Genomic DNA, 129,130 nt, shown 5'->3' with positions numbered 1-129,130 from the left:
AATTCTTCAAAATTTGATTTCCAAATTTTTATTAAATTCTAGTTAACATACAGTGGAATACTAGTTTCAGGAGTATTCAGTGATTCATCACTTACAACCTCCACTGCTCATCACAACGTGTGCCCTCTTTAATACTCATCACCCATCTAGCTCATCTCCCATCTACCTTCCTCTATCAACCTTCAGTTTCATATCTATTTTTAAGAGTCTTTCATGGGTTGTTTGTGTTTCTCTTCCTCACCCCACCCCCATATGTTCATCTGTTTTGTTTCTTAAATTCCACAAATGAGTGGAATCATGTGGTACTTGCCTTCCTCTGAGTGACTTATTTTGCTTAGCATCATGTGCTCTAGCTCCATCCGTGCCATTGTAAATGGCAAGATTTCATTCTTCTTGATGGCTGGGTAATATTCCATTATATATATGTATACATATATGACATTCATATATATATTCCAATATATATATGACATCTTCCTTATCAATTCATCAGTTGACAGACATTTGGGCTCTCTCCATAGCTTGACTATTGTCGATAATGCTGCTATAAGCATTGAGGATGCGTGTACTCCTTCAAATCTGTGTTTTTGTATCCTTCTGGTAAATGCCCAGTAGTGCCCCAGTAGTGCAATTGCCGGGTTGTGAGGAAGTTCTATTTTCAACTTTTTGAAGAGCCTCCATACTGTTTTCCACTGTGGCTGCCCCAGTTTGCATTCCCACCAACAGTGCAAGAGGATTCCCCTTACTCCACATCCTCACCGACATCTGTTTTTCCCTGGTGTTGTTAATTTTGGCCACTCTGACAGGTGTGAGTTGGTATCTCATAGTGGTTTTGATTTGTATTTCCCTGATGATGAGTGATATTGAACACTACATGGTTTACTACAAAAGATTTGTCAGGACAAACAATCAGATGTTTCCATGTTAAATGTACAGTCTTATTCTGTCCATTCTTGATGAGAAACTCTACATGCACAAAGGATGAAAACCTCACATTCCACTTTCTAGTTTCTCATTCCCTAAGTTAGATGCTTTGGTTGTTTCTAGAAAATCTGCTAACCTCTTAGAATTTACATTCCTGCAATAGGGAACCACTGACAATTTTATGATGTTAGTAATCTCCTTTGAACACACTTATTCTCTTTTTCTCTCTTTATTTCCATTTTTCCTCTTCTCCTGTTTCTTTCTTTGTCAAGGTTTGGTGAAGCCCATGACACATTTTTATCAGCACTGAGAAACTAACCATTATTGACCAAATCAATAAAACAAAAGCATTGTGTGTGATGGCCAACATTTTAAAACACAACCCACATTAATGATTACATTTATTAGGTGACTTGTCTGCACCGGCACCTAATTATTGACATGATGTGGTACAGGGTAGGCCTGCATCATCATGTGATGGTACTTTACACAAATGTCTTTAGTCACCCTTAGTAGCCTGAAAGAGAATTGTATCTTTATTTTATAATTAAGGAAATTGGAGTACTGACTTGTTTGTTATTTAACTTACCATGGTCACAAGCTAGAAATGTGCCTGTGAGTCCCTACTTATGAGATACTATACCACAGGAGTAGTTTTGTTGCTTGAGGTGTTTCTTTCTCATTAGCATTTAATATTTAGTGTCCACTGGGCTTCTCTTCTACATGGTTGATTTTTCCTATCGAATCAAAAGTTTTCAGGGATCCTGATACCAGATTCTATGATGTACACAGGGGATTGGCACACCACTCTGAACCCAAAGGCTTCTTTAATTTACCAAAATTGTTCTTTCCTACAAGTAACAAGGACAAGGTTAATAAAAACATACCAGGAAGAACATTGGAGAAGAAGATACTATAAACGTCTTTTTTTTCACCCATTCTCTCCTCATTCAACAAATATTTGAAGAGTCTTATTACCTATCAGGCACTATTCTTGGCCTTGGGCCACAGCAATTAACAAGATACAGTCCCTGCCATCAAATGTTTCCAGTTCATGGGGAAAATGGCAAGGAAATGGATGATACAGTACAGAGTGGCAACTGCTGCGATGGAATTACATTTGTGTTGTCCTGGGAACAGATAAGAGGGGATCTCCAATACAAACTATTGGGAGGGAGAAAAGTTTCTCATTTTGTCCTGATATTCTCAGAGGTCATACTCTTGGTCTCATTTTTTGTAAAAATGACCAGTTTAGATCACTACCTCTTTTAGCAGAAGTTCTAGATTGAGCATAGCTTGGTCTATTGCTAAGGATCTTACATGGTCTGGATATCAGTTCACATCAGAGATACAAGAAGAAGCCTACTAGGTGTCTGGCTATATAAATGCCTTTTGTAGAACATGCACTTAATAAATGGTAACTGTTCATAGAGGAATTCACTCAACCAGGATGCTTATTGAGAGGGCGTAAAATGTAATGTTTCCAAAAATAAAGGAAGTTAATGTTTTTGCATGTCTTAGTCTGGAGCCTGTGAATTGTCATATCAGCTTAGTTTCTTTTCTTTTCTCATAGTGCACATTCTACGTGGACAATTTATGATTTCAATTACTATCTACAAGGCGATGACCATCTAATCATATCTCCATCCTGATCTTTCCTTGTGTGTTTCATATTCATATATGTAGCTGATTGACTACTGGAGATTTCCACTGGACTATTCCATAGCCTTTCAAACTTACAATATATAAAGCTTCATTCATAATAATCCCACCAAATCTATAGTGACTTCTATGCTTCCTAATCTTATTGAATGTCAGCACTGTGAATTCATTGGCTCAGAGTAGAGACCAAAAATTCATCCTTGACTTCCCCTTTCCACATTTGCCTTGCCACCTCCCCCCAGTGGCCAATCCAATCAGTTCTGAGTCCTGCAGATTCTAAGTCCCAAGTAGCTCTTGACTCTGTCCACTTCTTTCACGCCTAATGTCACAACTCTAGTTGAGGCTCCCATTATCCCCCACTTGGATATTGTAGTAGTTGCCTAATAACGTCTCTAATTTTGCTGTAAGGTGTACAGAAAAATTATTTTGAAGCACAAATATGGTCATGTCATCACTTGCCTTAAATATTTAACAGCTTCCCATTGAGCTTTGATACAGACCTATCTCCTTCATATGGTTTAAAAGTAAGCTGACCAAATGTCTCACTTTTCTGGAATAGTCTCTGTTTATGCTTGTTATTTCAGCATAATTAACAGTCCCTCCTTTCACTCACAAATGTGTTCTGCTTTAGTTGATAGATTATAAGGTCGCCCTATTTATAAGACTTTTTATTATTTGGGTTTTGCATACTGTTTTGTCTTATCTCTCACCATCCCCTACTTCTACTCTATTTCAGTCTTACTAAATGCCTTTCAGTTCTTCTGACATACATGGTTTCTTTTGCTTCCGGACTATTGCCATACACTTCTCTCCCCCTGAGGCTCTTTGCATCTTCTTTCAACCCTAGTTAACAGCTGCTCATTCTTCAGGTCACAGTTCAGCTACATGTCTGCCCTATTATTGCTCACAGCACCAGTATTCCTGCCCTCCGGGTCTTATGATAGTGAAGCTTAATGATGTGATTATTTGTCTAAAGCCCCCACTACAACATAAACTCTGAGGGCAGGGGTCAGGACTGTCTTATCTATGTTTTCTTCAGGAGTACTGGTTATCCCAGCTACAACATTGATGCTCAGTAAATATCTGATGTGTAAATGAATGCATCTGGGCATACGAGAATGCCTACTAGAGTGTCAACATGCCTAAGCTGTCAAGTGGAGTGGTTAAGTACAAGAGTCAGCAGGACAAAGGGGAGGGCCATGCGTGTGGCTTGCACAGTGAACCTCACAGTGCTCTTCAGGAGTATCTTTTCTCCTCCTGGCTGCCAAAAAAAATTTTTTTTTAATTGATTTTTCCTTGTATCAACAAAAGACTGGTGGTTGGGGTCTGAGTTCACAGAATACAAACTTGTCCCTTTCCTACTCCTAGGTCCCTTATTCTGCCAGGGTAAACCCAAAATGAGCACAAGGCAAGTTATGTGTAAACTTATAAAGTGCTAAGTGGTTGGGTACTCTGGTGACCCCACTTCTTGTGTTCTGTCTGTTTAGAGCACCAGGCTACGCTTCCGAAGGCAATTCCACATTTTCCGTGATGATCTTAAAACTCACAGTTTTGCCTCCTGGTTGCTCTCGTGCTTGAATTCTGAATGGTTTTTTCCATGCCTTGAAGAGGCATGGTTAGAGCAGGGGTCCACAAACCATGGCCTGTGGGCCAAATCTGCCCTGCTGCCTGTTTTGGTAAATAAAGTGTTATTCAAACACTTTATTATAATAGCCATGCCTAATTCTGTATGGTCTGTGGATAGTTTCTTGCTACAATGGCCGAAATGAATGGCTTCAGTGAAGACCCTGTAACCTACAAATCTAAAATACTTACTGTCTTGGGGTGCCTGGGTGGCCGACTACAGCTCAGGTCATGATCTCGCGTTCTGTGGGTTTGAGCCCCTCATTGGGCTCTGTTCTGAGCACTCAGAGCCTGGAGCCTGCTTCTGATTCTGTGTCTCCCTCTCTCTCTGCCTCTTTCCTGCTTGCTCTCTGTCTCTTTCTCTCTCTCTCTGTCTCTCTCTCTCTCTCAAAAATAATAAACAATAAAAAGAATTTAAAATATTTACTGCCTGTCCTTTTACAATATAGGCTTGCTGACCCCTTGTCTTGTGTCCCAAGCTAGGAGACTTTGGTAAAAGACTAGGAACTTGCTACTCCAAGTCTGGCCTATAGGAACTTGCTACTCCAAGTCTGGCCTATAGATCAGCAGCAACAGCATCAAGGGATTTATTATAAACAGAGCAAATCTTAGGCCCAACCCCAGACCTACTGAATCAGGAACTGTATTTTAACAAGATCTCCAGATGATTTGTGTATACACCAAAGTTAGAGAGCACTGATCTAGTTGCCTTAGCAGACAGAGCAGAACTCCAAAGAAGCTCACTCTTGAGAAGGCATTACCTCTAAGATGTACAGGAAGTTTGGATAATGGCCTACCGTTTATGGGTTTCAGGAGTATCACTATGCTAATAAGCCATAGGTCTTAACCCCAAGGAATACAACCTCCACAATGGAATATTAGTAATGGGCCATAAAAACCGACAAGGTGAATATTTGGGGGCCAGAGAGACTCCAAGTACTCCTCAAATCACACCATCAGGCAGGCACATACTTTGATTATGAAGGAGGAGGTCAACCCTGAAGAGTTTTTGAGTACAAGAGCAACTATGGGGGATTAGTGGTTCTGGTCAGAAGCAATTGCTGTTTTCTTACATGCCTCAGTGCTCCATTTGATTGCAGTGACAAAAATACCCACTCTCTCTTTATCCACCTCACTGTTTATGATTTATTTTCTCCTATGGCTGAAGTTGGTACTAATAACTTTGACGGAGAGAAGTTTGGTAAATTGAAAAAAAGTTATTTGCTATTCATAATTTGTTATGGTAGCTCTAAAATGGAAAAAAAAAGTCATGCAAAACAAGGTTATTTTTCTATTGCTCTTGAGACATCACGCTGGGCACAATTCCTGGAACCCTGCAAGAATAATATCGAACAGTGGGAAAGCATGATAGTGCCTGTTCCAATGCAAGAAATAAGTTGATTACCATCAAACAGTGCTTCTACATGAATACCAGTAAGACCTGAAGAATATTCTTTAAGTTACTTAGGTAGTAAGACAATGAATGTCTCCCACAGCACACAATGTTCCTCTTTAGAGCAGGAGATGTGTTTACCCTCCCCAACAATTCAAAATAAAATCTGGAGGACATGGAGTGCTCTCTTGTTGTGGTAAACAAGTGGTTCCAGTGTGTCAACCTGGGAAATTTAATAAATATCATCAGCCCCATCACTGTAACCTTTTGTCACAGTGAGGAACATAAAAGAAGTTGGTTTCTTTGTTTTTGTTGCTGTTGCTTTGGTAAGTTGTTTATTTCACTAGCCTTGGGCTCCGATTCCTTTATAAAAGAGGAACACTTTATATACTCTAAATTTATCAGTTTATTAATTGGGTAAAAGCATACTCTGTATTTTGTGAAACCTGAATAGAATAGTCCTAGCCACTTTCACAATTCACCACCGTAATAGGGGACAAGGTTGGCTTAGAAACCATGGTTTTTTGATGACACATTTTTCTGTCCACATTAAATCCATTTCTATAGCTATTAAATAATAAATGTAACTGATTATGATATAATTTTCTTTTGACTTACTTAACAATTTTCTTGATGCAGTTGCAAATGAATCTGTTAAAATCAAAATTGTGTCTAAAAGAAAAATAAAAGGAAAACGAGAGAGAGTTGGATACTCCAAAATGGATATTTAAGCCCTTGAATATGAAACTGGTTGTATAGATTCATTAACGTTGTCTCTTAGCTGAGCAGGATTGAGGATGCTGGCCTAAGGGGGTTTATAGACCTAAATTTCAATTGTGCCCCTAGTGCTTCTGGATGACTCAGTGCCCAATAGCTCAGGGAGCAATTATACAGATTTAAGAATATGGTCTATTGCAAGTTGTTCTTATCAAATCCTTTAGTGTTAGTAAATATAGTCTCCATAACTAGGGAATGGAGACTACCTATAAATATTCCCCATATTGAGGGAAAGTCCACCTCCCCTTCTTGTCGCAAGCTATTCTGATCTAAATAAACTCTGTGAGTGTGTGAAGCTCATGCTGTCTCTTTGCCTATTAATTTATTTTAAAGTATCTAAGATTCCAGTTCAGCAAATAGTACCTGCCATGGGACAGGTCCTGTGTCAGTATAGGCCCTACAATTACCCTCTTGGATAGATATTATTGAACTCGATTTACAGACGATGGAAAAGACTCACAATGGGTAAGTATTCTAGCCATTACACGGTGCCACATTGTGTTATGAGTCCATTAAAAAGATCTCCTTTATTTTTTCATTATCAACAATTAATGATTAAGGGGACTAATATATAATATGCCAGATGCTGTATTCACTGTTGAGGACAAAAAGGTAAGTGAGTCACTATTTTTGTCCTCATGGAGCTCTATGCCAAGCTGGAAGATACGAGTTTTATTTTCCATTACAAATTTGAGTTGTTGTTGTTAAAATCTCTTTTATTGCTTTTACCCTGCATTAAGACTGTGCTTGTTATATGGCTCATGCCTAGCTAGACCTGTGCGAATTGGCTTAGACAGAGCCTTTGATCTTTGGGTGTTTATATTTCGTGACAGAAATAGTAGACATGGAGATGACTAAGAGACTACAAGGCAATGATAAATGTGCTCATTAGCAACGCCAGCTCACTAATTCAAGAATCTCAAATTTTGAAAAATAACATCCATCCAATAAGTAAAAATGAACTTCTAAGTACCCAAAATAGAAGTCACTGAGTCTATTTACTAAAGCTCATATACTTTATTTGCAGGAAAACAATTCAGGCCCTCACTTTGAGCCAATTTACGCTGATCTCACACAAAATTTTAACATGATTGAATATCTGCTTGCAGTTTACAGTAAATTTAAAAAAAGAACTTGTTTATCCTTGGGCATTGGATGGACAAAAGAAGAGATTAGATAACCCCTCGCCCCCCCAAAAAAAAACTTACTATAATTTTGCTGAGGGCTGATTTTGTCCCCCTGAACTGGGAGAGAGTATAGAAAATATGTTTAACAACACAAACACGTTTGATTTGCCTTTCCCAGGAAAAGCGTGGTTGAGTTTGACAGTTGTTTTTAAAACCACTGTACCTTTTATTAAAAATAACTGCATCCTTGACCGTGTTGCTCTATCATCTCTCATTGGTTTGTGTGAGTCTAGAGCATTGGTAATAGCTCCAGTCAATTATTAACTACAGAGTTTCTGCAAAGGAGAGTGGTTTTAAATCTTACACCCACCCCACCCCCACAAGGATTGCGAGGACAACATGGACTTGAAGGGGAGAACATCAAGCTAGAGTTTCACCATCTTTTGGCAAAGCAGTACTTCCTGGAGGTCTGCCCAAGTTGCTGCATGTTGTCAGTCACTGGACTAGGCTCCTCCAGGGAATGGCTACACTAAAGAGAAAGCAGGTACCATGAATCAGAAGAGAACCAATGGACCAGCTAAATTCAAGGGTGAAACTGCTAGCCATCTGGGCAGAAGGGTTATGGACCTAGATATTAAGAATTTCCATTTCCAGGTGGTACATGGATTAATTCATTGACTTGTGAAGAGTCTTTTATTTTTTTTGTAGGAGTATGTGACTAAATGTTTCTGAGAATGGATTCATAAAAGAGTATTGAATGGTGGCTCTGTTCTTGAGAGAAAGAGAAAAAAGGGAAGTGAAGAAAGGTACCAGGAACACTTTATTTTCGCATTTTGAAGAACTGCAATATTTTAGTTACTTCAAGAAAAGTGGATCTTAGAATCTGAAGATGAACTATCAGCTATAAATTCTTGTTTTTCTTCAAATGATGTAGAGAACGGATGGGTAGTGTTCTTGTAACTTTTAAGAATGTCATATGTGGGCACTGAACAATCGAGAATCTTGACAGAGTGAGACAAAATGGAAAGAGTAAGAAATACAATGCAGATCTTTTGATCTGCCTTCACATGTTCTGCATGCTAGTCTCATGTTTTTATAATAACTCATTTGGATGAGTGGACCATTCTTCAAGGATTAACATTTTATGACTAAATGATTGAGAAGCAAACATTTCTGAGTGAGGATGTTAAAAGAAGCATGGTATGATGCATACCATTGGACAAGAACAAGACAAGGAATAATAGAGTTGGTATCACTCTCAAGGAGTCTCTATGTCTAATAGAAAACTTATATTTGACTGTTTTTGAATGCCTATCCTTGAAATACAATGTTTAGGCTTAATGTAATTTGGTATTTAAAGCAGTTAATTGAACTGAGGATTTAGTGACCCAAGGATTAAATGTCTGAGGCACGAGTTGTCTCAAGAATGGTAAATATAGATGAGACTTATATTACAAAGTTTCTCAAATGGATTTCTCCTTTGACCAGTATATCTAATCATATTTCATATTTTCTAGGATTTTATACAGCTTGTAGATGATCCGAATGTTTTTACCATACCTTCTCTCATGATGCTCAGTTCATAAAATCATCATCACTATCAACATCACCGCTATTATTATCGTCATCATTTCCATCATTATTATTGGGAGTGTGTTAGACTCTTGACACATATTAACTTACAGGTAACTACCAATAATCCAATGTGGTATACATTATTATTATCCCGGTTTTCCCAATATGGAATTGGGAGCACAAAAAGTTAATAATTTGCCAGGTTTACACAACCAGTACATATCACTGAAGACAGTCTCTTAAACATTATTCTATATTGCCTCAGACCTGGTGAGAACTTAGGGAAATTCTAAAGTTATCTCTTTATTTTGCAAAATGAGAGAACTAAGGACCATAGAGAAGAATTGACTTTCTTTGGCACTCAGTCAGTTCTTGACAGAGTTTTAATTAGAACTCACATTCCTTGATTTCCAGTACAGTGTTCTTTCTAATACTATAATTTGCCCTTATTTTCTAGGTAATGCAACCCTCACCAGAATGTCCATTTCATAGGGGATAAAAAGAAAGAAACCAAAGCTCTCCATTCTTCCATAAACAAAATATTTGGTAGGGGTGGAGACTTACCCTGTTGATCAAAATAGAATACTTGGGATATTTTTACATTCATTGCTTACCATGAAGCCCTATTAATGTGGATATTTCATGTATGACATAGAATATCATCCATCTTTAGCCTTTTAGGAAAGCCATTTTATTGTCAGTGTACTTAATTATGCAGGGTTGTTATAGTCCAGTATTCTTACACCCATTCTCTTTAATATCATTTATAATTGAGTCATGTTGTTACATTGCAAACATACATAGTATGCATTCTTCCTATCTAAAACGATAAAGTTGAATATCCACATCCTTGGAACAAAGTTGAACAGGACTTGAATAACTTTCAACAGAACTTGATTTGTCTTCTTGAATGCTTGGAGGGTTTTATTTCCATCCAGGACTAGTTCTTTAGGCATACACAAGATAAGTGACTTTAAAAAAAATGGAAAACTCATTGTTGGTTAAGATCTGTTAAATACAACTAAAGATTCAAGTACACTAAAGAACATGTGGAAAACATGCTTCCTGCACATTAATAGCTGGCACTCTAAAAAAAATCTGAAAGTGAAGGTCTTCTAGCCTTTCAGAGTGTCAACATTTTAACTGTGAAGTCTGTTGAACATGGGCCTTCTTATAAACTTTGTTAATTACAGAACAGAACTTCTGTGTGAAATTGAATTAATTTTAATCCTTCTTTGTGGTGGGGAATTTAGATTATAAAGTACCCAAAGGACTTCATTATGAGGCAGCTTTAGTTATAAGCAGAGCATCAATCTACCCATTTTACTTTTGAGCAAGATTCAAACTTATGGGTAAAATGTTCCCTTGAGGTGAAACAGATGCCTTGAGAAGTTGCATTAATAACTATTTAGAGTAACTGCTTATGATTCATGAGCTAACTGGGGTTATTTTCCTGTGGCTCACCAGACCATCTGTAAATTGGCCTGACACAGGGCTTCAAAAGAATAAATACATAATAAGAAATTCAGAGTTAGAATTGAGGCTGTTTTCTTAATTTGAAACCTCAGTTGTTGTTTTTTTTTAAACCCAATCAAGTACCTTTATAGCTCTTTATCAAAAACTTCTTTTTGTTGATGTCTAAATGTTGACTATAGGTTAATTTCAGCATATAAACTTTAATATATTATAAACAAGTAAATATTTTTCATTTATTTTATATACACTTACTAATGTTTGAGTATATTGAGTAGATGAGGTGGAAACTATGCATGTCTGGGAAACTCAGAGAAAAATAATAAAGTAACTTAATATTATATAACCACTGGTTTCTTGAGTTCTGCATCCTCCATTTACAAATAAGGTCTCAGTGACTTGATTTGTGAAAACTATATATATTTAGTGATAAATAAATGACAAATAATAAATAACACATGACCTTGTGCAATTCAAACACCGCAGAATTGGATAAAGAATTAGAATGATTACCCACTGCTACCCCCTATTTGTCAGGTGTCCATAGCGTGTAAATGCCCAGACCCTCTTTTACAAACACCCCTAGATGTCGTCATATACATACACATATGCAGTTTTTGTTTTATAAACATGGGGGTGCGGTTATTCTGCCTGTAGGTGTTTTTTCTTCTTAAAAGTGAACATCTGTGAAGATTAATGTCTTAACAGCTGCACACTATTCCATGTACCACTTTAAAAGGATCATTTCCTTGTTGATAGATATTGAAGTCATCTTGAATATTTTTTCTATAGAAAATACTTCCTGCTGAAGCTATCCTTGTAAATTTCCCAATAACATTAATCGTTATAATCTTAATAGGCATCACTTACACTTGATTCAAAATTCAAAAGGTGCACACGAGTATATGGTGAAAAATAAATCTCACTCACACTCCTGTTTCCCAACCATTCTGTTTCCTTCACATTCTTTTGAATCCTTCCAGAAAAGTTCTCTGTATGTGTATATTTGTGTGGCAGGGAAGGGAGGATGTATATAAAATCCCCCCTGCCACAAATATTACCATAATCTATACACTCCTCTGTATTTTGGTTTTTAATTTAATAATAGAGTAGTCTGTTTAAGCTGCTTATTTCTTTTTACTGATTCTGAAATATTTCTTTGTATGGATATAATGCAATTTATTCATCCTATTAAATAGTAAATATTTAATGACGTTAAATATTATTAAGTTGTTTTCCACCTTTGCTATTGAAATATCTATATGCATACCATTTTCACAGGTCATATATCTGCAGCACCATATTTAAGTGTGGAATTATTGGATCAAAGAGTATGTGCTGTTTTATTTTTGGAAAATTAAAAAAATTAAGCCTCCTGTGTAGGGAGGATATACCAATATAGTTTTCAACCAACAATGTATGAGAAATACATATTTTCATAATTAATTTTATTTAATGAATTTTCCTTCAACGCTACCCAACATAATTTTCCCCTCTCTCCTTCTCTCTCCTTCTCTTATCATGGCCAATTTGGTAGATCAGACTGTAACCTCATCATTAGTCTGTTTATTATATTTAAAAATTATTCGTGAGGCTGAACAATAGTTCATGTGTTTAAGAACCAATTTTAAAAAATCTTTTCTATTAATATTTGGCACCTGCTTTTCCCAGTTTGGTTCTTGGACTTTTCTTACTGGGTTATGTGAACTCTTTTCATTTAAGGCTACTGGCCTTTTATTAGAGATGTTCATCGTAAATTCCCACCCCCTTCCTCTCCAAAAGTTATCATTTGTCATTTGACTTTTGGTCATTTTTTCAATGAGGAAAGTTCTTATTTTTACATAGGAGAATTTATCATCTATTTTTAGTGGTTTCTGACTTTTGTTTGATAGTTAGAAAGCTTATTTCCTCTTCCAAGTTGTTTTAAAAATCACTTGATCTTTTTAGTACTTTTATGAATTAATTTTTTTTATCACATTTAGATCTTATATCCATCTAGAAATTATTGTTTCTTTTTCTCTACCAAACTTCATTCCACTTACATAGATTGAACCTTAACTTACGTGACACAAACGCCTACTTACTCTACTTGAGGACCTCACCCCCGTCACTAGGCTTCCTCAATTGTTTTTTGGATATTATCAAGGGATTATTTCATTAATCATCTAAGTATGAGGCTGGATCATTCCTTGGCTATAATCATGGCTTCCGGAGTTAGACCAAGTTTCATGTAAATTCTGGCTCTGCTCTGTGGCACTTTCAGAAAATGTGAGTAGATGCTAATGGTCACAGAGGCAGTAATTCCTACATGATAAGGTTGCTGGGTGTACTAAAGGAGATGACACATGGTATCCCCACTGCCCCATAAGTGCTTGGCAACATTAAGCGTGATCGTCATGATAATCACTACTAACGTAGTTATTAATAACTAATAATATTTTTATTCTTGTTATGACCATTAAAGTTAGTTTGTCAGGGACAGTCCCCTTGAGACAGCTGCCTTTGCTGGTCTGGACAGGAGCCTGAGTGATGACGAAGGTGCATATTGTGGGCATGTCATTGTCTAAGATGCTGTCTCTGGACATGCCATGCTCCCAAAGCCACAGGATTTTAGAGCTGGATTCTGTTAAAAGTCAGGTAATGGATCTGTTTCTAATTGTGCACTTCCCATTGCCACCTGGGCCCTGAAGACACTTGCTTATGCTCAGTGTCTACCAAGCTTTTCAAAAAGTCTGTGGACCCACATTGATGTAATTATGAGATTCAAACCCAGGTCACCATGTGAGAAACACATATAGAAAAGAAAGGAGAATATATTTATAACCCTGAAGTAGGTAAAGCCTTCCTGGGGATTCGCAAAATTCACAAATTAGAAAGGAAAGCATCGGCTGATTTCAGTATTTAAAACGGAGAATTTCTGTGCAATAGATGTGAAAAGCAAAGTTGAAAGACAACTGTCAACCTGACAAAAGAAAATTGCAACATCTATACATAAAAAGATGTCAGCCTTAATAGCTAAGATTTCATGCAAATTGGGAGGAAAAAAACCCAACCTAATAGAAATTTTAAAAAATTTTAAATGGTCAATAAACATGTTAAAAATGTTAGAATGAGGGGCGCCTGGGTGGCGCAGTCGGTTAAGCGTCCGACTTCAGCCAGGTCACGATCTCGCGGTCCGTGAGTTCGAGCCCCGCGTCGGGCTCTGGGCTGATGGCTCAGAGCCTGGAGCCTGTTTCCGATTCTGTGTCTCCCTCTCTCTGCCCCTCCCCCGTTCATGCTCTGTCTCTCTCTGTCCCAAAAATAAATAAACGTTGAAAAAAAAATGTTAGAATGAAATTCAAACAGAGAAATATTTTTACCCTTCAGATAGACACTTAGAATATTTATAATAGTCTAAAGCATGTGTACATTCGAGGTAGAATGTAATTTGGGAGTACCTAAAAAATCATCCCATACATACGCTTTGAACTGGCAAGCGCTCCTCTGGATGTCTTTTCTATATACATATGTGCACTAAGACATACGATTAAAGGAATTAATTGCCACATCAGAAAGAAAAAGTGGAAATAACCTAAATATCTATCAAAAGAGTAGTGGTCGATATGGAACATTAAAAAATGGTTAAAAATGGTAACTACTGATGAGGAAAGATTTCCCAAACATGTTATATTGAAGTAAGCAAGTTGCGGAATAACATGCGTAGTGTAAGTCCATAAATGGTAAGAAATCCTTCAGACACAAGTATATATCAGATATATAACTATGTAGAAGAGATGTCTGGAAAAAGGCACACCTAAATGTTAACTGAGTACTTCTGATAATGGAAAGTGGGGTCCGTGGGGGGCAATGGGGAGGTAAGGGAGAGTCACACTTTTTATTCTCCATACCTCTCTGTTGTTTAAATGGATTATGCTTAGAATATATTCATATGCACTTGTGTAACTAAAACTTAAACAAAACAAAACAAACCCTACAGGGGTTCCCACGTGGTTCAGTCGGTTGAGCACTGGACTCTTGACTTCAGCTCAAATCATGATCTGGTGGTTCATGAGATTGAGCCCCACATCAGGTTCTGTGCTGAGAGCCCTCAGTCCACTTGGGATTCTCTTTCTTCCCCTCTCTCTCTGCCCCTCCGCCATTTGCATGCATGCTCTCTCTCTCTCTCTTTCTCTCTCAAAATGAATAAACAAACTTAAAACAAAACAAGCCCCTGCACCCATGTTATCCTTAGACAATGCCGCTTGCTGTGAACTTTAATGGAATGACTACTCCTAAAATTTCACCCAAGATAATTTATATTTTCAGAATACCATTGGAAATTCAAACATGAGATCACAAATAATCAGGAAGCGTAGCAGGATTGCTCATAAACCACTAAATTTAGGACTGGCCTCGCCACAGCACATATTTTAAGACAATGCCGAGGTCCTCATTAGAGCTGGAGCCCGTTGTAATGAGGCGATTTTGCTGACAAACTGTATCCAGCCCCGTCACACGGAATGCGGCACTGCGGCAAGGAGGGTCACGTTCTGCAATGGACTTTCTTTCTCTGCTGTGCTCTGCTGAACTTTTGCTCTCTAACATGGAAGAAAAACAGCGGCAGGATGAAACTTCCCTGGTATTATTAAAATTGTGAAACTGACTGGAAACAGTCGTTTGGCAAAGCCGTTGCACAGGGACGTCGTTAATCTTTCTTCAAATTTCATGAAAAAGAGATCGATGCCCTAATATCCCTGAATGTTCCACCTCTAAGCCTGACCTCTGTGGTCTGTCGTTCGTTTTCTTGCTTTTGACAAAGACAGGAGTCCAAAAAATATTTCACTTTCCTCTTCTCTTGTACACACTATCTGGATAAACAAAAGTGGAAACACGGCGGTAAACAGCAGCGATGTTTCTCTGCTGAGGCAGGGAACGGCCAAGGCAAGAAGAGAGGGGGACTGTGATGAAACAGTGTCTGCTCCCTCCAACACAGGCAGCTCCGTTCAGCTCCAGCTGGCACCCACCATGTTGGAACAGGAGTCCAGTGTTGCCGATTTTCTAATTGTCAAAAAGAAGCAAAAACATCCTGGTTCTATGTGATTTCTACCAATTTTTAAATATTGAGAAGTAAAAAAACAACAGTATGTACAAAATATAATATATAAAAGTCACTTAGCCATGAAACGGATGAAAGCCAGATGTCGCTTCTGGACCCCCCACTTGGCAATTCGGGATATACGTTATTCCTTGTCCTGAATGCTCCCTATCGGAGGTTTCCAAACATGGCAGAGCGTCAGGGCTACCTGTGGAAGTTATAAAAAAAACACAAACCATGCGGCCTCCCTCAGGGTGCTAGATTTGACACCATGTTTCATGTTTTTAACAAGCTCCCCTAGCTGCTGTATACAGCTAGCTCAACAAGAGAGTCTGGCTAGCTGCTCATCCGCTCTAATTGGAATGGCAGGTGGAATCCATGTTGAGTACAAGTCCAATCCATTAGTGGTGACTGCACAGAACACTACTTGAGCAGGACTACTACACTGTGACCAGGTGCCGTGGGGGACGGTTGGTAGATCTTTTATTAGCTCGGGCACAGTGGAGGTAAATAGAGAACATATGCAGTGTTTTTGCTGGCCATCACCCATTGAGTAGGATTTCTAGCTTTTAAAATAATATTTAGGGACACCTGGGTGACTCCGTTGGTTACAGCCGCCGACTTCGGCTCAGGTCATGATCTCGTGGTCCGTGGGTTCCAGCCCCGGCCGAGTTCTGTGCTGACAGTTCAGAGCCTAGAGCCTGTTTCGGATTCTGTGTGCGTCTCTCTTCCTGACCCTTCCCCACTCGCGCTCTGTCCCTCTGTCTCTCTCAAAAATTAGTAAACATTAAAAATTAAAAAAAAATTTTAATTCCCCCATGATGAGGCCCTGCCCTCTTTTCCAGTCCCATCATGGGCTATACCCTGCCTCACAGGTGAGGTTCCAACATCAAAGTACTTGTTTCTTCCTACACATGTCGTTCTCTTCCACTGCCCTGTGTCTTTTCTTCTGCCGTTTCTGTGACCCACCCGTCCCTTTCTGGCTGACTCCTACTCCCTGCTTAGGGCTCCCCCTGAACATCTACTTCCAGAGGAGGATTTTTCTGACCAATTCTCCCTTAATTTCAGAATCGATTAATTGCCTTGTGCTTCCTTGTAGAAACATCCCAAGAATATCTCCATCATAGTTTGTGCTTCGTATTATTAAACTGATCAGTTTAATAATTTCTTGCCATTTCTTCCCTAAACTGGAAGCTTTCTCATCTTGGATATTTTATTCATATTTGTGTAACCGTACAATGTATTATCAATTATGTAGCCAAACTACACAGGGTACCTCTGCAGTGCTGAATTAATATTTATTAAATTGAACTTTGACATTTTGATTATGTATAACCTTGCAGTATATCTGTTTGCACTGAAGACTTATTTTTCTTGCTGAGTTATGTTTTGCTGAAGGACAAGGGACCTGGAAATATAGATGTTAAAACTGATTTTAAAGCAAAAAAAAAAAGTGCCTTAGAAATGATCTTATCAATGAGGCCAATGATATTAGACCCCTCATAGGGATAATATATTTGTTTAATGAGAAAACCTACTTTCAGTGCTTGGTAAAATTCTTACCGTGTTGCAAGAATTAAATAAATGTTAGTTGTCATAATACATTAAGTAGTTTGCCCCTGAAATAATAGTAGTTGGTTGAAAAGCCAGAAAGAGAACCCAAGTTTTCTGACTTCCATTTGTTATTTCAACAGTCGGATTGATTCCTTTCTATGGCAGGCACACTAGATGCTTCTTAGTTCTTACATTGGCCTACCACCCCCCCCCCAGCTTCTAATACCTAGTATGTTTTCTCCGATGAAAAGGCTTTTTGCTAGAGCCTTTCACAGTAAATGCTAGGCAATAGGAAAGTGTTCTCCAGCAAAAACAAAATGAGAACAGTAACAAAACAATCTGGACTGAGTGAATAGACAAATTCTTTTTTCACATGTAATATATTATGTAAAGATGTACATAAGCTACTAAATACATTTGAATCAAGCTTGCTTACGGACTTTTTAAAACAATCCTCCAAGGTGAATTGTTGAGAAACATGTGTGGTTGTGTTCTGTCAGTGACACTGTGCTTATAAAACGGCCAGAATATGCGAGTCCTTGCTAAAATCATGACAAGTATTTGAGCCATAATCACTGTGAATAGTGTGAATAAATTATTCTTCTAAACATTGTCTGTAGCATTTCACATTATTGAGGTTCTCGTTCTTAAACCAACTCTTCAGGATTCTCGTTAATGTGAAGAAACCAAAGAATATTGTACCATTGCAGTAGGGTAACCAATTGATTATCCCTTCAGCTGTTTATAGAAATGTTCTTTTTGATGAAGTGTCTGGGATCAATTTCCTCATCCTGCCTAGAATATTCTCTATCTAGGCTTCTAGACATTATCTCATATTAGCCATATTCATTGGAAACTGACTAATTCGATCAAATATGTACAAGTTAATATATAATATATATCACATGGGATCAAATTAATCGGTTTTTCATAGATATTATTTTTACATTAATCAGTTTTAATAGATACAAATGCCGTGGGATAATTCCAGCTTTGGAACGTACAGAAATCATTCTGTTTTTACTGAAAGCAACAATGCTTAATTATAGATTTAGATCAATGTATGGCAGGAACCTGTCATGGAACCCTGGTTCTTGATGACAATGTGATTCACCGAATGAACACCGAGATTGTCCACCTCCAATTTCCTTGTTAATGAGTAAGAACTGTGTTATACGCCCACAACTAGACCGATCATTGGCAAAGGAGAATGACTTGCACCAAGGGTGATACATCCCGTGGGGCTAGACACATGGAAACAAACAAATCAAAAAGAAGGGGATGATGAGTGATGAGAAAATAACCAACATTGTGTGCTGCACCGTACATAACATTTAGTTCAGAGAACAGATCCTAGTGCTTCGATGATGAATTTTATCTCACAGCAAGGATGACATTCCTGATGGTCAGGCATTCATGTTCATAAACAGCTTTATATTCATATTATGAACTTGGTTGTAGTAGTAAGATTTATGCCGTGTAAAGGCTGCTCTCGTATCTATCCATGTATGAGACATATTTAGGAAAACTTTTGTTATTTTGAGCCACTAATTAGTGCTAGTTAATAAAGAGGTGTTAGCTAATAAATACGATTAATGTCACACCAAGAGATTCAGTAAACAGTAGTTGTTCCCCAAACTGGGTATGAATCTGAATTTCATGGGCGTTGGGATTCCAAGGGTCTATGGGATAGATGAAGCATACTAATGTGAAAAATGGAATGGTACAAGGTATTTGTGATTTGAACAATAAAAAAGCTTATGGACATTTTGTGACCTATAGAGTTTGGAGTAAAAATATATACAGTAAGCCTGCCTGCTCTGAACACATTGGTGTTCTTAAAGGGTGAATAAAATGTAGTCAGGTGTGAGTAGAAATCTTAGTTAAAAAAAAAAAAAGAAACAAACCTACTTGTGTTTGCCTCTATCCAGTGGTTTTTCACTTTCTTGGTTTGAGGGCCTCATTGAGAATCTGAACAAGATTATGGACCGTTTCCCAGAGATTCACATTTGCATATTCATGCAATGTTTTGAATATTAATAACCTCTTCTCTAATGTTCTTGATCCTATTAAAAAACCTGAAGCAGAGTAACTAACAGCTAACAATAGATACCATTAATCCAGTCCTTACCAGCTTTCCGAGTTCCACCTAGATCTCCTGAATTAGAAGATTCGGGAGCTCAAAAATACAGTTTCATACAGTTCCTTCATTGTTCCTGATGAAATTCACTGGACTCTCTTTATTGGCCAGAGAAGCAAGGGCTTTAGCGTCAGACATACTTGAGTTAAAATTCAAAACTTTACACTCAGTGAGTAAGGGCAAGTTGCTTCAAACTTCTGAGCCTTAGTCTATCTCACCTATGATGCAGGAAGGGTAGCCGTCCTCACACTAGTGTGGTAAAGAATGTACGAGGGGCGCCTGGATGGCTCAGTCGGTTAAGCGGGCCGACTTCAGCTCAGGTCATGATCTCGCGGTCCGTGAGTTCGAGCCTCGCGTCGGGCTCTGTGCTGACAGCTCAGAGCCTGGAGCCTGTTTCAGATTCTGTGTCTCCTCTCTCTGACCCTCCCCCATCCATGCTCTGTCTCTCTCTGTCTCAAAAATAAATAAACGTTAAAGAAAAAAAAAATGTACGACACACCAGCATACAACCCTCGCAGTTAATAAGCACTGTAAATATCTATTATTTATCGTGGGCGTTCAGAAAGGGCCTGCTTTGTTTGCAGTGAGGATATTATCTGAATATTAAAAATTATTTGAGGTGAGAAATTCACGGTCGTAATATTTGCATTAAATGTTAACAGCAGAAATTGTGTTACTGAAACAAAGGTAAAATAGCAATGGCATGAGCTGGAGATGGCTTTTACTTGAGCCACGTAATGGATAAACCCGTTAGCAAGTCAAAGCTTGCAGAAAACGAAGCTCACTCACCCCTAGATTCACAGGCGTCATCTTTAACCCTAATTTTGCAAGGCTTTTCGGAAACTTTCCAAATCTTAAAGCTTCAGGATGTTCACGCCAATAGAGTAAATTCTTGGTTGTATGGAAGCAGATTCTTTCAGGCATTCAGAATAGTTCTGAATTGGGACAAAAATAAACAACAAGCCATGTCTTATGTCTAGCAGTAACAACAACAACAACGACAACAACAAAAGAATCTTTGAGCATGATGCAATAAGCCGTGGGGAAGAGTTAAGATTTGGAGATTTACCCTGATTGGTTGTTTTCCAACAAAAAGAATGGTCTTGTTATAAACACTAGGTTTTAAAAGGACAAAAATGGGAAGTCTGTGTTAGGCAAAAAAAAAAAAAAAAAAGAGGCAGTAGTGATACAGAAGTAAAATAACTCAGGGAATTGAAGAACGTAGCCCCAAAGAGGAGAAGTTTGGGAGGGATTTTAAAGTCATTTCACACAGCTCAGTGGGAGGTTTTCTACCATTTCTTATGTTGATGCATCTTTGAAGTACCCGAGGACCCATGGGGTGGGTCACACATACTTGTCAATGACAGAGTGTCCAGAAATAGAATCAGATCAATAAAAGAGCTTAGTGACACTTAGTGAGCCATGAGACCGCTATTTTTTTTTTTTTTAGAGAAACAACGTGTAAGATAAATATGTTTGGAGTTCATGAGTGTCCTATTAAAATGAAGAGTAGGAAAGAGTAATTGTGAGTCAGTACCTTCATAAAGAACAGAGCCAACTTATGTTTGCCTTTTTGCAGTGGTCTCCACATTTTTCATTCGTGGATCTTATTGAAAATCTGAGAAATGATTATATGTATCTTTCCTAGAGAAATAGTTTACATTTACGTATAAGCATAGTGTTTTGTGGATTGATGATCTCTGATGGTTTTGCTCTTACAGGGAAATGGAAACAGTGTAACCAGAAATGATGGCTTCAATTAATTACTGATTGATTAAACTAATGATAACTAATAGCTACTATTAACGAAGTCCTTACTATGTTAGAAACAATATGCTAAGTCCCTTATATACATTATCGCATGTAATCCTCACTGGTTGGCCCCATTTTATCAATGCGAAAATTGAGGCTTGGGAAGTTACACAGCTTGCTTAAAATTCTTTTTTTTTATTAAAAAAAATTTTTTTAATGTTTATTATTTTTGAGAGAGAGACAGAGAGCAAGCAGGGGAGGAGCAGAGAGAGAGGAAGACACAGAATCAGAAGCAGGCTCCAGGCTCTGAGTTGCCAGCACAGAGCCCGATGTGGGGCTCAAACTCACAAACCTTGAGATCATGACCTGAGCCAAAGGCAGCCGCTCAACCGACTGAGCCACCCAGGCGCCCCAGCTTGCTTAAAATTCTACAGCCAGCAAGGAGTAGATCCTGGAATCAAACTGAGCTCTGTTTGATGACAGAGCATATACTCTTAAGCACTCTCTCATGCCGCTTCTAATTTTTTTATGTAATTTTTCTTCGGGCACTTAAAATGCTATCTTACAACCCAAGCTCTGAAGGATGAGCGAATATTCTGAATTTATACGCTACCTTGTTGTGTGTGTGCGTGCAACATATGTTTTCCTGGAGATAACAGTTTTACTCGGATTCCCTTAGAATGGCTCACTAAACCAGTGAAGGGCCGGTCATCTGTCTATGTCAGAGGTTAGCTGTGGACTCAGTTAGGCCGCCACAGAGCCAGATATTTGGGCCATGCAGGCCATCTCCCTTCTACTCTCTCACTTCACAGAATCGCTGTTATGGATTTGGTTTTGGGATTCGGTCCTCATCTTGAATTGAAGCATGCTACTGGAAATGGCTGTACAAAATCTACTACTGCATTTTACTTGAGAGATATTTTTGAGTGTATTTTTAAATATATCTTTTGGAGCCTTTTAAAGAAAACCTCGAGCAATAAATTACTTTTGGAAGAAAGACAATATCTTCCTTCTGTATACTAAAGAATGTAATGATGTATCCCTTTATCCAAAAGCCAAAATGTCAGACTCAAATCTGCACTTCAACTTTCATACCTGTGCAGGGGTCTTTGGCCCAGAGATTTGCATTTGACGTTTTCCTTAGTCATGGCCATCTACTCCGATTTGTATGTTTCCATGTGTTGAATATATACTTTTCATATGTTATTGTAGGGCCTCTCAAATTCTTCATGGAACACAAAGAAATATAAATTAAAAATCTAACATCCATTGCCTCTTCCTTTTCTACCACTTTGTCTAAAAAGAGGCGGAGCTTTGAAATCTTGCAGAAATTTGTTAAAACCTTAACCTTCACAGATACAACAAAATGGTCCTCACGGTGATGTAACAAACTAAAATAATATAAACACCTTCAATGGCAAACATGTTTCTTTTTATACTTTTAAAATTATTTTATTCAAAAAAGTTGTTTTAATATTTATTTATTTTTGAGAGAGAGACAGAGCATGATCAGGGGAAGGGCAGAGAGAGGGAGTCACAGAATCCGAAGCAGGCTCCAGGCTCTGAGCTGTCAGCACAGACGCGGGGCTTGAACCCACAAACCACAAGATCATGACCTGAGCTGAAGACAGATGCTTAACCAACTGAGCCACCCAGGCATCCGGGCAAATATGTTTTCTTACTGATTAACGTAGTAGAGGATTATGTCTTGTTTCTCTCCTCCCCCACAGATACTTATCTTGGGCAAAGATGACTTTCATGCACGATTGGATTTTCCAAGAATTAGCTCTATTGTGTCTATTTTGTGTTGTGAATCTAATGAAAGCCATATGCCTTAAATCCCAGATACAGGGGCGCCTGGGTGGCTCAGTCAGTTGAGCATCCGATTTTGGCTCAGGTCATGATCTCGCGGTCCATGGGTTCGAGCCCTGTGTCGGGCTCTGTGCTGACAGCTCAGAGCCTGGAGCCTGTTTCAGATTCTGTGTCTCCCTCTTTCTCTGACCCTCCCCTGTTCATGCTCTCTCTCTCTGTCTCAAAAATAAATAAATGTTAAAAAAAAAATTAAAAAAATAAATAAACCCCAGATTCAAAGGGGCAAAGTTCTCTTTCGGTTGTGTGCATTAGAGTATGTAAATGTGAAGTCTATCTCAGTCAAAAGATCAACACGCCAGCATAGGAATCGACCAATATAGTGGTATCTACGCATAACGTCAACATTTTTCTCAGGGAAAAATTTTGAATTTTCTTAAGTAGTTACAGTAAGTAATTGATTAAGAGTCTCTACCTTGGTGCCATAAAGTATGGCTCTTGAAAACATTTTAAGTCAGGAAGAGCCAAGGGAGCTTTGCTGGGAGACTAGAACAAATCAGGAAAAAACTCAAGACACTCTTATTTGATGTCTGGTTTAAAAACACATATCCGGAGAGTCGTATTCACTGCCTTGGTTTTAATCACCTCCTGCTGGCGTGCCTGGGTAGCTTCAGTTGGTCTAGCGTCCAACTCCGGTTCAGGTCATGATGTCAAGGTTCTTGGGTTTGAGCCCCACCTTGGGCTCCGTGCTGACAGCTCAGAGCCTGGAGCCTGCTTCAGATTCTGTGTTTCCCTCTCTCTCTCTCTTCTGCTTCCCAGCTTGTGCTTTGACTCTCTGTCTCACTCTCAAAAATAAACATTAAAAAAAATTTAATTACCTCCTGCCTATCAAGAAAACTCTCAAATTTGTACTTCTAGCTAAGATCAGTCTTTTTGAACCCTAGACCTATTTTTCTAATTCCTCCCTCCTCAGCTCTTGGGTGTCTCACGGTCATTTCAAACTTAAACTCCTAAGTGGAATTCATACCCACCCAACCTGATTCTTCTCAGTGTTCCATTTTTTAGTGAATGGCATCTTTGTTCAGTGCAGAGATCAGAACCCTGGGGCGTACTGAGAACATTCCTCTCCTTTCCTGCCTACTCCTTCCTCAACAAAATTCCCTTCTTTCCATCTTCCCTGCCTAAATGGGTTCTTGCCAAAAATATTTTATCACCCAAATGACTGAAAATCCTCCCAGTTAGTGACTGAGATTTCACTCTTGCCTAGGCACAACCCATTCTCCATACTAGCATCTATAAGTGACATTTTAATATTTCAATCTGGGTACTTCATTCTCTTTCTTGAAGTTTTTCAGTGACTTCCCATTACCTTAAAAATTAGGACCCAAATTCTTAACGTGGCCTAAAAGACACCCACCTGATCTAAATATTTCTTCTGACTCATCTCTAGTACTTTCCCATCTTGTTGCATTGGCCTTATTCAGGTTCCCCTAAAACCAAGCGCCTTCTTGCCTGTGTGCTTCACACACACACACACACACACACACACACTCACCCCACCTAATTTCTGTTCTATTTCCAAGTCCTGCTCGACATACTTTCTACCACAAACTTTCCTTACTACCTCTGACAGATCAAATTTATCTTCTTGTGTATTATAGGACCATGGAATAACATTTTCCATGTTGTAGGTGTTCAATAACTGTTTCTAAACAATTATGTTGATTACTTAGGTTTTTGTTAACAAAAGGAGTTTCTGGAATCTAGGTGTGTTTGACTCAGGTGTCAAGAAACTATTTCCATCACCTCATGGTCACTCCATCTATGAATGAATGAAGAAAAGACAACTATTAGCAATTGTGCTTTGATATATACACTAAAGGTGTATTAATGGCCTAGAAAACTTAAAACTTAAGTAAAACTTTGGGGCTTTGTGGAAGTAGTCTTAACGAAATCAAGATAGAAACTAGCAAGTTTTCAAACTTATTATTTTTTTTTCTTTTAGATAGAGCACATGCGTGGGGGAAGGGGGTAGTGGGGAGAGAGAGAGAGAGAGAGAAAATTTTAAGCAGACTCTGTGCTCAGCCCCACATGGGGCTCCATGTGGGGCTCCACATGGAGCTTCATGCAGGGCTTGATCCCATGACCCTGAGATCCTGACCTGAGCCAAAATCAAGAGTCAGATGCTCAACTAACTGAGCCACCCAGGAGCTCCCCAAAGTAGCAAGTTTTCTATCTGCTTCCATGCCATGTGTTATCAGAAACTTTGACCTCTGAGGTTTATGAAAGAGTCTAAAAACATTCTTGTTCTCCATTTTGTATCTCCTAAGGACACCAGAGCATGCTAGATGTCTCTGTGCTATATAGCATGACATGTTTCAGGACCTCGAAGAAGCAGATGACAACAGGTTGTCCACTTTCCTGCCCCTACCTTATTTTCTGGGCTTGGTTTCTAAAGAGACAGCTGCATCAGAGTAATGGAACCGGCCACCCTCTTCAGGGAAACTCATCTTTGGTGCTTTTGATTTCGGGCTTGACTGCAGTCATTCACGAAGAGAGAAATCTGGTGCTGCAGAGAACTGGGACCCTTGCTACTGTGTGTGTGTGTGTGTGTGTGTGTGTGTGTGTGTGTGTGCATGCAGAGAGTAAAGAGTTTCATTTTAAAGAGTTGGATATTCCTGGAGTCAATGATGTGGTGAAGAGGAGGATTCTTAGAAAAGAATGAACATTTAGAAGGTGGGCTTAAAAATGCAAGAGGAAACATCCGTTGCTCTGTGGGGTCAGCCTCCACCTCGTTAAAGATGGCTTCTGCCAAATAGGCTGCGGGGAAAGGAGCCTGAAGGTGGGGGAGGAGGGAGAATTGCCTCTCTAGGGACTACAAGATAAAACATTTGCAAGTGATATTTTGTGAATTATGTCGCTTAGTTGTATGCTTTTGTTTTTAATCTGGTTTTGTTTCCCTTTTTATTACATCTGAGCTTCAAGTGGAGTTTATTTAAATGCTCCTGTATCGACTCTAGTACTAGAAATGTAAGGAACGGTTGTGCCCCGCATTTGGGCCGGAGTGTCACAGGGTGAGAACTTTCTTCTACTTGCATCCCTCATGTCCTCACTCTCTGGGACCATGTGGTGGTAGCAGAATTGATTATTAGGTATCTATCCATCCAGTTCTTTCCCCACCTGGTGATATTCTCTCCATTGAAATCACAGAAGGTATTAGACTTAATTTATTGAGCAAGATTCTGGCCTCCTTAAAATATCTTTAGCATCTTCTTTACAGTAACATTTAAAGTTTATCCATAACCCTCAGATTTCTCCCTAATCAGGTTGCTGTTCTTGGAAAGCCATTTAAGAAAAAGTTTTCTCTTCTCCCTACCCCCAAAAAATAAAGCTAAGAGGCAAAATATACAAATACCCAGCCACAGTGGTAGTCTGATAGAATTTTGTTCATTCCAAAATACAATGTATCAACCAAATCATGTATGATTTTATAACATTTCTTTAAAAAATTTTTTTTTCAACGTTATTTATTTTTGGGACAGAGAGAGACAGAGCATGAACGGGGGAGGGGCAGAGAGAGAGGGAGACACAGAATCGGAAACAGGCTCCAGGCTCTGAGCCATCAGCCCAGAGCCCGACACGGGGCTCGAACTCCTGGACCACGAGATCGTGACCTGGCTGAAGTCGGACGCTTAACCGACTGCGCCACCCAGGCGCCCCGATTTTATAACATTTCTTGAGTGGGAGGAATGGGCCAGAGATGGGATCCTTTTGCACAGGAAGGAAAGAAATAAGAGAGGCTGGAAATATCAAAGGCAAGCTGGGTTTACTTTACCTTTTTTCTTGGACTGAGGCATATTTACTTTCAAGTAGAGATAGGCAACAGATCCCGCTCTGAGTCCTTTTGCCCTGTGGGGAAAATGATAAGCTATGAGCCAACTTGGTTTCGAGTGATGGGCCAAGTACTGGGTGGTTTTTTCCCCAACCACAGCAGGGTGTCTTCAGAAGAATCTCACTCCCAGAAAACGCATACGTAGAGGTATCAGTGTATTTTACATTTCTACACAATAGATAAGGAGGAGAGAGGCACCAAGAAAATAACGTACCCCACTGTCCAAAATGTCATGGTTTGCTGCGCAAGTGAAAGTCCTGATGTAAGAGTCATCGCAAAGGAAGTAGGTGGGTTGATAATGGCTTATGAACTTCTAAGAGCAGAGATACATTTAGGGGCCCTTAGCACAAGACAAGTACCCTACCTGGCAGTAGAATAGTGAAAGCTATTGGGTCACATAGAAAATCTGACAGGAAATAATGGAGTTTGGATTTATTGAGACGGCCCACCATCCTTCCCTTCAGTCTCATTCTTGCACCTCTGGAGCTTTGGACAGTCGCGTCCCGCATCCTTGCTCTTTTCAGTTTTTTTCCTATTAGGTTCCATAAGAAGCCCTGATACCTGAGTTTATGGACAAGTGGCGTAGGCTGAGGGAATGGAAAGTGATTCTTTTTGATATGTGTACATATATGTTTAGGGCTTTTGTCATTTGCTACCTTTTTAAATTTTTTACATTTTATGTTTTCTATTTTGCTTGGAAGAACATGGAGAACCAAGCCCCCGCCAGACAAAGAAACAGGCAAATAAGAACAAACACAAATATGTGGTCCCTTTTACTTAGAAACAGGTCACTCATGCCAATCAGTATTTGTACATAAACTTCATTTATCATCCTAACAGAAAAGGGGAACAAAGATTCAGTATTTTTCAAAGAAGTTTAGCAAAAATAGAACCAAACAATGTAACTTGTGATTTTTAAATTACATTTAGGTATTCTACTCTTTCCTTTCTCACCTAAGTGATTGAAAATATGTTCCTTGTGTTTGTCCAACGTTTTTGAAATTCAGAAAGACTCCACGCGATCTTGTCATTGCCAACGGTTCTCTGCCTGGGAACATACTATCCCTATTTTGTGACACTAACATTACCACCACTTTATATTTGTATAATAGTCTTAGAGGTACTTTTCCCATTTTATAGCTGAAGCGTATAGAAGGTGGTAAAGCTGTGGTTATGTAGGGCTTATAGGCAAAGTCCCAGTTTCTGATTGTAACTTTGGAAAGATTGATTTGCCTCAATCCTGGAAAAGTGAGACTAGAACCCCGGGTTTCAGGATCTCAGGTTGTTGTTCCTTTTGGGGCACCAACACCTGAAAACAATTATCCAGCTGGGGGGAATTTCCTACCTTATGAGTCCCTACCTCTCTATAAAAGCCTGCTGCTCAGGTCCCAAGCCCCCCCTTGAAGCCTCAGGGAGGACGGAGAGAGCTCAGCTGATGTTCAGATGTAGCAGTTGGAGAGGCTCTAGGAGAATCATCCATTGTCCAGCGTCAGGGTGTTAATGGTGCAAAATGCACTGTCTGTGCTTCAGGGAGGGGTAGGGGCAGGGCATCTCTGAGGCCAGGTCTGTGGCAGGATGTGGCATGTGTCCCTGGCCACAGAACTTCCAAGCCTGGCTCGTGGACTTTTCTAGAGAAGCCCATGAGCTACTTAACCATTCTTTCATAAGTTTAATTCCTGCTTAAACTTATTCAGGTATGTTTCTTTGTTTGCAACTAAAAACTTTGACGGATGTATAGCTCAAGTTTCTTTTGCTGGGATGACTTAGCCCACAAGCCAGACCGTCTTTAAGGAACACTCTTTGGTCACTTTTAAGGTTTACCCACTCTCAGCTTTGGCATTCGCTCTCACTGTCTGTACTTTACCCAAGCCACTGTCTCTGTTTTGGCCATGTGAATGCAAAAGGAGTAAATCTTTATTTACATAAAATGCTGCTGTTGCTCAGATAACTCATTTATTCAACAAATAAAGTGTTAGTGTGAGGGGAGCAGAGGGGAAGATGGACAGACATTTGGGACAATACACTTAAGGGTCTTAAATGTCATTTACTTATTCCTTCAACAAGTATTTACTGAGTGCTTATTATGCGCCAAGCTGATTTCAGACGCCAATGTTAGAACTGCTGGTGTTTGAAATGGCAATATGTCTTAGATAGCTTTCAGCGCTATAATCACCTCTGTGCTATTAAAGGATCCCTCTGGCTGAAGGGTCACAGGGATAGATTGGGGAAGAGTAAACCCCAAGGAAGTGAGACCAGTTAGGGGACTTTTTTGACATTTCAAATAAAAGAAGATGGTAGATCTGAAGTAGGGTGATGAAAGGGAAGTGGAAAGAAGCAAAAAAAAAATTGAGAGATTTCGTATGAGTTAGAATCCATAGAAACTCTTGGTTAATTAGATGTAAAGGATGAGAAAGAAGGGAGAGATAAGGAAAAAACAAAACAAAACAAGGTATCTGGCTTGAGTGGTGACAATTAGTGAGATAAGTAAGATAGGGGGAGTGGTAGGTTTGGGAAGCAGGTTCTGTTTTACGCATGTCAGTTTTGACCACCTTTGGAGATGGCAGTAGGATATACAAATCTGGAGTTCATGAGCAAGATCAAGGCTAGAAACAGAGACTTGGGAGTCTTGAGTGTGTAACACAGAAATAAACAATGAAAAGGAAAGCATTAGGTCACCAAGGGAGAGTGTAGAGAAATGAGCCAGTCCAGTAGGTCGTCAGGTATGGTTCAAGGCCCCCCCAGGGGGTGCTCAAGACCATTTTGGGTGTTCACAAGGTGAACACTATGTCTATAGGTAATGCTAACATGTAACTTGTCTTTTCCAGTATCATTCTGGCACAAAGGTACAATGGAATTTTCCAGAAGCTACAAGATGTGTAATGATGTCATCGCTTTGAAGGCTAATGGACTGTGTGCTTGTTTATGCCTGTGTTTTAATGTTTTAAGAATTTCTCAATTTAAATCTTTTTTTTGCAGTTTATTTATTTTGAGAGAGAGAGAGAGAGAGAGAGAGAGAGAGAGAGAGAGAGAGAGAGAGAAAGCATGAATGGGGGAAGGGCAGAGAGAGAGAGAGAGGAGAGAATGAGAATCTCAAGTAGGCTGCACACCAGTGCAGAGCCCCATGTGGAGCTCAAACCAAAGAACTGTGAGATCATGACCTGAGTCACCCAGGCACCCCTCAATTACATTTCTAATATGATAAACATTGATAGTTATAACCCACTTAAACATAAGCTCTTTGGGGTCCTCAAAATTTTTGAAGTGTAAAGGGATCATGATATCAAAATGTCTGAGAACCAGCAGGCTAGAAAATTCAGCCTTGAGTCTATATGCAAGGGTGATCATTGAAGATTTGAGGGCAAGGGAAAACATAATCAGAGTCATGTTAATGAAAGTTATTCTGATGGCAGTCTTGACGATACATTATGATGGGGATAACATTAAGTTGTGGAGGCGATTTAGTTTGTAATTATAACAACTCAAGTATGAAGTATGAAGTTACTAGGGGCTTGAGCTGTGGAAATAACAGTGTGAATAACAGTGGACAACACGAAAGGAAAATAAATGTGATTTTATTATTGATTGAATGTGGGCCACTATTGAAGGAGTGAAAGGAGTAAAAGATAACTGTGCTGGATCTATGTGTTTGGAAGAAAGGGCTTGTTTCTCCTACAATTTTAAGGAAAAATGATCCTTGACACCGGATGAAGATTCATGAGGTGAGCACTGTCTAAATAAAAATATGATGAAAGCCACATACATAATTCTAGGTTTCCTACTAGCTGCTATAAAAGGCAAAAGGGTCAACTTAATTTTAATAATATATTTTATTTAATCCCATATATTCAAAATATTATCATTTCAACACATAATTAATTTTAAAAATTACTAAGATTTTTCAGGGGGGGTATTAAGTCTTTAAGTTTAGTGAATATCTTACACTCACAGTACCTATGAGATCAGACTAGTCATACTTCAAGTACTCAAGAGCCACAAGTAGCTGGTTGCTACCACCTTCAACACAGCAGCTTTAGACTACTCTTTTGCTTGATTCAAGGTCATCAGAATGACCATGTTGATTTGGCTAGGGTTGAAATAACTGTGTTTTTTTTTTTTTTTTTTTGAGTTACTCACTCAGGAATGGATGGATTTGTATGAATCCTATAACTCTCTCAACCTCCTTGTGACCTCACTGTGGAGGAGTATAATTACAGGTCCTTTCTAAGGTAATGAGCCAAGTAGTAGTGGCTTACTTACTTGGAACTGAATCTCTGACCCGCATTTTACAGAGTCCGTATTGAATGCAGCTAATTAGCCCGGCACACTGACATTGGTCAGTGGAAGGGAAAGCAGACAAAGTTTGAATTATGTGAAAAGACCATATTAATAGTATTAAAAGGACATGGAAAATCAGAGAAGGGGTGCAGCCATTCTCGGAGGTGGTAAAAACAGATAATATAAGTACTTTAAAAATTTTAGCAGTGGCAGTTGAGTTAAGAAACTATGTTACGGCCCAGTATCATCCACAGTCATGCCATTATTTTTCTTCTTTATGAGTCCTGAGCTGTCCCCATGAGGTAGATGCATTGAAGGTACAATACTATAGAACCTAAATAAAGGTCCTAAAACACATGACTGTTTCCATGGAATGAAATTAATGATCAAAAGGAGAAGGAGGAGAACAGAAGTGAAGTCAAGGGTCCCTAATATAAAGATTTCTGGGATTACCAGATGAGATGAGTGGAAATGAATGTATCATATGCTCCTTTAGGGAGAATATAAGTTTAGGGAAGGAAAAATGCAGTAAAATGAGAACAGATTAGACCTTGATAGTATATAGCAAATTATCGTAGTATGCCTCCTCACCATATGCTCATTCCATGATAAGTTCATGTTCCAAGATGAAATGAAAAATTAAGATGCATGGCATTAGAGATTCTAGAAAGGATAACAAAAAAAGAAACATGTATGATAAAAAAAAATCCCAAACAACCAGGCGCAACAGTCATTTTCAAAGTTCAGTTATTATATACATTTATTTGCCTTATTAATTTGGAATGTTATTCTGCAAATGTATCAAGTCTTTACAATTTAAAGTCCCTATGCTTATTTCCCTTGCTTATATAAGAATTATTCACCCAAAGTCTATTTTGCTGGTGGGTTATGAACTCCTTGATTATTGCTGTTGTTTTCTTTTGATTATGAGAATCCAGGAGTCATGATGTAATGTTGCTATGGTAATGAATATGTACAAATAGATGATTAAGGGGGGGGGGGAGATTAAGTCCTGAGAAACACATTTGCATGTAAATTCTTTCCAGTGGATAAAAAAAAACCCTCACATGTGAATTTTTTTCTATTATGTACAAAAAATATAAAAGATGTGTTGTATCACATATTCAACAATGTGTTGTACTGCTTATGTTAAGTGACAGGAGTCACTCAATATGTCCTGAAAAGCATTTTCTTAATAGTTCATACAAAAAGGTATTGGATTAAGAGTGGACTAATTTCCATAGGTGTGTGAATGTGTGTGTGTGTGTGTATGTGTGCATGTGTCACAGAACTTTGTGCCAAGAATTCAAAAGATCCTGATTCCTTTATTGGCTGGCTATCTGTTGGCTGGCAAGGCATTAACAATTGTTTATTTTTTTAATACAGCGCTTAAGGCAAAGATGATGATCTTTGCCATTTGATGAGTATTCATTGACCAGCACTGTCAACAGAGATATAATGCAAGTTATACTTAATTAAAAATTTTAGGAGACATATTAAAAAGTGAAAAGAAATATGTGAAATTAATTTTAGTAATATATTTAACCAATACCTCCAAAATATGATCATTTCAACATGATCATATAAAAATATGATATATTTTTATATATAATATGATATATTTTTATAATAATGTAAAATTATTAATGATATATTTTACATTATATTTGGTACTAAGTCTTTGAAATCCAGCATGTATTTTATACTTAGAGCACATGTCAATTTGCACTAGACACATTTCAAGTGCTCACTCTCTACACCTGGCAAGTGGATACCATAGCAGACGATGCACTATTAGACTCACAGGACAGTGTTTCGTTTGTTTAGAATATTAAAGTCATTCAATATTAGACTTCTTGGGTAATACCCTCGCTTTTTTTGAAGATCAGAGCTTTCCAACATGCAAGAGACATGTATTCAAGAGACAAAACAAATATTGCAAGTAAATACCTGACAAGAGTGTAATGCCTGATGATTTACCAATGCTTTCCACATTCACCACTCTTTTTAAATCTTGGCCACGGTTCCAAGAAACAGGGAGAGATGAAGTGCCATTTACTTTTGAGGAAGCAGGCCCAGACACTAAAACCTGTTCTTTCAGCTCCAAATCTCATGATCCAATGGTAGATCACAATCTAGAGTTCAGTTATCAAATAGTGATCAAGCCAAATCAGCCAAAATATTATGTGCCCTAGCATTTTCTTGCCTTTTTTTTAAAGCATCTGTTTTGTGGGTGTCTGGAAGGGCTCAGGCTTGTCCCACATCTCCATTTTTGTTTTGTTTTGTTTTGTTTGCTTGGATCCATAATAAAATTAGAACAAAGTCTCTTTACGCTTAGGAATGTTTTGATTCATCCAAGGTGGTAATGGTGGGGGTGAGATCCTCAGGACTGTCACCAAATCCAACAAACATTGCACCGCCACTACTGTGATCTTTTGATGTGAAGTCAATTATATCCATTATTTCATCATAAGTCTTTCGTAGACCTCAGAAAAAACATACGTTATTTAGAGCTGAGGTGGGTGAGGAAGCACATAATATCTCCTACTCTAAAACAATTAATTTATATGACAATCGCTTTCCAAGGAGCCCCTTAACAGTAGCAATAACACCAGTCTTTGCTTCTTGGCTTTTTGTGTTGTTCAGGTTAAAACAAACTCATCCGCTTTAGCGTATAAGCTACATATATGAATTGAATTTTGGGCTAATTTTTATTAGCTGGTAATGTTACCCTTATATTTTCAATCACAGCCCACACGGGAAGCAAACCATTCGATAAAGCAGCGCCAGGAATTAAATCCAAACAAGTTTCCAATATATTACTTTAAATCATTCTTCACCTTCCCTTAATCCGTGGGTAGGATTCCCCTCCCCTGGCCCAGTATTTCCGCTGCAAGGTAGCTTCCAAAGATCATAGGAGGAGTCCTCTGCCTCTAAGCCTGCATGATGATCATATCTCCTGGGCGCAGGTGGTCCAGCTTTGGTGGCCAGTCTTAGAGGGGAAGGTTACCTGAAACCTCAGGTAAGAGAGAAAGTTTAAGGCCTAACTATAGGTAGCTAAGGCAGTCAGGGAATTGGTTATTTCCAGGGTTGAACAGAGAGGGCGCCCTTCCACAGACGCATGCACCGCCAGGACATGGTGGTGGGATGAGCCCCGCACGAATACCTGTGGTTGTCTCATGGCTCAGTCTAGTTAGAAAACCTTTAGGGCCCTGGACTACAAACGAATGTCTGGAGACCTGGACGGGTGGATCTCCTATAGGAGACAGTAGAGAGACCACCAGGGAGCAACCGCTGCACGGTTTAAGTTTTCCCAAAGCCTCAGTCGGGCTCTCCCTCGTGTCCCAACCCCTTTCCCAGCTATCGGGTCCTGGGGGTTCCGCGCCACCCAACCGCCTTTCTAGCCCCCAGCTCTGGGCGGTCTTACTGCCTGGCGCTCTGGCGGCTTTTGCCCGCCTGGCCGGCCGCGCCAGGCCCCGGGCGGCTGCGAGAGGGCGCAGGGGGCGGAGGCGCAGCGGGGGCGGGCTCTGTCCCCCTCCACCCCCTTGCAGCCTGCTGCCGGGGCCGGTGGCAGGAGCGCCGCGCACCGCCAGCCGCTTGGGGCGGGGGATGGGGGAGGTTGGAGAGGGGAGCGCCCGAATGGATTAGAGCCAACTGCGCTCTTCAAAAGGGTGCCGGGCTGTGCTTCCCTCCCGCGGCCCGGGAACTTCAAAGCGGCCCGCACTGCCCGGACCGCCTAGCTCCGCTCTGGGACCTCGAAGCCCCGGCGCGGCCGCCTGGTGGCCATGACCCGAGCGCTGTGCGCGGCGCTCCGCCAGGCTCTCCTGCTGCTCACCACCGCCGCCGCGCTCTCCACAGGTACGACGGTCGCTCCTTCGCCCGCGCCGGTGAGGTGGGAGTCGGGGGGGGGGGGGGGTTGGGGCGGCCTGCGGGTGGGCACGCGGGTGGGCTAGAAGGTGCTGCGAGCACTTGGACTTCCCGGAGTGGGAAGCGCTGGAGTGGGAAGAGCCAGTTGGACTGAGGGGGCTCGGGATAGGGCGCAGCGTGGGCACCTCTGACGGCTGGTAACCATAGGGGTAGACAGGTGTGTTGGGGACGAAGCCGCCAGGAGGAGAGGAAAAAGCGACAGGGACGTGGGAGTATGGCTAGTAGGGGTGAGGTGGGTGACAAATTTGGGGGTAGTTTGCAGCGGAGGGAGTACGAGAGCGTGTCTGTGGGTGTGCGGAGGGCTGGGAGTTGAGTGGCGCCAGGAGTTCCCCATATACGGGGGCTTCGGGAAAGCTCTGTACTGAGGTTAGGAGAGCTGAGCAAGGATTGTGGCATGGTGGTGGCGAAGCGGTGGGGAATGGTGGTGGCGATTCGGTCTGAGTTTTAGGAGGCGAGGGATATCTCAAAAGCCGCTGGTGCCAAGCGGTGTAGGCGGGAGAGGGAGCTTAAATCTGCGTGGTTTGCAACGCACATTGCTTTCGAGGTACGATCTTTACTAAGAGTTGCCGGGGGGAAAAAAATTCTGGCAAGCGCCCCAGCGTTTTTAACAGGTCTCTGCCTTGATAGGCTAAATAGAGCCCTCGGCCCAAGCTAAAAACCAACGTTTCTTCTAATGTTTACTAGAAACTGGGGCAAATGCATCTTCGCTAAAATCCTAGTGTGCTGTGATGAAAAACCCTTTAACTCTAAAACTGTTTTCCTTATAACATTATCCTTGGTTGTGGAGACCAGCGGCAGATTCCTTGCTAACTCATTCTTCAAACATTTCAATCAGAGATTTAAGACGTTTGCACACAAAAACCTGGTGTTTTTCCGTAGAGCTGTATTTTGTCCGAAGCTGATTCTGATGCATTTTTGTTTTCCTAGATGACAATCTGTTTGACATTAATAGCTATACTCCAGGGTGGGTAGTTTTCCTTTTAGTGACATGTGCAGGGGAATGTTTTGAATAGTGTGATTGCTGTCATGTGCAGATTTCGTGTTTCAGATGTCCTGAGAGAATCGCTAAATACAATATTCAAATGAAAATTGATTATTGGAACTGATTAATTAATACTATATGAGGATTAAAGCATTTTAGTTATCTTTGGAAAAGCACAGCCTCTTAGGAGACACAGCCATCACTTAGAGACCGTCCAGGAAATGATGGGATAAAGTGAAATATTTGCATTCAGAGTTAGTAGATTCATCAGTGGGAAGAAAACTGACAATGGGAAAGTCTTTATAAGAAATGATTGGAAACTTCACTAACTTGGAATACTCAAACTACTCTTGATAGATTTAATAGAATTTCCAAGAAATAAAAAAAAAGAAAGAAAGAAAGAAAGAAAAAAGCCTTCGACATATCAGTTTTGACTAGACACCTGTGAAATTGCCTCCACAGGCTGTCTGTACAACCCTTTTTATTTTAGGGAGCTAATAACTTTGCTGTAGACATTTAAAAAAATACTCAATTATTTTTTATCTAGCTTGAAAGGTATATTTTGTCATATGACAGAATCTTTAGAAAATTTCAGAGACCCTGGGCATACCAATATAGGAAAACATGCCATGCTATATTCTTTAAAAGGCATGGAGACTTTTGACATTGAAATGTACAAAAAAGAAAAAAAATAGATCATTCAAATTTGACTTTTTCCTCAAAATCTGAAGGCTCAGAAAAATGCCTGATATGGAGATAATGTGTCAATATAGTAGGAAAGTACTTATCAAAATTGAAATTTTACACTGAACTTTTTCTGTGTAAAATGGAATCATTTTCAAGTCTCTTTTAAGAACTTTATCCTTCTTTGTGCCCCACAGAAACAATGTCTATTGCTGTCTACTTTTTTGAATATTAACTTTTAAACAGATCTTTGATGATTTGGTAGAGGGAGTCAGGTAGTTTATTTATTTCATCTTTTTTTAATGTTTATTTTTGAGAGAGTGAGAGAGAGACAGACAGAGTGCGAGCAGCGGAGGGGCAGAGAGAGAGGGAGACACAGAATCCGAAGCAGGCTCCAGGCTCGGAGCTGTCAGCACAGAGCCTGATGCGGAGCTCGATCTTGAGATTCCTCAAGATCAAGACCTGAGCCAAAGTCAGACGTTTAACTGACTGAGCCACTCAGGCACCCCAATTTATCTCATCTTTTAAATTGTTTTCTCATGTGGTTACCTACATCGTTTTTTTGTTTTTACCTAGTCACTTTTATAAATTACATTGTTCATCCTAAGGCTCATTTTTGCAGTACATGTTATTGTTGACATGTTATATGAGAGGTTGCTGTTGGCACTATGACATTGCTGGGTGACAGAAAACACCACCTTCCAAGTTGACTCTGCGGAGTGCCCGGCCTAGGACTTTAAATATCTGAAGACGTTGATAAACCAATAACACCTTTTTACTTTGGTTGTTATTCCCCAGTATCTCTATCACCTGAGGCATGTCGGCATTAGCAGTGGGGTAGAAACCGTTGCTCCTTGATGAGAATTTCAGAGGGTAACTTCTGGTTAAACTTAGAGAAAATATTTATTGGTCTGGACTGACTAAACACTTAGGCTCCTCCAAGTTACTCTAGGTATTTAGTTTCTGAGTTCCTTGTTATTTGGTAAGAAAGACCTGACATGACTTCACATTTATTATGCGTGCTAAACAAAGGATTGGGATGGAATATCCTGGGGTTCTGAAGTTTGAAGCTGTGATTGGGATAATAGATGGATTTAGACATTGCCTTCTCTACTAATTTTATGAAATTCCTTGGTCTGCTGGTTGGGAAAGGATTATTAAGAGTTGGGTAAGCTAGATGTTGGTGCTATAAAAGTGAAAAGATAACCGTTTCATTTAATAACCTGGGGGAGGGGGTCAGTTAGGGAGATTTTTTTTTTTTTTTTGCTCTGTACATTTTAAGCTGTGCCGGAAGTGAAAGTGAAATCCTTGGGCTGGCTGAATGTGTAAATGCAAAAGACTTTTCCACCTTTGCCCTTCTTTCAGCAGGATCATTTCCTGGTTGGTTGACACACATGTGACAAGAGGCTTCTGGTTCCAAGGAAAAGACTTCTTTGGCTCAGGAGAATCTCTGTGCAGAAGTCCTCGGGGGCATACTTCTTCACTAACTGTAGTGCCTCAACCCGTTATCTAGCCTCACGTTTACAGAAGTTATCAAAGAGAGTTCCTTTGATTTGCTATCATCCTACAAAAATAAATGTAAGGTGTGAGAAAGGAATGGGGATTGACACCAAATGTTCGATCCAAGCAATGGAGGAATAGACCCTTAAGTGGGGTGGGGCTGGCTGAGCCCCACCCTGGGCAGGGATGGAGTTGATTGGTGGCAGAGAGCTGGAGCTCGGTTTTGGTATATTGAGCTTAAAATGCCAAGTACACACTAACATGGAGATACAGCTGGTTTTTTGGGGTATGGGGTTCAGGGCACAATTCTAGGCTGAAGCTAAAAAACCAAGAGCCAAGGGTATTTATAGGTAGTTTTAAAAGACACATTACATGGAGTTGCAGATCTAGCAAAGCACAGAACACCCAATTAAATTGAATTTTAGAAGAACAACAAATAATTTTTGTATAATTATGACACAAGTATGACAGAGGACATACATATATTAAAAATTAATTGCTGTTTGAGGTGCCTGGGTGGCTCAGTCCATTAGGCGTCCTACTCTTAGTCTCAGCTCAAGTCATGATCTCAAGGTTCATGAGTTCGAGCCCCGCATTGGGGTCTGTGCTGACAGTGGAGGGCCCGCTTGGGATTCTCTCTCTCCCTCTCTCTCTCTCTGCCCCTCCCCCTCTCTCTAGCTCAAAATAAATGAATAAACTTTGAAAAAATTAATTGCCACTTCATTCTGATTTAACTGGGCCTTCTGTACTTTCACCTGGCAACCCAACATTAAAAAGAAATGTGGTGAGCTAAACGGCTTCTGCTACCTATATTCCCAGCCATTAGATTAGAAAGAGAAGTATAGACCTCTTTTCTAGAACTTGTCTCTTACCACTTCTATTCCAGCTCTGCCGCCATCCCTCTATGAATCTCTGAATGGTCACTTCCAGCGGTTTGCATGGCATGTCTCCACTGTTTCTCTGTGAACAGAATGAGACAGCTTTTCCTAATCTTACAATCCTCATCTTTACACGAAAGGATTGTGAAAAAGTTAGAACTCTCTAGATGCCCTGGAAATGATTGTTGTGTGAAAGCAGTTGGTTTTGCCCACATTCACGGTCTTCTGAATGTTATTGTTATTTTCAGATGCATTTTTAGAGTAGTTGCTTTTTGAGTAAGTGTTCCTATGTTTTTCTCTTTTAGGGGAAGTGCTTCCAAGCAGTAGCCAAGATACAGTTGTATTTTTCTTGGCCATGCTTGCATCTCTCATTGTAAATAAGAGAAGGTTAAGGAGAGTGGAGAATGGACAGAGTCGGAGCTAGGGAGGCAGTATGCCTCACAGGACCTGGTAATCTGAGGCAGATTGAGGTTTTAGAGCAGATTCCTAAAGGAGTCATTTGCAAGACCTTTGGGAAATGGACAGGGATACATTAATATCACCTAACGGCTGTTTAGTTTCTGCTATTAGCTAAGTCTTGACTTGCTACTAAATGATTAGTATTGGCTTCATTTTGAGATTTGTAGAAGAAAGTGATGTATAATGCACGACTCTATGCCAGGATCGTTAATAAGCTCAAACGGATGTGTTCACGTGTATATAAAGAGGTTAACAAATAATAAAACAAGAGAGTTAATTTCCAAATGTAAATAGAAAACAGAACTAAACAGGAAAAAAAGGAAAAATTCTAGCACAAAAAATGTACTATGTATTTTTCCTTATTTATATCTGGGAAGCCTCCTCTGAATTGTTTTGTTTTAAATTTGTAAATTTTCTATGTTTAAAATTTTCTATGTTTTAAATTTTCACAACTGATGGTCAGATCTCCAGTTCTATCCTTACATTGTTTAAGAAACTGAGATAATAAAGGGATATGTTCAGAAGTGATATAGAATTTCCATTTTTTCCTAAGGAGATGTGGGAATCCCCAAATACTGTCATGTCTTAGCCGTGCGTCTCTCCAGTCTAAGAGAGGTTACTAAGGGTGATATCCAGAAAAGGGAGGCAAAATAAAGCAAAGTAACTTTTTTGGTTACCCTCCCCAAATTGCATGGCAGAACTCTAATATACTCCTCTTTTCAGAACTTTTAACAATTCAACAACCTAAGGGTAAAGGACAGGGGAGTTGTGGTACATCAGAATCCTGGCCCCCGACAGTACGATCGAAAGGCTGTTATGCCTACAAAGTGAAGCCAGGTTGCCGGAGCGGAGGACCTCTGTCTCTATTACCTCACATTAATCCAGCCTTCATGGCACCTCTGATACATTTCAGGCAATAATGTCAGAGGCTGTTGCTCAGGGAGGAAAAGATGGAGGGTCTGTGCAGAGAGGTGGCTGGGTCTCTTATACTAGAAAGCACGTCCTGCCCTTCCCTCATTTATTACCTCTGTACAAGACAGGACCTTGGTCATGAACCCTGTGCCTTTCATGTTCTTTGAAAGCTGGATCTCTAAAGCACGTGTGCCTTTTGGTTCTCTGGAATGGGGACAGTAAAACCGCTACTCCTCACACGTAGGAATCCAGTGAAAAGTAAAAGGGAGGGAGGAGGTGAGTAGGAGTGTGAAACAGACATGAAGACTTTATTTCCATAGAAGCCAACACCCCATATCTGAGGAGATGCTCCCTTGCCTTATCGTGTGGCTTTTGAATTCACTTGCTGTGATTGGCCAACAAGGCTAACAAGGTTCTGCTCTGTCCTGATTCTTTATTTTCTCTCCTCTAGAATAACTTCCCTTTTCTGTTGTCCTCTTCTGTGTTTTAGAGTAGATATGTGAATATACTGTTTCTTTGGAACTGTTTTAAATTAATCCCCTCAAGAACTCATGGGTGAATCATTCAGTATGAGTCAAGAGTTTGGCTTATTATTTTTTTAAACAATTTAAATTTGCCAGTGACTTAAGGATCCTAAATTAGATCAATCTACTTTTTCATTAAACTTTTCACATCAAAAAAATGATTAGGATGCTTTAGTTTTGAAAGTGAGACACATATATTTTCTTCTAATTTGTTTTATCTTCCTTATCTCATGGTAAGGTAAAATGATAGACAAAGACGCCATATCTCTGTATATTGCTTGATTTCTTTGTAAATTTTTTGTTTAACATCATTATTGACTGAAATAAGTACTCTGTGGTCAAAAATAGGATTAGAAATAAATCTAACCCAGGGGTGTTTGGGTGACTCAGTGAGTTAAGTGTCAGACTCTTGATTTTGGTTCAGTTCATGATCTCAGGTCAAGCTTGGAGCCTGCTTAGGATTCTCTCTCTCTCTCTCTCTCTCTCTCTCTCTCTCCCTCCCTCCCTCCTACTCTGCCCCTCCGCAATTTGCATTCTTGTGCACACTCTCTCAAAAAAAGAAAAAATAAAGAAAGAAATCTAACCCATTATGGTCTGGACAATGATCATTTTAATGCAAAATGTGTAGTTTCATAAATACATGCTTATCTAAGAGATGTTAACTCAGAGGGTTGTAATCCAGATGAACACAGCTTTAAGAAACCAGATTGTTTTAAAACAGAGCCAAAATATATTAAAGAGTATTAACTCATCACATCTCATGATTTCATCTGATGACATTTTCCTGGCCTGCTCCCCTAAAAGTATGTTTATTTTTCTTCCTCCATCCCAATTGTTGCTCTTCAAGGGTAAAGATCTGCTCTGTGAATATTTTGCCTGCTCTAATAATCAAAGAGAAACTTGTTCTCACCCAAATTCTACTTACAATCTGTAGTGTATGTTTCCAGGAAATAGATAATCATACATTGTAGATTTGAAACACTAAATAAAGAATATAGCAGAACATTTCTTACATGATAATAAATACATAATTAAATGAACCTCTTTTTCTTTTTAAATTTTTTTTCCTACAGCTATTCTCTAGCTATGAATTAACTATATTAAAAGTATTACTTTTGCACAGAGAAGAAAGTTGACTTCATTAAGACAACTAGACCTCTTTAAAAGTACTAAGATTTATTGTGTCAAATCAAAGTGAAGATGCTCCTTTAGAATTGCTTTTACTGAACTCTGCTTTGGATATTGCCATTTTCATAAAATTTTTCCTAATATTTCTTTTTTGTTTTTAACATCTATAGGATTTATGGTGCTGTCCTCTCTTATATTCATGAATCAAGAATTTGAGTTTTCTTTCTTTTTACTTTGATCAGTCTAGTTGGAAGTTTATCAATTTTATTGAATTCTTTAAATAAGTTTTTAAAATTCTTTAAATAAATAGCTGCTGTTTTTTTTGATTTTCAGGGTTTTTTTTTTTTTCCAACTCTTAACTTCATATTTCCTTTCTCTACTTTGAGTTTAATGTATTCTTTTTTATTCTAACTTCTTCAGTTGGTATTCTAGATCAACAGTGGGCAAACTTTTCCCTTAAGGGTCATATAATACATATTTTAGGCCTGTGGCCCAGTCTTTGTTGAAATTTAATTCAGTCATTTTTGTATAAAAGCAACCATAGACAGTACATAAACAAATATGTGTTGCTTTATTTACAAATAAGCCAGCCAGTTGGCCTTAGTTTGATGACCTTTTCTTAAATCATTCACTGAAAATCATTCTTCATTTCTAATATAAGCATTTATTTTTTTAAAGTTTATTTATTATTTATTTTTGAAAGACCAAGACAGTGTGAGCAGGGGAAGGGCAGAGAGAAAGGGAGAGAGGAAGAAGCCAAAGCAGGCTTTGCATGGTCATTGCACGGAGTGCAACGTGGGCTCAAACTCATGAAACCCCGAGATCATGACCTGAGCCGAAAGAGCTGAGCTATTTCGGACTATTAACTGACTAAGCCACCCAGGTGCCCCTCTAACATAAGCATTTAAAGCTTTAAGTTTCCTTCTTGGCAAGTGCTTTAGCTCATCCATAAATCATGTTATGTTGTATTTTAATTTTTATTGAGTTCAAAATATTTTTTTTTAATTTTTCTTTAGGATTTTCTGGGACCTTGGGGGTTATTTAGATATCTGTTGTTTAATTTCCCAATATTTTGGGGATTTTCAGGTTATTTTTTGCTACTGACTTCTAATTTAAATCCATTGGGGGTGAGAGAACATAATCTGTATGATTTTAGTTTTTCTGGTTTTATGTATTTGTTTTGGAGCCTAGCATGTGTCTGGTCTAGGGAATGTACTACAGGCACTTGAAAATAATTTGTATTCTGCTGTTGTTTGGTGGGGTGTTCTATAAATGTTATTTAGGTCAAGTTGCTTGATAGTGTTATTCAAGTCTTCTATATCTTTACTGATTTTCTGTCTTGTTTTATCAATTACAGAGGGAGGATTGTTGACATCTTCAACATACGTGTGAATTTGTTAGAAAAATAGATTTTTCTATTTTTGCTTCATGTATTTGAAAATTTTGTTAATGGGTACATATGCATTAAGATTGTCATGTACTCTTTTTTTTTCAATATATGAAATTTATTGTCAAATTGGTTTCAATACAACACCCAGTGCTCATCCCAAAAGGTGCCCTCCTCAATACCCATCACCCACCCTCTTTTCCCTCCCACCCCCCATCAACCCTCAGTTTGTTCTCAGTTTTTTTTTATTTAAAAAAAAATTTTTTTTAATGTTTATTTATTTTTGAGACAGAGAGAGACAGAGCATGAACGGGGGAGGGCCAGAGAGAGGGAGACACAGAACCTGAAACAGGCTTCGGGTTCCGAGCTGTCAGCACAGAGCCCGACGCGGGGCCGGAACTCACGGACCGCAAGATCATGACCTGAGCCGAAGTCAGCCGCTTAACTGACTGAGCCACACAGGCGCCCCAGTTTCTTCTCAGTTTTTAAGAGTCTCTTATGCTTTGGCTCTCTTCCACTCTAACCTCTTTTTTTTTTTTCCTTCCCCTCCCCCATGGGTTTCTGTTAAGTTTCTCAGGATCCACATAAGAGTGAAAACGTATGGTATCTGTCTTTCTCTGTATGGCTTATTTCACTTAGCATCACACTCTCCAGTTCCATCCACATTGCTACAAAGGGCCATATTTCGTTCTTTCTCATTGCCACGTAGTACTCCATTGTGTATATAAACCACAATTTCTTTATCCATTTATCAGTTGATGGACATTTAGGCTCTTTCCATAATTTGGCTATTGTTGAGAGTGCTGCTATAAACATTGGGGTACAAGTGCCCCTATGCATCAGTACTCCTGTATCCCTTGGGTAAATTCCTAGCAGTGCTATTTCTGGGTCATAGGGTAGGTCTATTTTTAATTTTTTGAGGAACCTCCACACTGTTTTCCAGAGTGGCTGTACCACTTTGCATTCCCACCAACAGTGCAAGAGGGTTTCTGTTTCTCCACATCCTCTCCAGCATCTATAGTCTCCTGATTTGTTCATTTTGGCCACTCTGACTGGCGTGAGGTGATACCTGAGTGTGCTTTTGATTTGTATTTCCCTGTTAAGGAGCTACATTGAGCATCTTTTCATGTGCCTGTTGGCCATCCGGATGTCTTCTTTAGAGAAGTGTCTATTCATGTTTTCTGCCCATTTCTTCACTGGGTTATTTGTTTTTCGGGTGTGGAGTTTGGTGAGCTCTTTATAGATTTTGGATACTAGCCCTTTGTCTGATATGTCATTTGCAAATATCTTTTCCCATTCCGTTGGTTGCCTTTTAGTTTTGTTGGTTGTTTCCTTTGCTTTGCTGTGCAGAAGCTTTTTATCTTCATAAGGTCCCAGTAATTCATTTTTACTTTTAATTCCCTTGCCTTTGGGGATGTGTCGAGTAAGAGATTGCTACGGCTGAGGTCAGAGAGGTCTTTTCCTGCTTTCTCCTCTAGGGTTTTGATGGTTTCCTGTCTCACATTCAGGTCCTTTATCCATTTTGAGTTTATTTTTGTGAATGGTGTGAGAAAGTGGTCTAGTTTCAACCTTATGCATGTTGCTGTCCAGTTCTCCCATGTCATGTACTCTTAATGCATGTTGATCATTAGGAAATCTCCCACTTTATCCCTGGTGTTATTTATTATTATGACATATCTTTATCAGTGGTAATATTCTTTGCTTTAAAGTCTATTATAGCTATCCCAGCTTTCTTATGCTTACTATTTGTATATCTCTTTTAATATAGCTACTTCAACTGTCTTTGGCTGAGTGCCTGCCTATCATAGATTTCCCATCCTTTTTTTCTAAACTTTCATTGTATATATGTATACTCGTGTATATATATTTATGTGTGTGTATACATCATATATCTAAATTGGGCTTCTTGAAGAGTGCATATGGTTGGGTCCTGCTTTTTTATTCATCTTACATACTTGTTTTTTAACTGGAGAATTTAGACCTTATACATTTAATGTATTTATCAATATGGTTGTGTTTAAAACTATATCATCTTGTTTTTATATCTCTCCCTTTATTCCTTTTTTCCTTTGTTTGGTTTAATTGACAGAATGTTAGTATTCTGTATTATTTCTACTATTAGTTTATAAGCTAAATTTTTTGTTTTATTTTTAGTGGTTGCTCCAAGTTTTGTAATATCCATCTTTAAATGATCATAGTTTAATCTAAGAACCTTATTATCATACTCTTCCATTGTCTTCTTCTTGTCCTTATCATGATAAAATGGCAAAGACACCAAACAGGTGGAATAAATAGAAAGCAACTAGCAAAATGGTAGATTTTAATTCAGCCATATCAATAGTTACATTAAACGTAAGTGGTTCAGTACAACAATTAAAAAGATGAGATTATCAGATTGGGAAAAAAAAACCAAGACCTAAATATATGCTGGCTCTAAGAAACTCACTTTTAATATAAGAAATCCACTTTAACTATAAAGACACAAATAAATTAAAAGTAGAATTATGAGAAAAAGTTATACCATGCAAGCACAAATCATAAAAAAGCCAAAGTGACTATATTAATAACAGACAAAGTGGACTTCAGAAAATAGAATATTGCAGTGGATATTCCATAATGAGAAAGGGCTTACTTCACCAAGAAGATGTGATAATCTTAAATGCGTATGCACCTAATCATATCACTTCAAATGCATAAAACAACAATTGATAGAACTCAAAGGAGAAACAGACAAGTATATAATTATATTTTGAGTCTTTAAATTCCTCTCTCATAACTGATGGAATAAGGGAGCCAAAAACTAGTAAGGATTTATATAAGATTTGAGAAACACTTTACACCAACTTGACTTAATTGACATTTATTTAACATTCCAACTAACTGCAAGATAATATATATTATTTAAAATTTTTTTTTCCAACGTTTGTTTATTTTTGGGACAGAGAGAGACAGAGCATGAACAGGGAAGGGGCAGAGAGAGAGGGAGACACAGAATCGGAAACAGGCTCCAGGCTCTGAGCCATCAGCCCAGAGCCTGACGCGGGGCTCGAACTCCCGGACCGCGAGATCGTGACCTGGCTGAAGTCGGACGCTTAACCGACTGCGCCACCCAGGCGCCCCGATTATTTTATAAAGTATTAGAAGAATGTTAATCAAGACAAACCATAATGTGGGTCATAGAACAAACCTAATAAATTTAAAAGAATTAAAAGTGTATAGAATATTTTCTCTGAACATAATGGAAATAAACTAGAAATCAACAGGAACTTATCTAGAAAACTACCAAATATTTCAAAATTAAGCAACAAATGTCTAAATACTCATGGATTAAAGTAGAAGGGTTTTTTTTAAGTTTTAGTTTATTTTTATTATTTATATTTTAGTTAGTTAACATACTGTGTAATATTGGTTTCAGGAATAGAATTCAGTGATTTATCACTTACGTACAATATCCAGTGCTCATCACAACAAGTGTCCTCTTTAATACCCATCACCCATCTAACCTATCCCCCACCCTACTCCCTCCATCAACCCACTTTAGTTTTATTTATGTATTTATTTATGTATTTATGTATTTATTATTTATTTTTACTTTTTAATTTACATCCAAGTCAGTTAGCACTGGGTGTTATATGTAGGGGATTAAAGTAGAAGTTTTAAAAAATTAGATAATATGTTCAATTAAAGGAAAATGAAACTACAACATATCAAAAATTATAAAATACATCAAAAGCAGTGATTAGAATGAAATTTATTGAGTTTATAGAATGAACTCAAAGCAAACAGATGGAATAAAATAATAAAGGTAAGGAGAAATCAATGAAGTTGAAAATTAAAAAAAAAAAAACAAGAAACATTAAAGAAAACCAAGAATACCAAAACCTTTTTTTTAAGATCAAAAACATTGATTCACCTCTAGCTAGATTTGCCACCGAAAAGAGGAACTACCCAAATTACCAATATAAAAAGTGAAAGAGGGGGCATCATTACACATCCTACATACATAAAAATAAAAATTAGGAAATATTTCAAAATATATTTGTGCCCATTCTTAGAAAATTTAGGAAATGAACAAATTCTTTGAAAAGTGCAAACTACCAATGGCCCCTCAAGAAATAATAGATAACCTGGATAACTTTTATTAAAGAAAACTAATCCCAGATGTATTTACTGGTAAATTCTGTCAAAAAAATTTAGGAAGAAGGCACCTGACTGGCTCAGTCGGTAAAGCATGTGACTCTTAATCTCAGAGTACCCCACACTGAGTGTAGAGATTTCTTTAAAAATTAGGAAGAAATAATGTCTATTCTGTAGACTCTTTCAGAATATGGAAGTGAGAGAACACTTACCTCATTTTATAAGACCAATGTTACACTGAGACCAAAACTATGAAAAGACATCTTAGTGATGAAAACTGCAGACCAATATCTCTCATAAAGATGCAAAAATCTTCAATATAATATTATCAAATCTAACAGTATAAACAGAAAATAACATAATAATACATCTTGTTCAAGTAGAGTTTATTTTGGGAATGAAAGGCTGGTTCAACATTCAAAAATTTAATATTACAACTTACCATGTCAGAAAACTAAAGAAAAAAATATGATCATATCAATAGATACATAAAAACCGGATGACAGTACTTAACATCTTAGATAAAAACTCTCGGCAAACTAGAAACGGCAGTGAACTTCCTTAACATAATAAAGAGCTTCTTCAGAAAATTTATAGCTAACATCAGCGTTACCTATAAAAGACGGGATGCTTCTCACTACAAGTGAAAACAAGGAAAGCATATCTGCTCTTACCAATTCTAATCAATGCTGCATTGGAAGTCCTAGCCAATGCATTAAGAAAAAATGTGTAAAAGGCATATGGATTGGGTGGGAATAAGTAAAATTTTCTTTATTCACAGATGATTTTATTTTATATGTAGAAAATACCAAAGAATATCCCCAAAAAGGGATTAGAACTGATAAATACTAGTTCAAGGTTGCAAGATACGCAGTTAATATAAAAAGTCAATTGTATTTTATATATACTAACAAATGAAAATTAGAAATTGGAAAAAAAAGGAAGGTATTTACAATAGCACCTAAAAACCATGAAATACTTAGGTAAAAATCTAACGAAAATATACAGAAGGTGTATATGTTGAAAACTATAAAACATATTTGAAATCTAAATGGATGATATAGTATATTCACAGAATCAAAGTCATAATGTTGCTAATATGGCAGTTATCCCCCAATTTGGTTTATAGGCTCAATGTAATCCCATTCAATGTTCCAATTAAAATTCCAGTAGAGATTTTTGCTGACTTCAACAATTTTTTAAAATTTGTATGGAAAGGCAAAAGAACTAACAAAATCAGTTTTGAAAAAGAAGATCAGGGGCACCTGGGTGGCGCAGTCGGTTAAGCGTCCGACTTCAACCAGGTCCCGATCTCGCGGTCCGTGAGTTCGAGCCCGCGTCAGGCTCTGGGCTGATGGCTCAGAGCCTGGAGCCTGTTTCCGATTCTGTGTCTCCCTCTCTCTCTGCCCCTCCCCCGTTCATGCTCTGTCTCTCTCTGTCCCAAAAATAAATAAACGGTGAAAAAAAAATTTGTTTTAAAAGAAAAAGAAGATCAAAGTTGGCATGCTTACAGTAACTTGTTTGATGACTTATAAATCTACGATAATTAAGAAAGTGCGTTTTTGGCAAAAGCAGAGGCACATTGATTAGTAGAATAGAGAAACCAGAAATAGACCCATTCCTATGTAGCCAATTGATTTTTTTAAATTAAGGTACAAAGACAATATTATGGTAAAAGGATAGTCTTTTCAGCAAATGATGATAGGATAATTAGACATCCAAGAAAGAAAATACCTCAAAATACACCTTGCACATCTACAAGTATTAGAATGAATCAGGGACCTAAAATAAAATCTAAAACTATAAAAACTTCTAAAAAAAAAAACATAGAAGAAAAATTTGATCTTGGGCTAAGCAACATTTCTTTTTTTTTTTTTTTTTAATTTTTTTTTTCAACGTTTATTTATTTTTGGGACAGAGAGAGACAGAGCATGAACGGGGGAGGGGCAGAGAGAGAGGGAGACACAGAATCGGAAATAGGCTCCAGGCTCTGAGCCATCAGCCCAGAGCCTGACGCGGGGCTCGAACCCACGGACCCCGAGATTGTGACCTGGCTGAAGTCGGACGCTTAACCGACTGCGCCACCCAGGCGCCCCAAGCAACATTTCTTAATATGAAAGCACAAAAAGCACAATCCATAAAAGAAAATCTTGATAAATTGGACTTCATTAAAATAAAAAACTTATATTTTTGAAAGATGCTGTTAAGAGAAAAGACAAGCCCCACAGCCTTGTCTTAGAGATAATATTTGCACAACATGTATTTGATGAAACACTTGAATCAGAATATATAAAGAATTCTCAAATCTCAATAATAAGAAAACAACCCAATAAGAAGTGGGCTAAAGAGTTGAACAGATCTGAAGAAGATGTATGAATGGAAATAAATGCACCCAAACTTCTCAGTACCATTCGTCATTGAGGAAATCCTTATTAAAACCATAGCAACATGCTACTGCATATCTATTTGAATGGCTAAAAAAGCCAAACAACAACCAAAAGAAAAAAAAAAAAAAGAAAACAAAGATGACAATATCAAGTGTCTGTAGGAATCCTAAGCAACTAGAACTCTCACACATTACTGGTGAATATAAAGTAGGATAGCTAATTTAGAAAACACTTTTTATATTTTACATAACATGTATAGTAATTTCACTTCTAGATATTTAGCAAAGAGAAATGAAACTTATTTCCAACACAGACCTATAGAGTATGGTTTATTACAAGCTTATCCCTAATCAGCAGAAACTGGAGGTGGGGGAACCCAGGGCTTTTAATTTATGAATGGATGAACAAGCCGTTTTATATCCACTCAGTGAACTACTGATGTATACAACAACATGAATGAATGCCTTAAGAAGCAAATGAAAGAAGCCAGAATCAAAGGGCTGCATTCATTTGATGTTCTGGAGAAGGAAAACATACAGGAACAAAAAGTATCATTGCTTGCTGGGGGCTGGAGTGGCAGGAGGAGTTGTCTAAAAGAGAACATGAGGGAATCTGGAAGGAGGGATGATTGAAATGCAGTTGTCAAAACCCATAAAACTGTACACTAAAAAGGATGAATGTTACTATATGTAAATTAAATCTTAATAAGCCTGATCCTCCTCCCCAAATTGGAGAGCATGTATGAGAAGTAAGAAGTCTTACATAAATCAAGAAGTCAGCTGATACTGTTTCACATTGGTTAATTAAGAGCAGCAGTATATTTTTTAGAGTTAATGTCCTATGATAATGTCCTAAAGAACAGCAACAACAATACGTAAAACTGCCTTTGTGAAGTGAGACTGTGGAGAGGTGGGTCACTCTTTATTTCTTCCTATGCTATTTTTTTTTTTTACCATATGCACTTATAGGGTTGGTTATATGAACAAAACATTTTAAAATTACAAATAATAGATTTGCTTTTGTTACATAACTTCTATGTAAATAAGGGATTTCTGTTTAAACGGTTTTTGTGTGTATCATCCGCACTCTGTAAAATGGCTTAAAGCAGATAGAAATGAAATCAAATTAGGATAAATTAGGCTATGTTTAATTCATTAGCCTGGAGTAGTGATTTCTTCTCTGAGCAAAGGAAATTGCAACTAAGGGACATCATCCATACATAGATAAAGCCCATTGTAAATGCAGCATTACTCACCTGCTCTTTTAGGTGAAAGCATTTGGTTCAACTTGAAAGGTCATTTATCACCTACGAGGGAGCACTTATGGGCTGCTTGGGCTCTTTTTGTTGGTTTACTATAGCATTAAACTTGCTTATGGAGAAGTTTGCATGCATCAGCAGTCTATACATGGGCTCATTAATGCATTAACAAACTTCATTTTGCTGAGTTAGATTGGAGGGTCTCTTGTTCAGTACAGTGTCATGCACACAGTGGGCAGTCAGCATTTTCTTGATTATCTTCTACACAGTCAGGGAGAGTCATTATACCTGTTATGACCCTCTTCCAAGACAGATTTAAAGACGAGGTGTCAAGTTATGGAAAGATCATCAGGCTAGCAAATCTGTTGGTTTACATTTCAGGATCAGGTAAGCTTTCAGTCTTGAGTGGGAGTCATTCTGTTATAATCACGTACCTGAATTTTCAGGGACAACCCTGCTTTCGCATATGTTAGCCTATTTTTAGACCACAGAATTCCAATTTTGGGTCTGGAAAATAGAGTTACTGTACGCTGTGGGGTAACATGGCAGAGGGCACGTGGGTATTCACCAGATTCTGCCAGCAGCATTTTAAAGTCCTATGCAGAATTGCTAACTGAAGATATCCCTATGATTTCCAAAACGAATCCCTGTGAATGAAATACTTTCACAGAGCAAGACATGATTTTAACAAAATAAGATGTTAGTATCTGATTACAGTATTGATATGTGTTCATTATAGCAGATTAGAGAAAGGAGTTGAAAAATAGAAAAATCATCTTTAGTTTTTACTTCGGAGGAAATCACTATTAATATTTAGATGTTATTTCCCTCTAGTCTTTATTTCTGTGCATATGTATGTAAATTTAGATCATATCCTGAATGATTCTACTTTTAATTTAATATTTACAGTGAGCAATTTTCATTCTATTTGAATATTATTAAAAACAGCATATTATGCCATCATATGTTTTGTCAAAATTAAACATTTTGATTTAGGGAGATTTCGGTTATTTCCAATTTTTACTTTTGTGATTAATAGCTGCAATGGAGATTTAAAGTAAAATTTTGTTTTCCTGATTATTTCATGAAGAGGAAGTGGAAATACAATCACAAAGAATGTAAACATTTGTAGGGCTCCTGAGACAAACATTTCGGATTGTCCTCTCAAAAGTTTCTATGACCTGGTACTCCACCAACTATGAACAAAGGTGAAATTTCACTGATACCCCTTGCCATTTCTGGGTGTTATAATTTACAAAATCATTTATGACTTGGCAAATAGAAATGTCTTTGTATTAATTTTACATTTTGAATCTCTAATGAGTCTTAAGTATCACTTTTCACATTTATTGACAGTTTTTCTTTCTCTAATCATCTGCTTTGTTCATGTTTCTACTGAAGCATTTGTCCTTCCCAAATTGTTTGTCAGACCCAAGAAATAATTGGTTGAGAAGGGAAGAAAAATAATGTAGTAACTAATGTAGGAGAGTGAACATTTCTAGATACATCCACTAAGTTTATTTATTTATTTTTGATGGGGGTGGGTTGGTAGAACATGGGTGGGTGAGGGACAGAGGGAGGGAGAGAATCCCAAGCAGGCTCTAGTTTGTCAGTGCAGAGCCCAATGTGGGGCTTGATCCCACGAACCGTGAGATCATGACCCGAGCTGAAACTAAGAGCTGGACACTTAACCAACTAAGCCACCCAGCCACCCCTAGATAACTTCCACTCGTTGATCGTGCTCAGATGCCAAAACATTTTTTTTTCTTTTTTAACAAAAATGTCCATTTGGTGTCAGAGCTGCGAATTTTATCACCTTGAAGTGGCAGTCTACTACCAAAGAAGAAGTTAATCAAAGCCAGAAGGGTTGTCGGCCACACCAAGGGTTATATTTAGGGAGTGTGGTCTGGGCCTTGGATGTTGAGCTCTGAATAATAGCAGGAGCTCAGTTTTTAGTGGTTTGTTGGTTGTTTTTTTTTTTTTAAACATCTGCTGTGCATCAGATGTTTTATCTAAAATATCTCTTAACCACAAAAAACCCTGTGAGATAAGAATTACCCACCCTGCTTCACAAGTGTATAGTCATATTGAGAAAGGTGTGATAACTTCCCTGGCCATGGAACTGGTCTAGCAGTGGCTCAGGAGTTCAACTATGGGTGGAGAGTCTTCAGATGCACAGGATCCCTGCACTACACCTTGCTGAGTTCTGGTAATATTAAACTCAAGTGAACAGAGCTACACAGATAAAGTTTTTCTTTGTTTCTTTGCTGTAGTTTTTTTTTGTTTGTTTTTTTTTTGTTGTTTTTTTTTTTTGGTATTGTTTTATACTTGTTTATCATAAGAGAACCAGCAAAACTGAGACAGGCCAACCAATCTGCCTTTAGACTCTCCTTTTGGTCTGGCTACTATGAACTCTTTGAGACTTCTCTGAGGTCCTCTAATTTATATTGCTTCACTTTTATGTCTTGATATATATTTGTGCAGCTGCAATAAAAACAGTTGCTTTGTTTAATAATACTTTGCTCAACAAAAAATGTAATTCCAGGGAAAGCTGTATGATCCACCTTTTTTAAAAAAGAGTTTATTTTTATTTGGGGGAGGGGAGGGGCAGAGAGAGAGAGGGAAAGAGAGAATCCCAGGCAGGCTCCTTACTGTCAGCACAGAGCCTGACGCTGGGCTCAATCTCAAAAGTCATGAGGTCATGACCTGAGCCAAAAACAAGAGTCAGGATGCTTAACTCATCGAGCCATCCAGATGCCCCTGACCTACCTTCTAGAGCATCTATGAAAATCCCTAAAAGTATGAAAATTATCAATATTTTTTTAAATTGTGGATTTAACAATTTCACTTCCCATTCCTCAGCAATTACTCCCAGCTACCTTCTATGAATAGAGGGGCAGTTGATGCTGTCCTTTTCATGCGTGCATACTATGCATGCTGTATAGTCTACGAGCCAAACCTTTGAGTCCTGGGGTCAGTGTCAGAAAGAGGCCCAGTTGGGATCAGCCTCTAAGAAAAACTTTCCTTTTATATCACTTGCCCTTCTCTTCCCCTTTCAACTCTTCACTTGCCAATCTATTTTTAGTTAGCTCATCTTACTTTGGATAGTTTCCTTTTATTTCTAGATTTTGAATTATCTATTCCTTACCATATCTGATCATATAAATGAATAACTGTGGATCATGATGAAAATTTCTGACAAGTGAACCCCTGAGAACTCAAGGACTTTAATTCTTTGCTACTTTATTTTGAAACTTGAAATAATTTTGTCTTTTTTTTTTTCTATCTGCATCTTCTTCTAGCCCTGTAGTTTGACTCTTAATTATTGATTACTTGTTTCTTTACTGGTTATTTTTAATTGTATCCCTTAAGCAGGTGAGAGCTTCCTTAGCTTTAAAAACTTATGTTTTCCGGATGGAACTGGAGAGTGTGATGCTAAGTAAAATAAGCCATATAGAGAAAGACAGATACCATATGTTTTCACTCTTAGGTGGATCCTGAGAAATTTAACAGAAACCCATCGGGGAGGGGAAGGAAAAAAAGAAGGAGGTTAGAGTGGGAGAGAGCAAAAGCATAAGAGACTCTTAAAAACTGAGAACAAACTGAAGGTTGATGGGGGTGGGAGGGTGGGTGACGGGCATTGAGGAGGGCACCTTTTGGGATGAGCACTGGGTGTTGTATGGAAACCAATTTGACAATAAACTTCATATATTGAAAAAAAAAAAACTTATGTTTTCATCCCGAATAGATTGACCATGTCGTAGGCTCCTGTTTTCCTTTCATCGCTGAATTCTTTGTGGTCCTTTCCCGTTTGGTTTCTATCTTTTGTCTTTTCTACCTCCTGGAGATTGAAAACACAAAACTAGATTTCTGTGACTTCGTGGATCTCCAAAGTATGCGCTCAGATTATTCACTTCAATCCTTATTAGACTGACAGAGTACTCTCCTGAACAGTTTTCTCTGTGAACTATGATTCTAGGACAACTTCTTTTTTCTCTGGGTATCAAACATTCGTATTGCTCTTTCTGATATTTCATGGCGGCCATTGATGCATTCACTTGTTTGGGTCATATAACTTCAGAACATTTGGAAATCATCAGGACACAGAAGTCTCAAAGGCCACATTAACAGAACTAGGATTAGAACCTCAGGTCTCCTAACATGGACCTTAAACACCAGACTTGATTAGAACTCCTGCACAGTTCTCTTTTTGCAGGCTCATTTCTGTATGCAACAGAGTAGCAGTCTTTGCTTATCACTACAAGATGTTGCTGGAAATTACATCTTTCAGGAGTTGGTAATAATTGGTCATAATTTCCCATGAGAACAGTATTAAAATTATATGATGTATTCCTGACCAAGAGTTTATCATCAAGTAAATCATAGATTTGACAAACAATATATGGAACACAGGTCTGTAATGATCCAAAAATTCTATATCATCCTCCAGGTCGTGTAAAATAGACCTAAATGTGCAGGTTGATCACACACAGTGTTAAGATCTGTGCCCCAGTACTGATGGAGGCATTGCATAGAGGGAGCTCACTGAGTTGAGCCTGAAAGGCCTGGTAGCCCGTTCACTACACAAGGAAGTCCCTTGTTAGCCAGACAACTGATCTGGGACTATTAGTTTTTTTTGTAGCTTGGGGTAGGTGGCTACTATTATTCAGCTTTTATTATTTCAGTTTTCCAGAATATCCATACTGAGTACAAATAGCCTCATGGAATATTGCCTTTTCCATTTTAGAGAGCATTCCCGTGTAGATTGTGACCATGGATTGTGAACAAAACAAAGTACACAAACAGGTTGGCCACTCAAGCTCCACTTTCTGGTATGTGGTCAACCCCCAGATTAACAGTTTGTATCTAATAAAGACAAAAGGAATATGACGTTATAAAAGTAATTATGTTTTTCAACACTTGAAAATTTAAAAAGATATCCTTGATCTTGGCAAAGTCAGTCCTTAATGTCTTTATGTTCTTCCACACTTGGTTGGTATTCTAATAACCTTTCTGTTTTGAAATGATGGTAATAGAGATTGCTTCCCTTTGGTCCCATGTTCTTCCTTAGGGAAAGCAAAAATTTAGTGCAACCCTGGTTGAGTCCCAAATTATTTTTGAAATTTAACTAGTTGGTGAAATCTCCAAATCTGGTAACCACTATCAAGTATGATTTTATGTGACTATCAGCAGTATATGGCCAATAGAGCCTAAATTGTAATAAGTATTTAGGGTTTAGTTACCAGTTTTTAGTTTTTCCTCTTATAATTTAGAAAGATATCACTTTCTAAATAATATCAATAAATCCTGATCTAGCAAGCAGTGCCTTTCAAAGTCATTCTTCTCTACTGAGAGTGGTGATATTCAAAGGGGTTAAAGAGCAGAGGGCAGATTTTCTGATGAAAACACAGTGAAGTCACCACTACGTGGATTTGTTTTTAGATAAGCTATACATTTTGTTTTGAAATCTTGACAGAAGACTAGAGGTGTGAGATTTCTTTGTTTAAGTAGATATGGGCTTTAAAAATGCTTGAGAAATGCTACTGCAGTGTTGAGGTCATTCTGTAAAAAGCAAACTGTGTCCTCTCCCTGCTGCACCTAGGTGGTACCCAGGTGCATCAGAAAAGCACCAATGGGCATAACCAGCCAGGAGCTGACAAGTCTGGAATGCACTCATGCCACTGCCTGGCTCAAAGCCTGAGGGTCCCCATGACCCCAGCAGGGGCTGGCAAACCAGTCAGGTGAAGAGCAGGCCCCAGGGCCTTACCCTGGGTAAGGGCTCTAAGCCGCATCCTGCAACTCCAGTGAAGGCTGAACTTTTCCAACCAGAAGCTGAGGCCAGGGGACCTCTGAAGCAGTGCCAAAATGCTTGTTGGGACTGGGAATGGAGTTCCGCGTGGAGGGTGGGTGTGACAAGAACACATTAGCAAAGTGGGGGCAGGTTAAAGTCGGTACATATCAGCCCCACAACAGGAGACATTATTACTTCACTGTCTGCTGGGTGAGGACTGCCGTGGTATCCCCAGGCTGGTGGGGGCTGACTAGAGGGTCTTTGATGAGCTGAGAAGGTAGGGTGGGACTATGAAGGAGGAGAGAGGGCTGGGGATGGTGAAGAACAATTGTGCTCCTTAAGACTCAACTAAAGGAAATCTTACCTGCCTGCTCCTACCCACCCTCACCCCAGGTTAGATTAAGCATTGCTCGACCTCTGTCCCCCAACACATTGTGCACACATAAGTGACTCTTTTACCACACTATCATGATGTCCTTTAACTCTACAATTCCTTTAGGGAATGGTCTTTTCTCTTTTCTTCCTTCCTACCTTCTTAGCTCTTACCATGGAATTTGACGTATAATAAATACTTGGGAAAGTAAATTTTATATGTCAACTTGGCTGTGCCATAGTATCTGCATGTATAGGCAAACACCAGTGTGGATGCTGTTATCAGGCATTTTTTCAATAAGATTAACATTGAAAGCAGTAGATTTTCCTTGTTTTGTTGAACTGTTCTACTGTTTTTTGTTTTTTTGTTTTATTTCCATATCACTTATATCTGCTCTATTCTTTGTTATTTTCCTTATTCTGCTGGTTTTAGGCTCTATTTGTTCTTCCTTTTCCAGCTCCGTTAGGTGTAAAGCTAGGTTGTGTATTTAAGTCCTTTATTGCCTTCTGAGGAAGGCCTGTACTGCTATTACTTCCTCTTATCACCTTTGCTGCATACCAAAGGTTTTCGGTTGTCATCTTTTCATTTTCATTTGCTTCCATGTATTTAACCTATTCATTCTTTTAAAAAAATTTTTTTTAAATGTTTATTTATTTTTGAGAGGGGAGGGGCGGTACAGAAAGAGAGGGAGACACAGAATCCGAAGCAGGCTCCAGGCTCTGAGCCATTGGCTCAGAGCCTGATGCAGGGCTCGAACTCACGAACTGCGAGATCATGACCTGAGTCGAAGTCAGACGCTTAGCCAACTGAGCCACCCAGGGGTCCCACCCATTCATTCTTTAGTAGGATGTTCTTTAACCTCCATGTATTTGTGGTCTTTCCAAATTTTTTCTTGTGGTTGACTTCATTTCATAGCGTTGTGGTCTGAAAATATGCATGGTATGATCTCAATCTTTTTGTAGTGGTTGAAGCCTGATTTGTGACCCAATATGTGATCTGTTCTGGAGAATGTCTCATGTGAACTTGAAAAGAATGTATTCTGTTGCTTTAGGATAAAATGCTCTGAATGTATCTGTTAAGTCCATCTGGTCCATTGTGTCATTAAAAGCTATTGTTTCCCTGTTGATCTTCTGCATAGATGATCTGTCTATTGTTGTAAGTGGGGTGCTAAAGTCCCTTGCTGTTATTGTACTATTATTGTATTATTGTAAATTAGATTCTTTAAGTTTGTTATCAGTAAGTTTATATATTTGCTCTCCAGTTGGGGACATAAATATAATTGTTAGATCTTCTGGTTGGATGGACCCTTTTATTATGATATGGTGTCCTTCTTCATCTCTTATTACAGTCTTTGGTTTACAGTCTAGTTTGTCTGATACTAACATGGCTACTCCACATTTCTTTTGAGGTCCATTAGCATGATAAATGGTTCTCCACCCCCTCACCCCTCACTTTCAATCTGGAGGTATCTTTGGGTCTAAAATGAGTCTCTTGTAAACATTTTTTAAATGTTTATTTATTATTTATTTTTGAGAGAGAGATACAGAATGCAAGTGGGGAAGGGGCAGCGAGAGAGGGAGACACAGAATCTTAAGCAGGCTCTAGGCTGTGGGCTGTCAGCACACAGCCCGATGCGGGGCTCAAACTCATGAACTACGAGATCATTACCTGAGCCGAAGTTAGACACTTAACCTACTGAGCCACCCAGGCTCCTGTAAAATGAGTCTCTTGTAAGCAACATATCAATGGGTCCTGTTTTTTTAAATCCATTCTGATACCCTATGTCTTTTGGTTGATACATTTACATTCTGAGTAATTATTGATAGATACAAATTTAGTGCCATTGTATTACCTATAAAGTTGCTATTCCTGGAGATTGCCTTTGTTCCTTTCTAGTCTTTGTTGCTTTTGGTCTCTCCCGCTCAAAGGGTCCCGTTTAATATTTCTTGCAGAGATGGTTGTGTTCGTGAAGTTCTTTAGTTTTTGCTGGTCTTAGAAACTCTTTGTCTCTTTTTATATTCTGAAGGGAACAATCAACAAACTAAAAGGCTACTTATGGAATGGGAGAAGATATTTGCAAATGACATATTGGATAAAGGGGTAGTATTCGAAATCTATAAGGAACTTACCAAACTCAACATCCAAAAAATAAATAATCCAGTGAAGAAATGGGCAGAAGACATGGAAAGACATTTCTCCAAAAAAGACATATAAATGGTTACCAGACAACATGAAAAATGTGTTCAACATCACTCATCATCAGGGAAATACAAATCAAAACCACAATGAGATACCACCTCACACATGTCAGAATGGCTACAATTAATAACTCAGGAAACAACAGATTTTGGTGAGGATGTGGAGAAAGGGGAGCCCTCTTGTACTGTTGGTGGGAATGCAAACTGGTACAGCCACTCTGGAGAATAGTGTGGAGGTTCCTCAAAAAAAATTAAAAATAGAACTACCCTCCAACCCAGTAATTGCACTAATGGGTATTTATCCAAAGGATACAAAAATGCAGATTTGAAGGGGTACATGCACCCCAGTGTTTATAACAGCACTATCAGCAGTAGCCAAATTATGGAAAGAGCCCAAATGTCAATTGACTGATGAATGTGTAAAGAAGTTGTGATATATATTCCATTATGTATGTAATATTTTCATTACTCAGCCATCATAACCAATGAAATCTTGCCATTTGCAATGATGTGGATGGAACTAGAGTGTATTACGCTAAACGAAATAAGTCAGAGAAAGACAAATACTGTATCATTTCACTCATATGTGGAGTTTAAGAAACAAAACAGGGGGCACCTGGGTGGCTCAGTTTGTTAGCATCCGACATCAGCGCAGGTCATGATCTCACAGTCTACGAGGTAGAGCCCCGTGTCAGACTTAGAGCCTGGAGCCTACTTCAAATTCTGTCTCCCTCTCTCTTTCTGCCTCTCTCAAAAATGAACATTAAAAAATTTAAAAAAAAGAAACAAAACAGATAAGCATAAGGGAAGAGAAGGAAAAATGAAAGAAGTTAAGAACAGAGAGGGAGGCAAGCCACAAGAGCCTCTTAACTATAGAGAACAAAGGGAGGGTTGCTGGAGAGGTTGGGGGGGGATGGGCTAAATGGGTGATGGGCATTAAGGAGGGCACTTGGTGTGATGAGCATTGGGTATTATATGTAAGTGAGGAATCATTAAAATTCTACTCCTGAAACCAGTACTACACTATATGTTAACTAACTTGAATTTAAACAAAATCTTGGAAGAATAAATAAAATAAAATAAAATAAAGCACTAGACTTTCCATAAAGCAGATTGCCCTCCATAATCGGGTGGGACTCATCAAATTCGTTGGAGGCCTTAAGAGAAAACAAACTGAAGTCCCCAGAAGAAGAGGCAATTCTGCCTCCAAAACGTCTTCAGACTTGATCTCCAATATCAGCTCTTCCCTGCAGTCTACCCGGCAAATTTTGGAATAAGTGTCTCTCTCTCTCTGTGTCTGTCTCTCCCCCCATGTATATATTTTACAATGCTATGTATACATACATGTAAATATACATATACATCCTACTTGTTCTGTTTCTCCGAAGAACCATGGTTAATATGATATTCTTTAAATAATAATTTAAAAATTAACATCTAGAAATTTACCATAAAGTAATCCCCTTATCACCTGTCAAAGAGATTTATTTATTCGATCTATTTATTATCTAATACCATAAGCAAATTACATAAATCACAAACTGCATACATATAGAGGTTAAGTGAATAAAACACACACACACACACACACACACACACACACACACAATGATGGACTATTTCCTGAGCTTGAGGGCAAAGGAAGAAAGTGCTGAGTAAAAGATTGGTTGATATGATTTCCATCTGTTGCATTAGTTTTTTTGATCTCTATAAGTAAAGCTCCATAGAAAGATATTTGGAGAGGATGATAACACTAGTCATTTTGTAGATATGGGATTAGGGGTGATTTATTTTATTTTACTTCTTTATATTATGTATATTGCTTGACTCCTTTTTGACAAGGTGCAAGTATCATTTTTTTTTTCAAAAACAATGAAGATGTTACATTAGGAAGAAGCAAATAAATATGAAAGTGGGAAAAGTTACATGTAATACCTATGGCAAAGGGTTTCTATCTTTATAAAGAGCTCTTTCAAATTGGGAAGAAATTTCAGATTTAACAGAGAGTTAAATGACACAGACAAAAAATTCACCCAAGAGGAACTTCAGAGGAAATATTTGAAAAAAAAAAAGTTCAACCCCCATTAGTGGGGAAATGCAAACTAAAATAAGTTGCAACCTCCATCTATCATTTTATTAAGGTTTTAGTGAGAATATCTAATGCTGACAAGTGTATGTGAAATGGGTACTTTCATATAAGGCCAATGGAAATCTTAATTGATAAAATTTTTCTGGAAAGCTATTTGTCAGTGTCTATTGAGAAGGTCTGATGTTGAAATTCCACTTCTGGGACTCTAGCCTAAGAAAATAAATTTGGTTAAAGATTAATCCACAAACATATTCAGTAAGGTGTTATTTAATTGCAAAAATGGGAAACAACTGAAGTGTCTAAAAGCAAGAAAATGCTGGATGTCATCCAGTTACACTAATGGTAGGTCTATGAATGCTGTTAAGTGACTATAAACAAGATATTATAAAAAGCTCATGATATAATGCTAATAGACTAAAGGAGCAGCACTTAAAATTGTGTTTATAGGTAGAATCCAACTATGGAAACCTATATGGAACAGGGGCACCTGGGTGGAGCAGTTGGTTAAGCGTCCGATTCGGCTCAGGTCATGATCTCACGGTTTGTGGGTTCGAGCCCCGTGTCAGACTCTGTGCTGACAGCTCAGAACCTGGAGCCTGCTTCAGATTCTGTGTCTCCCTCTCTCTCTGCCCCTCCCCCACTGGCAGTCTGTCTCTCTATCTCAAAAGTAAATAAAACATTAAAAAAAGAAAAAAGACTGGAAGATAACATACCACAATGAGAATAGTTACATGGTTGTGAGTCTTTTTATATGTTTGGCCATTTAGCATTAATCTGTGTAGTTTTTCATACTTACCAATTTAATACATGTTTCTTGTTTTTTATCATCTGCATACCCTATTGTAGGTGTTGGGGATGTGATGGTAGATGAGGCAGGAAAGATCCTTGTCTTCACAGAGTGTTCTTTCTAGTAAGGCTGATACAATGAATAGGCTAACTACAGATTTCAGTATATACCAGAAAGGATGGGGAGCAGATCACTTGTCAAAGAGGAGACTGTGAAGATTTCCCTGAGGTGGTGACATTTGAGCTGACACTGAAGAATTAGAAGGAGAGGAAGAATACTACAGCAAAGGGAACCGTGAGAGCAAAAACTATGAAGTGGGGAAGAACTTATTTTCTAGAACTATGAAAAGGAGACCCGTATGTCTGAAGGGCTAAGTTAAAAGAAAGGAGGTTCAAGAAGTGGGAACCTACCCAGACCTACTAACCTATAAGGTCACAATCATGACTGTGGATTTTGTTTTATTCTAAATATAATTGCAATCCATTGAGCATACCTATTTTCTTAACTACAAGACAACAACAACAAAAACCCAGATTAAGAGGACAGTTTGATGAGGCACCATCAAATGAGCTGCCAGCCTAAGTATCAAACTTCTCAAATTAAGTGAGAATTCCATGGGAGGGTGGCAGAGGATACGTGTCTTGCCATCAAGAACACTTTTCTTCTTTGACATGATTGCTCTGATACGGGAGACCCCAAATGAGGTCCTTTTCTTACGTACATGGCTACGAAATCTAAAGCTGGCCAGAGGACTGCAGGAAATGTGCCCTCCCTAAGGAAACAAAGATTTACTCTAAGAGACGTCACACTATTGCCAAAAGCAGTCCTCATGCAACTCTGCCCCTGCCAACCTGCTGCAAACTACTGCCTTGTCTTCCCAAGGCAGGAAGGAAAAGGCTGTCCTCTCCCCGGCTCAGAATTCTGCATTTTCATGCTTTCATGGGGGACATTTTAAGAAAATCCACACAAATAATTTTGTCATCCCCCTTTTAGATTAGGTTGTGCCCCTTTATGGTTGCCATATATATATATATATATATATATATATATATATACATATATACATATATATACACATATATATATATACACATATATGTGTATATATATATATATACACACACATATATATATACATATATATATATATAAATATATATGCTGTATATATACACATATATATACACATATATGTATATATATGCTGTAGGAGCTTCGGGGCTAATGTTCTTAATGGTAGTTTTGGAAAAGCCCTTCTTTGAAAAGTGAGCTTCACATTTAATACTATGCTGAGAAGCAAAAAGGTTAACCTGATCATTTTTCTCTGTTAAAAAATTTTTAAGTTGCCCTAAAAGCATTTGACATTATGCCATAGTGCATATCTTTTCTGTATATGGTCACAATTTTGAGGCGGTAGGTAAATAAGTAATATAATCCTGACCAACTTTAAACTTTGCTCTTTTTATCAGCCATTTAAACGTTATTGGAAAATGTTTTCATTTCCATTTAGTAGAGTCAGATTGCCATAGTTTGGTGTTATTGAATAGCCTTCAGTCTCGCATGCCATTCTGTGATCCTGTGTCTATCTATTTGAGGGATTAGATAAGACTCTGGGTGTCTAGCCCAATTCAGACCGGCTGTGAACTTTCTCTTCACTTCTGAAAAATCTTATGCCTATGTTGGTTAAGGCATTGGATCATTGTATGAGATAGGACAGGATAAATCATCTTTAATACCGACTGGAGACATTTTGTCGGTTTATGAACTAGTAGGACCCTCCTATCCACTGAACAACCCGTGTGTGAATTTGGGGGTTTAAGCCGATCCTTTGGGTGCTCTCTCTTTTTAGCTAAGATAACGCTGTAGTTACTTATATTGAGAATGGCGACCCGGGCCTAGAGCAGAAAAGCACTGTAAAGTGGGTGGGATCTTTAGGAATCTCCTAATCTGCTTCCTGACCTTATCATCTCTCAGTTGAGGAATCTAAGATGGGGAGAAGTTGTGTTTGGTGGTTTGTGGTCGAACCTGAGGTTTGTGAGCTGAAACCTGAGGTTTATTTAGTGTTGCTTGTGGACTGCGGACATTCAAAATGGCTACTTCTGTAATTCAAAATGTGTTGGGCTCTTCCTGATTACAGCCCCGCAGCTGAGAGTGAAAAACATTCTCCTGGATAGAATCCATTCTGTTAGAGTTGTTCCATTCCTTCTCAGCTATAAGGATGAGGCCTTCCTGAACAGGGGACATAATTGCCACTTTGCGCAAAGGAACAGTTTCCTTTGTGCCGGGTGTATTCTCGTATGTTAGGGGTTCTGACTGTCCTTTGATACAGCCTGGCAAGTAGAATTTCTACAAGTTGAATGTCTATTGAAAACTCATCTGGTCAAAAAGTTTGTATTCAGATTTCCCATATTTTATGAAGGCAGCTTTCTTTCTCTATTATATTTTTCCTTACCGTGAAGAAAGATAAATTATTTGAAATGACCAAATGAGAAGAAAATCAATGTTGAGAAGGAGTAGAAGGGAAGACAGGTCTTTGCCTGATTTCCTTTGACCCTGTCTGGCTTCCCTTCACGTTCACTAGTACTAGTCGTCCTGGTGTTCTTTTCAGATTCAGCATATGGACGAGCTTGACTTGTTCCTTTGTTAACTCAGAAGCCTGCAAATGATGAAAAGATTACATATTCGACCGGTCAAATTTGAGACAGTTTTCTGAATTAAAAAAAAAAATTGTGTTCAATAGCTTGCTCAAAATTAGGGAAATTGAATCAACTAATGTCTGGAGAAGAGGAAAGGGTATGTGTCAGAAATTTGTGTAAGGCATCAGTCAATAGATATTTTAGCATATAGACCCAAAATATAGGCAACCGACTTTTTGAAAACAGTATCCCCTTTAAAATAGCTAATATTTCCCAAACAAATACTTGGCCTTTTAACAAGAATAGCACATAGATACAAATTGATAAATTTGGGTTTTTTTTTCTATAGTCTGATGGTTTTTACACTTCTGGACATCAGGGTGTGTTTGCCATCACATGTAAAGATGGATGAAAATTTATTTTCTGGTTGATTAGGAATGTGCACATCCTAGGGTTTCATGTGGGTAACAGATGTCTTGTGAGTAACAGATGTCTTGGCTTTTACAGACTAATTGGCAAAAAGGGGGAAAGGGGGCTTATTAAAGGGGTGGGAGGAGACACAAGAAAAGTGCAATCTTTCTTGTGGGGAAAACTCTAATGGACCTCCTTATTACGGGTAATTACCTCCTTCTTCAACTTCATTTGCTATCCCTTTCCATATGACTCAAGTACATTATAATGGGAAAGTATAAAATAAAGAAACATAAGGCTGGACTGCTGTCTGCTAACAGCCAGATTTATCCTGTCATGGAATATTCTAGTATAATTGACTCAATTAACATCAGTCTTTTAAAAAACAAAATATGAAAGCATAAGTCTAATCACTAAGGGCAGCTTATGTTTCAATTGGCAGCACAAGGGTTCTATGTTGAGGGTGGTTGATATAAATATAATTTAATTATATACCAAATGTGACCATAGAGTGGTTTGGTGGGAAATGAAAAATGCAAGACTGAATATGTTGCATGTTAGATATACGTCTTAGGTTTCTTTTAGTTTGCTGTTTGTGTTCCATCAGTGCTATAGTACTGCCAGTTGACCTGGAATAAATGAGAATATTTAACAGATGTTTGAAGCCATTATCAGCAAATTCTGTTTTGTTGATGTTTTCCATCATGCGCCACTTAAAGTAAGGTGGCATTTACTATGTCGTAACTCTATCACCTAGGTCGGAATTAATCTTCTAATTGGTACCTTTTAATTAAAACTGAAGGAAATTTTTATAGCTTATTAAACATCCAGGGAGTATCCACATTCTTCCTCGATAAGAGCTAGTATCTAATCATTTTTATAAGGAGCTAGTAGTATTTCTAAGAAAAAGTAGCAGGTTAGGTACTTAAATGTTTGTGCTTAATACAAAACTTAGACAACCTGAAAGGTAAGGTTATTTCTGTAGATGCAAAGCACATGATGACTGACTTTTATTTAACTGCTTGTCTCCTCAGAAAATAAGTGGGTAGGATTTGTTTTAAAAATATCAACTGTATTTTAAAAGGTAATTAGGACAGTGCAGATCAACACCTCAATGGTCAAGTGTTAATTATTAATTTCTTTCTGCTGTATTAGAATTGTGTTTTATTCAATTGCTAGAAACCAGCGAGGTAGCAAAATGGTTTTTGTACCTGTCTTTTTAAAAAATGTGTCAGCTTTGGTAGGGCAGAAACAACATCGCTTGAGTGGTCTGATAACTGCTACATTAATTCAGTCACTTGATCTTTTTGAGCCTCATTTCATTCTCTATAAAATGGAGATGGTGACAACTAACTCCCACACTGTCACTGGGAATTATACGTAATGATAAACACACGTGAAACTAATGTATGTTTAGTTGTTGAGTGCTTTATGGTTGTCTTCACCCGGTGGACCCATATTCCATAGTTAGTTGCCTGGATTTCCAGGCTAGGCTTCTCTTGGAAATAGAAAGTTCATGGAGACTTTGATGAGGACTCTAGTAACAACTGGTTTGAGACTGGGTGTCAGGAGAGTTCTTCCCAACTTCAGCCCCTTAAAATTTGAGGGTGAAGAATGACCACAGTGGATTAAGTTTCTTCAATGTCAGCGTTTTCTATATTTTATAATTCTAAATTTCCATCAAGTACAAAATCTTAGAGTCATAAAATGGTGGCACTCTATGATATTTCAAGGTTTTGGGATCCATGGCCCTGACCCGGGTTCATTTCCGTTTTCAGAAGAAGACACTGAGGCCCTGAAGGTTAAATGTCTTCTCTAAAGTCAATGAGCAAGTTAGTGACTGAGGTAAAACTGAGACCTTCTTTTCCTGAGTTCTGTATCTGGACCATGGCCAGACACCATCCTGCTGTGTGGCTGTCTAGGTTCTAGCCTGGGACGTTAAGAGAAGGAGAGCATTCAACTCACTCCACAGAGTAGAAAGGGATGCGTTTCTTTGTGATGCCTTTTAAACGGTCTGTACACCCTAGTTCATTCAGCCATTCCTTTATGGATTATGAATGTATTCCAACTGTTACATAATACAACTAGCTTTACCTCCTCCAGTAAGAGAAAGCATGGCCACTAAATGTTTCCATAATGCTTCCTGTGTGCCAGGCATTGTTCTAAGAGCTTTACCTAGATCAATTTATTCTTCACAACAACAGTATGAGGAGGTATATTCTTCTTCTCCTCCTCTTTCATATAAGGAAATGGATGACCAAAATTCAAAGCTAGTATAACTGGGATTTGAAGGCCTTTGGCAGATCAGTCGTAGAGGTACTAGAGACATTCCACCGTCAGAAGACACCTAGGTGGATGGATAGTCATTTTATGAACTGTCTTTTATGTAAGGAAAGTGACTTAAAATATTTTTCAAATCACCTGGATTTTATATATCTAGCTCTACTGAATCCTAATCAGTGTGGATTATAAGGTTCGACTGTAGCACATAAATATCAACAAATGAGTATAGTTGACCACTGAACAACATGGATGTTAGGGGCACCAACCCCTCACACAGTTCAAAATCTGCTTAACTTTTGAGTCTCCAAAAACTTAACTACTAATAGCCTACTGTTGACTGGACGCCTTACCAATAGCATTAACAATTAACACATATTTTCTTTATGATATATATTATATACCATATTCTTACAGTAAAGAAACTACAGAAAATAAAATGTTAAGAAAGTCATTAGGTGAGGATGCCCAGGTGGCTCAGTCGGTTAAGTATCTTACCCTTGATTTCGGCTCAGGTCATGATCTCGTGGTTCGTGAGTTCAAGCCCTGCATCTGGCTCCAGGCTGATGGAGTGGAGCCTGCTCAGGATTCACTCTCTTCTCTCTGCCCTTCCCCCATTCTCATCCACATGACTCTCTCTTAAAATAAATGAATAAACATTTAAAAATTAAAAAAAAATCATTAGGAAGAGAAACTACACTTATAGTACTGTACTGCATTTTAAAAATAATTTTTTTTAATTTAGTTTATATGTTTTGAGAGAGCAAGCATGAATGGGGGAGGGACAGAGAGAGAAGGAGAGAGAGAATCCCAACCAGGCTCCTCACTGTCAGTGCAGAGCTTAATGAGGGGCTGAAACTCATGAACCATGAGATTATGACCTGAGCCAACATCAAGAATTGGATACTCAACTGACTGAGCCACCCAGGTGCCCCAGTACTGTACTGCATTTATTGAAAAGATATCCATGTATAAATGCACCCGTGCAGTTCAAACCCATGTTGTTCAAGGGTCAATTGTGTATTTATTTATACTAGTCACCCCTGGAATAAATGGAGGAGTGAACTATGTGCTTGGTGCAACGTTGGTAACAAAATTGTATGATGACTGTATTTCTTTTAGCCCATAGTAATAAAAATGTTTATAGAGAGGGTATCTTGCCAATCAAGAAAGATTACCAAAGAAGAGATAATTTTTGCTTTTCAGTATGTAATTTGTTCTTTCTTACACACCCAGTTATGAAGGAATATTATCCATATTTGTTTTTATATTGGTGTTTGAAGTTGAGGATAAAAATTGTCATTTATGTATCAAATACTGTGCAGTTAGGAAATTAGCTACAATTTCAGCAATTAGCAATTTAAGGTCTTTAATTTCAGTAAAAATGATTTTATTATAAATTTTGGTACATTCAGATAATTGTGGGGAACAGTTATAATTTAACAAAAAGCTCATTAGAGTAATAATACAAAAGCCTTATTTAGTATTGTACTATTTAAAAACAGTGTAATTAAATAAAATTTGAATAAATTGTCACAACCACTGAACTTCATGGTGAGAGATACTTTACATCAGGACAGAAAAATATGGTACCACTTTGAACATGGGAGTAAATGTGTATGTGAGAGGTGGATGTGTGTGTGTGTGTGTGTGTGTGTGTGTGTGTGTGTGTGTAGTAAGTGGGGAAGAGTGAGGAAACTTGTGCAGTGAACAGATTAATTTAGCAGTCTCACTTTTGAAATTTTATTTATGTAGATATGTTAAATTCTACTGTTGATGTGTTATGTTTTCTGGAATAGGTGTGTTCATTAAAGAGAAGTGCCTGAAGTCATGGTCTGTGTTCAAACGACTCTTCTTTTGACATGTATTTCTTAGCCAAGAGGGGAAGTGTAATGGCTCATCAGTGCCTTAAAGGTACTGTGGCAATAGCAATAATATTAAAATATCATCAAATATAAATGTAAAGGATCACACGATTATTTTTGGAGTGGTAGATTTCTTTTTTTTAAATTTTTTTAACGTTTATTTATTATTGAGAGACAGAGAGCATGAGCATGGGAGGGGCAGAGAGAGAGGGAGACACAGAATCTAAAGCAGGCTCCAGGCTGTGAGCTGTCAGCACAGAGCCTGACATGGGGCTTGAACTTGGGACTGGTGAGATCATGACCTGAGCTGAAGTCGGATGCTCAACCGACTGAGCCACCCAGGTGCCCCAAGAGTGGTAGATTTCTATGGTTAGGTTTGTGTTTTGCACATGTACTTGAATGTTTAAAGGAGGAAGGGTAAATGAACAGAGCACAGTGGATGTTTGGTTACACAGCTCTCTGACCACACTTTACAAGAGATGCTGGACAGTCCCCCTGGGTTTCTGTGTTACTGTATCCTAGCATTTCACAGGAGCTGCTGACTTAGGAATAAGCCAGTTGGGTTTAAGAAGGTGGGATTTAGACCGTGGACAGGAAAATGATTTTAAAATATAGTCGCAACTGAATAAATTCACAAAAATACAAGTTATAATAAAGGATGATTTGGGCCTCCTATTTAATAAAACACATGACTGAGAGGTACTAACAGTGTGTTTGCCCAATGCTGTTCATTTAAACCCTACCTCAATTTTCATTAAGATTGAACTCTTGTACTCAAGTATTACGAAATAAATTTGCATGATGTTTTCTGAATCTTCAAGCTTTCTGCTTTACACTTCCAGGATTGAAGTGTGTATGTCTTTTGTGTGACTCTTCAAACTTTACCTGCCAAACTGAAGGAGCATGCTGGGCCTCGGTTATGTTAACCAATGGGAAAGAACAGGTGATCAAGTCCTGTGTCTCTCTCCCAGAGTTGAATGCTCAAGTCTTCTGTCATAGTTCCAACAATGTTACCAAAACTGAATGCTGCTTCACAGATTTTTGCAACAACATAACACTGCACCTTCCAAAAGGTAAGGCATTTATCTTTGTTCATCCCAAATGTAATTTTACTATTGGGAAATTAGAAGCCTGATAGAAATCAAACTGTTGGATGTTTCTTTAAATAAGAAAATCTATTTTACAGTTCTCTCCTTATTTGACTGGTAATATTCTCTAGAGCACAGCTGAGGTTGATTTTTTTTTAATTGCACAAGACTGTCAAAACACTGACAACAGCATAACAATTGTGACGTTTGTCCATGTGAGTTGTATTTTCAGAAGTGATTAATGGACCTAAAGTAAAATGTCCATTTGTATGGATTCTTGTAAAGGAAAGAAATTAAAATGTATACCAAGAAAAAAAGAGAAAAGAGAGCAAAACTAAAAATAGTAGATTGCTGACTTCTATGGAGACAAAATCTTTTCTCATGGGCACCTTCTGCGTATCTTCTTTGCCTGCCTGCCTGCACTCGAGAGCAAGCACTCAGGAGCAAGAAGATGGAGGTAGAATGGAATGTAACTCTTCGTTATTGTGCACATATATTCCTGCCTTTTCCCCAATTTCGTGGTGTTTTCTCCTAATTTACAAGACACAGAAAATCTGAATCTCGTCTTTTATCAGCAATGTGGAATCTGCAACTTTGGAGGATATTAAGGGGCAAGTCACTAAAACCACAAGCCAGTTTATGACACGAAAATGTTCTCTAGTGGATTTTCTTTCATATTTATCAATTTGGTAATAATTCAGTGCTTACTGATGTGTTTATATCTACACGCAGGTATATAGTCTTCCTTACAAAGCAACATGTTAAGGTACTGTTATGCAGCCTCAGGTGTTCCTGTATCACTATATCGATATTCTACTGTAGTATTTTTAACCCGTTTTTTTTTTGTATAAATTCACTGTCCCCCTTTTTTACTGAAGGACATTTATTTGATGTGGAAACTTGGCATCACTACCACAAATGAGAAGCCAGTTTACTTAGTGTAAGCAAAAGATAACTATGTACATAAACAAAAAAACAGCTACTGTATTTCAGTTAGGTATTTTGTATTTCTTTTTGTTTAAAAGAGAGAAGAATGTGATGTTATAGACATACTGGCCCCAAATGAGGCTTTTTGATAATACAGAAACACTGAGAGAACTAGAGAGAAAATATCATGTGATTCAATGTTATTTAAATCGTGTTTGCTGACCACTCCAAGTCGGTTCAAGAACCCTTAGAATCATTTCTGAGGGACATGTGCCACCACTGGTATTTGTCGCACTCTTTGGGAAACACTGTTCTAGAGCTTTATCCTATATACTGCAGAAGAAGCCATACTTGGCATATTTCATCCCCAAGGCTACTTGCAGTCTTGATTTTTTAGACCACATTTATTCTCTCTGTCTCAGGTTCCATAGACATCCTTGATTTGGTGGTGATCTGGCATCTATGCTGGGTACTTTTCTTCCCTTAGACTTTCTCCCATGGTTATCTGTGGGCCCAAGACACGCTGAAGTGAAGTGAAGGCTCCCTCTACCTTATGCTGTCTTCCCATGACCAAGATCCAAAAGATTAAGGAGGGGGAGGTAGGTCTCCGCATTAGCCTGTGGCCATGGCATCTTTGATGTGTCTTCCCAATATTGAATTACCCACAAGACCAGGTTCTGCCAGTCAAATGGGCACAAGATAGTATTTTGACAGCAACAAATGGTCTTCGAGGATAACCTGGTTCATATGCAGTTGGGCAAATTAAAGATACTTAGTGCAGCTAGAATGTAGGTCCTTTCCAGCCCAACTATAAACTCTGCCTAACTACCGAGAAGCTTATGTTCCACCCTCAAGGCCAGGTAGGAACCAATCTGTTTCAAAACTCAATGTTATTGAGGTACAGTTGGGATATAATGAAATGCACACAATTTGATTGTATGGTTTGATAAGCTTTGACACACACATACCCCATGTAATCACTATCACATTTCCATCGCCTCAAAATGTTCTCAGTCAATCCTCATTTTGACTAGGGCTAGACGACTGATCTCTTTTCTGTGAGTGTAGACTAGATTTGTTTTTTCCCAGAGTTTTGCAAAAAAAGGAGTCCTTATGGGAAGATATTGTTTTGCATTTGGCTTCTTTCACTCAGAATGTTTTTGAGATGTATTCATGTTGTTGGATGTATTAGTAGCTTGTTCCTTTTTTACTGTGGGGTGATATCCTGTTCTATGGATCTCCTATGGCTGTTTTACCTGTTCGCCTACTGATGAGTGTTCAGCTGGTTTCCATGTGGGGATTGTTGATAAAGGTGCTGTGAACGTTAATGTACAAGTTTTTGGATATGTTTTTTTTTTCTTGTGAGAAAATATCTAAGAGCAGAATTATAGGATCATATGATGAGTATCTATTCATTTTACAAATATTATCTCCCAAGTAGTTTTGAAATTGTACAGTTTTGCATCCCCAGCAGAAATGTATGATGATAGTTCCATTTGGTCCATACTTTTACAATCACGTGTTACAATCAGTTTCTTTTTAATTTTAGCTATTCAAGTGATTGTGTAGTAGTATTTCATTGAAGTTTTAATTTGCATTTCCCTGACGGGTAATGGTGTTCAATTATTTTTATGTGCATATTGGACAGTTGCATATCTGCCTTTATAAATGTCGAATCTTTCGCACATTAAAAACATTGGGTTACCTTCCTATGGTTGAAAGTAATGCTTCATTATATATATGGAAACCAGTCCTTTATCAGATATGTGTATTCTGACTATTTTCTCCCATTCTGTGGATTGCCATTTTGTTTTCTTGAATGTGTCTTTTGCAGAGTAGATTACAAACTGATGGATTATATATTTTTATTTTTATGTTTCATATGTTTCACGTCCTAATTGAGGAAGTCTTTGTGCAAAGTTCATAAATATTTTCTTTTATGTTTCTTCCAGAAACATAATTTCTTCCAGAAATTTTAACATTTCAGCATCATTTAGGCCTGCATCAGTTTAAACTTAATTTTTCTTACTCTGTGAGGTTTAGGTGAAATTTATTTTTTTATATAGAGATGAAGTTTTTCCAGGATCATTTGTTGAAAAATCTATCCTTTCAATTACTTTGGCACTTTGAACATAAATTGGCCATATATATGTGGGTATATTTCGGGCCTCTTTATTCTGTTCGAGGGTTATGGATGTCTCTCTTTATATTGCTATTAAACTTCCTTTATTAGTGTAGCTTTGTAGTAAGTATTAAAATCAAGTCGTGTGACCGCTCCAAATTTGTTCTTTTTTAAAATTGATTTGGATCTTCTGAATCCTTTGCATTTGCATTTCCATTTTAGAATTGATTTGACAATTCTTACAAAAGCACATGCTGAGATTTTTATTAGATTGAGTTGAATATATAGATTATTTGAAGAAAACAGTCATGTTAACAATATTAAATCCTTTGATCCATGAACATAGCATGTTTCCTCATTTATTGAGTTTTTCTTCAGTTACTCTTAGCAGTGTCTTGTGCTTGTCAAGAAACAGGTCTCGTGTGTATTTTCTTGAATTTATCGCTAAGTAGCACATGTTTTTGGATGCTATTTTTAATATCTCGATGTTAATTGTTAGTATATGAAAATGAAATTAATTTTGTATATTGACCTTATTTCCAACAAGCTTGCCAAAGCACATTATTTTAGTTCTAGTAGCTCTTTAAAAAATTATTTGGGGGGCGCCTGGGTGGCGCAGTCGGTTAAGCGTCCGACTTCAGCCAGGTCACGATCTCGCGGTCCGGGAGTTCGAGCCCCGTGTCGGGCTCTGGGCTGATGGCTCAGAGCCTGGAGCCTGTTTCCGATTCTGTGTCTCCCTCTCTCTCTGCCCCTCCCCCGTTCATGCTCTGTCTCTTTCTGTCCCCAAAAAAATAAATAAATGTTGAAAAAAAATTTAAAAAAAAATTATTTGGCATTTTCTACATACGCAATCATCTTATCTGTGAATACAGACAATTTTGCATCTTCCATTCTGATCTGTTTGCATTTTATTTCTTTTTCTTGCTTTTTTGCACTGGCTAGGACCGCTGATACGTTGACGAATAGGAGTGCTAAGAGTGAAGATCCTTGTCTTTTTCTTGGTCCTAGGAGTGAATGTTCTTTTACCATTAGGTATGAGTAATGAGTATTGAGTATTACTCATTACCACTCTCTCTTTTACCATTAAGTATGATTTTAACTGTAGGTTTTTGAGATTCCTGTTATGAACTGATGAAATTTGCTTTAATTCGTAGTTTGGGGGAGGTCTTTTTAATCCTAAATGAATATTAATTTTTTTCAAGTATTTTCTTGAATTTCTTGAGATTTCTTGAGATTTCTTCTTTAGTCTATTGATGTGATGGACTACATTCATTGATTTCCAAATTTAACTTATAACAGGGAATATACGTGTTGTCTTGCCAGTAATTAATATGTCTACAAAAATGCTCTGTGACATTTACTCAATTCAAATTTCTTAAACTAAGAACTTTTTTCTTTTAGCGACATTGTATGGTAAATTGACATTAAATTGAATAGGATTGTATACGCAGTCATCTTGGGTCGGGTCGTTCTGTCTGTGAGGCAGCACCAAACGGTTATTAGCTGTATTTGGAGCAGCAGCTGTTTGGAAAGGGACTTCCAGGCTGAGCACTGAACACAGGCCGTGCCAACAACGCCACTGTTCTCGTGTCATCAGTGAGCGTGATTCACATCCCCTGCTCTGGCTAGTAGGGATTTGTCCATTTCAAATCTGGTTACGTATACATGAAATGTATAAAAGCACTCTGAAAAATAAGCAGTGTGACATTTCTACGGTGTTAGTGCTCTACATCACATTAACGGGCAGAATGGGGAAGGAAACGTACGGAGGTGACCAGAAGAGATACAGGAAAATCGGGACTTCCCTTTTTGGTTCCTCTGAAAGTCAAGTGGATCCTTGGCTCTTTGGTTCTTTCACCCAGCACTCCAGACTATGGGGCCGTTTCTGGGTAGTGACTCGATGTAGGTGTAGTAACCAAGGTTTGTGATATTTCAGTTGATGCTCTTCTGTGCTTAAGTCCTGTAACAATTGGCCTCTTGCTTTGTTTCTTTGTGATAAAATTCCTGCCTTGAACACAGACCTGGACTTTTTCTCTCTCCCTTCCTCCCTCTGCTTGTGCGATTGTAACTCAGCAATTGGAGAACTATAGGCGCTCGCTCTTTCCCTCCTGAAAATCCTTTTAAAGTGTTTGGCTCTAATTCCTAAAACCTTAGACTAGTGGCCTTTTTTTAAAGTTTATTTATTTTATTTTTATTTATTTTTTTAATGTTTATTTATTTTTGAGACAGAGAGAGACAAGGTATGTGTGGTGGAGGGACAGGGAGAGAGGGAGACACAGAATCCGAAGCAGGCTCCAGGCTCTGAGCAAGCAGTCAGCACAGAGCCAGACATGGGGCTGGAACCCACATACTGTGAGATCATGACCTGAGCTGAAGTTGGATGCTTAACTGACTGAGCCATCCAGGTGCCCCAAGTTTATTTATTTTATTTTTGAGAGAGAGAGAGAGACAGAGAGAGACAGAGAGAGAGAGAGAGAATTCAGGCGAGAGGGGGAGGGGCAGGGAGAGAGGGAGAGAGAATCCCAATCAGGCTCTGCACTGACAGGGCAGAGCCCAGTGTAGGGCTAGAACTCAGGAACCTTGAGGTCGTGACTTGAGCCAAGATCAAGAGTCAGATGCTTAACAGATTGAGCCACCCAGGCACCCAGACTAGTGGCTTTTATATATGTTTCCACTGAGACACACAGAAAGAAATACATTTTATACAATTTCCCCCAACCTGCATGCAAACTCTACTGAAACAAGACTTTTACAAAACATTCTTACCCTTCCTGTGAGGTACCCTATGCATTTTCCTCAAGTAAAAACGCTGGTCAGACCCTACTAATAGGTTGTTCACAGTTCAAAAAACACCACTTTAGTTGGTATTTGAAAATGTGGTAATTTAAAATGGAGCAGGGACACTTATTATTTTAATTTACTAGTACAAAAATCTATTAAGAATCTAGTCACTGTTTTAATCTCAAATGTTTTCCTTCTGGGGCGCCTTGGTGGCTCAGTCGGTTAAGTGTCTGACTTCGGCTCAGGTCATGATCTCGCGGTCCGTGAGTTCGAGCCCCGCGTCGGGCTCTGTGCTGACAGCTCAGAGCCTGGAGCCTGTTTTCAGATTCTGTGTCTCCCTCTCTCTGACCCTCCCCCGTTCATGCTCTGTGTCTCTCTCTCTCAAAAATAAATAAACATTAAAAACATTTTTTTAATTTTTTTTTCTAAATGGCCTTTAAAAATCTTTTACCCATTCATTTTTTATACTAAGTTGTATTAGATTTAAGTAGAATTAATTTAGATCATTGCAAGCAAGATGGACTTAGATCACATTAAATTCAATCATTTGCCCTTAAAAAACATACTTTCTCCTGTGACACTGCACATGGGTTTAATTTTTAGGAGTTAATCATACTTTTTTTTTTATAGAAACAGTTTTATAGTTTGATGGAGATATAATATTAGAAAACTTGCTTCCCTTCCCTGAAGCTTATTGAAGCTGGTATCTTTGATGTCACTGGAGTGACCTTCCAAGTTCAAGTATTATCACAAATATTTAGAGGCTTTTTGTTCCCTATGTAAAACTTGAAAGGCAACATCCATTTCCAAAAACAGCCATTTATTTGACTAGTACTTTGAGTACATTTCTACTAACAGCAAATATGTCATTATTTTTACAAAACAAGTGTAGTACTGAATATTTAAAAATTAAATATAGATTGTGCAAATCAGTTAAACAAGAGAAACATATACTTTATGTAATGTACCCTGTCTAATGTATTCTTCTTGTTTATTTTTAGACCAGATAAGAATAGCTACCTTCAGTTCCATAAATATCCTCTTTCCTTTCTGGATGCTACTTTTCTTGTTCTGACTCCAGACTCCAGCTCTGACTTTAACTTAGTACTCCCAGGCTTCAGGAAACTTCTTGCCTCATAACTCCTGCAGATTGCCCACTCTCAGCTTCCTCTGAATTTAGGAGAGAAGCCACTGAGTGGGAAAAATTTACCTTTGAAAGTAAATGATACGGGGTAACTGGCTCAGTTGGTTAAGCATCCCACTCTTGATTTTGGCTCAGGTCATGATCTCACCATTCATCACCAGCCCTATGTTGGGCTCTGTGATGACAGCTCTGAGCCTGCTTGGAATTCTCTTTCTCTACCTCTCCTACCCCTCCCCCATGCATGTACATGTGTTCTCTCTCTCAAAAAATAAACATCTTTAAAAAAGTAAAGAGTAAATTCTTAACTCTTCAAGAATATTTCTATTTCAAAAATAAAAGACTTGTTGACACAAATTGGTGTGCCCTTGGTGGGGGGGAGGGGGCGCTGGGGGATCCAGGTATGGCACACAAACAATAGTAGATGAAAAAGTTCCATTCACATTGGATACGTATGTACGATGGGTGTATGTACGATGGGTTTGATCTGGGAGCCTTCTAATAAGTTCTCCTCACTTTTCACAATTCCTTCCCCGAGTCTGTGTGAGCTGGGCCTTCTGTATCTCTTCTCTATGCCTCTTGAAATCTTTTCCCTGTTATTTCCTAATGTTTGCATCTGATAATTTTAATATCTACAGTTTCTGCGAGTTTGAATGTGCTATGATTTTATTTTGCTGACTCATATTTTGATGGCTACTTTCCTCATGTGTTTTGTGATTTTTGAATGTGAGCTCAGGTTTTGGGGAACCTTATGTGGAGGAAATTTTTGGAGCCTGTATTTAAAATATGTTCCTCCAGGATGAGCACTGGGTGTTGTATGGAAACCAATTTGACAATAAATTATATATATATATATATATATATATATATATATATATATATAATAAAATATGTTCCTCCAGAGAAGATTTACATTGGCTTCCACTAGGTATCTGGGGGTGTTACCAACCAAAACCCATTCAATGTTTTGATTAGGTTTATTTTGGCCAACATGTAATATGAATTAAGGTTCCAAGCCTGCCTATGGTACACACTTGGGGTAAGAAACACTCGAAGATACATTTTTTCTTTTTTGCTATACCAAAGTCAAGGTTGAGACACACACATAGCGGAGCGTACACCCTGTCTTTGTCTGCAGAACACTGTTTTATTTTCAATTTAATGCCATTCATAGTTGCCTGATTTATATGAGGGTCTCTGATCTGGCCCTTCCCTCTCAGGAACCAAGTTTTATCTCCTGATCTTGTGCTACAATCTGGTAAACTAAGCATGTAACCACCAGGAGCTGGCAGATGCTTCCAGGGTAAATAGCAGCCCAAGTGCTCAAGCGCCTCTTTGGATTTTCACTTTATTTGTGGCTCTGAGCAATTCATTTCTTTTCTCACCAGCTTAATCACGTAATAGAAAAAAAGTTTTTCATTTATATTTTATTCAGCATTTTTGTGTGCTGTACCAAGAAGGGCTTCTGTGGACATCTAAAGTGTAACTTGGCAGAAATGGAAATTCCAGGATAGTTTATTTTTGAAATGATGCTGGCATAATTATCTATCCATCTGGAAGAAAACAGGGCTGTACCACAGTGTCATACCATATACAAAAATAAATTACAGCTTGATTAAATATCTAATTGTGAAATATAAAACAATTTAAATGTCAGAGGAAAATTTAGAAAAAAAGATTTTTATGACTTTATAGTATGGAAGCTGTTTTTAAATAAGACAGGAAATCCAACTGTTATAAAAGGAAAAGAGATATAACTGCATGCAAACTAAAATAAAAATGAGTAATGAAAGATAACATAAATAAAACTGAAGATAAGTTAAATATGGGATAGAAATATTTGCCACATGTGTGACTGGGAAAAGGTAGGAACTGTGGGAAGTTAAAGAGCTCATGTGCGTGTGCATGCGTGTGTGCGTGTGCATGGCAAGAGAGTGGAAAGAGAGAAGGAGAGAGAGCACTAAAGGGAAAAATGGGTAAGAGACACAAACAGATTTTACAGAAGAGAATATTCTAAATGGTCAAGTATCAAAAAGATGTTCAACATCACTAATAGCTGGAGAGATGCCAATTAAAACAACCATTTTTTCCCGCCCACTAGATTTGCATAAGTTGTAAGAGTGATGTATCAGTCAAGCTGTTTTCAACTAAAAGTATCAGAAACTTAGATAATAATGTCTTAATAAGGGAGTTCACTAACTCAACATGGTAGGAAATCTGGAAGTAGATTGATTCTATGATTCATTAACAAAGAGACTCAACAATGTCACCAGCCTATTTCCAGATTTATTCTTATGGGAATTGGCAAACAACCTTATTGTTTAAAACATTATTATATAACTTTCTGATACTTTTTTCCTCATGTGTGTATGCTTTTTCTAATAAGGAAAATGTTATCAGGTTTCGTTAAGCCTTTGTTAAAATTTTTGTTGAAAGGTTTTGTTACCAGGGATCTCAAGCTTGAAGGATAGCAAAGGTCAAGAAACGTGATTTGCTCAAACTGAATCATCTAATAGAAGCCACCATGTTGAGCAGAGATATCGAAGGTCTCTTTCCTTACTGCAAGTTTAAACCAGATATAAACCCATCTCCTTCTAACCCCAGGGAGGAGGTTTGGGCTTTTAACTAAGCAGAGCAGGAAAAATAAAAGACAAATAAAAAACCTGTTCTGGTGAAGCTGTGATCATAGCCTGGACATCACATGGATTTTAGGCCCAAGTTCCCATTGCATGAGTGGTACAGGAACTCTTCAGAGGAAGAACTTTCTTTAAGCTAGTCCCAGACCATTGGTGCACCAAAGTGTCTAGAAAAAAGTACCAGCTCTCTAGAGGAAGGGACTTTAATGTTAGGTCTCAACCAGACAAAACAGACCCTTTTGCAAGTACATGAGCAGTACCTTGTGAAGAATAAGCACCCCAAGCATACAGGTATGCAAGGCAGCATGCATGAGCCAGCAGAAGAGAACACACAGCAGAAAGATCACAAAGGTTTCATATATTGGAATTCTCAGAAAATAAATATAGATCAAATATTCTTCTAAGTTTAAAAAAAAACATAAGGCGAATTTGGAAATATTTTTAGAGTATAGAGGATTATAAAAAAGTGACCTACTAGATTTGAACAAGAACAAAATAAAACTTTTTAAATTAAAAATATAATAAAAATTGAAAACTTAATGGATAAGTTTAACAACAATTAGATAGAATATAAAGAGCTATGGAGAGAATTAGGGATCTGAAATACTGGTCAGAAGAAGTTATTTTGTATGCAGTTATACAGAGAATACATAATGGAAAATATGGAGAAGAGGATGACAAAGAGAGGAACACATAAGAAGATTTCACATGTGGCTTTCTATCGTGGTCCATAGGAGAGGAGATAAAGGTTTGGGCAAAAGCAGTCTCTGCAGAAGTAACAGCTCAGAATTTTCCAGAATTGATGAACACCAATCTACAAATCTAAGAAATTCAGTGACTATCAAGAGGAGGAATAAAAAGATACCTAAACCTTGACATAGCTTAGTAAAACTACAGAACACCAAAGACAAAGTGAAATCCTACCAGTTGACAGACAAAAAGGTAAATGAAATTCAAAGGAGTTCAGAAGAACTGGCATTGTCTTTTCAAGCAAAAAGTAAAAAGAGAAAAGTGGAATTTTATCTTCAATATTCTAAAAGAAAAGAATTGGTAACCCAGAATACTACCTAGAAAAACTATCTTTAAAGAATGAGGTTTAGCAAAAGACATTTTCAAAGTAACACAAATAGGTGAGTTTAACATTATCAAACTCTTTGATAAAGGAAACTCTAAGGGTGTACTTCAGGCATAAAGAAACTATACCAAAGTTCTGACATGCAGGGAGGAATGAAAGGCAAAGAAAGTGATAAATATGTCACTGATTCTAAACAACATTAATCTACAACAGCAATGGTGTCTTTTGAGGTTTAAAAAAAATAAGATAAAATGGTAATTCAACATAGAATACTATTTTTTATATACTATGTATGTCAAGAAGGTTAAATGGAATTAAAATTTTCCAAGGGCCTTGTTTTTGTCTAGGAGAAAGGTAAATATATTGTTAATCTTTATGCTTTGAAATATCCCTGTTGTAATTGCTAAATTATTTCTGAAAGAGTAGAATGTGACTATGTACCTTCTAATCTACAATGGGAAACAGAACAATAAAAATTATCCAAAAGTAGTAAAAAAAAAAAAGCGAGAGAAAGAAGCACACAACAGATGTGACAATAAGAAAGTATCCAAATGTTAGTAATAATTAAATATAATTAATTTAATGTAAATAGACTAAACAAAGGATACTAAGTTGGAGAAAACAGATCCAATTAAATGTTGTTTTAAAAATGTCTTGATAAATGAAAATTTACAGAAATGTGAAATTGTTTTGATAGAAAACGTATACCATACATATATTAAACAAACAAAAATATTGGTTTATTTATATTAATGCCAGACAAAATTAACTTTAATGCAAAAAAAAAATTACTAGAGTTAAGAAGTAACTTTATAGTGACCAAAGTTTCAACTTACCAGGGATTCTTAATGAATTTAAATTTCTATGTACTTAACAATGGGACTCAAAAATAAAGAAAATACTTAGAGATCTATAAGGAGAAATAGAGATGTCCACAATCTCAGAGGGAGGTTTTAATATGCCACAGTCTTGGTAAGTGATAAAACAATTAAATAAAATAATTAGTGAGACTATATAGAGTTGAAACAAGATGGTTTACGAACAACCTAATTTTTAGAAAATTATAATATACCAAACCTGAATAGTCTTATGACAGTAAAGAAATTGAATCAGAAGTTTTTAAAAAGTAGTAAAAAATATTCCCAGAAATAAAATTTCAAAGTGCTACTAGAAAAGAGGCTCTACTAGAAAATTTTGATACACTTCCAGGAACAGAGAACTCTCACACAAACTCTTCCAAAATGTAGACAAAGAGGAGACACTCCTTCACTCATTTTATTCATAACCTTGATATCAAACCCAACAAAGCCAGTATAAGAAAGGAAAATTTCAAGCCATTCTGATTCATGAACATGTATACAAATATGCCAATATTAGCCTGGAGCCATGTAAGAAAAGGGATCTGGGAACCATAGTACAAGGGCAAGGAAATCATTATTTTGCAAATCAAGGTAAGGGTTACCCTTGGGGAAGGAAAAAGGTTGTGATCATGTGGGGGTATCTCAGAGTGGAAGAAAAGGCGGGGAGATGAGGAGGGACGTGATGTGTGGGAGTTTATAATTCTTTTTATACTCAACCTAGATAATGTATGGACTTTTCTGTTTATTCATTATATTTCACAACAAACATCAAGTTTCCAAGTAATGTTTGCATATAGGCAAGTTAATGGGAGGTTGCACATTCTACTAACATCTGAGTTGGTTTTGGAGTATTGAGCACCTGAAGACATGATGTAGCTCTTTCCTTAGTAACTCTTGTACAGTACTGTCTGCCTTGGTTTTTGTTTTGCACATATGTTCTCTTTCTAACCAAAAACTCCAATAGATCAAAGGTTACTGTGTCTATAGATAAGTGTTTCAAAGACATCTAGATTCCCCCAATACCCATTTAGAAGCAGGACCTAGACTTCCAGCAGATTATATAGCTGTCCTCCTAACAGACAATATTTTCCACTGCTCTTACAGAGAAGTGTGGCCATATGATTAGGTTCTGGCAAATGAGATGAGTGGCAGTGTTTAGAAGAACTTCTGAGAAGACCTGTTGAAACAGAACTGGCACGTTATTATGCCACCATCGATCACACTGCCTGGATGTAAAGGTTAGAGTTTTAGTGGCTGCCTTGGACCATGAGGGTGATGGCTGCACCACAGGGGTGGCAACAAGGGAACTGACAAGGGCCTGACTGAAAACTTCATGGTGTCACCCTACTAACATTGGACATCTTCAACATCTTCAAGTTTCTTTTACATGAAAAAGAAAAGGAAACTTGTCTGGTTTCCTCTGTTATTTGTAATGAAACCCAATTCTAATGAATATAGAAACAACAAAACAAGTCATCCAGAGTTCTACCTGCATATGGGTTGTATCCAGTCAACAGACAGGTTTTGATTGACCTACAGTTTCTGGAAAAGGAAAGAAACATATTTCTTAACATTGTTAAAAATTAAGAATCTTAATATAAAAGTTCTAGATATCTGGCTTGTCCTTGAAAAGTCAGTTATGGCTTTCTTGAGGTTTTCCTCATTTATCAGTTGGTTAAAACTGAGAAGCAAGTCATTCTTCCTTAGTGGACATGGGCTTTCCCTGTTTTTTCATTCATTCATTCATTCATTCATTCACGCATTCAATATGTAGTGAGCTTATACCCACTGGCCTAAAGTTTACATTATCAATAGTTTAATATATTTCTACTTTAGCATAGTTGAGTTATTCGACAATTTTGTATCTTACTTTTCTCCCTTATTAAAATGTATGCATTTCAGTTTGTAACAAATGATTTCTTCTGACCCTAGGTGACATCAGAGTCATGCTCAGAGAAATATCTGTGATGTCACACAGCATCAAGAACACTCTAAAATTTTCCATGAAAATTCATCTAGGATAAGTTTAGGAAACCTGGGCAAGAGAAACTGGTTATTTACTGGGTTAATTTTGATAGGAATTGCTATTTAGTTCTTGCTTACACTAATTACCACCTTTCATATGGAAATAGACTATTCATCAAAAACATTCAAGTTCCAGGTATCTTTGTTCCCATTCTGCTACTAAAACTCACAGTGCTTGAAAGGCTAAATGTAGTAATAATTTCCTTTCAGATTTCACATACTATTTTAATAATACTATTATATTTTTTGCTTTACAAATAATTGGCTTCAATAAAGAAAAGACACACACAACATTAAAATATTGGGTGCTTTATTAACCCCCATACAATTTTCATCTTCCTGTTCTGTTCTCGGTTGTGTAAAGAGAAAAGGAAAATTGATTATTTATATCAGTCAGAGCAGGTAAACAATGCTTATTGATTAGGTACATGTCTAAATTGGACTTTCATTTAAACCAAACTAAAGGGTTACATCTGAAGGAAGATAAACTGCCAAAACATTAGAATTAGATTTATCAAAAATTAATAATTTCAAAGGATGCTATAATTATAAAAATTGCAGGCTCAGATATTATTATTCTTTGGGGATTTTAAAGTCTTGTTATTTACAGTCCTTTTAAAAATTCATTGTTGTTTTCCAATTTTATCATGGCTTTCTATTTTAAACGAATCCATTGCCGTAGTAGTCCGTGTAAGGTGACATCTCCATGCTGAGAAATACTCATGGGACCCCTTGTGGAATTGTTCTGCCATCACATGAACAAATCCATTTATAGCTCATTCTCTGAGGATTCGGTGCGCACCTGACAGGTGTGCCAGACAGGGTATTTTTCCCCTCCATAAACTGAAAGGTGCTCTGATTTTTATATTTCGGAAAGTGCTATGAAATATAAGCATACAAAGAAGTGCTCTTAAAGTTTAACATAGGAAGCATTTCCTATCTCGGGAAACAAGTACACTGATTTCGATTATGAAATTTTGTTCATAGGGATGTAATGGGAAATTGGAAGTAAAATTTATAACCAGTTCTAAATTGAGGATTTCACACTATGTAAGCCCCTACTCTCTTAGTAATGCTAAGTAAGTACTATTACCTGTTTACTGAAATACTTTTTGTGTGATTATCATGTACAGGACATTGGGTTCGGTTAAAATAGGATTATCTCACATCAGTCTTTTCCACGTGAACAAACTGCTTTCTGTGAATGTGTTTGCTGTGGGAGAATTTATACTAGCATGAACTCTAGGACAGAGAAGTGTAACTTCTCCCTCACGGTCAGTATTTTCAAATGCCTTCTATGAACAAGGCTTTGCTATGAGCTGGGGAAACTGGTAGGAGATATGGGTGCTACTTTCAAGGATCTTTCATTTTTCCCGAGTAAAGGGTTGGCTTAAGAAAAAAACAACCTGAAATATTCCTTGAGTAGTTACCAACTAATTTCTTTACAAATATGTATCATTTGAGAATATGTGTTTTGATGACATATGAATAAACTAATTTTTAGGTGCATGTGGGGAAATTAAGAAAAACTGTGGAGCTGATTTAAATTCTCCTTTCTACATTTTATTAATCTCATCTTTGCCTAAGTTAAAGTTCTAAGTTCCCTGTGCCAAAGATTATATTCTTCAATCTCACATTCCTCATTCCTTAAAATATAAAAACATTATTTTTCTTAAATTGAGACAAAAGTGGACAAAAGAAGATTTGAAGATACCCAGTGTCCCTCACATACTCCCATAAGCCCAGGAACATAAGAACTGTCAGGAAATATTTTTATGTGTGGTGCAACCTGCATGCTATAAAATCATGAAATCATTCCAGAAGACCGACAAGACGGTGTATGCAGGTAGCCATTTTTAGACTGAGCACTAAACAATGGAGGGCCCATCAATAGCCCATCTGATTGTTAAAAGGCAGAAATGATTTTCAGGCTATTTCTCATTGTTCAGTTGGATTTCTAGATTACAAAATCTGCCCTCGTTCAGTACTTGAGGTTCATGTTGATCAGAAACAACCTGTTTGACATGATTATTCTTGCTCTGTGGAGAAGGGTGACCATTTGCTGTTCCCTATAGTGGAGTATGTTGGAGAGATCCAATTGAATAAACTTCTGCCTGAATTATTCCTGGTGACATTTGTAAGGGTCACTGTAAAGAATAGTAGGCTAGGACAAGCTCTAGGTAGTGGAGGGCTTCCTGCAATTAGTGAGTACAGAATTAACACAGGAGTGTTAGACAGATACACCCAGTATTTTTGACTTAGCAACTGAGACCCATTCTATTTCACATGTGTAGACTTTCCACATGTAAGTGCAGTTCCATGCTGTTTTATATTAGACTGATTTATCATGAATAGAATTCTTCATGATGATCTTTTCTTACCTCCCATTTCCCTTGCTCCTATATAGTTTTCTTCATATTTTTTTATTTTCAAAATTGCTTTAGAATTGTTCCCCAGATGGATCATGTATTCCTTAGTAGGGTTTAAATTCCATCAGGATGTGGACTGTGCCCCACTTTCTGGGATCTTTTCTCAAGAGTCATTCTCAGTGCAAAGTTATACAAAGCAATCCCTTTGGATCCAGTCTTTTAGGAGAGCAGCAAGAAACGAATTCAAAATGCATTTTCATTACTGTCAAGCAAATGTTTGAAATGATGGTATCCACATTTAATGATGTTTTGAAATGGCAGGTTAAAGGAGGTTCATCATGAAGATTTGGGAAATTTTTCGATGCTTAGCATGTAACTCTGTTTTTTGAAAAAGAAATGATTCCTGTTGGGCTAGTTAAAAAGGTAGCTTTGAACATCTTAGAGGCAATGTGTTCTCTCTTGGTTTAGCTGCAGACATTACTTCCACATTTTGCCCCAGAAGCCTGTGAACTACACTAAACTAAACAAAGCCTTTTCACTGATGCCACAGGCCTGTGTCATAGAGGGTTTATGGGGTAGGTGGATGGACCACATCATTCAGTTGACCATGGTGGCATTTCTTCCATGTGCCAGGACAGAAATGGACCTATCAGAAAGCATCTCAAGGAACATTGTCTTTTTGGGTTGGCTTACTACCTGAGAACAGGCTACAAGCAGGAGGAAGAAATGCTTCCCCTTTTGTGGGGAATAGGTGGGGAGGCAGTTGAAGACTTGATATTTATACATTCATGGATACAGCCTTGCAGGGTGGTATCTTTTCAGTTGGGGAAAAACCCTTAATAAAAGGAATAGGAGTGGTTCTAATATTAGTCTGGGATTTCTTCAGGGGTTTTTTGGATCTTCTTTAAATTCTGTATGCTACTTGCCACAGCAGCTTCTGGGAATGGAGCACTAACCTTATAAATTTCACAAAAAATTCACTTTGGTTCGATGGAGACCTCTGTTTTCTTTGTCTGATTTTGTTTTTCAACAGATGTCCAGCCAGTGCATATCTCTTCAGTCACTCTACTCTCAAAGAGTTTCTATTCTTCACTCCACTATAATGTTTTAGTTTCTAGTCACTTGAAGGTCATTCAAATACAGTAAAAAAAAAAGTCTTTACATAGAACGTAGACATTCTACAAGATTTCCGTGCCAGTGGTCAGTATGGGCCATTTGAAGCAATTGATCAAGTCCATAACTCAGTTCTAAGCCATCTCCTGCTAATAGCAAATACTAAGGAGATATAAATTAATTAATTCAAAGGTCATAGAAGTCTCATAAACATCAGTAAGTTTTAAACTTATGATAAGGACAGAGAAGAGGTCAGCAAGGAAGGAAACATGGGGATCATGAGGATCGTGCCCATATTTTTCTTTTCGTTTTGAGTATTGCATCTATCCGTTCATCTTTCTTTTCGGTTGTTGTTCTTTTGTCTTATCTTATTGTTGTACATTCATCTGCCTTTCACATGACTCTCTCTAGATGTCCAGAATCTTCTACCTCATCTGGATCAATGTTCTCTTCTCCTTGCCTTGCTAATACTTCCTTTCCTTCTGTTGTCTTGGTTCAATGTATTGTAGAGCTTATATAGGGGAGATATTTGTGAGCTAGGCTCTCACCCATCTGGGTTAGTGCTTTTCCCCATTCCCATTCTATTCTACTTAATTTTCTAAGGAGTGAAATAACATGAATGAACAACGAAGCACTGCCCAAACCATGGAGGTGCTTATAACATGGAGAATGCATTTCAGTTGGCACAATCTCAAATGGGAAATTATTGAATAATAAGCGTTTCCTATGATCAAGAATATAAAACCTGCTAGAAAAACTAATATGCTCATCAAAGGTAACTTATTAAAATGTATTCTTAACTGTGCTACTATTTCCTTTTGCCATGACTCATTTGGTATAGGCTACAGTTCTTCTTCATTTATCTCCTGTAGAGATTATAATCAACATTTGGTTTAGAAGATAGTTTTACAAATGTTTGCTTTAAAAATTGCTCAGTGTTTAAGGAGCTCTTTCTGGATGTTGTTGCTAGCCTTTTCTAGCTGAGTAATCTTTTTTTATTACTAACTCGTATCAGTAAATTTGTTCACAAAAGTAGAAACATTGCCCATCTGTAATAAACATCTCTGAGAGCTGTTAACCTTCACGAGAGCAGTACACTTTTATAGAGAGTATTCTATTTTCAGGGTTGCTGACCTTTCGCCTCTTTATTGGTTGCCATAGTGATGATCTGAGCTCTGCTTAATAGAGCTTTACTAAAAGGAAGACAATCAATAAGCTTTTTAACTCTAATGTTTATATTGATAGTTCCTGATAACATATATCGGAATAAGATATAGCCTGATAAATGTAGCTAATAGTGGCGTTTTATTTTTTGAATGTTATTTTTTAAATTTTATTTTTATTTTTAAAAGCATACTCAAGTAGATGTTTATGTAGGTTGCAAGAGATTAAATGCTTTCTGTGGCTTTCTTAGAATTCCTAGAATAGCATTGCGAGGACCTAAAAATATAGATACAACTTGAAATGTAGACTGAAAGACCATAGTTAAATGGATAATAAAACTGTTTTCTATTAGCAAGCTTTAGAAGTTGCAAGTGCAACAGTTAATGGTTTCTAAAACAAAGTCAAGTCAGAGAACTCTTTTAGCACCTTGTCATAAGAACATTCAAGGCCAACCTCTTCTCATATGCACCTGTACAACTTCTAATGACTTCAGAGGAACCCTGAAACCTTTAGGAGAGGGAAAGTTGGCGATCTGCCAGAATTCCTGGGGCAAAGTAGAAGAGCATGGATTATGTTTGTTTCCAGAGTTCACTAAACAGTTTTAAATATATTACTTATCAATGATAAAAATATATATGTATATATTTTTATGATTATAATGAAACTTTCATGAACACATTTTTGAGGAATTTGATTCCTTTTCCCTGAGAATGAAATAATATTTATTTTAAATTTGTCTTTACCTATTCTGGTTGACATATTGTAAGTAAAATGTAAGTGTATTTAATATAATAAGCTCTCTAGGATTGCAAAGAAAGAATTCTGAGGAATGGCTTAATTCACAAGGTCCATTATCACCGTCATTGGTTTAGACTCTAAGGTGCAGGTGCTGTGCGTTGCTTTCTATGCATTCTCTCCAACCCTCTCACTGGGTATGCCTAGTCAGCTGGGGCAGTTTACCCAAGGCACTATAGCCACAAATGGAGAAAGTGTCATCTCACTTTGGCTTCTCTTTCTCCAAAGTCTGCATTCTTCCACTTCTCCTTGATGTCTGAGAACCTAAGACTCCAGAATTCTATTCCTGTATCCCATCAGATACTTCCCAAGGCTTATTAAAAACAAAAACCAACATCCCTAATGATAGGACCCAGTGATGAAATTAAATTGATGCTGAGGCTGTCTTTAGTGAATGAAAAGAAAATGAACTATGTGCTCATTTCAGGTGTCAAAATAATTTCTTTGAAAAATACAGGAAATATCTGTCATCATAGATTTTTTAATGTATCACTATTTTCCCTAAATTAAAAAGATTTCTTAAATGCAAGATGAACTTTAGAAAAATTGGCTGTCTGTGTTTTAACAGGAGAGTCACAAATTTGATTACACCCTTTATGTTGCTTGGTTTCCATGATCATGTTTATTTTTCTAAAACTAAAAACCTTATCCTTTGCTTACTAAGAACAAACTAGTAGAACTTTTAGCGGTTCCACCATTTCAAGATCTATTCGTCGTCTCCAGTTGTCAACACTGGGGATAGAGTTGAGAACAAAGCAGGCAAAATTCTTTCCCTCACGAAGCATGCGTTCTTTGGAGGGAATTGAATAATGCCTGGGTGGCTCAGTCGGTTAAGCATATATAATGTGCCAGGTGGTGATACAACCCAGGAATTGAAACACAACAGCAAAAGGGTGGAGGATGAACCAGAACCCAGGAGGAAGTCCTACTATTTCAGCGAAGGTTCAGCCAAGACCATCGCGCCTGGATGACTGCATCGGGCCCCTCCCTCTGTCTCTTCGCTTTTTACTCCTGCGCCCCTCTGCGGCCACGCAGGATGAACCTCAGATCCCGTAGTTCGCCTCCTCCAAGTCCTGCGACAGCTCCTACTTGGAATAGAATTCACAGCCCTTCGCTTAGCCTACCAGACCGCACAGGCTCTTTTGTCTTGGTTGCCTCGCTCTCTTCTGCCTTCCTCCCCGCTCACTGCCCTCCAGGCACGGGTTGTGCCTGAGCAGCCCGAATGGGCCTCACCTCGGGGTCTTGCACACTTGCTTTCACGTTGCCTGGCGCCCGGCTCGCGGAGAGACCCTCCGGGCCGTTGCTCCCTGTCGCCTCCCAGAGCGGCCTCCAGGAGCACTCTGCCGCAAGGGGCATCCCCGCGGCACGCGCGTGCCCCTCCGCTTCATCACAGCGCGTAAGGCCTCTTGTCGCACAACCATCTGTTCAGTGGGCGTGTGGGAACATAAGCAGCTCCAGAGGAAGGATTTGGCTGCCGCGCACCGCTGTATCTCCAGCACCTGGAATGGTGGCAAGAGCTCGGTAATTATTTGGGGCATGAGTGAATGAACGTGCTCCAAGGACGGACTGCTGAGAAATGGGGAGAAGATAGTAGAAAAATGGCAAATGCCTTGGAGGATTGAAAAGGGCTCCCGTGTGCTGGTGCTTTCCACGATCCTAACTCTGGCTCCCATCTGGATCCCATCTGGGATCCCATCTGGATCCCATCTCGATCCTAACTCTGGCTCCCATCTGGATCCCATCTCGATCCTAACTCTGGCGTGCTGGGTAGCTCCACATCAATGATGCGAAATTTTGGTGATCCTGGTTACAATTTCTAGAGTATCTTAAATGGGTTGATTTATGGTCGTGTTCTTTCTTTTTTAACTGAAGCATCTCCAAATGCCCCAAAACTCGGACCCATGGAGCTGACCGTTGTTATTACTGTGCCAGTTTGCCTCCTGTCCATGGCAGCGGCGCTGATGATATGGGCGTGCCAAGGTCGCCAGTGCACAGACAGGAAGAAAAAGAGACAGAATGTGGAGGAACCTCTCTCTGAGTGCAATCTGGTAAATGCTGGAAAAACTCTAAAAGATCTGATATACGATGTGACGGCCTCTGGCTCTGGCTCTGGTATGTGCCCCCTGTCCATTTTGCAGTAAGAAAACTCACATTTAAAAATAAATCAAAACAATTTCTAACCTGTAGAAAAGGGCCCCAGTATTATGAATTGCATCATTTAGAGTGCTCAGCGTGGTACCTGGTAAGTTCTGGTATAGAAACCTGTTTTAGGATTTGATGAAGAGAAAAAAAAAACGTCACGGCTGAAAGAGTTAAGTCTTCTCAGTTGCCTTGTCTGCCTTTAGGTGTTCCGAGTCTCACTTTTATATTCCTTCACAACTTATTTTTTGAAGCAAGAAAGAATTTCTCTTCTCCCCCCTGCCTCCGTTATGGTTGGTGATAATCATTGTGGCTCTCTTAGTAATGCTTCATGGGCACAAACGTTACCATACTTAAGGAATTGGGTTCTGGGGGAAAGATGTTAGTTGTGCAAAGTGGTATTCTTAGAGTGCCCTTGCTCGTGGTTATGAAAGTCTTCGGAATCCGCAGCATCCCCTGGGATGTGTGTGTGAAGTGAACAGAGAGCTGACCTGAAATCAAAATCAAGAATGTGTTCTAAAAGCATAGAAACAGAGATGATAGGGAACAGCACAGCACTCCTCTGCTGGCTGTTGCCGAGGTGAGATGATAACTCTATTCCTCTTGAATGGAACTCCAGAACCCCTGGTGAAGCCATTCAAAATACGAGGCCATTTTATGGCCTCACTGAACCTTTTTCTTAGCACAAACCATATGAGGGCATTTTGGGTTTCTGGTGACAGAGCAGATTCCTCTGTAATAACAGACTCTCTAATCTGGCCTTTCCTCATGTGTACATCCAGGAATCCTGAGGGCATGTGGTACTGCAGACATGTGAACTAGGGTGAGCCGAGGTGGGTCACCTCAGAAGGCCCTGGATCCCCTCTTGCTTTGGAAGAATCATTAAGGATGATTCCCCCAAGCGGACTTTGAGAAACTCCCCAGCCCATGGCCTTTAGGAGCGTGGCACGATTAACAAGGGCAGACGACAGAGTGGCGGTAGCATCTGTATGAGCATCCGTATTTAACATGAAGCAGCTTTAGGCTCACCAGAGTCCAGAAAAGAGAGGCCTAGTTATGTCATCCAGAGAGCGCACACAGTTTGTTGCTTCTGAGGGCAAGACTGCCTGCTCTCTCATTGAGCAGGGTCTCAGTGTTTATGCCATCCCTGCATAAATTAGATAGCATGTTTTCAAAGGAGGAATATTGGAAAGAACAGTCTCCAAACTGCAAAGTTTTTAGAACTAAAATCCAAATTAAATTCTTGCATAGAAAGCTGGCATTCTTCGTTTAAAAGTAAAACTGTCCAGAATTAGTACTCAGTCCTCCCTATTACATCCTGGGGACTACTGTTCCCTAATTTCCTGAGCACTGGTGACATTCTAGGCACAAAATATGAGCACAGAGAGCTCTGATTTGTACCCAGTTCCTTGAAACCTTATATAGTATCTTTATAAGGTTCAAGTGATTAAATAACCTCCTATTTAATATCCCCCCCAAAAAACTTCAGTTCAATTGAAGATGTTAAATAGAAATGTGTATTTTAGAGCTACTCCTGGAATATATTTAAGATGACTAAGAACGTCCCTTTCAAATAAAATTAATAGCGATATTATAACTGGAGACTGGATATTTAGTTTAAGAAAGTAATCATGAGTCAGGACATGAAGTAAAAAATTAATATTAAGATTTGTGGTGTTTTTGTGCATCGTTAAACCTAAATCTGGATTTATTAACTGTTGGGCTCTTGTCTCTATATTATTCTAAGATCTTTTTTTTTAAATGTATTCATTTTAGAGAGAGCAAGAGCGAGCAGGGGAGGGGCAGAGAGAGAGGGAGAGAGGGAGAATCCCAAGTAGCTTCCCCACTGCTAGCACAGAGCCCGATGTGGAGCTCGAACTCACGAACCACGAGATCATGACCCGAGCTGAAATCAAGAGTCAGACACTTAACCACTAAGCCACCCAGGTGTCCCAGGATGTTCTAAGATCTTTATTAAAAAGAAAGCTGTAAATATACCAAAGCACAGATGATTTTTTTAAATGACCAGTTTGAAAGAGTTTTAGGCACTTTTTCTCCAAGTCAGATACATACATTTGGCAGTGAGCACTGGCTAAAAATGCCTTTGGTAATCAGAGAGAATGGGTTCAGCTGCAGCAATGCCTCCATCATGAAAACTCATTCACTGAGAGGAAATCAGGTGGTTCTGCTTCCCCTTTGCTTTTCTTAACTGGCCAGCAAACTTTAGGCAAAGGCAGTTTTGTTAGATGTTGAGAAACCAAAATCATGAAAGTTATCCCTGACCGGGTCAGGGACACATTTCAAAGAGATAGAATACCTAAGAGGCAAGTGGACCGATGTCCTGCGGGACTGTTTCTGAGAACGGATCGTGTCTCAGGTGGCTTCTAAGAGTCTGGGCACATTGCTGCTTTCCTCTCCCCATATAACACTTCTGATGAGTCGTGGCATTACTGAAAGTTACCTTTCCATCAGATAGGCATCAGCTTCTACAAACCCTGGTTTAAAAAAACAAAAGAAGAGTGAAATGAACCTACATGGAGAAGCGGAGTCCATGTTTCTTCTAATGAAATTTCTAAGCGTATAAGCAGAACTAGATTGTTTGGAATGGTTGCCTTGAAAGATACCAAAGCAACTTTCACCGAGTTTTAGTATCTCAGCTTAATTGCCGTGCTGAGTACCTTAGATGATGTTCTCTTACTTTGCCCATGGTCTGGGGCATTGGTCATGCACTTGATCAATTTGCAGTTTGAAAACACAGGCTTATCTAGCTCTGATGTGATGTTTTTGCGAGTGTGTGTGTGCAAGATGGGAGAGGGAGGAGAGAGTTTGAGACTGAAACTTGGCCTGCTAATTGTTAGTACAACTTTTATTGTGTGACCAAGTAGTAAAATTGACTGTAGTCTACAAAAACAGCCTTTATAGTTTGCTGCTGGAAGTCTTCCCAGCAGGAGAGGGCTGGGGGTGGGGGTGGTATCCACTGAACGGTGAGAGCAAGACTTTGGACTGAAGACCTGTGTTTTAGTTGTAGCTCTGCCTCCCACTACAGCCTAGTTCTGGGCAAGTCTTCGATTATTGTGGGACCCCGATTTTCTCATCTCTAAAATGATAAAGTTGGACTAGACGATCTCAGAACTTGCTGACCGTGGGGCCCCATGACTAATTGTTAAGACCCATAATAGCCACCTTATAGTCTGTGCTTGTTTAGCCACAGTGGGTGGTTCTCACGAGGATGAGAACATCTGAATAAACCGTGGCACATTTCAGGAGCAGAGGCCGAAGCCTGCAGAGCTCAGAGGGCTGTTGCAGTGAGAGGTTCCGAGCCATCCCACTACAATGATAATAACTAAACATGACTTTCCAGAGTACGCTTGTACTGTAACCTCTTTAACTATTTTCCTCTAATTGTAATTGTAGTAAGTACCCATTGTGGAAATTAAGAAAATGTATGTTAGACCGAAGAATGTCACAATTCACCCCGATTCCACTAAATAGAAATAACCGTCAGAGCATTTAATAGATTTCCTTTGTAGCCTTTTTCCGGTGCCTATTTTGAATAGCTAGGTACGCTCATTTAGATGGATAGAATTTACTGTGCTATTTTCATTTAACGTTATCGCAAAAGTGTTTTCGCATGTCATTAAGAAATACCTCATAAGCAGCATCATTATCACTTACTCTCAGTAATCCGTTCTCAGAATATTAAGGCCTAGCCATTATTGATCACTTAACATACCAGATATTATGCTGGGTGCTTAACGTGATTATTGATTCTTGGATTACCCCTATGGAGTAATCCCTCCATAGCCCCTGTTTTTTAGATAAGGAAGTTGAAGCTCAAAGAAGTTCAATTACTTGCTGGTGGTTATGTTGCACAGCTGAAATTTGAACGCAGGTCTTTGTTATCTGTTCTCTTAATCTCTGTACAATGTTTAACAATTTTTCTATTATCTGATATTTTTCCTTCTATTTCCTATAAACAATAACATATTAAATATTTTGACATAAATATTTCTGCATTTTGCAGTTAAATCTTTAAGAAAGAATTCTAGGCACGGGGTTATTAGTTCAAAGAACCTGAACTTTTTACATACACTCAGAATATATTTTCTTTGATTTTTTTTTTTGTTCACCGACTATCCATTTAATATTTTCTATGACTATACCTCACTTTTAGTGTAACATGATTACCTCCCTTGATAATTGAATTTTATTCTTCACTTTGCAGTTTTACACAGAGAGTTCTTCTGCTTCCCCAGTTGTACTAGAAGCAACACATTTTATTTTAGAGGCTAACGGCATATTTTTTTAACCATTAAAACCTGACTGGTTTTGATGGGCAAATCGGGGAGATTTGCAGCAATTCTGAAAAATCAAATATATGTAGCAGTAGTCTATGTTCAGGACATTTTCATTTGTGAATATGAGAAGAGAAAATCATAGTAAGAATTTGGAGTATTCCTTTGAGCAATGGTTTGACATTAAGGTTTGGTATAATGGTGCTTGTTTCTTTAAAATCAGTAAAATTATTAAAGCGTTTAAATGTTTCCCTATTTGTGTGAAAATAATGGCCATTATGATGGTTCTTTTCTGACACTCCCTTGTTTTTAATTTCATCTTTTCTTTGGTTAGGTCTACCTCTGTTGGTTCAAAGAACAATCGCAAGGACGATCGTACTTCAGGAGATAGTAGGAAAAGGTAGATTTGGTGAGGTCTGGCATGGAAGATGGTGTGGGGAAGATGTGGCTGTAAAAATATTCTCCTCCAGAGATGAAAGATCTTGGTTTCGTGAGGCAGAAATTTACCAAACGGTTATGCTGAGACATGAGAACATACTTGGTTTCATAGCTGCTGACAACAAAGGTATTTTCTTTTTTTTTTTAAATTTTTTTGATTTAATGTTTATTTATTTTGAGAGAGAGAGAGAGAAAGCACAAGAGGGGGAGGGGCAGAGAAACAGGGAGACACAGAATCTGAAGCAGGCTCCAGTCTCTGAGCTGTCAGCACAGAGCTGGACGTGGGGCTCAAACTCACAAGCTGTGAGATCATGACCCGAGCCAAAGTCGGATGTTCAACCCACTGAGCCACCCAGGTGCCCCCAACAAAGGTATTTTCAATCTAATTGAGTTCAGCAAGTAAAAATGTTATGTCTGTCATCAGATCAAACTAAATAATGTCCTTGTTTTAATAAAATCTAGTCTAATTTCTTTATTGAGGATAGAAAATGCTTTTCCTCTTCTCCACAGATAAACATACAGATCCATACAATAAAGGCAGGGCAGACGAGTGATATGAAATCATGATGACGCCATAGCCAGGTTGATATTTAAAGTATTTGGTGACTGGTATGGCACAAGAATCGACCAGTCAGAATAGAAGATTCAACTGGAACAGAGTCCTGAGAGAACCCTGCAGTGCTAGCTTTTATGCCTTATTTTCTGGTTCGTGGAGAAATCTGGAGGCACCTTGTCAGGGGTTGGGGTGGGAGGTGGGGGAGGTTGCTTTGGGTGTCTAGGGCAAAGGAATGGGATTGGAATTTTGAATAGCAGCTGTTAGCTGATGAGGACAGAAATATTTCAATATTTTAGTAACTGGCACAGACATACCAATGAATGCTAGCTGAATATCCACCTTTGCTAGGACGGTACCTCTCATCTGTATGAACAGGCTTCAACTCCAGAATTCCAATTTTCCATGAACATTATCAGAATGGCAGCCAGCAAATCAATTCTAGTGAAATGTTCTATTAATGTACTTTGAGCATGATTTATATGTTGAGGCTTAACATCAACAACCCCAAACGGTATCACTTTTTGAGTTTTGAGGAGCAAGGCAGAACATCAGTGTCCTGGTATTTAAATCCGTATTTGGAAAATATGGTGTAAATCCCTGAGTAATCAGGGACTGGGTATAAAGTTTGTGAGTTACCTGTACTTTCTTCTTTTTGCATAGATTTTAGTCATCTAACTGTGCATTAGTTCCCTGAATAAAGGGAGACAAGGCACAAAGGGAAGCAAAAGTTGACCCACTCAATGTCTTTGATTTGAATCAGTAATATTCATGAAGAACTTTGGTGAGGTAGAGATTATAACATCTATCTAAAAACAGATGATCTATGGGTATCAGGGACTCACCATTACCTATGGAAATTAAAATCTATGGTTATTTGGATCTATTATAAGCTTTATTGTTATTAATTAGATGGCATAAGAGAGACCTAGAGTTATTGTACATTTTGGTAGCAATTGTGTTTGCTGATGGTTTGTGTTTTTTCATGTGGGTAGGTATAGACTGAGTAAAGCCAAGATGAGCTTTAAAAAGAAAGATGTTCTTTCCAAATTCTCAACTACATATACTTTGAAAATATATCCAGACTATTGAAAATGAGACATTTCTTAGTGAGCTGAGAACTTTTCCTTCCTAAGATTGAGTTGAAGCATACCTACTGATTAGATTAATTCTGATTAGATTAATTAGCATTGTTGTCAAAGCAGTAATGACTTTAGTTATGTGGATCATCTTGATGAGTCTAATTTAATCATAATGTTTATTTGATTATAAAAAACAATAGGCCCAAAAGTCATCATCCCTGATGGTCTCCTTCTTCAGTTTAACTGGTCTACCTGTCACTGGTTTACTAATCAGTGGCTTTGTGCATGCTTTCAAATGACCTCTAACATCACTTTCATCCTCATTTCTAAATCCTTTGTGGTACTTACAGTTCCATTGGTTAGTCAACTCTTTGACAAAGACGTTAATGTGAGAGGACAAAGGTAGCCATTGGCGTTGAGCAGAGAAAGGGGTAAGAGTAGGGATTAGTTTTATTCATGGTCAATTTATTACTGAGCTTTATCACGTTATGTTGATTTTTGTATTCCTAGGAAATTTTATCGCTACCCAGATTTGGAAATTAAATATTTGGATTAAAAGTTAGCTTTTGTAAATAAAGCATTTAATAGGAAAAGTTCGGAGCAAATGTTTATTATGGCTTCCTTCTCTGAGCATCAGAACTGGTCAGGGCTTCCCAGGGCTGTTGTAGACTCCATTCCAAAAGCTAAAACTAACTCTAGGGACTCTAATACCTACAGAAGTTTTAAGCTAATTTCTGTTCTGCTAAAAATATTTCATAAGCTGGATTACCTTTTGGTTAGATGAAGTAAATTATTTGAAAATGTTTCATAACTGGCTCTTAATGTAAGCATTTGGGGAAAATCAACTTCATATTTTGAAAAGTGAACAACATGAACATTCTTAGAATTTTCGGGCTTTTATTATAGTGATAATACTTTGTGTACATTTGTTGCATTTCTGGTTTTTATTGGAAAAATCTTTCTTAAAAGCTCAGAGTGATTTATAGCACAACACTGAGCCTAAGAGCATCTGTCAGTAGTTTTTCCTATAATGTGGTGTTATCAATGTATAGAGAGAATAAGAAAGAACTTGTTCACTTATCATAATTACTCTCACAGCTTCCTATAGCTACAGTATGTATAACAGGTTTTATTATATCAACATCTTCAGGGATTCAGTGAGAAATTTTACTGTACTAACTTGGACTGTCAGCATCATCACTAAAGTAATTAACTTTCCTTTGTTAACAATACAGATTTATTTTCAATACTGACATTTGCTAAAAGCCTTTGGTTTCTTCCTTAACGTAATACAGTGATTTTTAATGCAACAAAATGATTTTTTTTCCATTTAGATAATGGAACTTGGACTCAACTTTGGCTTGTCTCTGAATACCACGAACTGGGCTCCTTATATGACTATTTGAATAGAAACGTAGTAACAGTGGCTGGCATGATCAAACTGGCACTTTCCATAGCGAGTGGTCTGGCCCACTTACATATGGAGATTGTTGGTACACAAGGTACGTGTTTTCTTTCTAAGTTCTCTCTGCTTCAATATGAGGATGGAAACACCAAATTGTGTTTTAGTGCTTCCTTGTATTTTAATTTATTCCAATTATCAAATGTAAAGAAGCACTAAGGTACTTTATAAAACTGAGGGTATTATCATGATGCAGGCAATTGTCATCTATATACTCACCATTGTGTATATTAGCCATAATAATGTTTTTATACTGGTGGCTCCGGCTTTGCCATTTAGCGCATACACCTGGGAGATCTTACTTGGGGTGGGGGGGGCAAATGCTCTATATTCAGAGAATATTGATAGCTTAAATATTTACCTTTGATAACTAAAATAATGGGAGATGGTAATGTGATCTTGAAAAGATATTTACATATCATGTATTCAAAGGCCAAATAATATGCACTGTCCTTACTATTTATTGAGTTAATAGAGAATTGGCTCTAGAAAGTCATTAGTCCAGTCGGGGCAATAATTCTCTAATTTGGATTCATGGGCCCTTTAAACTCTTAAAAACTACTGAGGATCCCAAAAGTGTTTGTGTATTTGGGTTCTACCTGTTAACATTTACTATATTATGAACGAAAATTGAGAAATGTAAACAATATTTATTAATTTACTGAATGCTAATTAACCGATTAAATGTGAAATACGTTTCAAACATTTACATCTTTTAAAAAAATTGCATCCTTTTTTTGTAATACAAAAACCATATCCAGTGAAAATAATGGTTCTGTTTTACATTTTTGCAAATCTCCTTAATGTCTGACTTAATGTCTGGATTCTCATGCATGTTCTTCATCCACTTGGTTCCGATATGTTGTTTTGGTTGAAGTATGTGAAGAAAAGGTAATATCACACAGATATGTATTCAGAAAAGAGACTCAAAGACTCCCAGGGATTTTAGGGTCACATTCGAGAACTGCTGGTGTAGGGTAGTAAAAGTTTGAAACATGTTTGTAAGAGAATATTTACTATATTCTTACGTGGTTGTAGCAATGCCAATTCTTTCCCTGTTCATTCAACAAAAATTTATTAGTGGCCACCAAGTGCCAACAAGTGTTCTGAGCATCAGAACCTTGCGGATGAGCAAGACACAGGCCTTTAGGCAGCTTACAGTCTAGTTGGGAAAGACAGATAGACACACATGGGAATGAACAATATAGCCAGTAATAAGGGTTCTGAAGAAGGCAAAATGAGGTACTCTGTGGAGAATGACTGGGGATGTGGGATGTGTGGTCAGGCAAGACTTGTCTTAGGAGGTGACATTTGAGCCAGGTCTTCAACGTGATTCCCTTTGGAGAGAGTCAATCTTTAGTAACAACATCAAAAAAAAGGAGTAATTTTTTTCTTATGCTTCATAGGTAAACCTGCGATTGCTCATCGAGATATAAAATCAAAGAATATCTTAGTGAAAAAGTGTGAAACGTGTGCCATAGCAGACTTAGGGTTGGCTGTGAAGCATGATTCAGTACTGAACACTATTGACATACCTCAGAACCCTAAAGTAGGAACCAAAAGGTAAGATAACTAGCTTTGGTAGCACCCTGAGACATGTGACTGCCTCCCAAACGTGACGTCATGGGATGTGTGTGTGCGTTTTGGTTTTTTTGGTGGCGAATGGTCTGAATGGAAAATCATTAGGCCCAAGAAAGCAAGAAGTCTTCTGTGGGTCATTGAGAAGTCAGTGGCATAATGCTTATAAAGCAGGGACAGGTGGCATTTTAGTTGTATAGACAGTAGTCATTTGGGTAAGGAATCCAGTAGATAGGTATGGTGGAAGAGATGGTGATACATTATTTTTCGGGTGCCACTTTCTGAGAATACATTTTCCTAGGGATAGGAGGAAAAACATGTCATCAGTATGTAGCTCCTCCAAAGCCTTTATACTTATAAATGCACTGAAACTCAGGGCTAGATCTATTTTTTCAGGTTCTAAACAAATTCTATACTGATGTAGAATCAGTATATTGAGCAAGGTAAGCGAGGGACTCTAAATAAATACATACATGTGCTATTATACTCCCTTAGTATTTAAGGACGTGTAACAGTTTTTGTATTTACCTGTAATTGTACTTATCCTTAAGTCTCCCAAACTGATGTATATTAAAATAATAGGAGTTTGGACATATTTCCCACGTTCAGGGAACAGAATCTCTGAAGACTCAGAACAAGAACGAGATAAACAGAACATACTGCATATGTATTACAACAGGCCCGTTGGGAGTGAGATTTCTGGTGTTTTCTTGTTCTGGCCAGCCTGTAGCCAGCATACTTCCATTTCCTTTTATTTGAACATCAGGCTCATGCTCCTTTGATATAATTCCTGGGTTCTTGACCTTGAAATCAGAAACAACCAAAACATTTTCCTGGAGTTGTTAAAGGATCTTGCGAGTAGGGAATTTCTGGTTCAGTTGGCCTCCAAGCCAGATTAGAGATTCCAAGCCCATCACTCTGAGCTCTTCTCTTGGTTCCCTAGAATTTAATGAGGCCCCAGGAACACTTCAGGGCAGTTTGTTCAAACCAGGCGGCCCTATGGGACCTTTCTTCTTTTCCCTCTGAAAAGCAAACTTCAGCTTGCCCATATGACAGTCTCCACATTAGGGACCCCCAGGGAAGCCTTGGATGCTGGATTCCTTAAGAGGATCTAAAGCTTTTAAGAGTTTGGGAGAGTACTGCACCCTGATCTTAATATTTTGGGAAATCATCAAAATCTCCCTAGGACAGCTAGACTCAGTCAGGTCCCGTGGCCTGTAGATATCTTTGGTTTAGTTTTATTCAAACAAGGTTGTAATTTTCTTGTAGCCAATGTATATTGTGTATATATTTTTTGAAACCAGTATAAAATAAAATTGTTCATTCTGAGAAGGTATTTAGGGTATGCTGCTGAGCACTGAGTTATTGTCCTGGGCCCACCATGAATAAGAGATGCTTCTTGCTCTCAAGGAGCTTTACATGGCAACATTTGTTGGTGGGAGTTGAGTTCCCTCTTTCCTCTTGAGTGCTTTGTTTACTGAATTTCCCTCTAGCTTGTTTTTTGCAAGTCATTTGGCTCCTGGCACTTGTGCTTTGACACTGAGTAGGATGACCTCTGGTTTTATTTAAAATTTTTTTTAATTATGGTTCATTCAGTAACTGTATTATTTAAATTTAATTTATTACAGTGACTTAGATCTACTTTTAAAAATGATGTAAGCTATCCTAATTTATATTTTGTGACAGGATTTATAAAGATTGTATTTTACTGGATTGCTGTAAAGTCGTACACAGAATCTGAAATGTGCATGTTTTTCAAGGTATATGGCTCCTGAAATGCTTGATGATACTATGAATGTGAATATCTTCGAGTCCTTCAAACGAGCTGACATTTATTCTGTTGGTCTGGTTTATTGGGAAATAGCCCGAAGGTGTTCAGTTGGAGGTAAGATGTTGGGGATAATTTTGTATCTGTCTTCCTTGATGCTTTGAATATAAGATATGATTTTGTATGTATTATTTTCTAAGCACCATATTGAATCATTTTTTAAAATTTAAGAGACTACCTTTTAGGGATAGCTTTCCGTTGGCAAAAGTGGAGCATCCTACGTATAATGCTGATTTTATATTGTGATTACTGCTTAGGTGGGAGTGACATTTCTCCTGATAATTCTGATTTTCTTAATGATATTTTGCACTTGAAAATTTTCTTCAGTTTGTATGCAGTTAGCTGTATCCCTACTTAACATTTTTTTTTCTTAGTGTTTATTTTTGAAACAGAGACAGAGCGTGAGCAGGGGAAGGGCAGAGAGAGAGGGAGACACAGAATCTGAAACAGGATCCAGGCTCTGAGCTGTCAGCACAGAGCCTGACCCGGGGCTCGAACCCACGAACTGTGAGATCATGACCTGAGCTGAAGTCAGACACTTAACCAACTGAGCCACCCAGGCACCTGCTATATCCCTACTTTATACCAGAAATTAAACCCAAAGATGTTAAATGACTTAACAAGAGCCATAGGCTCTTTTCAGGCTTTTCCTGTTTTGTTTTGTTTTTTCCTCTGTGATAATGCATGTGGAAGAGAGAAAGCGATGGTGGGCAGAGGTGAGCATAGACTAACTTCCTGACTCAATGCTCCTAGCAGTTCAGAGATTAATAATGAGAGGAAGAGTTTGAAAGGATGAAACCCTACAGATGCAGTCTGAGGGAGTTGTGGCCTCAGCGGAGAAAAGTTAACTACTGTTAGAAAATGGATTAGAGTTTTCACTTCCAAGGAAGAAAGACTTAAAACTAAGCTGTGGTTTAGCAAATTCCTGAATATCTGACTTTAGGCAAGTTACTTGGTCTCACTTTCCTCATCTGTAAAATGAATCATAAAACTGACCCCTTGGGCTTTGAGGATCTAACAAATTGATTTAATTAATTAATTAATTAATTAGTATAGAGCATGCTTATAGTAAACATTCAATAAAACAACTGTCATTATCAAACCAACTTCAGTTTTTATATTTCGCATTGATGTCATTTTGCATTACGCTAATCTCATTTTTTTCAAATGAGTAAAAAATTTTTTTAAGCTTCCAAGGTTAAAATTATACTTGAATGAGAAAACATAATTTTTCCCCTTTTATTCACAGATGAAATAGTACACCATTCAGGAAGATGAAGCTATTTATAGAAGCAATAAAATTACAGTAGGATTTTGGAGCCTGGGATTGAGTTCCAGATCTGCCACTTACTAGCTCTATGACCTTTACTAAATTTATGACTCTTTGTGCCTCAATCTCCTCCTTCTATAGAGTAGGGATAATACGGTTCCTCTTTTAGTCTGTGGATTTGAGAAATAATTAGTTAAAACATGTAAAGAATGGAGCGCCTGGGTGGCTCAGTAGGTTAAGCGTCCGACTTCAGCTCAGGTCATGATCTCGCGGTCCGTGAGTTCGAGCCCCGCGTCGAGCTCTGTGCTGACCGCTCAGAGCCTGGAGCCTGTTTCAGATTCTGTGTCTCCCTCTCTCTCTGACCCTCCCCCGTTCATGCTGTGTCTCTCTCTGTCTCAAAAATAAATAAACGTTAAAAAATAAATAAATAAATAAATAAATAAATAAATAAATAAATAAATAAATAAATAAAATTAAAAAAAAAAAACATGTAAAGGGCTTAGGACAGTGTATGGTAAAAAGCATGACTCAAACATGTTTGTAACAATTTTTTTAATTCATATTAATAATTGTCTAGATGTGCTTTTAGGTCATTGTCTTTAAATTTTCTTCAACTATTGAAATAGTAATTTGTTAGGGCACATCTTAAATATTTTACATTAAAAGTACTATAGTTAAAGCAATTTTATAAGAAAATTCTCAATGTCAAGTATATTCTGATAATTTAGATCAGGTCTTTGTATTTGAGACTCTTTTAATATGAACCTTCATGTTGAACTGTCCATATTTAGTGCCTTTGCTGCTTCTTTGGCACATTCTCAGGTATGGTACTTCTATAATCCAAATATAAGAAACACAGCGTTTAAAAGATTGCCCATCAATTTTCAAAAAGAGTAAGCTATTCTGTTTTGAAAAGGTTATTTCATGGAGAAACATACTTCATTCCCAGAGCAATGAGGCCATGCTATAAGTTTTTCAATTAGGCATTACTTTTGAATTGCACAATGGTATTTTATATAAATCAGAATTTACATAATCTTTATAATTATGTAAAATATCTTATATATTTACATTTATATCATTGTTAAAATCCTGTAAATGTGATGTATTTCTATAAAATCATACATAATATACAATATGTAATTGTCAAAATTATATACTTCATAAAATAGATATGTTTGTTCTATATAAGATATATGTAATTATCAAAATTATATACATTTTCATAATATAAATTTTATAAACTTACATAATAATTATTCAGCTGAGCGCTTAATACCTATATCTTTGGTTTCATAGTGACACCAAATTTTATTAAACCTGACTTTCCAGTTTCCCAGGGTGCCCCTTGTACCTAGAAGACATAATTGGTTGTCTTTGGAAATAAGCATCTTTGTTTATTATTCACACTAGGAAATTTATCATGCAAATTTCTTATAGGAATTGTTGAGGAGTACCAGTTGCCTTATTATGACATGGTGCCTTCAGATCCATCAATAGAGGAAATGAGGAAGGTTGTTTGTGACCAGAAGTTTCGACCAAATATCCCCAACCAGTGGCAAAGCTGTGAAGTAAGGCTGTGTTCTTATATATGTTTTACCTATTGTAATTCTAAGGTAAGTTACCAGGGAAGATTTTTGGAAACCACATAGTTCTTCTCTCTTAATCTAGGCATCCAATTCTTTCCACGTATGTAAGTGTATGTCCTTGCATCAGTCCTCAGATTTTAGTTCTTTTAGCTATATGTATACAGAATGCTAAGTTAAGTGGCAGTAACAGGCCCTGGTATCCCAATGACTTGACACAACAAGACTTGATTTCTTGCTGTGTAAAGTCCCCAACAGGTCAGGCAGCTGTGCTCCCTGTGCTGATTCAGTAATGCAGGTAACTTTGATCTTGGGATGCTGCTGTCTCAACGCATAGTTTCCAAGTGTCTAGATCAGGCAAAGAGAGGAGCTGGGCGGTCACACGTGGCTCTCTGATGCTCTGGCTTCAGGTGAGTCACATCATTTCCACTCATGGTTCATAGACCAGAGTCAGTCACACAGTCCCATCTGACTGCAAAGAGGCTGGTAACTGTAGGGACACAGACATGTTTGGTAGTCTATGTCCATGCCAGACAGAGTATTACAATTTCAATCATCCCTGGAGTCACTAAATTATTTCTAACCCCTAACTTGCTGAAGTTTGAGCTTATTTTCTTTCATCAGAAAAGCCTCCTCACGGCCAAGACTTTTGTTATCTCCTCATGCCCAACGGCACAGACAGTGACCACCATGCAATATACACACAATAAATGGTCATTGCAGCGCTAGTTTGGCCCTATGTGAGGGAAGAGACTTTTCTAGTTTGCACACGGAGAAAGAACGGAAGGTGAGGCAAAGACTACAGACCATCTAACTAATTCCAGAACTGTTTTAATGCTTTAATCTCTCCCAACCCCCTTATATATTCTACCATATTTAATTGTAATATGTGAGGTCTTTTGAAAGTGACATTTTTAGTTTGGCTTTATCCTAAGGGTTATTTTATACAGTAGGGTTTTTTTCCTCATTTCCCCCCTCCTTCATGTTTTATTCAATTCTTTTTCCACTTAAGGAAAGATTTATGTCTTGATATTTCTATTTCGTATAGGTATCTTATCCACTAATTATTTTAGAAGAAGAATTTGAGACATTTACAACCAAACTGAAATTAAGTGTGTTTTTTTTCTAAAATTAATAATTTCATGTATATGGAAGAGTATATAACATATATGTAAAGTATAAGTATAATAATAAAATGAGAAGCAGTGAATTCACTACCGAGTTTAAAACATAGAACATTCAAAGATTCCTTGCCCCTCTGAGAGATTACTGTTATGATGATTTATTATTGCCTTGCTTTTTTGTAGGAGGAAAAATATATATGTTATATATATTTTATATATATATGTATATATATATACACACACACATACACACACACACTAAAAATGTATTGTTTACTTTTGTGTAATTGTGAAACATATTATTGAAACTTACTATAGATACTCTTAATTTCTTTTCACTTTCCCTCGTAGATGTGTATAGCATAATCTGTTCATTTTCATATCTGTGCAGTAGTTCATTATATTGCTACAGTAAAATTTCTTTTTCTGCTCTTTGTCTTATGTGTGATTTTAATATTTTTAAACAACATGTGTTGTGGAGAAATTTCTTAGAGTATAACAATGTAGATTCTTTTGGGGTATCCATATAGATGATCATGTCTCCAAATAATGAGAGTTCTAGCACCAATCCTCAAGCCTTTTCTTTCTTATTGCAGTTTCTAGGACTTCAATATAATGTTGCCTGAAAGTATTGATACTGGATATCTTTGATTTACTCCTTAAAGTTTATGTATTTCACCTTTGAGTATGATACTTGCTGTAGGTTTTGTTTCTCATAACTTTAATCAGGTTAAATAAAAGCTGACTTTGTTTTGATAAAAACTTTCTTCCTCTGTATGAGGTGATGATATGGCCTTTCTCCTTTGTCTCTAAATGTGATAAATTGCATTTGTAGATTTTCCACTGTTAAACCAACCATGCATTCCTAGAAAAGATCTAACATAGTTTTTATGCAAACAATTTTGTACATTGCTGATATAAGCGATTTTTGTTCATTTGTGTCCAGTATTTAGTTTTCTTATTTTGTATTAATCTCATGAGATACTCATGTGATTTTATACCATTATTGTGTGTTGAGACTTAACATGTTTATCATTTTCTTTATTCAACATTACTTTTTGCCTCTCAGAGCTTCCTTCTAAGATCATTTTCTGATTTCCTGATGTGCATTCTTTAAATGTATTTTATGTAAATTGGTTTTTTAGGAAGACCTAGTGGCTGTAAGTTCTTTCAGTGTTTGGGTATCTGAAAATTTATTTTGTTCTTTATCATAAACAAAGTTAGGTTCATAGTTATTTTCTCTAAATAAAGTTGTTATTTCACTGTCTTCTGGCTTTCATTATCACTTTTGAGAAGTCAATGGAGTTTTGTTTTGTTTTGTTTTTTTTAGTTCATTTATCTTTTCTTTCAGACTACCTTAAGAACTTCTCTGTCTCTAGTATTCTGCAGTTTCTCTATGATGTATTTGGTATAGATGTCCCTTGATTAATCTTTCTTGTAATTTTGGGACTTTCTAATTCCAAGGATTTGTGATGTTCTTCAGGTCTGGAAAATTCTGCACCATTATCTCTTCAAATAGCTCCTCCTCTCATTGTCTCTCTTACCCGTTTTTAGAGAACTCATTGGATGCATGTTAGACCTTTCGGTTTTTTGCATGTCTTCTATTCTCTCCTGTTTTCCATATTTGTATCTTTATGTAGCATCTCATATTTATCTTCCAGTTCACTAATTTGGCCCTCAAATGTGTCTAACCTGCCATTTATCTCATCTATTTAGTTTTTTTAATAAAAAATATTAATAAAAAATATTAATGATAATATTAAATAGTATTAAAATTAGTCATCTTTCAGGTCAAGAAGTTTTTTTTTTTTTCAGTCAGAAAAAGGTAGTGAGTTTATTAGGTTTTTTGTTTGTTTTTTTACTGAAGTATAGTTGAGACACATTATATTAGTTTTAGGTATACAACATCAATAACCCAATACATCATGCTGTGCTTACCACAAGTGTAGTAGTTACCATCTGTCAGCATACGATGCTATTACACCACCATTAATTATATTCTCTATGCTATATCTTTCATCCCTGTGATTTATACATTTCATACCTGAAAGCCTGTACCTCCCACTCCCCTTTATCTATTTTGTCCATTCCTCCCACTGCCTCCCTACTGATAGCCATCAATTTATTCTCTGTTTATATGGGTCTGATTCTGCTTTTTGTTCATCGATTTCTTCACTTGTCTTTTAGGTTCCACATACAAGTGAAATCATATGATATTTGTCTTTCTCTGTCTGATTTATTTTACTTAGCATTATACCTTCTAGGTCCATCCATGTTGTTGCAGATGGCAAGATCTCGTCCTTTTTCATGGCCAAGTAATATTCCACCATAGATTTTTATATATATATTTATATAGATAGATAGATAGAGAAGATACATTTCTATTTATATATAGATATAGATGTAAATATAGATACATTTAATTTATCCATTCATCTATCAATGGACACTTGGCTACTTCTGTATGTTGGCTATTCTAAATAATGCAGCAATAAACATAGAAGTGCATGTATCTTCTTAAATTAGCATTGCTGTTTTTTTAAAGGGGGGTGGTGGGTAAATAACCAATAGTGGAATTACTGGATCGTACACTATTTACATTTTCATGTTTTTAAGGAACTTCCATACTGCTTTCCACAGTGGCTGTACCAGTTTGTATTCCACCAGTAGTGCACAAGGGTTTCTTTTCCTCCACATCCTCATGAACACTTGTTATTCTTACCTCTTTGATTCTAGCCATTCTGACAGGTATGAGGTGATATCTCATTGTGGTTTTGATTTGCATTTCCCTGATGCGTAGTGATGTTGAACATCTTTTCATGTGTCTGTAGGCCATCTGTGTATCTTCTGTGGACAAATGTCTATTCAGGTCCCTTGCCCACTTTTTAATCAGATTATTTGTATTTTGTGTGTGTTGAGTAGTATAAATTATATATGTTGGATATTAACTCCTTACCAGATATATAATTTGTGAATATCTTCTCTCATTCTGTAGGTTGCCCTTTTATTTTGTTGATGATTTCCTGCTCTGTGAAGAAGCTTTTCACTTTCTTGTAGTCCCAATATTTTATTTTTGTTTTGGTTTTCTTTGAAGAGTTATGTCACAATGTTTTATTGGTACTTTTTCTTTTTTAAAAAATGATCTTTTTAACTTATATTTTGAATTTTCTCTTTGCTTTTTAAAAATTTATTTTTTATATATTTATTTCATATTTTATATCATTTAATTCTAGCATCTAATGTTTTGATAGGTCTGATTTTACTGTTTGTTGTTTCACTTGATCCTTGTTTATGGTACTTTCTTCACTCTTGTGCTTGAATTTTTGTCATGATCTTAGGCTTGTTGCTTAAAATGCTTAACATTTTAAGGCCTGAGCTTGATTTTTTTTCCTTACCAAGAGTCAAGATTTAGGTAACTTACAAAATTTAGATAATTTATAAAATTATTAGATAATCTAAATAAATTTAGATAATTTACAAAATTCTTTGTCAGACTGATTCATCCTTATATTCAGGACTTGGCAAACATCTTGACTTGACACCTTCTGTGTACTTTGGGCTGTGTTTCCTAACTTTCACATGTTGTTCGTCGATTCTGAAAGTCTAGACTATGAGATCAGCAGATGTCGCCAGAGTGGCCACTTGATTCAGTGATTTCTTGCATCTCTCTGGATTCATCTTTTCTCATTATTTTCCTTTCTGAGTATTTATTTATTTACCAGTTCACTGTACAGGTTTTATTTTTTAACTCAGAATTTTTGATATTTATACTTAGATCATTATTTTAAGATGGCATAATTTACATACACTAAAATGCACAAATCTTAATATACAGCTTGATGAATTTAGAAAAAAGTATACACATATGTGCCCACCATTCAGACCAATGTATGGGGAATTTGCTACTCATCCCATATCTCTTTTTTGGCTTTCATGGCCTTTCTCAGATTTTGAAAACTGGCCACTTTTCCATATTCCCAGAAATCAATGGATTGCACTTTCAACGAAAAGTTAGTTTCTCTAATGTTAATGTGTGTGTTTTGACTGGATTTTTAAGGAGGTTGGGTCCTTATCTTTTCATATTGTTTTAAGTTTACGATTTTCTTCAGAGCTTAACATCAGTTCCTGGGTTTGTGGTTATACTTCTCTTGTACTGTGTTTATGTGATGGGCTAACATGTTTGATATTTTTCTCTTTTAAAGGCACTCCGAGTCATGGGGAGAATAATGCGTGAGTGTTGGTATGCCAATGGGGCAGCCCGCCTGACCGCCCTTCGTATTAAGAAGACTATTTCTCAACTTTGTGTGAAAGAAGACTGCAAAGCCTAATGATGATAATTGTGTTAAAAAGAAGTCTCTCACAGCTTTTCTTTTCTCATTTTCCCTCTTTATGTGAATGTTGTTGCCTTTTTTTGTTGTTGTTCTACCTCAAAGATAATGCAGGACAGTATTTAAGAGCCCAAAGGCAGCATGAAAAATAACTCTAAAGTCAAGCATGGGCAGGAGTTGACTTCATCCCATCTCTGTGTTGTCTTTAATTTTATTTTGAAAAGCGACACATCGATTCATCTTTTTTATTTAATAAGATATGACAAAAACGTAAAATAAGCTATATAAAAATAATACAAGCCATTAAGGTTTTATTTTACTTGAATCAAGAGCACATGAATGAAGAAAAAGAAATGTAAAAGCATTTTTTTTCCTGAGACGAAAACAGTTTCATTAAAAATGTGAACTAGAGCACATTATATCTCAGCAGAACTCTAGATGATATAATTTGTGGTTTTCTCTCTTTTTTTAATTAAGAAGGATCTTTTAAAAAAGTAAATATTGCTCTGAACTTCAGTGTCTAAAACATGTAAAAGGGGAGCTGCTCGGTTAGAAAGTGAAAGTGAGGTCAGAAGTAGCCACTTCCTTGGCCTTGTCTCTTCCCAGTGTCCTGCTCTCCATAAGCCTCTACCACAGCAGCCCCGCAACAGTGTGAAAGCCACTAAAATTTTTACTTCCTCTCATTTCCAAATGAGACCTCTGACAGCTTGAGACACTGAGAAATCCCAAAAGTCACATAGCTAGTGGTGGCGCTGGACCTTGGTCCAAATCTTGTGATAATCTGTAGACTTAGCCAACTTCCTCCTTTCCCTTAAAATCCGTGTAGTTCTTTTCTCCCTACGCAGAAACAACATCTTTCATGGTGGTATTCGTGGTCTAATCAAACAGAAGATAAATCGGGTCATTTTGCACAATCATAATGGACCTGCATGAACTCTGACAATACTCATTGGCATTTTCCTCATGGAAACTTCATAGTCCACCTGTTTGTTAGATAAATATTAATGTTTTCTGCGTACTTCCAGAGATTAATCGGGCATATAGATCCATTGTTAGAAGATGTCTTTCAGATTTATTTCAGAGGTCCCTACTACTTTTGTACATACACACTTAGAACAGAGGGAAGAGGAAAGCAGGAGATGTTTTGAGAAAAATTAAGAAAATTCTTCAGTAACTGTAAATAGATATTTCCCTACTCTTTCAAAATGAGCAAGTAGATGCAGAAGAAGCCTCATGATACTTTTGGCTTTATTTTACTTCCTGTGGAGACAGAAGTGATGAATTCTGTATAATACATGAAACATTGAGTATTTCCTTCAAATCTGTAATTCTGCTTTGGTAAAGGAGATTTAACGTGGTATCTTTTATTGTCCTAAAACACTGCTTCCTAAACTCTGTTCCTTAGAACACGCTTCTGTTGAGATGTTCCAAGGCCAAAACCGTTCTTTGATAGATTCTTAGAAAGTGATACTGCACATTAGTGTATCATGTGTTTTGAGGAATATAGCCGTTAAGAGATGTTACTTGAATTTCTTTGAATTAGATTTCCCAAATTATTTGACCTTGGAACCCTTTTTATTAAGAACAGGGCAGACCTTTTTACTGTCCCACATTTTAGTGTTCTACAAAGCATAACTTGAGTAACAGTGTTCTAAAGGATATATCTATGTATTTTCATGTAGAGCACAATCTATTGGTTATAATTCATTTCACTATGGAAATATGTTACTGAACCCATCTTCGTTTGACTGGGATAAGATATCGAAGGTCCAAATCTGATGGCTGTGGCACTGTCATTCATGCAGTTATCCATTCATTAAATAAGATAGGGGACCCCATATCTTCATTGCCACAATATTGGGGCCAATAGAGAAAATATGGATACGTTCTGCCCCTGGGGATTTTAAAGCCAATTTGGAAATGGGAACAGGGATGTAGGTGTTGGGTTGGGGGAAGGAAATAAATTGACAAATAGAATACAAAGTAGAAAGTCTTGAATTCTGTAAGACAGTGGGTTCCTGAAAATGCTTTCAATCTGCAAAACATTTAGACAGTATCTTCATTTGGTTATTGCAGACATCAGTTTTTAAAGTGACTATGTGAAGGGATTTTAAAAAGAGCTTACGTGAAGGGGTAACCTTGTTTGTGCTTGTTACCTTGATTTCTCAGAGATTGTTTATGAATATATGAGAATGAAATTATTTATTTACTGTAGTTGTACTATAGCTACATGGTTGTCAAAATAAACAAGAATAATATCTCCTGTTTTATTCACTTATATTGGGTGAATATACTTATTTAATTTTTAAGGGAATGTTTTAACATCCCCAATTTTCCTTGACACTGTGTTTTATAATTTATTTGAGGGTGTCCGAATATGATTCCATATTTTTTTGGCTCAACTTTTCCTCTAGAGGAATCTTTACCTTTTGAGACGTTTTTCTTGTTTTCATGTTGGTTAACTGTAGCTTCTAACTAGTCTTACATCTCAATCACCAGATGCACTTTTTAAGAAAAGAGGTAGGTTAACAAAAATGATTAAAAGAAAAGTTAAAAGTTCTAATTTCTCTCAACTCTCAACACGATTATAAATAGAAAATATGCACTTACAAAAATAGGGTAAAGTTTAGAACATAAAACAAATTTATTGTATATACGTATACTGTTAAACTTCATATTATTTGTTTTTGATGAAGTATCATTGTGTAGTATTTATTTCATTTGAATTGTGTTATAAGCAAAAAATACTTTTCATAGGCTCACTGTGTCATTGTTCTTTACTCCTTTCAAATATTTTGACTTTGGGTATAATTTAAAGCTTGGGGAATGCTATTTATGAAATGTCAGTACAAAGTGGTGATGGAGTTTCTATGCAGCATCACTTCCTTAAAATAAGGGAAACATTATTTGTCGTCAATATTACAGCATGAACTTGTTGCCTTTAAGCTACACGTTTAAGTGTGTAATTGGTAAAGATTCTGTTGTGTGCTTGTGTGCTTTCTTCTATGTCTAAAGTATTTGGCATGTCACATCTAGAATTGTTAATTTATGTTCTGACTTGAAAGTGAAGTGAAACATGACTGTGTCGTGCACTATTTTAGGCATAGCACTTGCTTTTCATCTTTATACTTTCAATTAACTTCGCATTTTAAATTTCCATGATTGTATGAAAATAGTAACCTGGTTGCAAGTGTCTGAAGACTTCAAAATCAGCTTTTATCTTAAAACGAGGATCTGTGATAGATTCATTAGGTTGCAAGTTCCATAATAATTTATTATTCTTAATACTTCTACTTTAGTGGGAATTATTAAACAAAACTACTACTGTGCTGGAATTTTGCCACCATGTGATTTTTTGGGGCAGAGAAAACTCAGGGCTGTCTTAGAGTTTACGTAAAAATACCAGGGAACCTACTGAGCAAATCATCTGAAAGCAGGGAGCCCACGTTCGCCATTATACAAAGTTCAACTTAAAATGGTTTAGCAGGGAGTACTTTCTGATTATTTATTTAAAATAAATATGGAGATGTTTTTTTGTTTCAATAAATTTATTTAAACTATGGACGTTTTATTTCCCATCAGGAAATTAAGAAAGCAACAGTAGCAAATGAGTCAAGTTGTGGCAGTTGATGTCTTCAACAAGCATTCCTTTAAATAAATTTAGAAACGTAGAAAACTTAGAAATATTTAAGAATTAGTGTCTTAAAATGGCATCATTGTGGTTTTCAAAGATATTCTAAATATCTCTTCTTTTGTAAAACATGCTGGTCTGTTTGACAATGCTTTGTATTAGCTCCCTCCATAAGGTAATACTTTGCATGGATGTTATGCGCTATTTAGTGAAGACAGTAATCCTTTCCTTCTGAGGGCTTCTTCTAAACAGAAAAAAAGTGTCGGTTGGAATACAAAAATTTCATTAAAGTGGTAATATTAAATAGAATTTCTATAATAGGCATTTTTTTCAAAGTGTCTTAATGCACATTTTCAGATATCTGACATTCTTTTTTCTCTCTAGCTTTACTTTTATGTTCCATTATTTTTCTCACCTCCTTTTAAAATATTCCCTTACTCTCTTCCAAAATTATCTTTAGTCCCTAATTTTAAAAAGCAACCAACTATTGTTTACCTTAACCATTCTAATTATTTAGCCTTCTAATAAAAGAGAATCCCTTGGTGGTCTGAATTATTTCAGGTGTGTCACAGACAAAAACCAGAATTTGGAAAATGCCAAGGATGCAGGAGACTTTATAATTCAATTCCCAACACTTTATAGATGACAAAACCAAGGATCAGAGATAAATGACTGCTAGTTATTAGAACCAATAGGAAAACCCAGTGGTGACACCCACCATACGGCCCTACCACATTCAACGTTTGCTAATTAAAAAATCATTAGCCTGCATCTAAACCTACCTTGAAGGTGCACTGATATAACGTGCCATTTAGTGATGATGACCAAATCTCACTTCTCTGTTTGTTTCTGCTAAAATAATTTGCTCACTCATGGTGAGGTCAGTGAGAAAAACTGTAACAGGCCAGGGAAGAGTGGTAAAATAGCTGTCAAGCTAGGTAGGCAACCACTGAGTGCTGAATAAAATTTAGGAACTGTGAGAATGTAGAATTTCTTAGTGCAAGTAGCAAGGAATGGTAAGAGACACTTCCTGCTTCTTTTTTTTATGTTTTTTCACCCCTTTCTGTAGGGATTGTTCTTTTTACGCCTGGGATGGGGAGTGAGAGCTGATTCGTAGTTGACTTTCAGACCACGGCTAGTACCATATTGTCTTCTCTCTTCTCAACTTCTCATTAGTTTATCTTTGGCGTTCACTTTCTTTGGTAAATTAAAAAAAAAACAAAAACAAAACCAAAAAACCTCTTTGCCAGATATCAGTTCCAATCACTCTGTAATTCCTGTTCTTTTAGGTGTTCTAGCTCATGTTCAGATTGCTCTGCACGGAACTTCCTAAAATGATTTTAATGTGCCATAGCCACGTGTGAGAGGTTTTGTCTCGTGCCTTTTCCAGTGATCTTTCATTTGGCACAACAGAGTATTTGCTAATGGCAGAGAAGATTTTCTTTTAAGTTTTAAAAAGACTACCAGTGTAGTTATATTCTAGCTTTTAGCTAACATATAAGGAATGTCTACTTTTGCCTTAATGCCAAATTCCACTTCAGAGATGATGACTTGGACAGAGAATGTGAAATATATGTCTCATAATGTGATTGCTAAATTTATCTCTGCTGTTTCATACAAGCGCTTTATTTTGCTTTGGCCATCTTTTAAAATGAAGCCATTATGCCATATGCTTTATAACCTAACATTGTATGGAAATTAAGTAATAATCCCCATTTTAAAATCCCTCTATTAAGAACTTCCAGGATACTTTTTAATTCAGTTGTAAATTAACACAACATTTGGGAGAATATGCACTCTGCCTCATCCTAGATTTTAATATATTCAGATATGGCTATATTTTCTTATCACTGGTCCGTGTTTTACAAGAAAAATTTCCCTCCAGATGTAATAGTTTTAACTGCAAGATTTTTACCTTGGACTACATGAACCTGAATGTTAACAGAGCCACTATGAGTATGAATGCATTCGGATATTAGGAATGTATTAGGAAATTAGCCTTATACTGAGTGTCACCAGACCCAGCTGGGTATGTCTGCACAAATACTCTCAGCTGAGAGGCGGGTAGGAGCTGAAATCCAACCTGCAATTGGTTCCTCAACTTAAATATTTTTATATTGTTCAGAAAAGCACCTTCTATGCTATATATCTTCAGAAAAAGGGCCCTGCTTGTATATCTTCAAGAAAACGAGAATTACATTTTCAAAATGCTTCTTGACATCTATAAATTGACTAGAGAACTTAGGGGAAAAATTCTTTAGATTCTCATCCTGGCATTTCCAAGAGAGCAAAAGAGATTGTATGTGTATTCTGTTGATTTAATTTTCAACCCAGACAATCTGCAGCCAGACATGTGGAACCTCATTTAATATTCCAGTTGAGTTTTCCTTTCATGTGCAAACCTGTTATTGACTTTGCCTGTAAAGAGGCAATGACATGCCTAAAGTCTGTCTAGCTAATGCGGGTATAAAATGAGATTTACTAATATCTCCATTTCTTTCAATACACTAAATATAAGTAATTAAGATATTTTCTAAACATCCAACTTTTATTTTCTCAGCATATAAAGTGTATCTGACCCAAAATATTCCATTGTAGTTCATTTCGACAATGACCAGTGTCAAGTTCTTGTACTCTTCTGACCCTATGCTGGAGAAAATTATTCAAATGCAATCTGTGTGTCAGGTTTTAAAATGTCCTAAAAACAGAAAATTAGATTCATATCTCACAAAAAAAAATTTTGGATTGACTTTCAAAGTACTAATACTAATTATACTTTTCTTTTGGTAGTGTGACTTTTCTTATACCTAAGAACATATTACAAATGTCAAAACCATTGCATTTTGACATTGCAAAACATGCCTTGAACTCTTGAACTACTGTGAAAAGAATCATTGTTGTAAAGACTTATTGTAAGCTGGCTAATATTCATAGGTATGTAAAAAGATATTACCCTTCAAGAGATAGGCCCAAATGAATGTATATAAGGAATATAAAGAAATAAATTCGGTTTCAAAGTGAGAATTGGGCAATAAATTGTATAAAAAATGCAGATGGCAGTTTTAATAGTTGTAATTTTAATTGTTGAAGCTGAAAAAAATCCCAAATTCCAAAGAGGAATGAATAATATTCAGATATTTCATTAACTTCTAGTCTATGGAAATATGCATTTTATAGTAATATATATACTTATTTTGTTTAGAAATAATAGTATTTTAGAATTTAGTGAGAACTCAGTGATAGCCTTCATACCAAAATTTTTAACTTTCCCAACAGCAAGTCATAAAAGTATTTGTTTTAAAGCTTTTTAAAATATTATTGCATAACTGACTGTAGCTGCCTCCAATGTAAATACTTATCTGCCTAAATGTTATATTTTTATGTATGCATTTCTGAAAATGTATTGTTTTGTAAAGTGGCAAAGTTAATACATCAATCACTCCTTGCACTTGTTTCTGTGAAGCATATAGAGCTCTATTTTAAATAAAAAGAAAATGTGTCATATTTTGGCTTCTGTGTTCTGTTATTTAAAAATTATCTTTATATTTGTATGCAGTAAATGGAGGGGTCTTGGAAATTCAAATGCTGGCTCCAATGGGCACTGGACATTTTCTCCCTTCCTTTCTGGAAGAGACACTCGCTTCTTCAACAGACATTTCTCTACACGAAACTCAGCAAAATAGTCTTTGTCCTCTTTTTCCTGTAGAGTATCCATTCTTTGTACTTCTTTAAGCATTTACTGAAAGACTCTTGAGCAGGCCTGCTCTCAAGTCAAAAATAGCTTTCTTCACATTTAAATTCCTGAACACTCATGTGGTCATTCTTTGCCTTCATTTCTGGCATCCCCGCCACCCCCCCCCCCCCCCCCCCCCCCCCGCCAGCCCTAACTGTTCTCCAGATTTCTGCTTCCGGCTCCTCCTGGAACTTGCAACACATCTGCCTGCCCTGGGCATTTGCTCAATTCCTTCTGCCTGGATTATGCTTCCCGCAGATAGTTGTATGGCATAGGTCTCTGTTAGAATATATCACACCAAACAGGCCTTTCTTGCCATGCTTTGTCATTCACTGTCCACTTAGCCTGTTTTCTTTCTCTTTTTCTTCCTTTTTTTGAGGGAGAGACAGAGCACAAGCACATCTGCATGTGAGCAGGGGAGGGGCAGGGAGAGAGGGGGAAGGAGAGAGAGAATCACAAGCAGGCTCCATGCTCAGCGCTGAGCCCCACTTGGGGCTCCATCTACAATCCTGAGATCATGACCTGAGCTGAAATCACGAGTCAGATGCTTAGCCAACTGAGCCACCCACACGCCTCTTATTTTTCTTTACAGTACTTTGCATTAACTGGCATTATATTATATCATATACCTTGAGCCCTAGGACTAGGAAGGAGTCTTTGCTTAAGTTTGAAGATGTAGTTTTAAAACATGAAGAATAATATATTGTGCACAGTGAGAAATACTCTGCGGGACTCATTACCTGCCCACCCCTCCCCCATGTCTGTAATAAACCTTAAAGGGCGGTTACAAACCCAGTCAGGAACGGTTTATCCAAATTCATAGTGGCTGATGCAGAACGACATTGTGGGAAAATTAGGTTGTTTGGTTTATATTTTCAACCCTACAAAGTTGAGTGTTTCCTGGGACTTAGCACGGAGAGGCAGAATACTGCATTGGCTTTACTTTTGGTACGGGTTCTTAAGTTCTTTTGCTTCATTTTTTTTTTCTTTTTTTCATTCTGAGGGCAGTTTTATTCATGTGTCCTCATTGCATTAAATAGGTACTAACCGGATTCACACTTAAATATTCTTCCTCACAAACCATTAAGTCGGGTTCTCATTTGGCTACATGATTAGCTTCTTTTGGAGTTGTAGAGGAAAGCAAAATATGTATCTTCTGTCAGTCTAGAGTGTGAAACCCATGCCCGACATAAAACAAACACTTTGGTTCAGGACTAGTCGTAGTGGGTTTTTACAGTTCTAACGTTGTCACAGCCTTTCAGCAATTTTCTTTTTTTAACACTAATGTGTGCAAAAGTTGATGAACGTTCACAGTGATGAAATAATTTACCTAGTGAGTGAACTTAAAATCGGTTAGTCAAACTTTTTTCCCCCCTTAGGATAGATTCCTTGAGATTGGGGGATAACTAAATCCAGGGTGTCTTATGGGGTGTTCTGCAAGTGTGATTTTATTTTATTTTTTTAAATTTTTTTTAATTTATTTTTGAGACAGAGAGAGACAGAGCATGAACGGGGGAGGGTCAGAGAGAGGGAGACACAGAATCTGAAACAGGCTCCAGGCTCTGAGCTGTCAGCACAGAGCCCGACGGGGGCTCGAACTCATGGACCGCGAGATGACGACCTGAGCCAAAGTCGGACGCTTAACTGACTGAGCCACCCAGGTGCCCCTCTGCAAGTGCGATTTGAAAGAAATGCTCTCCATCTATGCCGTGGTTAAAGAAAGTATTTGAACTTTGATTTGAATAGTTTCTTTAAGATTTGTTTAATGAGAAAAGCTTTCCTATAGGGAAGTTTTTGTTGTTTTTAGTGCTAAATCTAACAAAATTGTAATTACAGTCACTTCTGTAATTAAAATAGGTTCAAATTCTCCCCCCCATATTAGTCAACACATTTTTATTTATTTATTTATTTTTTAATTTTTTTTTAATGTTTATTTGTTTTTGAGACAGAGAGAGACAGAGCATGAACAGGGGAGGGCCAGAGAGAGGAAGACACAGAATCTGAAACAGGCTCCAGGCTCTGAGCAGTCAGCACAGAGCCCGACGCGGGGCTCGAACTCACGGAGCGCGAGATCATGACCTGAGCTGAAGTCGGCCGCTTAACCGACTGAGCCACCCAGGCGCCCCCAACACATTTTTATTAAACATTGCTGCAAAGTGCATAGTATCATAACAGTTATTGTAGGTACTCCCCAGGAAACAATAAGCTCCCACATTTAAGAAGATAATTTATTTAAGGAACACAAGACGTGCACACAAATAGCTGCCCAACCTTAGAAGCTGGTAATATAAGAGATGTTATAAGAAAATTATTAAGGTTGAGTGTGGGTACAGATATTAAATGATAACAAAGACATAGAAATGAGGTATGAGTTAAATTGGAATATTCAAGAAAATTAATGAGTTGATCCTGTAGGATGGGAAAAATATGTATAAGTGGAATTGACAGTGAAGTCCCCGGTAGGAAAAATGTCTGAAACAAAGGCAGGAATGCTCAAGGCAGTGAGTAACCTATAGAAGTAGCATAGAGAGTTTTTATAAGGTTCAGATTACAGCATTTAAACTTGATCCTACCTCTGAGGGAGACTGAGGGTCTTAAAGCAGCAAGGATGATGGGAAGCTGGTACAGGCGTACCTTGAGGATATTGCAGGTTTGATTTCAGACCACCGTAATAAAGCAAATATCACAGTGAAATGAGTCAAATTCATTCTTTCTTTTCCTAGTACATATAAAAGTTATGTTCACACTATCCTGTAGTCTTTTGAGCGTGCAAGAGCATTATGTCCAAAAAAACCAATGTAAATACGTTAATTAAAAAATATTTCATGGCTAAAAAATGCTAACCATCCTCTGGGCTTTTGGCAAGTCCGAATTAATGATCATGGATCACCATAACAAGTATAATCATAATGAAGAAGTTTCAAATATTGCAAGAATTATCAAAATGCAGCACAGAGGACACAAAGCGAGCGAACGCTGTCAGAAAAATGGCACTGATAGATTCACTTAATGCTGAGTTGCCATAAACCTTCAATTTGTAAAAAGTGCAATATCTGTGAAGTTCGATAAAGAGAAGCAAAGCAAACAAAGGTCCGCCTAGATTTAATCAAGGAACTAAAAACGTTACCTTCTTAGGAGATGTGTCAGACCTGAGGATTCCTCCATTACCTTTCTTCCCTAATTGGTGGATATTTAGAGATAGCAGACAGGGGAAGAATTTTAAGATGAGCTTTACAGTTGGTGTGATATAGGTGTCTTTATATGGTGCTTTTTTCTACTTTGTAATGTGTCTTACAAGCAAAGCAGAATATATTCACAAGGAAGATAGAAAAAGAAATTAGAGATTATTAAAGATTTCATCTTTAATAATTTAGTATTATTGCAAATATAACCCAGGGATTTTTACAACACACACACACACATACACAGAGATAGAGGAAGAAGGAGAGAGAGAGAGAGAGAGAGAGAGAGAGAGAGAAACAATCATTTCAAAAGGTCTTCCTCGTAATTCCATGTCTGCATGAAAATTTTCCAGGTGCCACTGAACTGTGTGCAGTACATTTCAAATATAATCAAATTGGGTTTAGAAATACTAATGGTGATTTCATAGAAGAACCCTTGCTTCAGCAACTTAGGAAATTACACTTGATTTTCTTTTGAGTGTTACTCAATTGTGCTTGAAATTGTTCGTTTGAACTCTTCTAAACAAGAAGCAGGTGGTTAAATGTGGGCACTGTTTAACATTTACACAAAACATTCCAAACACAATGCCTTTTTGCCCTTTGAATGTCAACCAGCTTTCTTCTCTCTCATAGCCCGTCCTTCCTTGGCCATTTGATTTGACCTCACTCCATCCCCAAAAGGAGAATTGGTTCAAAAGTAGTTACCTGCTAGGAAGCATTAAGCTATTTTTATAATCTTCCAGCTGAAGCTTTTAATGTGGCAACTGCTGGTTACTGAAGCAGTTTAAGAAAAAGGAACTGCTGAGTTCGCCTTTTTTTTTTTTTTTCGAATGGTAAAACACAAGGTGACACAGAGATATAAGCGAACCAGAACAAGGAAATAGAGTCTAGTTTTCTGTACAGAGCAAAAGCAAGAAGGCAAAAACACATTTCAATTCTATACTGCAATCGACATCTTTGCTTTTATATAATACATGAACTAGTTCATGAAATGCATTTTTCTCTAAGTCAGCTTTTCCTTTACCAGAAATACATGGGTAATATCATGAACTTCTTACTGAGAATCCATTTGCTACGAAGTACTTAGTAAATGCCCCCAATTCACCATCAGGTAGGAAGATGACATTCAAAAATTCATAGGCTTGGCTACTTCTTTATTTCTTCTCTCCTTCCTGAAACAAACTTTTGTACAAGTAGGGTATCACTTTCTGTCCCCATCTGCTTTCCGCCCATTCACTTACCCTATCCACCACAGTGGACCTTTTCCTCATTCCTCTTCTATCTGCCTTCTCTATGCTCACGAATGACCTTATATAGTTTAGGGCATGTTTAATTTATCCTGATCTACCTTGAATACCATCACATCACATTTACAGTTTACAAATTTTCATTTTCTCTCTCCTGTCCTTTGCGTTTTGTTGTGCGATTTACTTATATATATGGTATAATTTTACAATATATTGATTTAATTTTTGCTTTAAATTGTCAAATATATTTTAAATAATGAAATGAAATTGAACAATTTTAAATGAAGACTCTTTTCTTTATTATTATTATTATTATTATTTATTCATTTTTGAGAGACAGAGACAGAGCACTAACGGGGAGGGGCAGAAAGAGAGGGAGACACAGAATGTGAATCAGGCTCCAGGCTCAGAGCTATCAGCACAGAGCCTGATTCAGGGCTCAAACCTGTGACCTGTGAGATCGTGACCTGAGCCGAAGTCAGACACCCAACTGACTGAGCCACCCAAGCTCCCCATAAATAAGGACTATTTTCCATCATATTTTCAATATCTTCATTTTTGTGTGTGTAGACCTGAGTTTTAATCTGATACTATTCAGTCAAATTTTCCTAACATTCCTTGTACAGCATTCAATTTCCTTTCTCAGCTTTTGTTAATCTGAAAATACCTTTCACCTCTGAAGAATGTTTTCACTGGACATAGAATTCTAAATTAGCAGGATTTCTTATTTTGTTTGTGAGTGTTTCTTGTCAGCACTTTAAAGTCATTGTTTCCTTATCTTCCCATTTGCGTTGTTTCTGATGAGAAGGTCAGTGCTAATTCTTATCTTCCTCTTTGTGTGTTGTGGCCTTTTGGTCTTGTCCTACGATTTTCTCTTTTCACAGGTCTTCGGCAATCAGATTATGATGGGCCTTGGTGTAGTTCTTAGTTTTCATTCTACTTTTGTTTCATTGAATTTCTTGGATCTGTGTATGTACAATTTTCATCAAATCTGGAAAATTGCTAATTCCCACAATTTCTTCAGAATTTTTCTGCCACATAAACTGTCTTCTCTTTTATAGAGAGCTTCAAATACATGTGTATTAGACATCTTGGCGTTGCTTTGTTGGTAACTGAGTAGAAACTCGGTTCATTTTTTCTGCTGGTTTTTTCTCTCTGTGCTTCAACTTGATTTATTTTGATTTCTTGTGACTTCAAGTTCATTATTCCTTTGTTTTGCATTTTTTCAATCTCCTGATTCATTCTTCTGGTGAAATTTTCATTTCAGATATTGTCTTTTTCACCACTAGAAGTATTATTTAGATCTTTTTAAATACCATATCTCTTCTATTTTCGTATGTACTTGTAGTCTTTAAGTGTATTTATAATACTGTGATAAAGTCTTTGTCTTCCTCTAGGCCTGTTTTTTAATTGCTTTTTCTCTTGTTTATGGATCATATTTTCCTTATTTGCATGCCTAGTAATTTTTTATTAGATGCTAGACATCATAAAGTTTATATTATTGAGTGTCTGGATTTTATTGTCTTTTTTTTCTGGAGATTGGAAGTTTGATTTAGAAGGCATTGAAAAGGCTTGAAGAATAATTTTATTCTTTTAGGTCTTGTCATTTTAACCGTTGTTAGGGTGGGTCTAGAGTAGCCTAATCCTAGAGCTAGTTTAACCATACTGGACAGGTGTGACTCTCTTAGGATTTTAACTGAGTGCCCCAGGTTTCAATCTTTTCATATTACGCCTGATTAATACTCAAACATATCCCAGACCTGTGTCAACTCTGTAAATTGTGCAGTTTACAGCTTCTCAATAAGTGTTCTTTGCCTTGTCTCACGAAGATGCACCTAAGTAGCACAACTTAGCACTTAGCAAAAGAATCAAAGGTCCCTCAGTGGAGACTTTGGAAACTATTTCTCTGTAAAACTCCCCCCTGTTCTGCAAATACAAGTTATCTTCGCTTTCTCAAACTCCAGGCTCTGTCTCCTCAACTCAACCAGACTGCCATACTTAGCTTGGTTCCTCCTTTCTCACCCTCCTCCAAGGAGTGCTTGTAGGAAAAGATCCTAATGGGGATGCTTGTTTCATGTGTTTCCCTTGTTTTATGGATTATAATCCGGTGCTGCTTCCTATTGTTGAAAGTTTGATATATATGTATATGCATATGTATCTCATGTATATATATTTCATGTATATATCTCATGTATATTTCACACATATATTGCACACATATTTCATCCATTTCAGAATTTCAGCCGTTTACGGCAGGAAGGCAATTATAGTACCAGATACTGTTATGGATGGAAGCAGAAGAGTCTTTATTTTTTTTAAAGTTCCTAATGTATTTTATTTGTTTTTCCAATTATTTATCCAGAAGCTTATCTAGTCCATGGACTCAGTCTATTAAAACTAAATCAGGTCAAATGCAACAGAACCAGTACCTAATGTAAAATTTTGGAAGTGTTCAATTTATTAATATGTGTTTGTAATATAAAGAGTGACTAGGGGACAAGGAGAAAGGTCACAAGAGCTTCATGATTATTTGTTCATTTTGAGGGGTTTGTATAAACAGATGAAGGGGGATAGTGAATGATACTAACTTTTTTGTAAAGTTTATTTGTTTTGAGAGAGAGAGAGCACAAATGAGGGAGGAGCAGAGAAAGGGAGAGAGAGAGACAGAGAGACAGAGAGAGAGAGAATCCCAAGCAGGCTCTGCACTGGCAGCACAGAGCCCAACACAGGGCTCGAACCCATGCACCATGAGATCATGGCCTGAGGTGAAACCAAGAGTTCGCCGCTTAACCGACTGAGCCACCCAAGCACCCCTGAATGATAATAACTTTAGAAGAATGGACTACTTGTATGCAGTGCAAACATCTTCAGAATTGTACCTGCAATGTTCAATTTCATCATAGACATAGCTTGAACATAATATTTTGTATGGTACCTATATTACTTGGATCTTTTGTGTTAGTTCTCTCCAAGTTTGCAACTTTTACAGAACTCTAAAACAAAACCACTGATTATTATTCTAAATGAATGTAGGTAATTATATATACTTTTGATACTTCTATCTTATTTCTGACAGTTATCACTTTTTTTCTCCTTGAGAATGGTGAGGAGCCTTTACAGGATTTTGTCCCCAGGCTTCAAGCTCCCTAGCTGACACTGAGTGGAGCAGAGATGAGTTGTCCTTACCAGACTTAATCAGCTTACAGAATCATGAGCAAAATAAATATCAAAATTTTAAGCCACTAGATTATGAGGGATTGTTATGCAGCAATAAATAACTCAAATGAACACCAAGAATACTGTAAGCTAGGTATGATCACCTATTTTACAGGTGAAGAAATATGCTAAAAGTCACATAGTATGTGACGTGGTTCTTAATGTGGCACTTATGCTCCCCTGTAATGACTACCACTTTTTCTTCTTTTCTTTTCCGGTTGTGTGTATTTTTTCATTTCCTGCTCTTTGTTACTCAAGAAGGGGTAGATAATGGGAATTACAGTGGTAAGGATTGGTATAGAAGAGGAAAAGAATTTTCTCTCATTAGTTCCTCCTTCACATGGCTTGGCCACCTCTGAGTCATAATCCACATAAATTTAGCTTAAAGTCTTCTGAGGATAGATTCATGAAACCAGAGCTTGTTTATTGAAATTTGAAAAAAAAAAAAAAAAAAAAAACAACTCCAGGGGCAGGCTGACACTGTCGTCAGTGGCTTTCACAACTACCTAATCTACCTACTTTGGTGCCCACTCTAATGAAATAGGAATACTGAATTACTGCAAATTGATTTCATTTTCAGTTGAGAGACCTTATTTAAGGGCAGGATGGAACAAGCAGACAATATGTGTTTGCTTAAAAATATGCAATGCATATTGATTGGATTATAAAATGATAGAAAATGTAAATATTTTTGCATTAATGCTCCTTTCTCCTTCTGCTAATTTCTCCATAGGAAACATGTGTAAAATTGACCTTCAGCACACAGGAGATAGGTCCCTTTTCCTATATATATATATATATATATATTTTTTTTTTTTTAATAGTGTACTCTAGTGTATGTATGATACAGACCATAGCAGTAGTTTTTATTCACGTTTTTCCTGGTCATTGATATTTTAAGAATCTAATGGGTCTTCTCCACATCAAAAAATATATGTGCACAGATATATACTGACTAGCTTTTACATTCAATCCAAATTATCTTTAATGATCATGAATATACCCCATGTTCAGGCAGTATTTGGGGTGAAGATAGAAGAGAAATATATATATATATATATTTTGAGACTGGGAACCTGACACGTGTTGAACATATACTTTTTGATGTAAATTATTTTGTCTAACTCTTTTTTTTTTTAAGTTTACTTATTTTTGAGAGAGAGACAGAGAGAGTGAGCAGGGCAAGGGTAGAGAGAGATGGAGAGAGAGATTCCCAAGCAGGCTCCACACTGTCAACTTGGAGCCCAAGGTGGGGCTTCAACTTACAAACTATGAGATCATAACCTGAGCCGAAACCATGAGTCAGATGCTTAACCAACTGAGCCACCCAGGCATGCTTACTTGGTTTAACTCTTTTGAGGCATACTGTATGTTTCCAAAAATGGTGGCAATAATATGTTTTAGTCTCGCATGCCCTTCCAGAAACTTGTCACAGTCCTGTCTATGGAATCTTTCTTTCTGCCACTTGAACTTAGGGCCAATATAACTGCCTCAACGAAAAGACTACAGCAGAAGGGACCTACGTGACTTTTGAGTCAAAGTCTTGAAAGGCAATACATATTATTTCTGGCTCACTATTTTTCTCAAAATGTTCACTCTTGGAATTCAGCTACATGGTGGAAGTTAAGGACACGTGGAAAGGTCATGCATAGAAGTTTTGACCAACAGCTCCAGTAAAGATCTCAGCCAACAGCCAGTATCAACCATCATACATATGAGTTAAGAAGCCCTCAGATGATTTCAGGATCCTGTCTGAGAGCCATTGATAAACTTTAGGTCTACCAGGTAAGTTACCAAGCCCATCATGGAGCAGAGGTGAAATGCTAATTCAGTCCTTAGTCTTTGAGATGCCCCTGCTAAGGCTGAACTGAACAGAGATGAGCAATCCCACAGGGTATTCCTCAAACTGCAGATTTCTGAGCAAAATAAATATCATTATTTTAGGCCATTAAGTTTTAGGGTGCTTTTATAAGCAGCAGTGCATAACCGGAACACATTTCAATTTTAAGAAGTAAAGTGTGGACAGAATTAAACCTAAGTTATGTGGCGGCAGCTTTAGGACCAGGAGGCAGGCAGAAATGGGAAGCATCTTTAAAAGTGTCAGTGAAATCTTAAAGGGGTCAAAGAGACCATTATAGGAAGCCTCATGGACCTAAAAAGGATGTTGGTGAAGACTTAAAAGAAAGAGTGGAAAATGGCATTGGAAGGTGAAGAGGAGACTCTTGTGATTTGGTGACAGAAAGTTTAGCAACAATGTCTCCTGCAGTAAGGTGGAAAATAAGAAACATACCTATTTTGTAGCTAAGAAGATTTGCAGAAAGAGGGTTGAGAATGCTTTGCCACCTGTCTGTTTCTAGCTGCCTGTAGTAAAATGTAAGGAAGAGAGATGAGCTAAAGAAAGAACTGTTATATATAAAGTCTCCAGGACTTGCTGGGTTGGAAAAGAAAACCGTTTCTCATTCCCAGCCTCTCCAGATGGCAAATGATGCTAAAATTAAGATGTGGCTTCTGAGCAGAGATCAAATCCAGGGTGCTGTCAGGAAAACATGGTCTAAATTTAAAACCATTTGTTAAAACCTCATAAAATTTTAAGATAGTGTCTTATAGACCACTTCAAATAGATAGAAGTACCCCTAAAGATCTTAAGGGATGCTTCACAGATCCCTTACATAAAACAATAGGGTTTCTAAGACTCATAA

At 37.6% G+C, this 129,130-nt stretch overlaps 1 protein-coding gene across 1 annotated transcript; it reads left to right on the top strand.

The window, feature by feature from the left end:
- Positions 1–34,675: 34,675 nt before the first annotated feature.
- Positions 34,676–118,557, top strand: ACVR1C (activin A receptor type 1C). The gene is made up of 9 exons (XM_023259333.2): positions 34,676–34,908; positions 70,486–70,716; positions 91,612–91,851; positions 96,508–96,738; positions 99,581–99,748; positions 101,115–101,271; positions 103,047–103,171; positions 105,825–105,955; positions 111,297–118,557. Exons 1-9 carry the CDS (start codon positions 34,836–34,838, stop codon positions 111,420–111,422), a joined length of 1,482 nt encoding a protein of 493 aa, XP_023115101.1. The 5' UTR covers positions 34,676–34,835; the 3' UTR covers positions 111,423–118,557.
- Positions 118,558–129,130: the final 10,573 nt, after the last annotated feature.

Source organism: Felis catus, chromosome C1 (genome assembly GCF_018350175.1).
Source record: "Felis catus isolate Fca126 chromosome C1, F.catus_Fca126_mat1.0, whole genome shotgun sequence".
In the NCBI taxonomy this organism is placed as follows: Eukaryota; Metazoa; Chordata; class Mammalia; order Carnivora; family Felidae; genus Felis; species Felis catus.
The sequence above is the reverse complement of the archived record's forward strand: the minus strand, read 5'-3'. Positions and strand labels throughout refer to the sequence as shown.

Excerpts from the sequence above, each read along its gene's own strand:
- ACVR1C (XM_023259333.2), top strand. The coding sequence starts at position 34,836 with ATGACCCGAGCGCTGTGCGCGGCGCTCCGCCAGGCTCTCCTGCTGCTC. Across the intron at positions 34,909-70,485 it reads CGCCGCCGCGCTCTCCACAG|GATTGAAGTGTGTATGTCTT; the intron begins GTACGACGGTCG and ends TTACACTTCCAG. Across the intron at positions 70,717-91,611 it reads AACACTGCACCTTCCAAAAG|CATCTCCAAATGCCCCAAAA; the intron begins GTAAGGCATTTA and ends TTTTAACTGAAG.